This window comes from Fistularia commersonii, chromosome 9 (genome assembly GCF_037954325.1).
Source record: "Fistularia commersonii isolate RoL2024-O1a breed Wild chromosome 9, RoL_Fcom_v1.0, whole genome shotgun sequence".
Lineage (NCBI taxonomy): Eukaryota > Metazoa > Chordata > Actinopteri > Syngnathiformes > Fistulariidae > Fistularia > Fistularia commersonii.
The window spans coordinates 8,183,380-8,322,918 of NC_141292.1; the positions used below are offsets into that span (position 1 = coordinate 8,183,380).

General features: G+C 38.4%; 4 protein-coding genes and 1 long non-coding RNA gene across 16 annotated transcripts; 1 reads left to right on the forward strand and 4 right to left on the reverse strand.

Moving 5' to 3' along the window:
* Positions 1-5,393: 5,393 nt before the first annotated feature.
* Positions 5,394-65,439, reverse strand: fnbp1b (formin binding protein 1b). 11 transcript variants are annotated; one of them, XM_086152254.1, is made up of 18 exons: positions 53,746-54,044; positions 46,894-47,009; positions 41,874-41,930; positions 41,626-41,773; positions 35,103-35,165; positions 33,507-33,611; positions 28,813-28,941; positions 28,387-28,533; positions 25,699-25,890; positions 22,865-23,053; positions 19,353-19,445; positions 16,667-16,681; positions 13,671-13,780; positions 12,721-12,853; positions 11,992-12,110; positions 11,703-11,857; positions 9,977-10,135; positions 5,394-8,182 (listed from the first exon to the last, which is right to left on the reverse strand). In XM_086152254.1, exons 1-18 carry the CDS (start codon positions 53,890-53,892, stop codon positions 8,175-8,177), a joined length of 2,085 nt encoding a protein of 694 aa, XP_086008380.1. In that variant the 5' UTR covers positions 53,893-54,044; the 3' UTR covers positions 5,394-8,174. The 11 variants fall into 11 exon arrangements, with proteins under 11 accessions (XP_086008380.1, XP_086008382.1, XP_086008379.1 ...); XM_086152256.1 differs by lacking the exon at positions 19,353-19,445 and adding an exon at positions 16,376-16,411 and having other exon boundaries at positions 53,746-54,039; XM_086152253.1 differs by having other exon boundaries at positions 5,394-10,135; positions 53,746-54,047.
* Positions 65,440-70,139: 4,700 nt separating this feature from the next.
* Positions 70,140-73,578, reverse strand: LOC147231112 (uncharacterized). The gene is made up of 4 exons (XR_015106594.1): positions 73,478-73,578; positions 71,906-72,161; positions 71,725-71,761; positions 70,140-70,395 (listed from the first exon to the last, which is right to left on the reverse strand). It is a non-coding gene; the product is annotated as an uncharacterized LOC147231112 (long non-coding RNA).
* On the forward strand, positions 71,770-84,775 carry agpat2 (1-acylglycerol-3-phosphate O-acyltransferase 2 (lysophosphatidic acid acyltransferase, beta)). Its single transcript, XM_086152250.1, has 6 exons — positions 71,770-72,196; positions 78,906-79,039; positions 81,967-82,142; positions 82,254-82,349; positions 84,290-84,362; positions 84,527-84,775. Exons 1-6 carry the CDS (start codon positions 72,021-72,023, stop codon positions 84,682-84,684), a joined length of 813 nt encoding a protein of 270 aa, XP_086008376.1. The 5' UTR covers positions 71,770-72,020; the 3' UTR covers positions 84,685-84,775.
* Positions 84,776-91,236: 6,461 nt separating this feature from the next.
* Positions 91,237-104,102, reverse strand: egfl7 (EGF-like-domain, multiple 7). Of its 2 annotated transcripts, none has more exons than XM_086152251.1 (9): positions 103,869-104,102; positions 98,705-98,944; positions 98,069-98,191; positions 96,583-96,695; positions 95,918-96,013; positions 95,034-95,240; positions 93,270-93,346; positions 92,628-92,790; positions 91,237-91,686 (listed from the first exon to the last, which is right to left on the reverse strand). In XM_086152251.1, the coding sequence occupies exons 2-9, from the start codon at positions 98,779-98,781 to the stop codon at positions 91,667-91,669; spliced, it is 876 nt and encodes a 291-aa protein (XP_086008377.1). In that variant the 5' UTR covers positions 98,782-98,944; positions 103,869-104,102; the 3' UTR covers positions 91,237-91,666. The 2 variants fall into 2 exon arrangements, with proteins under 2 accessions (XP_086008377.1, XP_086008378.1); XM_086152252.1 differs by lacking the exon at positions 103,869-104,102 and adding an exon at positions 101,373-102,811.
* A 1,941-nt stretch (positions 104,103-106,043) lies between these two features.
* Positions 106,044-120,467, reverse strand: LOC147231115 (uncharacterized). Its single transcript, XM_086152997.1, has 4 exons — positions 120,344-120,467; positions 115,167-115,291; positions 113,299-113,424; positions 106,044-106,222 (listed from the first exon to the last, which is right to left on the reverse strand). The coding sequence occupies exons 1-4, from the start codon at positions 120,379-120,381 to the stop codon at positions 106,044-106,046; spliced, it is 468 nt and encodes a 155-aa protein (XP_086009123.1). The 5' UTR covers positions 120,382-120,467.
* Between the last annotated feature and the right edge of the window lie 19,072 nt (positions 120,468-139,539).

Genomic DNA, 139,539 nt, shown 5'->3' on the forward strand with positions numbered 1-139,539 from the left:
GACTCCTTTACTGCTTCAAATTATGAGAAAAATGCTAATTTATGTCTCAAATATACAAGGTGGGATAAAATAGGAACTCTTCTGTTTTCATCTAAATCTTCTCCTGTTCTTTTATCAAGAGAGATGTTTAATCTGAGAAAATGTTGTTTTTCTTTCCTAATGACCTAAAATTAACGATTCCACAATTGAAATACAAGGGCCTGCATTTGAAAAGCTTAGTCTGCAGCCAAGTTATCTTTCTTCCTCTTAAGATTGAAAGATTGTTAACACCTCTTCGATTTGTTTGTATTACTTCTAGACAATCAGCAAACCAATGTGCATTAGGGCTGAATCAATGTTATAAGTCATCTCAGACCAGCACCCAGTGCGTACGTGAAACCCCAATCTTATCATCAAGTTCTATTTACAATCAGTAAAAGGTAAAGTTGTGAGTGTTCTGCCCATGGATTAAAACAAAGATTCCATTCAAACCCTGATAACAAGTCTGATATCTTTTCATACTATCATTGTTGCGATATGTGGTTGGACGGTTTGCCCCATTGTATCCACTGTTCCATATTTGTGAAGGAAGCTAACTGTGTGCTGGCTCTAACTGGGAACCATTCCAAAAATGATTTTATGATACATAGTTACTGTCATTGTACATGAGCAAATAAACTAATCTGATTGCTTGGGGTGCTGAGAGGCTTATTAATCTTCTCGCTGGTGAAAATATTTACAGATTCCAGGTTAGATCTTGCCATCACAAAGACTTTGATGCGGAGCACCTGCATCCTAGCCCAGGGGGCTAGCTGTGAGGAGAGAATGTGACCAAACACACTGATCATCAGCCGTGCCACATTTTCATCCTGCAAGTCCCATTAAGAAAGGTAGTGAGTGCAATGGCTTTAACTATTTCAAAACATATTGGTGCTAAAATTTCGCTCTTGAGGTTCTGTGCGGGGGGAAAATAATCAAGTAATCAAGTAAGGAATTACATTTCTGCTACACCTCTGGGTTGCAGTGCTTGAGGTGACAGACCTAATGCATTTCACAGACGGACGCCGGCCCCCGCTGGCCCTTAATGACGCGGCAGACCGGGCTTATCTCCAGAGGTGTGCTTTCCCCATCAGACCGCCTGCTCTCACAAGGCCAGACAGGAACATAGTGGTAATGGAACAAACCAAATACAGCAGGTAAAACCCACAGTGGTGACCAGCCAGAAAACTATTTCTGCTTGAAAAGCTACTTCTACTTTAGATCCTTTGGTGTTTTCGGGATTTAATGTTTCAATGGATTTCTTACACGCAATCATTAAAGGGAGTTTGTTATTTATTGTAATCATATGACAGGAATATTGTGTTGGCATCACAACTGTATCAATAAAACAAGACATTAGGCTGTGTCTGCCTCACTATTCACTGATTTGCTAAAAAACCTGGAAAATTGAATCCAGATACGATCCAAGCAGATTTGCCATTGGTGGGGTTTTCAGGATGTAATTGTATTTTAGAGAATTACAAAAATGTAGATGATTTGAGGGATTTCCTCAAAATGATGGTTCCACTTTAGACTTGAGTATTAAATCTTATTTTGTGAGTTTTCACTCTATCTTTTATAAATGTAGAAAAGAATAAAGAGACTAATAACAATCAAATACTGACAGAATTACTCTGTGATGACATTACTGTGAAGACATTATAACCGTCGTTGAGTCTTCAATATAAGATGTTTGCAATGGCAAAATGGCAAAATCAAGATCCAAAACAGTCAAATTTACTGGTGAGTCAAAAAGAAGGAAAGCAAAGTGAGACAAAAAATAAATAAATAAAAAAGGTAGGTATCAACTTTATGAAAACCACTTTTACCTTCCAAGGATTGCAGACTGCAGACAGGCGTATTTGCCCTGAGTGATGGCTGTCAATGCAGTCGAAATCTTTGCACTGTCAAGGGAGAGGAAGGTGTCTGGACACAGTGTTTTCAGTCTGCTGCACAGAGTGAACTATCTCAGCAGGAACTGCCATGAGTCAGTGTCTGCAGGAGAAAATCACAGGCTTTGGCATTAATGAAGAGCAGTGGCACCCGAACATCTGCCAATCGTGTGTTTGTCTTGGAAATGTGTCTTTTATTCAAGCACAGGGCATTGGGGTTGATTTTTATTATGTTCATATTTTTAAATTTTTTTTTTATAAAAAGTCTGTCAATACCTTTTCGAAAATATGATAATCAAAATACAGATTATATAATATGTATCCCTAACCTCAGCTCTCCTCCTGCTGATTTTTGGGTAATTTCCTCATTGATTTAATAGTCATTCTTGGCAAATCTTAAATCAGTTTATTTATTGATGTGTTTTATTTTATTTTATTTTATTTTATTTTATTTTGCCAATCTTTGAGTGACCTCTTTCTATTTTAAGTGAATCATCACTGATCGCTACAAATCGTCTTTTAGTGAATAAATAAATAAACGAGATGTGTATGCAGTGAGGAAAAGTTGAGAGCTTATCAAAACCAGAACTTCAAAAAAAAAACAAGTACAAGACAAATGTTTGCTCTGATATTATTCCAGTCATGGATCAAACAATCCAATTCTAACAATAAAAATGAATATGAGAAGTGACAATAATCTTGCATCATGCCCACTTCAGTAACCGTGTCTTTTTATTTGTTCATGTTGTATAAATGTTCCTGTGATGAGTAAGCTGATGTAACCAATATGTATTAATGTTTTACTTGTAACCTCCACTGTGAAGTCAAAACTATTTATTTATCTTAATTAATACAACAGTATTTAATAGGCATGACTTAACAGCAGTAAATCATTTTGTAATACTTATTAAAAGTGGATCGGTGGTTGTTATTCCATCCTCATAGCAGCTTAATCAATTAATGCCTGTCAGAACATAAACAAATTCAAAACTGAGCTTATTTGTGATTTAAGCGAGGCCCATTGATCATTTCTGACTGTAAACCAGCTCACAGAGCAGTCAGAGATACTTCCATAAATTCATGCACTACGCTCTGCAGCTAATGTGTATTCAGAGAAATTGATATCTTAAACATTTCCCCAATTTTACCCCTCACATTATAAAGGATCCAATATTTCTCAATAGGTTTCTGACAAAACTTTTAATATTTCAGGAGCAGCTGAATGATGGCGGAGATACTGAAATCTGACGAATTCAGACCTGCAGACAGAAGATGTGTATTTAAGTACCTGGAAACGGCACTAAGAGCCACCTGCACTGACCTATTTTGTACAGGAGCTCTGTGGTGTGACTGTTTAGTCATCCTGACACGGAGAAGATACGAGGTAGAGCCGAGAAGGCTTCGGCTGGTTTCAAGTATAGATTTGTCATTATTTACCTCTCAGTTAAAGATAATATTGATAAAATAATTTTTTCAGCACATGATATTGATTAAATATTGTCTATTACAGATCAGAGTTGTGTTCTGTATTGTCTTATAGGCTTTTATTTGTCTGCTCTGATCTTTTCTATTTTTTTTTAAGGTGTTTGCTCTCTCAGATGTTCTAGGCATTCGTCCAATTTTGTTATCGAAGACGCTGAAACCAAACAAAGTCAGTTCAGGAGGTTTCTTTTTGACAATAGCAAATGAATGTATATGAGAAAATATTGCAGGTCTGGGTCTGCCCCTTGAAATAATCAAAAACAGGTGACTTGGTTGTCCCTGCCAAATCAATAAAGAAAGGAAGGTGAAAGTGGCTTTGAATCATGTTTCAGAAAGGAAACTCAATTGCCTGGTAGGATTTACTGACGCAACTTGTTTTCTTTAACCACTTCTAGCTGCAGAGCTCGTTGGGTTCCAGGGGAGCAAAAGGCCAATTGGGTATTTTGAAAGTGCTGGAGGAGGCCAGTGTTGCATCTGCTTCACAGCAAGCGCCTGCATATTTCTGCAAGGCAACAGGGAAGGATCACAGCTGTGCCTCAGCAGGCCAGAATCAACTGGCTGTTGTGATCTTTCCACGGGCAAGATCGATACACTCGACTGCCGCGGCGCGCAATGGTCAAATAACCGAGCGGAGCATAGAGAATCGTCATCTGATCAAAGAGGCAGTTGAAAAGCCTAAACTGGGAATTTAAATGACAGAGTGGGTTAAAAGAATCTAAATAGAGGTACGAGCATTTCCCAGGGGCAGCCTGCACTCTCTCCAGAAAATTCCACAAAGAAGGGGATTTTTGCTAAGTTTGATGGAACATGACTTTCCTCTAGTGGCCGACGGGGAGAGTTACCTTGATCTCACTCTACGACAACTCGTAGCAGCCAGCTGGAGGTGGTGTGGTCTACAGTATAAATACATCCCATCCGCACACAATCGAGCAGGTATTAACTTTTAAAAGTGATTCAGGTTTTGGACAGATATTGGATTTTTTTTTCATTAATCAAATATTACTGTCTGTCAAAGGCTTTGAGTTTTGTTTGATTTTGAGTAGTGAGACCAGCTATGTTTTATGGATTAGAGAAAGTGGGATTGAGGAAAAGACAGGGATCAGAGCTGGAGGTCGCAGAGAGGAAGATGTTGAGATTCTCTTTGGGATTGATGAGGATGGATAGGATCAGGGATAAGCCCATCAGAGGGACAGCACATGTTAGATCTTTTGGAGATAAAGTTAAAGAAGCCAGGCTGAGATGGTTCGGTCATGTATGAAGAAGTGATAGTAAATATATTAGTTGACGGATGCTGGGATTGGAACTGCCAGACACGTCTAGAGGAAGATTTTAAAGATTTATGGATGTAGTGAAATAGGACATGAAGTTAGCTGATGTGAAAAAAGAGGATACAAATATTAGGATATTCGCTATGGCAACCCCTGGAGGGAAAAGCCCTAAAGGAAGGGAATTTGGATTCTTAGTCTCACAGTTTATAATATTCTTTGGCTCATTTTAGTTCAAACCTGTTCAATTACTCACATTTGTTTGTTTGTTTTTAAGACATTTCATACTAATAAAAGCGAAACTGGGCCAAGGCTTTGAGTCTCATTCATAGTCCAACTGTATTTGAAACACCATAAATCACCATGTCCATGAGACTCCGACATTGTGACGAGGAAAATCAAGGCTTTAAGAACCTTTTATCTGCATTCAGTGCAACAGCTGAGTATGTGTGGAAATAAGACACGCTATGCCATAAATTACAGCTGCAAATTTATCTACATATTAATTCATAATTTATGTACGTTACTGGCTATGACTAAAACAATCACTTGCAGATTCAATCTGAGGTACATTTCAGCCCTCCACCCCACCCTGCCACACCCGGGTTGTGTTTCGGTGACATGAGTTGTATATGGTTATTACGTGTGTCATTGTACACTCCTCACTAAAAATCCAGAATTGACACAGTCGATCAGTAGTTCATTGAAAGGGAAGAAAAGACACAATGTAGAATACTTAACTTTCCAAGCATATTTAATTGGCACAGTAAACACATACAAAGTATTCAGTGCTCCAAAACACAAGCGTGGGCTACCAAATGGAACACAAACTAAAAAGTGCAAAACACATCATTTGGTAGTCCTTACAAAGGAAAAGAAGTCTTACTTTGCAAAGCAGATAAAGTAATGGTAAGACTCTTTGTAGTTAAAATAGAAGTTTTTCCTTTTTAAACTTTATTCATATAGTCATATATATTCTCTCTAATTCCAACGCCGTTTCCACTGTACAGGGAGGTTGTTTTGGGGTTTGTGCCTCACTGGATTTATCATGCCGTCTATCAGTTGGCGCGCTGACACTGGAGGCCGGTTAGAGCTTGACAGATGAAGTGAAGTGGCAAACAGTACGTTTGGGCACGGCTCCATGAGGGTCACATCATCGTGAGAGGGGAATTAGATATTATTCTGCATCAGATGAATAGTCAACAATGGCTTCATCCAAAAAGAACCCAAACAAACAAACAAAAAAAGCCAATGACACTTAATTCTATTTGCAATTACCTGTCAAAAAAAATTGAACACCATTCAGGCAGACTACAGTATGGAGTTTCTTTGTATCTTCATTGTGCAATTAGACAGTTTGCAAACATAACTTGACAAAAGAGTAAACATTACAATCATTATTATGTTCAATTGGAAATAAAAGAAATTTGTAGCTTTAATTATATTGCTGTGATGAACTGTTTTGTTTTGTATTTTTAAGACTTTTGTGGTCCTTTTTTTGCAGACTTGTCAAATGATCAAAAAAGTAATATTTTCTCTCCCTCTCATAAAATGAAATAAAACCAAAACAAACAACCTATAAACTTGAAAGGGATTTTGGAAGACAGAAGAAAGATCAAATGTAAAACTTTCTCAATTGCATTAATTAAACTTTAAGTATTGTACTTGCAAATGAGGCGTCTCATTCTTGATGCATATCTTATTCGATTAATTGTACAATCAAGATACAGAAATTGCTCCATAAATAGACAACAAAATAGATGTTCAACATTGTATGAAAAAAAGGAAGATGTCAACTGAACATCAACAAAACATTAAAGAAGAAAAAAACATAAAGGTTTAATCACATATGTGCCATTTAGGAGTGAGAGAAACCAGTGGATATTATTCCTCCTGTCTGATGGGTTGATTTATTCTTAGGAAAAAAAAAACAAAAACAGAATAAAAATTCTGACCTTAAAATTGCTTCTAAACCTTTGAGGAAATCACAACCTCTCATCTTCAACTACCATCAGCATCTTTCTCTGTGAACAGAAAACCAATTTCAGGCCCAGCACAGTCAGACACTTGAAAGAAAAAGGTGGATCACAGTATTTATTCATTTACAGTAGCTGGATTCTCCTGAACACTTTGGGTGTAAATCTTCTTTTGTTTTAATTTTTGGGTGACATGTTTCTTGAACCAAGTGTTACCACAAGGTGTTAAAACTGCAAACTAAAACTTCTGTTAGAAACTCTGAACAGAACACACAACACTAACAGTTTTACAGACAGACTGTGTACTAACGGTGCAATGAATGCACAAGACATTTATGACCTATCTATGCATAATCATCCAGAAAAGAACACATTGGGTCCCTATTGTCCTTTGCTGTAAGTTGTGATAGTAAAACGGACATGCTTTTAGAACTGACAAATAAAAAAAAGGATAAAAAGTAAAAAGAACCACAGGCACTGAACCCAAACAGTGGCATTCAGGTTAATTCAGTTTGATCAGGCAATGAGGGTTAACTGAACATAAAGGCTGGAGGTAGAGGGTGTTAGCTGATCCAACCACCCCCCACCACCTCCTGGCTGCCAGCAGAGGGGCGAGGAGGAAGACAGGGCAAGCATGCAGCACGCCACAACGCTGAGAGCTCACCAACCCGAGCCGGTGCAACAGAGGGCAGTCAAGGGGGAAGCTTGTGCTGCCTGGGGAGGGGGAAGAATGTGCAGGTAAGGGGGGGGTGGTCAGAGAGAGGAGCAGAGACAAGACAGGACAGTGTGGATGGGGATTCCCTCAAGTTGGTCCTGGATATGGAGGTGAGGAAAAAACAGGGCAAAGCACTCAGATCAAGCACACGTCAACCAGAGCTCATTTACAGATATGAGTTTCCAGCTGCAAACATGGAGCTGATTTGAGTTAGGAGGTGAGGTTGACTTTGAGGTGATTCCATCACGAGTTAATGAGTGAGGAGTGACTCGACAACACACACACGCACGCACGCACACACAGACAGACAGACACACAGACAGACAGACACATGTTGTCAGTTAAGAGGGAAAAACGGCTCCAATGGCTGGCTGTACGTCCTTGGGGTGTGGAGTCCTGCTCGTCTCCGTCCTGTCTCTGACCACACCCTCTGCCGTGTGTTTTTGAGTGGGTAAGTGCCAGGGGGAGAGGGGTTCAAAGAGGACCCCATGGCCGTGCGTGGTGCAAGCGCTGTTAGTCACATTAATAAGCAAAGCTCTGCTGGAAGCATATCGTTTACTGATGTTAAAAATGGAAAGCTCATGGGCGCTAAAATTTAGATGGATTTCTCTTCCCACTGCTTAAATCCCTAAAGTTTGCAAAGGAAGTGTTACACTGCAGAGAGGTTGGTGTTTTGTTTTGTTTTGTTTTGTTTCGTTTTTTTCTATGGAAATCGAGATAATAGGCCGTCATCTTTCACTTCCTCTCTGACTGTACAAGCGTTTGAGGAACACGATGATTTCTCCGAGGCTGCTTGCCCTGCCACTCCTCAGCCAGCCTCGTGCTTTTAGGAATCTGCAATTCAAAAGGAAAATACAAACAAAAAAACAAATGACAAAAAGAAAGTTAGATTACTATGACAAAATAAAAACCCAAATAGTCAGGTATGGAGAGAAGAAAGTCATTGCATAGATCTACTTGAAGCGGCAGCATGAGCCTCTGATGACCCAAAGATGTCAGAGTTAAGTTGAGCTGAGCCTTCTTCAGTTTCTGTCTCGCAAAAATGCATGTTAGACAGCAGCCACTTCCCCTTGTCCCAACATGCTGAAATTCAGTTACGACATGAACAAGCATCCCACAAATGTTGCAGCATGCACCACGTCCACTGTAACTGCACCAGACCAAATACGTATCTACAGATCCTGCACAGCAAGAACCGAGACTATTGATTATTCAGGCCGATCAGGTACACAAACAATAAAATCTCTCATTGTGAGTGAAATGACGGTGCATCTGCTCAAATATGTGCAGAATTTTTTTTTCAAATGTCATGAGCAAGTGTTTCTGACCGCCCAGTCGCGCCAGTGCTTCATTCCCATAGAACTTATCTGGAAGAGGGACCAGAATAGAATGTGTGTGTGTGTGTGTGAGGGGTTGGGGTGGGGGTTGAGGCAGGGAATTTGCTCAGTAGATTGATTAAAACACAATTGGCTGATAATATCTCCGCCAACTCATAGTGAAACAGCACGATGATCAAACACCAAGAAACAGCACTTGAGCATGGGGAATTATACATTTTTTTAGATTCTTATTGAAGCCTACAAAAATATCTTTTGACATATTACTTAAATTTTACAGTAATTGTTTGCATGGCTGCACATTAAGCATGCTTTCATATTGGGTACAACAACTGACTGAGGCCCACTAACTGACGTTTAAGGTCACCTTGTGTGGTGTGTACATTCACTGGCCTGTGATTTATGCGGAATAGATTTGCAATTAAAAAGATTGTCCAGAAAATGTGTAAATGAAAGCAAAAAGATTGTTTCAAAACCCAAGTGATGCCACCTCCAGCTGTCAGCCTGATCGCCTTTCAAAAACAGGCAAAAAGTAACAGGATTTGGAAATAAGGGTTAAGGATGTATGATTGAAGTTTGGGTGATTTGCATGTGAAAGGATATAATTTACATTTGTATAAATTCAAACATTAACTTATCTTACTTGCAATTAAATGTTCCTTTTTTTATTTTTAATAAAAATCAATGTTTCCATTGAAAACATATAAAGTTTGATTGCACCATGATGAAAGAGATGATGTTTGAAAATTAAAGCAAGTCCAGTTACAACGTTGCAATACCAGTTAAAGCCTCGACCCAGACAATTTAGGAGTCTTTGCAGACATGAGAAGATGTTCTCTGCGTTCAGAGGCTGAAATGATGGTAAACCATCTTAAAAAATCACGCAATTTATTACAACTCTAATCTTTAACGTGGTCAAATAACTGACTCAATCATGTCCAGAAGGTCTGGTCTTAGTTTGTTACTTTGTTTGACCACCAGACGTCTGAATGGCAACTGAGTTTTCTATGAAAATGACGGAGCGTGTGTTGTGACTCTGCTTCAAAGCAGTGAAACAGCACCACCACATCTTTATGCTCCAGGTTATTTTGTCACACTTTTCCACTGACTCTTACGATGCTCGATGGACAAATACTTTATGTCCCCCCTTCCCTTTTGGGGGAGTGTATGTGTATGTCAGTGTGGGGAGAGTGTATTCTTCGATCTGAGCTACAAGTGACAAGAGCCTCCCCCTCACAGAAAGCAGGTGAATACAAAACACACTTGCTGAGTTAAATGTAAGTCATAGCACCTTTGGCATTTGTTTCCAAAAACACCTCGATGTAGGACGTGGGGACATATCCCTCTTCGTCCTCATTCCTGCGCACACGTGTCCAGCCGTCTCCTTTGTCTTCCTCTATGACGTACAGCAGCTCCCCCTCCGCCACTGAGATGGTTCCCTCGTTGTGACCTGTAATGACAAATAAACACAGGAATGATGTGACAGTAGCTTAATTTTTGTCAAAAATAAATACTGGCAACGATCAATAATGATCACACATCTTGAACTTTGTATCCCAAAGAGAAAACTTTAAAAAGATTGAGGACATTTTTAGCAACAGTTTGGCTTTTATGATAAACATAGGCCAAATCTGAAAAACACATTGTATGCTTTCTGTAAAAGCGCTGAGAGGTTGTCCGGGCTACAGAGGTCCATTATTAGCGTAATCCAGTAATCTACAGATTAGTCCAGTGGTTAATCTGATGATCCCATTTATCTAATTTCTTTCTACCATACATCCATCATCCACTGCTTTTTCTGCACATAGGGTTGCTGGGATGCTGGTGGCTATCCCAGCTGTCGCTGGACAAGGGGCAGGAGAGGAATGCTGTGAATTTAACACACCATTATTTATATCACATTATAAGAAAGTAGGAGACATTTCTCACAGACGTTTATTCTTCCTGTTTCAAATCACAACAAAATATTTACCCTCTGAACTGTAAAGTCAACAGCGGCTTAGAGAGGAGTATTCTGATTTCAAGGAAAGACCAAATATATTAGAGCCAGAATTAGAAAAAACAGAATAGTATCACAGGAAATTCAGTTGTGAGAATGCCCTCCTGTTGCTAGGTATCGCAAATTGAGACCTCAGCGAATTCTTATCATGACTCTTCCAGAGCCGTGTATAGATACAAATTGTTTACGTCATCTAATATTTTTTAAAATTTATGAGAATAAATGATTTTGTGTTATATTTAAAAAATACATTTCAAAATACAAACTGACACTCATTGCCGCGTCAAAATAAAACCTAGTGAGGAAGTGAGCCTTTCTCATTCTCAGCAATCACTTCATAATTCCTTGCTATGCAATAGATGAAACCTTCTCGTAAAATACCTTTGTTTGACTGAAAACCTGATGTGCTTCCACCTTCAGACTGTACAGTCATCCATGTACTGCAATACATTCTGGGGGAGCAGAACCTCATCATGGATGTGTAAAGTTTCTCACAAAGGTATATTTTTACAACCCGCCAGTTAACAAAATTATTTGATGGAGATCTGTTTAGTTCTCAGAAGACTTCAGCTGCCAGAGTATGATCTTGGAGTGGAGGATGGTGGGCGGGACATGTTTTGGAATGGAATGGAATGGAATAAAACTCTATGATAAGACTCTTTCATAAGAAAAATAAATAAAAATCCAAGCTAAATTCCCTCTGAGCTGCACACTGAGTTAACATGCTGTAGAGATAGGGTGGATCATTCTGAATGTGCCAATATCTGTTATGCAATCACTACTGCTTTTTACAATTTGTTGATATTTGACTTTTTGAGTTGTGGAAGAAAAATCACTATGCATTTATTAATTCACCCTTCATGTCAATACATGTTAATCAGAAAGTTTACACTACCTCTTATTTCAAGGAATCTAATTCCTCTACGCTGAACACATAGGTCACATCTGTTCTGCAGCAATGACTGCATACCCCCTACTTTTTACACGTTTAAATTTCATATTTCGTGTCTCAAATTACCATCAAAAGGGTACAAGGCTTTGCAGGTGCCGATGGCGGGCAAGGTCTCCTCATCGTCAAACTCATCATCAAACTCCGGGGTCGTGGAGGTAGGGTTGGGGTCTGCTTTGACATGAGTCTCTGAATTCTGCTCTTCTGTGTAGCTGCCATCCGGGCTGCTCAAGGGCCAACACACACACAGTAAATAGACTGTGAAAACATACATAGTTTCTTTGGAAATAAAATGTGCCAAAAACATGGAGAGATTGTTCTATGGTGGACTTTGCTTGGCTGTCAGAGTATAGCATACCTCTCTCTGTCCTGTGCACAGCTGTTGCTCACTGTCGTGTTCTGGGTCTCATAGAGTCCACTTCTCCGCTGTGTATCACTCTTGCTTGGCATTCTCTCCTCCACTTCTGCTAGCCAACCCTGAAACACCCACATTCATTATATAAGTATGCACTGCAGCTTCGTTTTTATTCCGTGAATCAATGATGACAATGCTTAATGAAGCACAGTATGAGATCATTGAGTCCAGTTTCTTTTATCTTAATAGAAATATGCAAAAACTAGTCCTTATGTTCTCATGTTTTTCTTAATCTCTTATAATCATTTTCCATGGTGTGTTTTGAATGTTGATTATTTGTTTTTTATGTCCACACTGGATGTGAGCATAAAAACTTGGGTGGGTAGCACATCCAATTGCGACTGAAGACAGACATTTAAAGGGATCCTTCAGAGAAGAAACATCTCTTCTTTGATCTCTTTGTTTGTTAATTATTAGCAGACATAATCCAGGAAAAGGTTCTCTGCTGCCTCGCTCCCTGCACAGAGCTAGAGGACGAAGCCAAGCACCTCCAGCTGCATCATATCTTTTCCTAATATGGGTGAACCTAAGTCCTCTTTGGACATGCCCCAACTTCCAGAGAGATGTGTTTCAACGTCCTATTATTTTCCTGCCTTAGATAAGGCAAACAGGAAAGGCTCCCCAGCACGAAAGCTCACACAGATGGGATATGTGACTGTTGTGTACACTTGCCTCAAATTTCTGCACTTCAAATTGCAGCTTCTCGATGTTCTGTCCTATTTCTGTTAGCCGCGGGTCGACGCTGGCGGGGTCTCCCATCTGGGGGTTCTTCACATACACATCTTTCATCTTTGTGAGTGCATCTCTGGAAGAAGAACATTGGCATGTCAGTCTGCTGCATGTTAAAAAACATCCTTCCATCATATACTGAGTGAAAATATAGATACTTGTAAAATTGGCCTGATCATAACAGTGTGATATTCACGTCATAGGATTTATACAACCTTAAAATGTTTTATCAATACATTTGACAGGCTTGTCCATGCATATGAGTCAAGTAATTACAGTGAAATTATCCAAGACATGTCTGCACATGTGTAGGACTTTGAAAATGCTGATCAACTTTTGACATCAACGTACTGTCTCTTGAATGTTTTGCAAAAGTGATGCTATGTTTTAATTGTCTTATACTCAAAAATTTCCCCAATAACAGGATATTATCGTAGAACTAACTACTTCCCTACCATACCAGGATGTGATTTAATTTGAAGCGTATTGAATGACTTTATAATGATTTTCAAAATCAGCTAAATCTACTGCTTATTTGCCTAAATTCCTTGACGCATGAAACCTTAAAAAACTGTTTCTTAATTTTTCAGTGTGTAACTGAAATTATGGTTGCACAGTGTTGTGATATGAAAAAATACGCATGATATATAACATTCTGTACAATAAAATGATATAGATTTCCAGGATATTTGGAAAAAAAAAATCACCCTTTATGGCCCACAAATCATTTTCTAATCCAGTGAAATTTAACAGGCACTGTGAAAATACCTTACATCACAATGACTATGACCTGATAGGGAGTTATTAGTGGATGTTTTAAAGACTAGTATTAACAAGCTTAGCATTTTTATAACAACATATTTTGGACCATATCTTTTAGCATGGTGTTGTACCTCTGGTCCATTTCTTTTTGAATGTCTTTATTCAGTTCATCTATCTTGCCCTGCAACTTCTTCCTCCTCTGCTCTGGTGGCAGGTGGCTGAAATCCTCTGGTCCAGAACCCTGAGACAAAACAAAGAGCCAAACAAACAAGCAAAATGGGAGAAAACATATAGAGAGGGACTATTATAGAAGGAAAGTAACCAGGAAACAAGCAGGGAGTTAGATATTATTCTTAATTACTTATTTCAATGTCTTTTTCACTTCATTTTGTTTTTTGGTCAGGCAGGGATCATTTCTAGTTGAGTGCAGTATCTCCATTTGCTGTTAATCCTCTGAACACCCGCATTCAGGTTGATCTGTGATTGGACTAGATAATTCACCTGGAGAAGATACTGCACCCGTGCTAAGACACACATTCTGGGAGTCGGGAGGTCTGATTGTGATTAGATTGGAGGCCTTTTACCTAATCAGTCACAATACCCAACATAATGTTCTCTTTGTGCCCTGAATACATGTAATTGAATAGTATCTACAGCGCTATGTGATTCATATAGTGTTTCATTGTGAGCTGGCTAATGTTTCCCTACGCTGACAGAAAGGGCAGAGTTCTTTCCTGATGAGAGGGTTTCCAGTCTGTAACAATGTGTCATGTTGCTAGGAAGTCTCTAATGGTATACTGGGGTTGCTGCTTCTGAGGTTTGTAGTATAATAGTCCCATGGTTTGAAGGGAATACAAAGGGAGTTTAAGGTTATGAAATGGAAAATCTCATTTAATCAATTATTGTGCACACTTTTTAAAGCATTCTTTGCATTTAAGTTTTATTAAAATTTTCACCTGAAAATTATAATTTGTCCTTTATTAATCCCCCATGGGAAAGTTTTTGTTCTATGCAATTAACCCATCATGGATGAACCCAAAGCAGTAGGCTACCAACCACCAGCTGGACCAGGCATGGCCAACCTGTGGTTCCCAAGCCCCATGCGGCTGTTACATTCATGTCGATTTTTGTGTTTTTGTGTTTTGTTTTTTTTTGCTGTGCGCAGAGAATGCTGGATCCTGTACCGCTCCAGCGTTCTCTGCGCACAGCAAAAAAAAACAAAAAAAAAAAAAAACAAACACAAAAATCGACATGAACAGAATGTGGCTTGGGAGCCACCGGTTGGCCAGGCCTGAGCTGGAAGATTGCTCTACTTCTTGCGCCACGCCGCCCTTCAAATTTCTAACTACATAAAAGAATATTTAACAATGTCACCTTCATTACTGATTTAATAATTGCTTTCATTGATAACTATATTAGAAAAAGTACAGTTGAATAAATAAAGCTAATTCAGTTTTTGAATTTAAATGTAATTAATATTGACTTGACTGAAAAGGTCAAGGCCTGCTTCTGATCTCATTGAAATTTGTCTCAGTTGCACCAAAGGATGTGACAGCTGGAGCTACAGACTTGAGGTCAGGATTCACTGCACATGAGTAGCTGGGTCACCATGGCAACCTTACCGTTTGTCCTTGTCGTGGCATGCAATTCTTACCAGGCATGCAACATAATAAAAGTCTGTCAGTCATCATGCAGAGCCATGCTCCTCTACACCAACATAGGCAAGGATTAGTGTTTAGTTTGTCTAAGTGACAGAGCCACTATCATCTAAATAAATTTAAGTGCAATTCTACATTATGAAAATTTAATCAAAAACTAACACAATTACAGCCACAGAGTGTTCCAGTACTGTTTGGTAAGGTCAGCCTAGTATGGATAACAGTTTACAAGTTGATTGGTCTGCTCACATCTGCTGAATATAATTTAAGATATGACACAAATAGATAGACACAAAATATAAAGCCAGGATGAGAAATGGCTCATCATTTTGGATGTGTGGTAGCTGGATAAAATAGTTCTGGTCAAAAATTGGAACCACTAAGAGAGTAGTTATGGTTCATGTCACCTGTCAAGAGCTTTCAAAAGATGCTTTTTTAACATTTTTCTTTCTTTGAGCATCACCTCTGACAATGATGTGAAAATGCAGTGGACAAAATGTCAACTGTGTATTTGAAAGGTACTACGAAACACTTGTGACTCAACAGAAAGTCCTTACACTTAGGGGTACACATGTCAAGAAATTGCTGAGTTGTTGAGGGATGTGTACTGATTGACAAGCATAGTAAGCTTAGTATAGCTCATCCAAAAACCCATCCACACACAAAATTGTCTTTCAAACTGCCATGCTAATTTTAACAATTGTGATATTAAACTGACTTAAAATAAAGTAAAGTGTGCTTAATTAGCCAACGACCTCCAATCCATTTTGATCATGGATTGCAGTTTAAAGGATGTAAAGGAAGAATGTATTTCACCGTGGTTCCAATTGATATACCATTTTAGGCTGAGAATTTAGCTTCTTATTGCTCATCTTCACTGTTATCAGCCCTCTCATAAGTCTTGATATTTGAATAAGCATATTTCCAAAACTGTTTTTGTTAAAATGCAAAGCACTACTATCCGTACTTTTCATTCACCTTCAATTTAAAATAAATATAGGGATGTTATTTTAATTTCAGCAATATACGAAACATCATTGGCATGCAATGTCAGGATGTGAGTGACCAACTAATTCACAGAATCAGATTAGTACTTGTTACAAGATGATGCATTTGTAGAGACAAGGACGACTACCAGACAGGGGCAGACAGATAAAACACTGAGTAAATGTGATCACCTCAATGAGATTCCAGACGTGGGAATTGAGTGTGATCTGCACCACAGAGATCACAGACAAAGACGGGAACATAACCACAACATGAAAACAAACAAAATAACATACAACAGGACGTCAGGAGTTTGAGGCCCTTCATTACATAACAGCAAACAAATCAAATCATTAACTTAGATTAAAAAAAAAAACAGCAAAAACAAAACAGAACGTTGTTAACAATGTGTTACTGGGAGGACATGACATGCGTGCTATGGTCATGCTGCTACGGTCGTGTGGTTACACGGTCATGCTTACCAGCTTGAGAGAAAGCTTCATGGGGGAGAAGAGGGGAGAAAAATGGCGAGGAACGGGAGAGAGAAAGAGACAACACTGTCAACATCGGGAGAATATGAAGGGGTTGTTTTTAAATTTTTTCAGCAAAATGACTTGCATATGTTCACCGGTTTAAGAAAAGAGGGCCCCAAAGCTGATGCACTTAGATTGATTGTTGTGTCATCATAAGATGTCTAAATAATAGCTTCAGCTTTAGGGCCCTGTCTTTTCTGAGATAGATTTCTAATATTTCTTATAAAATGGATTAATGAAACATGAAAACAAGAGGTCAAAAGGCCAACCAGGAAAAAGGATAAAAATCAAGGGAAGTGGAGGATAAATGTAGAGGAAGAAGTAAAGGGATAGTGGCAACAACAATAACAGATGCACCCTTTACTTCCTGATCCCTCTGCTGCCGTGACAATGACACGCATGTGACAGCAGAGGGCGCCACACACATATATCAAATTAGCAGATATAAACAGACAAAGGCAGATTCCATAAGGTCGAGATGGAGACACTTCTCTGGGATTGGTTTAAACACACCGCAACAATATTCACCAAGAAAATATTCAACATAGTCAATGAATCTATAATAGACTTCAGAAAATGAGATTTGGTAGAAGACTGAAAAAACAAAAACAAATAAACAACAAAAAAACAAGAGTAATTGTGAATTAAAAACCAAGTGCAGAAGGGGAAGTCTAAGACAGGCATGACATCTTATCACTGGTGATTTATTGATCTGTTGTCTGTCCCAAGATTATTTTTAGTTCGTAAGCAAAACAAATTTCCTTGAGCTCCAGCAAATATCTTATAATCTTGTTTGAGGCTCACAGGCAGGTGCACGAAGAAGCAACTCACGTTGAGTCTGCTAATCAAGTCATCCACCTGAAAAAACCTGCTATGATGTTCAGCATGATGTCCTGCCTCTCAAATCACATCTGAACAAAGACATTCTTCAAGATGGTGCTGCTGCAAAAATCAGGTTTTAATTATCACACTCTCGAGTTATATGTATCTATCGGAAGTATTTGAGTTATTGTTACAGAGTGAATACAAACTGAAGTTTCTGCCTTGTTATATGGGTCCAATACGTAAAATGTAATGTATTGTATGTAATGTAGTGTATATAGTGTATCTCATCATAATTTGATAAGAAGTAAGGCACTGAAGCGATGAAAAGTATTTTTGCAGAATATTATGATTAAGTTAAGAGTTTACCAGTAAGAGCAGTAAGTGACCTCACTCACTCAGTCCATATCAGTACCAGAATCAACCCTTAAAACCTTAATAAACAACAATTATTTAATCACCTGAGGACGCACTCCTATGAAAGTTAGTCATGATTCTATATCAAGTAAAGAATTATGGTGAAAAGCCACTGTTTGAGGTAACAGGACCAATGGGACTTTTAACCATCTTTATCCCACACATGGGAGTGGGCCTGATATTACCTCCAATGTTACTCCATACTTAAAGAGAATGCAAGCGGTGTGATGTGATACTGACATCAATGCTTAAAAGAAATGTGATCTATTAGGTCTGCCCAAATCAAAAAAAAAAAAAAACTTATATTGAAATTCATTTCAAATAACTCTTTGCTAAGATGGGAGATCACGTCTGCCAGCACTTGAAAAAAGGATGGCGAACTGAAAACATCTGTCCCATGGCACAAAAATATTAATAATTCAATTTGCAAATCTGCCAACATTTTTGCAAGCACTGAGACAGACATAGATATACAGATATACTACAGCCCATACCCACAGAAGACACTGCTATAGTAGCACACCAGCACGATCAAAGCTCTGGAGGGGTAAATTCTGGCCACTGTGACATTCAAAGTGTAACCAACACCTTGCCAAATCAAGGTTCCTGTGTTTTTTTCAGAACTTTTTTTTCTTATTTTCACTTTTTTTTCCCCAGGGAATTTACAAGTCACCTTTTTAACACAGAAACCAGGATCTCTGTTTGCATCTAAATGAATTTGGAGGATTTTTTTTTCTCAACACTGTTTTACATTCTCTGTTTCCAAAAAAATGGGGATTTAGTTGTTTATGTTGTTATATTTGTTTATTTTCTGTCTTATTGAATTCTCTACTATCTCATTAGAAGATAATTTATTCAGTTTTCTAGTATTTTATTGGCACTTTAAAATGAAGGCTGTAGAAATTACTCAAGATTCTCCAGCTTCCTTTTTGTCTAAATTTGTCCTAGCTAATGCTGGATCCATCTGGGAGTGAGAATTTAAATGGTGAAGATGGTTGATGAAAGGTACCCCCTTGCCCCCAATCCATCACATTCCAAGGTGCTTGTGACACTTTGTGAATTGACCCCTGACAGGAGATGTTCAGCGATGGGGAAGCCCTGAAAGAGCTGCAGGACATAAGAAACCTCAAGCTGATTCATGTGATGTGGGATGAAGTCATCATCTTCCTTGATAATTCGTCTCATTTCAGCATGTGATCATCACTGAGCCAAACGACACAGACACTAGCCTCCTTCATTAGGCATTTTGGAGATGAGATCATGATAAATAGTATCTAAGAGGCTACTGTTTGTGTTGCCCACGGTTTTTACAAATTCACACATTCACACATTCAATTGTCATTCAGATATATTTTTCGTACACCTGCACAGGTTCACTTTCCTCTCACACACTTACAACATATTGCCTGGCTTCAAAAGCATATGTGGGTCGGCCAAGAGTCCTCTTCATAAGTTCTTTGTGATAAATGAGCGAATGCGGGGATTGCTGCTGTGGTGGTTGTCAGAGAGAACACAGCTTTGTCAACTGGAGCTCACAAAACAGCATGAAATATCAAGCTCTTATAGTATAAACCTACACGATGACCTTCAAGACACATTTGCTTTATCGTTCCATATTACACATACATACACGCAGACTGTGGATGGATAAGACAGCTGATAGTCATTACACAAACTGTGTAACTGTATATCCCTATCCAGAGCAAAGACGTATCAACAGTGGCATGACTGATGCTATGTATTCCTTGCATGAGAGGGATCACAGAGAAAGGTCTTTTATTTACCTGTAGCTACAAAATAACCTTTTAGAAGCAAACTGCTTTTATTTGTATTTCATCCCGGGTTTTCTTTTTCAAGATAAATGCACATAACCTCTTAGCAAATGTAACCAATGCAATGGTTTATAAGATTTAGCTGGCAAAGGAAAGTGGCAAGTATATCCTAAAACCTTTCAACATGATTCTAACAATTTATATTAATTCCATATAGTTTCAAGATGAAACCCTTTAATGGTCAATGCGAGGAAACAATTTATTTATGAGTGCATTCAATGAACTGTCGTGTGGCAAAAGATGTGACTCCCACCATAAGCAGTTTACTTGTTCAAACACCTGTTTGCCTTGCACAGTCTTGCAGTAAGAAATTTGTGTCAGTGCAAATAACGGACTGAAAAAACAAGAAAAGGTGATGAGCATGCCGTAGTACTGATTTTTTTTAAGAAAAACAAAGCAGTAGCAATGTATTTTAAGAATATATGAAGAACAACGATATACATGAAACAAATAAAGAGGTTGGCGTCTAATGTGAAGAGAGAAACTAATTTCTGAAATGAGTTCTCCTGAAGTGTCCTGTTCTGATTTAGACTTTTATGCAAGCTGATCTCATGTCCTTGAAAACTCCCCTCAAGCTGGAGAAAAAACTGTGCCAATCTGAATATGTGGGGTGTCAAACACAATGTGCCTGATATACCACCATTTTTTATTGAGTATTTTTATGTCTCTGCTCATAGTCTTCCACTTTCAGAAACATCTACTTCCTGTACGATTTGCCACGCCCTAGAAAAAATACACACTTCCTTCTTTCTGTTGACCTTCAATCACTTCCTCTATGAAATCTAATGTGCTGCATTGTTGCACCTTTATTATTACTATGACATTTCACATGTCACTTTAGCAAATATTAGTATGTTTATCTTTGTTTCAAATAACTGCTGCCCTCTAAAAATGTAAGCTTAAAAAAACCTTACAAGGGCCGGAAGGTGCACGTGAGGTGCCACCCATTCCTGAGGTCAGGGGGAATGGGAGGGTGAAATGTGTTGTGAGAAGGCTGCTTCAACCTACACTGGCCGAGCAAATCCATTTCAACACACATTCAACTTTAGCATCAGAATTGGTGATGACACCCAGCACAACTGAGGGGGAAAGGGTGCTGATAAAGCTGACCTCCGGGAAGCCATCTAAAATTACTCTCCTGACTCAGTTAGCCTGCTACAATGTACAAATCCATCAATTTGTAATGGGAGCTTAACAAAACTCTTTGTTCCTATAACATGTAGAAATGGGCCTGGGCAAAAGACATATTAACAAGTCTCATTTATTGCTCAGTTTCATCTGAATGTTTATTAATAAAGACATTATTTGATAAAAAATGCTTTGATTTTGGGGTTGAAACTACAGTTTACTTTTTATTACATGACTTGAGACTGTACTGCTTACACATATAAGACCTTCAACCTTAGGCATTAAGTCTGCTTTAATGCATGTAACGTTTTGGTAATCCATTCTTTTTCCTCCAATTAACTTTGAATTATTTTGCTAACAAAAAATCTACTGAAAAAATAAAAATTAACAAGGACCAGTAAAGACTCAAGGTCATCAACATGTCAGTCAAGAATGACTGAGGATCCCTCTTGTACTCTGATGTACGTGAGAGGAGGCTGCACTTGGTAGAAGTGTTGAGGAAAATTCTATCTAATGAGGTTTTTGTTTTGCTTAAACAGACATCCCCTGCTACTTGATTAGTTGTTTATGGGGCACTCATTGTATGATCACAGGATGTGCCAGTCTGTAAGAAACTGCAGGTTTTTCTGCTTGCTGTTTTTACTTTCACAGGAGTTTGAAGTTCATGTAAATTAGTAGTGTTATGTTGATGATGGTCATGACAATGGCATGACAAACAGAAATGATGATCAAGAAAACATGTATCGCATTAATATGTGGACATTAATACTAAATAATCTGGTGCCTCCTTAAACAATTTCCAGCTCTCCCCCTGACCAGAGGGGGTGATGGCAATTAAATTCTGGCTGCTGCAACCCAGGATTAAAAGGAAACAGAGCTAGTTCAACAGAGGCTACTCACCCTCATTCTACTGACACAAAGTGTGCCTGTTGCTGCCAAGTCAGTAGACAGACATGTTGCTACTCACTTCTAGGTCTAGTCATCAATACAGAGCTTGAGATGCGGGCTGTAAGTCCCATTCAGCTGCTGGATACGTCCCACTCAGACCATGGAGATAGTCAATTCAGCTGCAGTAAAAATCACTGGTTCCAAAACGAGTTCAAATGATGTTTGAAATTGTCACAAAGGAAAAAGTGTGCTGGTTGAGTGAATTTTCGAAAGTTCTTTACAGTAACAGAATGGGAATAATAATTTACTAAAAAAAACAACATTTATATATGATAATTATGATTTGACAAACTTATGTAAAGATCCCAATCACAAGGTTATCGTTGACCGAGATAACCATGATGTAGAGTCAAGTGTAATAGCATCGATGTAAATAAAACTAGTGATACCCTTTTAACTGCTATGGATGAATTATTATAATACGCAATGCTTCCACCCTGAAGCCTAGAAGAACAGAAAAAAAAAAAAAAACAGTTTCGATGCTCCCGCTTAAACAACTCAGGCATGTTGCTAATTTTAGTCCAAGGCTGAAGGTGGGATAGAGGGACTGCCATTGTGAGCAGAGTTAATATCAGGAATGACAGATCAAGATGGAGAGACAGATGGTGAGTCAGACAGGTACAATGGATTCATTGTAATGTGCTCAAGAAGCGTGGTTAGATAAGCAAAAGGCCTTAACACTGTATGAGTAAAGGTAGTTGCACTGCTGGTATTTAGGAATTGATGTCCTTTAAAAAAAATGTAATGCTAAAAGATCTACATGAAAATTTCTTCAAAATGAGACCGCATTACCTTAAGAAAATCACTTGTTAGTTAAACTAGTTGGTTAACTGCTATTGGGCTGCATTAAGAGAATATGATGGAAATCACAAATAGCATTGTAAACTGTTAACCATGGCAATACCTTAAGCATACAGTGGTGCAGGTACGGATTTCAGGTGCAGGTACAGAAACACACACATGGACACATGCACAAAGCTTGTTGGACACACACACTTACCCCTCGCCTCAGGCTCCGGAGGCAGTGCATTTTGGGTTTGGAGGTCATGAAGTCGTTGAGGCGATGGGAGAGAGGTTCCTTGTGCTGCTTGGGAGACTGGGGGTCGTTGGGAACAGCAGAGGGTGAGGGCGGGGATGAGGCTGGGGGAGCAGGTGGGGGCTGGCGGGGGGATGTTAACAAGGACATAAGCTACCAGTAAGAGAGGGAGCCGTGACGGAAAGGAGGAAAAACATGGAAGAAGGGGGTGAGAATCCAACGGAAAAAAAGAGGAAGAGGAGGGAACACAAAACGAAATAAATAAGCCTCCTCGACAAATGTTAAAAAAATAAACAGACAACAGAAGAACCCAAACAGAATATACAAGACATCCAAAGGAACATCAAAATCAGTCTATCAGTTATTATATTGTGGGTACACATAAAACATTTAAAAAGTTAAAAAGTTAAAAAAAAAGAATAATAAAAACCAGAAGTGAATATGAAGTGTATAATGTGTTAAAGCAATCAGCTGCTGTAACAAAGCAAAGAGCAAAGAGTTTCAGTCAAAGCGCATGCAGAATTCCACCTCAGGTTACCTCTCCTTTCTCTGATCCTCTTGAAATACCAGCAAGAACAAGAAATACACTATGTCCCAAAGGATGCGAGCAACTATTTTAAAGTCATCATCAGACAAATCTAGGAGCTTATTACGTCCTACAACAACTGATTGCATAATTCATCCACCAACAGATTAGCAGTTAGACAGTGAAGCAACGATGAGCTGTAAGTGTCATGCACAGACACGTCAAACAGAAACGCATCTTTCAAAGCCAGAGAATTTCTTAGAGTTTCTTAGAAGAGTAAGATTCAGAAATGATTGTGAGCTGGTTCTTTCAAATCCAAAACAGGTCCTTTTACAACAATCTATGAGTTTATTGTTCTGTTGGTGTGTTTTAGTCATTAGTGCCACTGTATGGTTGTCTGCATTTTGAAGTACATCAGAGAGAAAGTGTAATCATACACAGATTCTAAACATTTACTGCAGAAACTGGAAACTGACAGCCTAAAATACTAGTTTATAGTGTTGTTTATATAGGCTTGTTTTAGCTTAGCCATATAGAGTTCAACTGTACCTGATGAGGTAAATATTCTATAACATATATTGTAATACAATAGAATATCAAATATTTCTTCATTCAACGACATTCTTAACAGATCATATGCAATTTTTTTTGGAAGGGTCCTGGAGCTCAATTTCTTCACCTAAGGTGACTTGGGCCATATCCTGCAGCCTACAGATAGAATGTACATTGCCAACATATGTTCAAAAAGGAGTGTGCAGAGCTTTTTTTCAGTATTTTGGTCCAAACAAACCTCTAGAGTTAATGACTAAAGAAAAACGAGGGACGCCATGTCAGAATGTCATATGAGTGCTCAACCTGATGGTTTTTTTTGTTCTCAGTGATGTTAAAGATTGGATTTATTGATGGCAAAGAAATCAGTTTTGACCATACATTCTTCAATACATCAATATACTAATTAGTTTGAGTCTCCATTAAAAATATATGGGAACAGGCTAAAAAGCTAAATACCAGTTTAATATCAGAGTATGAATATAGTATGTGAAAGGAAATGAGGAAGATAAAGCCTCAAACCAGTTCAGGAAGTCCACTGGAGTGACATACTGTAGCTGCATCTTAAGCATCTACTGAAATGCATTTTTTCAACCTGCACCAGGAATTTGGGAAGGGCTGTGGATTGTGAGGGCAGGTAATGCTAATTACAAATTAGCATTCAAAGCAAATGAACTCCATGCAGTGTATGTGTTTGGACTGTGCACATGACATGCCGCAGCAAATGAACCCATTTTTCCCAAAAGTACCAGAGCAAAAACTTTGTATATGAATTGCAAATAATTAGAGGAAAACAAACTATTTCCACATTGTAGAGACAGATTTTTTTTTAATCTGGCTATTCTTCATCTGCCATATATCTTTAGTTGACAGATAAATTGGGCATCTAAGCTAATTGTTAGGTTTACTTAGTTTGTATTGAGTAGAAAAGATATTCAATTATTTATATTTAAATTAGGCTGCTTTTTCCAATGTTTGTTTTTCAATTTTCTAGGATTGCTAGTTCGCCCACTCTTGCTTAGGTGTACACAGATTTCGCACCTTTAAAAAAAATCATTATTAGTGAAACTTTATACACTCTTCAAGTCTCTTGCAGCCCCAGTTGCACAATCACTCTCCTATCCACGCACACACTTGCTCACTCATGCTCCACTTTCATTCATACCAATTTGTACCACCAGCCAAAAAGACCCCATGACAGTCAAAGATGTGTTTTTCCAAGCAGTAGAAGTGAAGACGGCTACTTAAGGTTGATCGCTGGTAAATGTAATAACAGTGGCTGTTATTTCAGATCCGACAGCGAGTTAATATCGGCCAGTTGAGTCCGTCGAGAGAGAAGGTAGAAATGCATTAGTGTATGTTACAGGTGGGGTGCTCCATTTCGGTCAGTGATTGCCAGGGAGAAGGAAACAGGTGGCAAATAATAACAACAAAAATTGCAAATACTAACAGTGAACTAGCAACACATTTTTCAGCTTAAAACAAAAGGCATGAACCAAAGCATGAAACTAATTGGGAATCAATAGCCTACTAATATCCTAAAATAAATATTAACATTACCAAGTTATACAGTTCTGTGACCAATCTACTCTCAGTAAAAACAGTAAATAAAGCTTCTAGAGTTGTATTGTAGAAATAAATTCACCAAACCAAGGACAACCAAGGCTGTCCTGTATATTCAAGTGAAAAGCTACGCTGAATTATGTGCTCATTCTTGTGTTACCTTGTTTTTGTTCTTAATGAAAGGCCACAGTTTGCTCTTGCTTTTGCCACTGGGCTTCTCCTTTCCTTCTTTGATGTTGGATAGGCTTGTGTCAGACACCGTCCTCTTCATGGCCAGGCTGTAGTCCTCAAACTCCACATCTCCTGGAGGCTCAAACCCGGACTTGTATGACTCAACAACCTGTTTTGAGTCCTAGTGGAGAAGAGTGATCACAGCAGTTAGTAAGGGCATTATTCTTGAAGGATTTTTGTCAGGTAGTAAGTGTTCAATTCATCAGCTGATATATTTATATCTATTTTTTATGGTCAATTGTTTTCGCCCACATAATGCTGGAAAAAAACATCAGATGTTGATAGCTATTGAAAAAATCCAGCGTCATCTTCCACCAAAAGATATTCATATAAATTAACTTAGTACAGTAGTTGCTGCAAAACTGAACTATGGTGAATTATGGTTGACGCTTTCACACCTTTGGGTTTCATATTGCATTATACTGGATTGCGTTCAGCCATTCACACACACTCACACCAATGGCACCAGAGCTGCCATGCACCAGGCTGTTGAGAACAACTAGTGATTTAGGGTCTTGCCCAAGGAGGGACACATTGTCATGCAGACCAGATGGGCCAGGGGTCAAACCACAGTATATTTAAGTGAAACTGAATTTTATTTGTTTGTTGTCCCATATAGTGTAGAACAGTTAATCAAGATAATCACAGACTGTCTTGTGGGCATTTACATTAAGCTGGCTGTTGGTGGAGTTCAGCAAAAAGAAAAATCTGACAACCAACGGCAAACAGGTTTGAATATCATTTGCAGTAAATTGGCAGAGAGTTGTGGAAAGAGACATTGGTTTTGTGATGCACTATAACAAAAAAGCATCTCTTGAGCGAAAATGACAGATTCACACCTCCACTACCAGTGTGGTTTAGCTGTCATAGTAGAGGGCAGTTTACTGCATGTTTCTTATCAGTATCAGGATGATCAGCAAGTAAAATAATAAGATGTAACATGGCAGTGCGCTGAAAGTTGTCTTTCTTTTGGAGTGGTGTGTCCACTATGAGAGCAGAGGTATTCTCTGAGTCCTTATTCTGTTTGTGAGCCACTGAGTAGAAAGGAAGAAAGTCCTAATTCTGTCAGACAGGAGTTATGACCGAAACAGTGAGGTCAAGACATAACCAGGCTTCTCAGACACAGGAAGAGACAAATTAATCTTGCGTGGTGTGCACTGCCCTGCTTGAGTTGATAAGGGAAGGGGGTCTGGTTCCATTATGGATAGAGGGTCAAAGGATCTACTGCTGTTGACTATGTCATGAGGAAGGACTAATGCAAGGCAGAGAGGGGAAGAGAGACAGAGAAAGGGAAAGAACATGTGACATGATATTGCCTGCTGTTGTTTACTGCTGTAGCCAGGCTGGAGACATCTCCCTGGAACAAGGCCATGCACACACCCACACAAACACACTCACATACATACACACAATGAAATCCCTTGGGGTATTCATGTTTTTTTTATTGTCACACAGCAGAGAGCCAACATGTGACACAGCCATAAATCAAACAGTTAATTTTCTCTTAATCATATCCAAATAAGAAATAGTAACAAGGGAAAACTTATTCAAAATATACCACCACAAACTGTGGGAAACACCTTTCATCTATTTTCAGACCTATTATTGAATTCAACAGATTGCAGCAATACTGCCTCTCCAGCTACACCTCACAGAAAACACTCAAGAGTTCTGCTTTAGAGTGGAAAATGTGAAGTGTAAAAACAGGAAAGGATCACATCCTGATTCACACGTGTCTGTGTATTTGTCATTTTTAAATATGTTTTAGTTATGTTGGGGTGGGACATACAATGTATGCTTGCTGCTCAACCAAAGCACTTGTGCTTTTCTGATAGCTGCTGGATTTCAGATGCAGTCATTCTAAATGGTGTGATGCATTTGTCATGATGCAGTTTTTTTGCAGGGGCAGTATGGCGCTAGAGACGCCCCTCCTGCTAGTTACCTTACCATGCTGAATACTGGTCTAGTTACTGGTTACTGGTTACAAGCATAACTCCATCAAATGTCGCCAAATACTGTATACATAATAATACGACAATGTACGTGTTGAGGCTCAATAACTGAGTTCTGATTTTCTCACCACCCTAACAAGATTAGGGCAAAAAACTCAGAAAGTCCCTGTTGTCTTAATTAAAGTTTGGATTTTCATGCTGTATGTTTGTTTGCTGAACTTTAGACCAGGATTTTCTTACCTGCGGTGATGTCAAAAATGTTAAGGTCTTGCTCTTACAATGACAATGTATTTAAGGTCAGAGAAATTTCATACTTTGTTCAAAAGATTTGATCTTGTGGAGTCAGCTGCAAATATATCACGCTTTATAATGAAGCTTACATGGTACTTTAAAGGATTAAGAGGATGTAGTTTATGGTTATATCTCACTGTTTGCAATAAAAACAGGGAAGTCAACCCATTAACTGAAACAATTTATTCAGCTGTTTCCTCAGTAACAGTAGTATCCTCCCACACAACTGTGGAGCACACAACTCATTGATTTTTATATTTTATCTTTTAGAGTCCCACCAACAATATTAGCCCAGGACAAATTTGCGGCTTGAGTGTCACTGATGAAACTGGCTGACACAGTAATACTTCCAAACTCAAACAATGCATACTCACAGTCTTTGGGTCGATGGATTCGGCTGCTTTTGTCATGCCGTCTAAACACTTCCCTATGATGGGCAGCACTTGGCGATCTGTGTCCGCAAAAGTCTTCATGCATACCCCTAGCCTCTCGATCCTTTTCTCCTCCATGTCTTGTAGTTGCTATGTAAGACGCAGATGCATTCTTAGTGTATTATGTTTGGAACTGAATGGTACCACAACTATTTACTGTACTTTTGGTGACTTAAGATACATTTCAATTTATTTTAGAACAAAACTGAGTCTATTTCTGATATCCTCCCTCCTTTTTTAACCATCTCGCAAAAGTTTTGTTAAGCAATTTCAATGACAATTTCCAAGTCTTTGTTAAAACATCAAGGACTGCATATAACTATTGACCATCACATCAACGTGTCACTGTGTGGTGCTGTTGAATTTTACCTGGAATATATTAGGGATAACTGTGTAGTAATGTTCATTCTGCTCCTGATTGAACTTTTGCAGGTAGGAGGAGTAATCGTTCTTACTGTCGGCTGCCATCTGGTGCCTCATTTGTGCCTGCTGTCGAGCCTGAAGACAGAGAAACACAATCATGCACAACACAAACACGCTGCTCGCTAAAATCTTACGTCCTCTGATTAATATGGACATAGGTGTTTACCAAATACACTATCGGATTACAGAGAATCTAGTGATAAATATTTAGACATAAACACACCCATGCATAAATATGTGAATGTATAAACATGGAAGTTGTGTATGTTCAGTATGTTGGTATTTACAACTACGTTCCCTGTTTATCAATAAATTGCCTTTTTAGTCAAAGAAATTAAGAGAGTAAATTACAATGTGTGGTACGATTTCATAGTTAAGCATATCCGATACAGTATATAGTGATATATTGCCAAGTCTTAATCAAGGGATTTAAATTGCAAAAAGTGTAAAATTGAGGGATTCGACACCCCTCACCCCTCACGCAACAAATAAATAAAAACTGGCAAATCTATAGTGTTGCTAATGCTGATAGTGTCTGTAGGAAGAGGGCACAGAAAAACACAGCAGGAACAGCCTATTAGAGATCCACGTTAAGCAGATGGAGATGAGATTATCTCAACTAGACAGCATGTGGCGTGTGTGTGTGTATGTGTCTGCGTGTGTGTGTGTGTATGTGTGTGTGTGTGTGTGTGTGTGTGTGTGTGTGTGTGTGTGTGTGTGTGTGTGTGTGGGTGCGTGCAGGCAGGCGTGTGTCTTCGTGCGTTCATCCGGCTAAGTACTCGTATCTGTTTCCTCTTTCTATCAGATCTGAGAGGAGAAACCTTCTGATTCTGTGAATGCAGTTAGCATTCAAGTGAATTCAACCTGCACACTTAAAACGCCTCTAATTTTCCATAAAGTCCGCTTTTAACCAACACAAACAAATCTAAAAGCCTGAGTGTTTTTAAATCTCAGTCAGTTTCTCACACTCAGGCACATATGGGTAAGTAATAGATGATGTAACAGAAGAAAAGGAAGACAACAGGGCAGACAAAGCTGCATTATTTCCAGATGACAGGGATGACAGTTAATACCTTGGTGGAAAATGATAGAAAAGAGGAATGTGAAAATCATGAGAAAAGCTTTAAAGTTGCATGTAAGAATCCAGCAGTTTCAGTCCATGTGAGGCTTGTGAGCATGCATCCGCAGCGCTAGTGTAGGTGCATGCGAAAGGAAGTGCACAAGATCACCATGGTAACCTGGTGGAAGCTTTTGTGTTTGTATCCACATTGCATCTTGTTGCCATTTTCTGCACCCCCCCTTAGTCATACACTTTGTGTATCAACAACTCTGTTTCTATGCCTTGAGGCTGGGCAAAATAAAGTTTGACTTTATTTGATATGAAGGGGCTTTTCATCAGTAAAACTGGATCTTAAAAGTAAACTGAAAAGAATTTAAAGTATTTGACCTAATATGAAAAAGGAATGAAAAACGCCTGACATTATACAAGTGTGAGCAAGTACTAGGAAGCAGATACAAGACAATGACAAAAATATTTTTGGAATAATGGGTTCCCATTTGAAAAATATCCTTTTTTATACTTGTATCTTTATAAATATAAATCTTAAAATCTATATAAAATTTATTTTGATTAACAAACGACAGGAATGAAATGAAATTATCTTATGGACAACTCACTGACTGGTGATTTGTATTTGACTCTCCGCAACAAAAAAGGAATTAAGATATATAAGGATATTAAAATTGTTACTTCTGAATACAGCAGTGTTACTTTTTTCACATATTGCCAGCCATAATTCATATTTCTAGGATTGGAGTCAAAGAAAAAAATATATAATTTGTCTCACTCAGTTTTCCTGAACAGTAAAAATTCAAGTAAAAGAACTCTGCAGGGAGGATTTATACCAGTCGACAGGGCAAGACGTGTTCACAGTGGCATTGTAAAATGTGTATGACTCTTCATGTATGTATGTCTGACTCCACAGGTGACACGTGTGTGCGTGTGTGTGTCTGTGTCTGTCTGTGTGTCAAGACACATAATCATACAGTTTTTGTTCCCACAGATACTGTACATAAGGCTCAGAGTCCAGTGGACCTACCTTGTGGGAACTTCGCTTCAAGGCATAGCATTAAGTAAATATATAAACACACATACACGTACACATACACAAAAAGGATTGTTAGCTGTGTTCAGCTAAACAAGACGTTGCCACAGAAACACTTCCTGGATCTCTTGGCTAATCAAAATCCAAAAGAGGAAACTGGTATCTCAGTAAACAACAAACATTGTCATCTACTGTATTTGAAGAGGAAGAAAATAAGTGGATATTTGGGCAATATGTGTACTATTTGTTTCTTTTTTTAAGCTGGATGTTTGAGGATCACCACTTCTGGGAAAGACCAGGGAATCCTTCAGGAATTTTGGCTTTGTGGATATCTAGGCTGTCCGTACAAATTCCCGCTGAGGGCGACCAGTCCAGGGTATACCCCGCCTCTTGCCTGGTGACAGCTGGGATAGGCTCCAGCATTTTCCGTGATCCTGAGTGCAGGATAAGCGGCAGAAGATGGCTGGATGGATGGGTGCGTATGCATCAGTGTTAAACAAAATCATAGAGACCTAAAACTCAGCCATAAGCAGCTCTAGAGACCGTGTTGTAAGCAACCACAAATCAACTGTGAAAATAAATCTATGTTAGATATTGGCATGTGTTTTTATTGTAATTTAAAAGAAAAGAGATAGCCTTTTCAAGAAGCAGCACTGAGCTATCATTTTAAGAGAGCGAACATTGGAAAAAAATATTGATGTCTTACGTTATTATCTCGAAATATCAAGTTGTATAGACATTATACATTTAGACATTCTATAGATGTTGAATTTTGTGTGGTTAAAACATAACTTTAACAACATAATATCAATCTCAGCATTCATGTGCATTCTTTAGTATTTTGATGTATTTATATATTGTTATCTTGACATCATAATTTACCCAATATTGACATCGAAATAACAAGCTAGCTTGGAAACTATTCTTGGAAACTTTCTGACCGGGAACTGAATATACTGATACTATATCACTCAAATGAATGACAAACATCTCCTAACTTAGAACCTGAACTTAATCAACCCAAAATCATTGTTTTGGGTTGATTAAAACTTGGAGACTCCAAACAGATACTCGGTTAAGACACTCACATAGTTGCATAAATTTTTGATAATACTTTACAGGAATCATTGTAACACTAACTGTCTAGAGAGAAAAAATTCTCTTGTCACTGACTTGGGCGATTCAGGCTTTTCTACTATTATTTTTTCCAAATATTGGAAACATGAGAAGTTGAAACAAAGTACTGGGGCCTGTCACAACACTCACACAGAAAATAATAACAATTGAAATATTGAACGTCTTTGCAAGGATTAATGCCTGATCAAAAAACTAAAATGCAAATATTCTACGCTTTTCATGGATTTAAACTCATGGATATAAATTGTGTCTTTATGTTTGTATGCAATTATATCAGGTTTCATGCATGAATACTTACAGCCTCCAGTTTTATACATTGCTGCCTACTCCATCCTGATGAGAAGATGAAGCCTTAACATGTATTTTATATTTGAATTACGATAATAAACTTCAGAGTAAGAAGTCTTTCTTCATACGATGTCTTAGTTTCTAGAAAAGCCGTATATTCCTGGTAAATTGGAAAGTCAGCATTTTTTCAGAATTTCACTTATCAAACCATTTCAAAGAATAGCAGTAAGGACCCAGCCAAATAAAATAAAGGGTTCGGCTCAATTCCTGCATAAATAATTGTGTCCTTATTCTGCAATAAATGAATTATCTGTAATCAGAGACAGCACAGCTAGCTTCTTGAGCTGCTGTCCCTGGCCTTTCCAGCTGAGTTCAGTATTAGCCTAAGCCCATTGTGGCTACTTGGCAGTATGCTGGGCGTGCAGAAAGGCTCTTTTATTTCAGTCTATATTTACATAATACTTGGGTCTGAACTGTGTCAACTCTGACTTGGAGCTCTGCTGCAACAGCTGATGAGGCAGCCAGAGCACGCGCTGCTGACCCATGATGCCTTGCGGCCGTGGGAGCTGTGTGGGTTACATCTGAGAATTCTTGTGCTTTATTGTGACAACAGGATATTACATCACTAACAAGCTGATAATGACAATCTGATCATCACCACATGCTGACTGGTGTTAAAACTACATATTTCCTGCTATTATTTACAAAGAAAGAATATAAATGAAAGCAAAGCCAGCAGATGTATTCATTACAAGCACTGACACACACAAGCCTTGCCATGGACACACAATCCTCTGCAGCCCATTTTGCAAAACAGCAGCGGGTTTGGCTGCTGCACTCCAATAACAAGGCGTCTGTGTTGCCAGATTTATTTACTAGCTGCTGTTGAGAAGACTTTCAAACACTTTCCAAAAAGTCCAACATTCAGCCATTCAGTCAATCTTTGCTGACAAGTTTAGGCTGGGGGCATGGATGGAGGGTGAGAAACAATGACGGATGCCTGATATCAGGTGAGAAATGCCAGGTGAGCAGCAGGGAGCCATGTGTTAAGCGCACAAGACAAGCTTTAGTGATTTGTGGTAGCAGAGAAGGAGGTAAGACATCACATACCTTCTCCACATCAGCCTTAGTCACATTTATGTCCGCATCCATTTTATCAAAGTACTGCTGTGCTCTGTCTGCCTCTTTACATTCCCTCTCAAACTTTCTTTTACACTGAAAAGCAAAGAGAAACACAGTTCAGGGACAAAGGAGTCTGTAATTTCCTGAAACACAATACAAAATATACTGTAGATGCCGTGACCTTTCATTGGCCTGGTAACGGACGTCATCACATGTATGAATCACATTTACATTTCAGGCTAGGTACAGTAAGCGACAGAGGTCACTTCATGTCACTAGAGGTCTTTCAAAGCCTGCAGCCTACAGATTAAACAAATGGTCATAGTGGTCATTTGTACACAGAAAAACAACCATTCACTCAACCCTTTTTCAACCCCTCAAACCGAACAAACCGTGTTTGTTGGCCCAGCAAGCACTCTGAACTATCTGCCTTGCTCACAAAGACATCATTGAACACACACAAGTTGGGGAGGACAAGGCAGTTATGTATTTCTGTCACAGTCTTTCTCTCCCCCCCTCCATCAAATGGGCCAGGCAAAGATAAGAAAGGCATTCTGTGAAATGGATTTTTGCTGCCTCACTAAAAAAAAAAACTCTTGAATGTGCGCTACTTTTGTCCACACTATATTCTATATCTATAGCAAAATACACAGTAAATGAAGATTAAATGTAGTGCATTACAAATGATAGTACAATTGTATTTTTCTACATCATAATTATTCTTATATCATTGCATTCTTTATATCTTTGCATCAAAAAAATAACTACAAGTTAGAAAAAGAAAATACTGCATCTTCTTAGTACTCAACCTTATGCAAGAGCCAGATTGATGCTGTCACATTTTAAAATTTCCTAAGCATTCAGGCAAAAGCCAAAGTAACCTAAATTTGACCCAAAATATGATTGAGACAACTATCTTCATTATGGATGAAAATACACTATTTCTTTGTTGAAGTGTTTGGTGTTTATTAACTCCTCCTTTTCTTCAGAAATTGCAGTCATTATGTCCTTGCCATACAGAGTACAAATGGCAAACCCAATTTAAAAAAAAATCAATCCAACATATCCCCTGTAAAATGTTGTCCTGTACTGTATCTTCATCTTACACATGTTACGATGGATACAATGACATGGATGTCTAGGGTTGCCAGTGAAGACAGAGGGGGAGGTCTCTAATTGTTCCGTACATGGCTTCTGTTTCTTTTATTAACCTCCTGCATGTGATTATTGAGCTTAATTATACATTGAGTCTTCCTTAAGGGTGTGTTCCACAGTGGTTTTATATATCATGTGGTGGTTGTCATACTGATGATTTGATAGAGTATGTCTCTTAATAAATGAGTTCAATATTAGTCTCAACAATCCAGGTAAAAAGCAGATTTTACTCTGTTGCTCTGCAATGGCTGAACACAATTATGGTATTTGTGACAAGCATTACCATGACCCTGCTTAAAACCCCGTCCCCCCAAATTTGAAAATTTGGGGTGTGGACACCATTTTCAAATATCGCGACATACTAAGGCCTTTTTCACAGTATATCCTGTCATGGTTGTACCACTGTGCACCATTAATAGGGTCACTCACTGATTCCAGCTGCTTCCATGAACTCTCGATGTGCTGCTGTGCCTTACGCCCATCATGGAAATGCTGTTGGAAAAGATGGATACATATAAATGTAATTAAAAAGCAACTTGATCACAAGCAAAAATAGTTGAACACAGTTTGTGTAATAATGAGCTTTTGTTTCAGTATACTAAATGAAACTTGGCTTTTGAATAACCTGATGGGGTTGGTTAAAAGATTTTTCCAGGGATTTTGGCATAGTCAACCATGGCATATTGTACAAACTAGGTGGCAGCTGCCAGTCTGAGCGCACCAGCACTTAGGCTGTGTATTTTTGTAAAAGCCTTCACTTGGCCTTTGTCACTCCAGGGGACCAAATCACTTGGCCCAAAGACAAATACCTCTTTCTGAAGCCTGCTGTGTTTCCAACCTAGATCCAAAACTGATTCAAAACAGTTTTTTTTTCCAATAATGTTGCTTGTAAAGACTGCAAATACATCTGCTAAAATCTATGTTTAAATTAGTCTACTTAATGTGAATTAAATATGAAATGAATAGAGCCTTGAATACCAATGATTCATCGTTTGGTGACACAGCCCTTGGCGACACAGGCCTTGGTAACACAGCGGAGACTCAGATCAGTAGCTGAGCAGAATATTGATGCTGACATCCATTGACAGTCCAAGGCTATTATAAAGAACAGAAAGCAGTTGCTTGTACTTCCCTGGAATATCAGTATGTTGGACAGCACAAGTAAGTCCTCAGTATGCTATTCAATTGCGCAAACCCAATATCAAGTAAGAGATGTGAAACTAGGACTGGTGCTGTACGCTTGGAGTTTAAGAAAATTGCTCACATGGAAACAGTGGTAAAATTTGGAAATCAAAGCATGTGAACCTGGCTGAAAATTATGCCACTTAATATACATCTTGGCAAATATGTCCACTGTTGCAGCTTTGATGCTTAGCTCCATGTGCTCTCAAACGATTTAAGTTTGTATAAACATATACATTGCTCGAAACAGGATTCAGCAGGGGAATTTTTTAGGGTTGCGACAATTGATTATTTCCATTATGGATTGATCCGTTAAGTAGTTTCTTTAACGTGTGATTAGTTGATTTGTCCATGAAATATTAGAATGGGATAAGACGAATATTTTCTTTTTTCTTAGAATGTGACTAAAAACAGTTATAAAGTAGTCTCAAATAGTTGGTGGTTTTTTGTAAATTGGAATCTACCACATGATAAAATCAGTCACATTTGAGAATGTCCAGTCTATTTCTGTTTTCTTAACACTGTGGTGAAGGTCTAATGACATATTCACATTAATTATTCCTTTAAACTATATTAATAGCACTGGATCTGAAAGTACCAAGTAAAAATGCATCTTGATTTTCAACAGGTAGTGACACTTTTCATTTCTGGGAAGGTGAGAGAAATAAGGAAGCACTCTACTGTTTCAGGGGAAGTATTTGACTTTTACATTAAATGGGACATTATAGAAGTTCTGATCACACCAGTGAAAAATTACGGCCTTTGTTGTTTTTGTTGTAACAGATTTACATCTTTGGTGGCAAAAGTCAATTATGAACTTTGTAAGTTCATAATTGAGAAAAGCAAACTACTGACTACCTTGTGTTTGCTTTGGCCAAACCTAACATACATGAGCTAATTTACTACAAGAAACACAGTGCGTCATTATAAGTGACTAACAACCATCTCGGAAGCAAATGCTACAGCTATGTTATTCTCATAAGTTTAATTTCAAAGACTACAGCAGGCCTGGCCAACTTGCGGCTCCCAAACTGCATGTGGCTCTTACGTTCATGTCGAATTTTGTGTTTGTTTGTTTTTTTACAGTACGTGCACAGAATTCACTCTAAGCTGCACACTTGTGCAACTGTGCACTACTCCAGCGTTCTCCGTGCACAGCAAAAAGACACACAAACACAAAATTCGACATGAAACCGCAGGTTGGCCAGGTACGGACTACAGACTGTGGCGTTAACTGTGGCCTTTTGGCTTATCCAGGAAGATGACCCTCTCAAAAAGAGCCTTAATTCCAAGAAAAGCTGTTTCAAAATCACAATAAAGCTGTCATAGTGCCTGATTGTCCAGGTTGCAGCGGTGGAAAAAGAAGTTGACCTCGAATCTTAACACATCATGAATAAGTAAATAAATAAATAATCCTAACTGATTGTCACCTTAATGTGTTAACAGTTGAACTGGAAAAACTATATTACTGGAATTCTGTTACCTGAAAAAAGTGATATGATATTCACCCACTTTTGCCAGGCTGCTTTGTTCTCTTTTTATTTTTTTTCATAGACACAGGAATGCTACATTCCTTGTGCTGTTATGCAATCCCTGGTGTGGATTGACAGCCGACTCCCCCAGGTATCAAAACTCTTGAGACAGAACAAGGCATGCAGGAATGAACAGCATACATAATCGAGGATAAACAATTTGTTGGAACATTTTTTTTTCGAAATTACCACAATTCAAAAAGACCACGTGCTCGTCTGCAAACGTTTAACATTAATGTTTGCATGGCAACAATTTCAAAGTAAATGTTTTTTGATGTTTTTCACATAGGTTGCCAGAGGCTAGAATACATCCAATGCTTCTGTTGATCTGTGCTTCCAAGTCCTTGTGCCTGATACAGTTGAGGTAAAACACACCTTAGATGTGGTAAAGTAAGACATATGAAGCTCAGCACCTCTAAATTAATCTGGCATGCAAACATAAAAGAGGAGAGAACAATGCAAAGATATGAGGTGACCCAAAAGGAACGCTGTTCTCAAGATCAGGATCTGCATTTGAGGAGTCTATACAATTGCTTTTAAAGTATAAAATGTGCAACTGTTCACACACTCAGACTCTGGATATCTGTTGTAGGACACATATGATCATCAGGCACTAAAATGGCACACAATATACAGAAACTAGAAGAACTATACAGACAAAGATTTTGCTTGACATTGTCTCCTCATGTTAAGAGCATCAGACGAGTATTAGTACAGATGTTGTTTAATAAGTCATTTTGGATTCAGATGCGCAAGCAACGATTCTCTTCTCAAGCTTTCTCTTTGTCTTTCCACTCAACCACAAGCCATGTGAGGGCGCTCCAATAGATACGTTGTTCTTGGTCTGTGGCTGGTCTCGGTTACTTAGCTCCAAGAGATAAATGAGGCAAGTATCTTCTGCCAAACCCAATTTAAGATACTTTATAGGGTATTAGTGTTTCAAGCGGACTTTTAGGGTTTACTTGCTGACAATGTTAGCTGAGAAAATGTAGGATGTATCCTTTTTTCTTTCTTTCTAGTTGGCTGAGTGCCTATTATAAAATGAATTGTGGAGGGCCAATGTACGTCACAGTGGTGCTCTACCATTTTCCATGCTACCTTCTTATCTTTTATACTGTGTGTAAATATATATACACACACACACACACACACACACACACATATATATATATATATATATATATATATGTACATCCAGAAATGTATATTACTATATGCGTATATGTATGTTATACATGTATGTTTGTGTGCATGCATATAACACATGAAAATATACATGCACTTAGCCATTATTATTGAACACTTCCATCTCACAAAACGAGTTAAGAAAGTTTCCTGAAAAAAAACGGAACTGAAGCTTAGTTTTTGAATGGTTGATTAGCATAATGATTCATTGTCATTGTTTATGGGACTTCCTTTCATGGCATTCACAGCTTTGACGGTTAACACATACTGACTTGGCAAAAAAGTAGGTACTTACTTTTGAACTTTGCTCAATTCAAGACTGTTGAAATCTAGTTTTAACACAATTATTACAACATAGAGCAGCAGCATTTATATAGCATTGATACTTATGGAGTCAGTTCTCTGAACCTAAGTCAGGTTACTAAAGAGACGTACAACCTTTCCTGGTTTTATTGAAAGTGTACATTTGACAATCTGACCCCTGTTCGCTTTTATATTATTGGGTCAATACATCATTGTAAAGAGCTGGCCTCGCTGGGATCAAGTTACAAAAGAGAGGGTTACAAAACAAAGCTGCACAAGAAACTAGTGAAGTATTATTTATTTATTCCATCTAGATCTGTAGTATGGATTTTAGCTTTTTGGTAAAATCCCAATATGGCCCCGCAAGGGCGGGATTTGAATCAATTTTAATTCCAACATTCTCTGAACAGCTCTGTCTGATACAAAGGCTAAAAGCAAAATGCTAAACTCTAACACTGAATTGGCCCTGAATATTCATGAGAAAGTAACAGGAGTCAACAATGATTGGGGCCTGACTGCTTTACAAGGATGCAGAATATTCCTAACACTCTCTCCAAACTAGTAATGCACAGTCCTATCCCTTTCAAAATGATGTAATTAAAAAAAAATGACAAACAAATGACTGCAACAATTCTGAACTGATTAGAATGGAGGAAAGTCACAAAACTGTATAAAATAATAGTTTAATTGAACCTTCTACTGAAGATCACCAAGAAACTATTTACTCTGTGCCTGTGAATGAAACAGCCTTGTTCAGAAAAAATAATGTACTGGTAAATGATGGAGTTATGGTATGACAGGAAAAAAAACGCTACTGAGAACATGAATAGACCCTGTTGTGGGCTTCTAAAGTCTAGACAGACAAATGCATGACGAGCTACTAAAAACTTCAGCCATTAAAATAAAAATACAACTTTAGAGAAAAGTGCTAGGGGGCAATTGGGAGATATTAAGGGACACAAATGGGGCAGTGAACAGTGACATTTCTGCTTCAAAAAAATATGAATATGAAAGAATATGTACAAGGAAGAGGATAAAATATGTAGAAATGAAAATGAAGAGGGTGATGAAGTGACATCCTGCACTCCAAAGCAAAACCAAAGCCAAAAGATCCTAACAGGCCATGATAGGCTAGATTATTTATTCTCCTTGGACAATGCTGGTAATCTTCTCACTCTCTGTCTCCATAGTACGTTAAACAAACTGTAAAATTTATACTGATCACTAAATGTGACCCAGGTCCATCTGTCCTGAAAGAAATCACAATAACACAACAATGTAACCAGCTGTGTTGCTGAACATACTCTGAGAGGTCACTCTGCCTTTGCGGCCCTATGGTTTTAGGTTTTCCACTCCAATTCCCATGGATGCGCTTTAATGACACATTCAGAAAGGACGTTTTCCAGCTGGGTAACCTCTCTGCTCTTTCACAACTATAGCAGAGGTGAAAAAATTGTATTTATTGATGCAAAAGATAAATTAGGGAAAGTTAAAAAGCCAAATATTTGATATTACAAGAAACCAGAAAAAGGAAATGTTGTTTCAGAGCTCAGCAGCAGAAGCAGAGCAGTGTGTACTAGTGTGTGATAATTCAGCACTCTGCGTTCAAGCTCTTCTGCTTTAGATTTCATCTTTCGTAGGTTATAAAATTACACACAGTTGAAGAGGGTTCATCGCTTCATTATGAAGCAGAACACAGTTTTTTTTAATTTTGCTTTGAGTCAGAACAGAATGACATATTCAACTAGAGCTTGTTTGGACATGTAAGAGATTTTTTTTAAACTGGCAACTAGAATTTGATTGTGGATGGGCTACAACACATCACTGTAAATTTTGAATAATGTACCTTCATCCTGTTTAAGCAGTTGCTAATAAAACATATCCTGTTCAACTTGACATGCTTTAGATTTAAAGCTGGTTAATTTGCCCATGTTAAGGTTTGATAATCAGATATTTACATGTCAACTGACTCTCTGGTTATCTACTAATGTATACTTTACCACAGTTTGAAGTCTGGCTTCATCTCCTCACCTTACACTCAAAAATGTTTTAACATGATCACTGACATGTTTCATTGCACATTTTTATTAATGTACGCAGTGGTGGGTCAAGTCATGTGCCAACAGGCAGGGTATAATTGTGGAATAATCTGATTGCATGTGTTTAGCAAAAATAAAGATATTTTACAATATCATCCTTTAAATGGGAAAGAAAGAAAATCCCACCACAAAACATGTTGCATATCCGAATTACAAAACATTTATACCAATGTTGGTGAAAATCTAAATATGCCTGAAGTCATGAATAATGACAGTGACATTTCTTTCAGTCTTGCAAATGCCTCCATAAGGGCATCAATGGAAGTTACAGCAACAGTGTGGCATATTCTGTGATCCACCAATCTCCTGTAATTTGGTTTCAAAAGGAGAAATAGCTTTCTGATAATAAAAAAAGACATTGTTCCATGAAAAAAGATCAAGCCAGTCACGTTCTACCCTTCCAGGCATCCGTTTGGCGCATCTATATTTGCTCTGTGATGACCTCAGATCATGTATGGCACATGATCAGGGAATTAGCTTTTCCGTTATGGCGGTGGTTTCTTTAACAAAATCATAGACTTTCTAAGACAACTGAGCATATAACTTAAAGCAGTGGCACAGGGAAAATAATAAAATTCAGAAGAAAAGTGAAAATAAAAACAAATATGTTGCCTGGGTAAATATCAATGTGTATGGAACGAGATTTCTCACCGATTTTCTCTCAGCCTTGAGTTCCTGCAGGTAGCGTGAAAGCTCAGCGATGATTTGAGAAGTTAAGTTCTCTGAAATGACCTCATGTTGACCAGCATAATCATTTAACTCATTCAGTGTCAACTGGAAGGCTCGGCAGAATGTGTACCTGTTGAGACATTGGAGATCATTAGCGGAAAGATAGTTTGGTAAAACTGCAAGAAAAGAAGAATGCTACCAAAACAGAATATGAGGGTGATTTAACTGACTTGCTCTCTTCCTCTTCTCGTGAGTTCTTCTTCGGCTGATACTTCTTTGATAAGTTCCTGTAAGGGACAGAATTTTGGCATTGTCGGACAGTATTTGCCATGTCTTTAAAAACAGCAAACTCTGCATACAGGATGTGTTCCACATCCATTATATTTCACAATCATGGCCCTTATGGTTCAATCAAAGGACCATCAAGCAAACTATTGACTTCGGCAGAGTGCTTTCTGCTCCTGCAGCCCCATTGCTCTCTTAAGGTCCTAAATCACTGCCTCAGCAGCTGAAATGAGGCACCAGACGGCAAAAGAAAAATGTTTTCCTTTGTGTTCTTATTCTGAATTCATAAACTGAAAATAAAAACATGGAAAAAATGAATGTCCTTTTATGTCCTTGTTTTTATATCTTATATCTAATTTAAAAAACATGGTGGAAAGCTAATCAGTACTGCCAAATGGTGTCAAGCAATATAAAGGACACAAACATGATCAACTGATCAGCCATTTTGAACTTATTGCCAAAAATTCTTCTCTAAATACTTAGTTCTATTTTCCAGTCATATGTAGGAAAAGAGCCAAACATCAATTATATAGAAATACATTTATTAAATACCAGGTGACACCTGGTGTTGAGTTTGATTTTAGTATTCATTTATTTTTGAATCAGCCTTTTAAGATACAGCTAAAAATTAAAAAGACAGAAATGATAAATGTATATTATAGTGAAAAATATTATTTGGATTTTGTTTTTATAATGTGAAAAATTACAAAAACAAAATATTTTTGTTTATGAAATAAATAGAGGATTTGTTAGACATCAGTATCTGCATCAATAAAAAACAGCATCACTCTGGCACTAATAATCCCCCAAATAAATGTTTTTTGTTGGACTATATGTAAAATCACAGTAACAGTAGAGGAGCAATACATTTTGTCATAGAAATGAAGGAATTACTTCCGTAAACATGGATTTTACATGTAAAAATTAAATCCTTTCTGCAGATATAAATAATGCATGAGCTACAAAAAAAGGAATATTTGTAGTCTTTGTAGCCGTTAATCCAGCCTGCCCTGGCGACATCCCCAAGGCTGCCTGTCTTGGTGTCTGCACTGTTGCTAGGCAGATCAGGTCTCTCCCTGTCCATCTCTAATTATAGTTCCTACTCATCCATTCACTCACTCACAGCCAGATGTCAGTTGTCAGGTCGTACTACTCCACTAACCTCAATAGCAAGTTTGACATACATGTCACAAATTTGGATTACTATGTAGTAATTGACTAAGAGAGATCAATTGGCACTCTTGGCTGTCAATGTCATGCATGTGTCTGTTGAAAAAGTATACATCTGTTGATGCGAGCCAAGCGAAGATTTTTTTACATATAATGGATACCAAATCTACATCAGTATCAAACATTAATTCACCATCATTCAGTCTTTTGTCAATGGGATTTTATTCCCACTGTGTTATGGATTATGCCAGACTGGAATCTGGGGGAGGAGGCATTAATTCATTGCCCTGCAGTGACTAGACTGGAGCATTGTGCATGTAAACACCAATGCAATAGAAAGAGGATTATTTGTGGCTTAGCACAGTGTGGCTAGAATCGTTTTAGAAATGTTATAAAGTGTTTAATATTGTTTAGAATAAGTATTTGTATTATGTAACATTTAGTTTTGAGTTTCTTTATTTTTATCTATTTTGGAAACAAAAGAACAGTAAAAACTGAATCTGGGACAGCTGTAGTTAAACACCTCCTCTTTTGACTTAAGCTTGGAATGTCTCAGTCTCAGATGTATATTTACTAAAACTGTAAATAAAAATTTCATTAGATATGTTGACATGAATATGGTTAAAACACTCAAGCATGATCATCAACCTCTGACAATGTTATTTTACATTCTAAAATGTTATCTGTGTTAATATACTGCTCAAAAAAATAAAGGGAACACTTGAACAACACAATGTAACTCCGAGGCAATCACACTTCTGTGAAATCATAGTGTCCACTCAGGAAGCAACACAGATTCATTTTGACTTGTTTTAAGGACATTACATCAAAGTTGGATCAGCCTGGAGTTTGTTTTTACACTTTAATTTTTGAGTGTGATTCTTATCCAGACCTCCATGGGTTGATACAATTGATTTCCATTGATCATTTTTGTGTGATTTTGTTGTCAGCACATTCAACTGTGGAAAGAGCAAAGTATTTCAAAGGAATATTTCATTCATTTAGATCTAGGATGTGTTTTTTAAGTGTTCCCTTTATTTTTTTGAGCAGTGTATAGTCAATCAATTAAAAGGGCCAGCGGAAATTCCTTTTTCACAGGGCTAACGTTGCACATTCTACTTTGCGGAATTACCTGATCAAGTGGGACAATAAAAGGTAGATTAAGAAGACTGAATAGAGTGTCACTAAATTTCTCACAATTTTAACCTAATGTCAAACACAGATCGATCCATTCCCTTTAAAAAAATAAGGCACAAATATTACCAGAGCAGATACAAAATGAGACAAAAGGTCTATTATTTTACCAGAACTGATGAGCAGGCATTTCTTTTAGTCAGAGGGTCTCAGTTAGATTAAACGTGATTCAACAAGCTAAGTTGATTACACAGGATAATTAGTGAGGTAGGGCTGACCACCACTATAACAAAGAAGCACAGTGTCTCAAAAACACAGGAAATCTCTAAGCCTAGCCCATCTGTACATCCAATTTTCCTAATTTTAGCCTCTTCTGTTTTATGTACACATAGGTTTGCCTAATTGTTTATCTGACTGGCTGACAGCTGTATAAGCACAGTAATTGAAATAATCCATGACAGCTATCAAGCCTAAAAGTTTAGTAAAGGCCTCATGGTTTGGCGTACATACTGGAGGCAGCTGTTGACAAATGATTGTTAGATTTTATTCAAAAGCAGCTGTGAATTGCTGTGCGCCCCTAGTTTTGGGTCAACAAACAGGAAGCAAACAGTTTGGATTAATATAAGCTGTCTAGTCAAATAAATGTAAGAATAACCAAAATGTGAACCAATGTAAGCTTAAGCACTATACCACAAAATTAGCAATGTACTTGATCTATAATTGACAAACAAACCATTGATGGAATACATTGTAAAAAAATAATGAACAAAAATAGTTCTAAGAAAATATTAGATAAATATATTACAGAAAAATGTCAACAATATAAGGGTGTGTCTGCAAACACTGAAATGAGGAAATACAACTACTGTAAACTGTAGGATGAGTTCCAGTTTATTTTTAACAACACCCATTTTCTATTCAACTTCTTGTTCATATCTCTTAAAACTAATTGAGGTTGATTTAATGCTTTTTTAAGATCTTGTAGTGTGGTTGCAAGAAGCGTAGAGCTACCTGATGCTGTTAAGAGCAACATAATTCTGTTGACCATCAGCACTATCTATACTGCATTATTTTCTAAACATTAGAAATAAAGCATGTATATTGAAATGAAATTGTATATCAAAAATATATTTCCCAAATACCTTTGATGCACAATCTGGCCTGATATGAAGAATCAAATTACATGAAATGAATATTTAGGCCAAAATAGACATAAAGTTCTATACCCAAATAAAATGATCCGTCCCAGGTATTTCAATTTACTTCACTTTGCATGAGAAACTTTGGATTGGTGTAATCAGCAACTACCTCAAGTTATTGAATCATTTAATCCAGGTTGGAAGGCATCAATTAAATTACAATATTATCAACAATAAATCCTGGATAATTTGATGTCTTGAGCAGTGTCACATAAACGATTGTCTTCAATCTTTTTTTTCTCTTTATGAGACTTTAAACTTTTCATTTAACGTGTAATAACAAGATGCCATATTTTTTATATCAGTGTACAAGTGTGTAAAGGTAATGCATGCATGTAAACACAGACTACTAGTCCTATAATCTCAAGCTGTTCGGATTTGTCAGAGGGGGTTGCCATGTGGATAGACAATTGGGAAATGTTGAGCCATAATGAAAGAGGAGAGATGGAGTGAATACTTAGAGCATTAGCCATATTACCAGGCCTCTTTCAAAACGACTCAGTGTGGATTTGGGGGCTATCTCCTACTGTGTAAGGTTGCCTCACAGCTTCAAAGATGGATCTCCCCATCTCACACCACTCCCTTTGAAAATCAGTGACTGCGTCGAAACAGAGCGCGCGGGAGAAGTGGAGGGGGCAGGGTAAACACTTGTTGTTGGAATAAAAGAAATCTGGGTCAGACCTGGGGTTCATAATGCTGATACCTACTAGTCTCTATGGAAACAAGCTCCACCCCCACCACTCCTGCACACACACATATACGCTCACACACAAACCCACAACCTGACTTCCTGTTGCCTTATGCAGCAGCATGAAACAGTTGAACGCAAAATAGTGAGACAAAAAGCAATTTTGTCCATTAACAGAAAAAATATGGTAAATGAATTATTGAAGAATGCATTTATTGAATAGTTGAATAATGCAGTCGTTACAAAGAGGACAACTGTATCGCATGTGTATTTTATATGCATTGTGAGTCATATGTTCTTTTATATTCAGACATAGATAACTGTCTGATTTATGTAGTACTTAAAATAGATATGGGTGAAATGTCAGATGACACTGTCTGATGACATTGATTGATTGATTGATTGATTGATTGATTGATTGATTGATTGATTGATTGATTGATTGATTGATTGATTAACCATGCTTGGAGGCTCAATTAATTTCTGTGGAGAATCTTTCCTAGACCAGCAAATATCAAGATGTCGTGAATTTTATAGATTTGATATATACATTTGTATTAACATACAATTGGTAATGTTTGACAACCCTAATGACAATATGGATTTGTACTTGTGCTCCCCTGAAAAAGGAGACAAGGGATCAGGGTCAGCTACTAACCATATGCCCGTTTCAAGGACAGTTCTTAAGGACTAACCTTCCTGTGGGGAAGGTTGGGGGTGTCATGTATGCAAGAAATACACTAAGACTTGAAAGTGATTCATCTTGGTACTTACCTAATTTGTTTTGCATAGTTGGTTTCAATCTCTGATCTTTCCTTGACAAATTTGGTGTACTTCTCAACAAATTCAATCCCCCACTGTGTATGCTTCTCCAAGTTTTCAAACTGATCCTGCAAGAAGAAGAAGGCTCCTGATTAGTCCTTGAAATGCAAGGGAAAAAGGAGGAAAAAAAGACTAGTGAAAGACTATCAAGTCACATATTGCTGGAAAATAGATTGATTCTTGCATTGGTCAAATATTCTTAGCTTAAGAAATGGTTTAGCCGAGTGCTCAATATTCTGCTAATACATTTTCCATTCCACTCCCTGTGGCCAAAGTTCTTCAGGCAAATTTATGTCTGTAGATGTGTTTGCACTCAATCATCGATCAGACAGGTAACCTAGTCTCCTTACGCTAGTTCAGACTTCAGAGGCAGGGCATCCAATGGGGATCGTTAGCAGCAGAGAAAAATACTTATCATATTATCAAACTGTCGTATTGAAGTGATGTCTTTTGATTTATGTGCAAAAATAACAAAAACTAAGCATGTATATTTGGATAAGCAGGACTCATTTCTCAGAAAGTGTCAATGTCTGGTAAACTATTTGTTCAAACTGCAACTGGTCAAAAGTATTTTTAAAGTTCACAGGAAAACTACCTTGTTGTAGCTCAAGCAGACCCCCATCCCGTTCTCTATCATGTTCAGAAATGTTTTTAAATCCAATCAGACTTTGCCCTCGTTCTTCGGGCAATACATGCAATGCGTTCTGTACCTCCTTTATTCACCCCTCTACTAAAAAAGCATTTTTAGAGCGCACAGACAAAGGAAGTGGTTGCAGTGATGACGGTTGAAGCATCATCTTTACCAGCATCGTGGCTAGTGACAGTCAGTAACCCACTCGCCGAAACAAATTAAACAACTCCTGTATTTAACAATCGGGTAAAACAATGGATTGCCTTGAGCAGAGGGGACTTTCCAGCCGCCATTGTTTGTTGATTTCAATGACCAATCAGTCATCAGTGAGTCACTCAAGAGAAGAAAGAAAAGATAAAACTAAACCTTTAGACATATAGTGAAAAAACATGGCATGTCATGAGCATCATTACAGGTCTTTCTTTTGCTCTGAGGTTCACTGTTATTTTCTACTTTTTTTACAATACACATATTATTCCCAAGCACTTGTTTACTGATATGTCCATTTGAATGTCTATTAAAGTATTCAAACAGTATTTAAAACATTCTAAGTAAGCAATAACACCAACACAGGCAACACACTGCATACCTCACTCCACCCACACCATGCACATTCAACCCTCCTCTCAAACTAATCTACCCTGCACATAATACTGATTACCCTTTTTTGCAGGGGTAACATCTTATCCAGTTTGTCTTGGTTTGAACTGTGTACCCTTCCAGAATGTCCAGATCCAGACAAGAAGCTATGTTGTTAACATTTCCCAGGTTTCCAGTCACCGAGCTGATGACAATTGTATTCCTAGCATGGGCTCTGCATCCACTGATCAAGCAATAAAAAGAAACTACACTCTTGTAATATGTATATTCCCAGTGGTTTAAATCAAAAAATCCAAGCAGGCAGGGTAAAAAGTCGTGCACTCGACCAACTCGCCCATACTGAATGTGGAGCCACGGCTGCCTACAGCGTTAATGCTCCATCAGGCGTAAGGTGGACTGAGTGGGATGGGAGAGGAGCAGAGTGAGTGAGCAAAAGAAAATAGGGAAGGGGCTGAAAGGAGCAGCAAAAGAGGCGGGATTACATGGGAAGCGATTATATTTTTAGGAGCGGGGGGGGGGGGCACTCTTGTACCCTGCTGGTAAGTCCCACAGCACTTTGTGATAATTTGAAATATGAATATATACATACATTTTAACATAAAGATAAGGCAAATGATGAGTCATTCTGAGAAGAATATTTGCTAAAGGGAGATGTAGAATATAGCTAATCCCCCCCATCTTGAGGGGAAAAAGCAAATTAATAAATTAAGAATGGTGGAAAATATTATAAAAAACAGCATATTATTGAAAAGAGCATCAGGCAGAAGCACGCACTTATATATGCATGACTTCACCCTCCTGTTATACATATTTGTATCATATCTACATTAATGTCTAAGCGGCACTCACACCATTACTAACAGATATGATACAATGAATACAGCCAGAATGAAAACACTTCATTCATTGAGGCCTGATAAAGAAATAATTTCTAATTATAGCAACTCTTTATTTTTTACAGATCTAAAATTCCAGTGCTAAATATATCTCAGTAGAGCTCGCTGGCTATAGACCAATTGGATCCCACAGATTATCTTGTCTTCAGTGATTCTTGAATTACATGTAAATCTAGAAACTAGATTACAAGAAATGATAAGATGCTAAAATGTGCAACAAACTTTCAATTGACTGTCTGTTCCTTGTTGTGGGACTTCTTGTCCTTAATGGATCTCAGAGGCTGTTTGTAAGTAAACGCAGGTGGCACCATAGTCTCATAATGTCTGACAGGAAGCATGGAGTCAAATTAAATAATGAAAATGAATTGATTAAATTAAATCATAATAAACTGCTGTCCTTTATACAAGCATTGGTTTCTTGGTTTCTGGAAAAAAAACTTGGGGAATAAAAATTAACAACTTTTTGTCAGTGAGAGCATGTTTGTGATGAAAATGTAAAGAAAATGTAAGAAACAGATAAGTTGTTTCCAAACTAAGAACAATACTGAGAACAATATTACCATTCTAACAGCTAAGCTTATCCATAACCTTGAGTTGTATCGGATTAACTATACTTCCTTTAATAGCTGGGAAAATGAAAAAACATAATAATAATAATAATAATAATAATAATAATAATAATAATAATAATAATAATAATATTCTTATAACCTTACTTTGTTTTACTGCGGTGGATAAATGTGTAGGAGGTGGAAGGACCATTTGAGACATAAACCGGGGCCATTGTGATTGTTTTTTCAGGACACAGACCGGCTCACTTTGATGTATTATCCATTGTCGCAGTACATAAAGAAAAATAAATAATATTGCCTAGCTAAATAGTGTTGGTTATCAAAGATGTAGGAAATGGGTTCAAACAGAAACAAAATAGTTACTATATATAAACATATGGTGCCCATGTGACACAAAAGAAACAAATACAGGGTTGTTTAAGGATCAGCCTCATGACCTTCAACCTTTGCAACTGGTGACATGGATTACAGGTCGTTTTAATGCACCGCACTGCCAGTTAATCTGAAGTAATGCATATTATTTATGTACCATTCTAGATGAGATCAGTTGATCTCAGCCACCCTAGGGCCCACTGACCTGCTTTTTGACAGTATTGGGGTGTCTTCATTTACTCTATACAGAAAAGCACTGAACACAAATGAAAGCAGGTATGATCCATTGATGGATGATGGTGAGTATAACATTCTCTCTATGACTAGCAGAGCATCTAGAATGTTGATGTCCATTAGACAATTACAAAAGAGTTCAACTAACACTGAGCTCTAATTTATGCACAAAGCAAACTCTTCCAAACTTTTCCAAACAGGAGCCGATATTGGGTATTAGATTGAGATAAAGGTTGAGTAATGGATTTATGAATATTTTAATATTGAGTCATTCCCACTTCGCTCTTCCAAAATCCAAGATAATGTTGAGATTTTATCCAAGATGCACGAGTATCTTTCAGGCTCTAAAATCTCACCCAAGAACACAATAACAAGAATTCAAACAAAACTTTTGAATGAAAATGCTCAAGCAAGCTATAATTATGGATAACATCTGATGTTTAAGTCCCACAAAAATTTGAATACTCTTGTCTCCATCCCCTTTTTGGTCTAACAACACCTCTGTTCTTTTTGAACCACAAATAGACACATTGACAGTATATCAGCACTGGCCATTTTGTGTTACTGATCTGTTATTTCATTTGAGCAAATAACTTAATCAAATTTGATGCAATCAATGCAGTAGCTATTATTGAATTACTAGTGATGCAGTTAGAAGTTGAACTGGAACATGTCTTATGGAAAGAAAATGTTGTATAGTACAATATGTGTCAGAAATGTGTCAGTTCACATTTGAACTGACAGTTCAAGGCACATTTCTGGATTCTGCATGACAAACCATTTGACAGCTAACTGTCTTTCTTAAGACAAAAGCAAGATAGTGCTGGAAAGCAAAACGTAGATGCACCTTAGGTCTGGCTAATGAATTGATAGATGTTAACTTCCATCTAAATATTTTAAACACACACCCATACACTGTTTTTTGTCAAAGGCTATCATTTTTGTACCGATTTGTTCGACAGTAGAAAACATTCAATAGTAATGGTCAAGTAGGGCTAGGTAATTTATCAATACTGACTGTTAGCAAACACTGATATTGGCTGGGGAAAAGCATTTTATAAATTTAAGAATATATAGCAACATGAGGAAACCCCTCATATTGCTATATAAAACAACGTGAGTCATGAAATCACATTTATTCAGCCTCTTCAAGCATGAATATCAAGTTGCAAATTTCAGGTGTTTTTACACCCTTTAAATCATGACATCCATAAAAAAGTACATTAGTTTGAAGACAGAAAATGCAAAATTATCAGGAGGTATTGTGTTATTCTTATATTTTTTTCCGTTCTTTATCACCTCGACTGACACCAGTTTAAGAATAAGAATAAGAATAAGAACAACTTTATTAATCCCGAAGGAAATTGCTGCTCTGGAGGCATAAAAACTGACTAAGCTCCTTAATAGAACAAAAAGAAGGAGGTAAGTTCTGCTTATCTGCTGGAGCAGGACAAAAGGAAACAATCCCAGAAACACTTTAAAAGATTTGAATGCAGATTTTGATCAGTCATCAGCCTGATTTTACTTTCAATTTCATTCATACTTCTCATTTCATTTACATTAATTATGATTGTAACATCCTCTGTTACAACTTTGACAGTAACCATCCATAATAGCTTGGTATCCTACAAGCCAATAGTCTATTACTGAGACAAAATGTCTAGATAAAAATTAGTCCTATTTTGAGGGGGGGGCAAAAACTTCAACTGCATCAAATCACGGAGCTGTATTCCTCTTTGATTTCAGCATTCCCTTAAAATGAAATTAAAGTGCTGATTTAGCTTTTCCTCGTTTGATTTTTTTTTATTTCTACATATTACTGGGTGAAATTTAGAGGATTAAAGCTCCATGTTGATATAGTGACCCATGGATAACAGATTTTCATAAATTGGTTCTTGAAAACATACAGCTACTCTTGAAAAACTACTGCTCGGATTTACATGGGCTTGACTTGAGGGTACAAGAGGTGAAACTGTTGTATTAGGAACATGAAGGACCTCCCAGGACAGGCTGACCTATATTTTGTAAAGTACTAAAGTGAGAGGTGCCTTTGGGTTGCAGAAGTATGCTGTGGATATGTGGGGGATGCCCAGGTGTGAAGGCCGTGCTTGTCTGATGGAGTGTCAGTACTATGGTTGTTGTGGTCTCTACATGACTGGAGACTCTGGGTGCCTCCCTCTACCAAATACTATGTCTTGCCATCAATCACTTCTAACTCTTGACTCAAGCAAAACTTGAAAATATGAAGATGGAAATACAAGGTAGACCAGAAAATAACTTCTATCCATTCAAAGCATGTTGATTAAGATTTTTGCAAAAGGGGCTAGTAAAAAAAGAACCCCCCAACAAGAGCTGGCCTTGCCTCATCAAAAAAGCAAGGTGGTGATAAATGGGTAATGCTGTTCTGGGTATTATACAAAACATTACATCCTACTTCAGGATGATCATTGCATATAAAATGTACAGTGATGTATGCAAAAAGTTAGTGACGTCCATGAGTTTGTCAGTGCAGTGTGATGGACAACAGTGGGCGTCCTGCAGCATGAACAAATATTTGGGGGAGATGCCAAATCCTCTCCGGAACACACATCAGTCTTTGTCTATGAAACTGGGGTGGAACAATGTCTCCATAGCCCCAAGTAACCTCCATGTCAGAAGGTAGACACATGGAGAGGGACATTATAGACAAGAAAACAAACACATACATGTACACTGATAAACAGGTTTGCTTGTTGACTAGTTGTGCATAGACTCATTGTTCATGATTAATCCACCCTACAATAAAATTACCATCTAACTCTGATGTGCCCATGGGTCAATTGTGAAAGTGATATAAGCAGAAAGATAAATTTCATCTCTGTGTTACCAAACGCAATCCTGCAAATATAAATGTGATGTGAGCCTCAACCACCAACTACACTGAACTGAAGAATATTCACTCACATGACAATCATGAATCACATGATACTATGCTCTCACACTGCAGGAACTCCTACAAATACAAACTCACCAATCACTCATCAACAGGAAATATTTTTTTGTTTGAGAAAATTACTCAACCAGTCAATGAGTGAATACACACTAAAACAAGTTTTTCCAAAATATGAACAGCTGTTTGGGCCAGTGAGTGACCTTATGTGCAGGAGTTCTTGTTTGCATACCATGCAGATAATTTTAGAAACAACACCTCAGCCTGTCTGAAATATAAGAGTGTGTGTTGGTATATGGACACACATATTACACGTGTGCGCTCCTCCCATTTCTTTTTTTTTACACAATCCAATTTGCTGTACTATCTGAAGTATCATGTATAATTTGGAAGAGTTGTTAAGCAAGAGGAAATTGCTGCCTTTTTCTTGTGAGTTATATGAACTGAAAAGGTGATATGTTCATTTATTCAATGACTGCGCCCTTTTCTATCTGACAAATATAATCATATAAAATGTTTAAATAGAGTGTTACTTTAGCGATATCTGCATTTCTACCTCCTCTCACTTACAGCACTGGTCATCTTCATCTGCAATAGTACCTGCAGATACTCCTCACAAGGGGTCAGTTGATGTTCTTCCTTTTGCTCTTCCTTTTCAGATTTCACAGAGCAAACACTGTCCAGGAAAACAAAAAACTCACTTCTTCTGCGCAGCATGACAACAGTATTCACAAAACAGCGTTGTAGGACAAAATAGCCACAAAGTTAATCCATGTGAGAAGTTAAGATAAAATAAGACTTCCTCTCGTAGCATAGATTTGATTATTGCTAAATGCCACTATGTATAATTAGACAATTGGATAAAAGAATAAATTCACAAAAAGAGAGTCAATCAAAGCATACAGAATTCCGGCAGGCAGGACAAAAAGTAAAGTGAGAAAGAACAGATTAAATGTTGGCATTAATCTGATTACCACAGTTATTAGCTTCCCCGCCCAATCAGAGGCCAGTCTATGGATAATTCCTACCAAGCCGTCAAATACACATTAGCCATTGTTCTTGGTGAGCTGTTTTTGTTCTTTTGGTGGACAAAGCTCTTTAACTCTTATATAACACATTCTCTGGAAATAAGCAGACTTTAGAACTTTAGTGCAACCCTAATATGAGAGAACAGTAATGACAGTTTAATGTATTACTGATATGCAAGAATGTAAGGCAGGGAAAGGCTATTCAATATTTGTGTGTTAAACTGCATTATTTTCTAAATAGGTGCAAGTGTGTTGCAGCATTTTCTATCCCACAGTCAAGGTTCCACTGGGACTGCAGCTGATGGGGAGGATGTATGGAGGAATAGTGTGTGGTTTGAGTTTGAACTACTCCATGCTTACAGCAGCTGTACTATGGAGTAGGGTGGATGATGCTTTTAGAGAAGAGCGGATGTTTTCCCTGCTATTGGCTGTCAAGAGCCCCATTGACACAGCACACACAAAGAAGTATATTAAAGGTTTCTCATCCCCTATTTAAAACTTAATGAAAATGTAATGAGCATCAGATGAAGATCTTCATGTTACACAAACCATTTTTGTCTGTAAAAGTGACGTCTCAAAAAGGTGAATAGTCAAGATACTTTTGTTTCCGTTTTTTTGTTTCCTGGCAGTGTCAAGAGAATATAGGCCTCTCAGATTTGTGGTTCTGAGTTCTACTCCTTAAAGGTTTTATGATTGGAATTATGTTACTAAGCCTAAAGGAAGACAAATGTTAATTGCCCAGTTCCTTTTCAATTCTGTCTGTAGTAAAGACAAAATAAATGAAGAGGGGGATGCATTTACTGTATCAGTATTCAGCTGGACAAGAAAATGATACATGCTATACATGGCTCTTGGCCAGACACTGAAGCAATGTGCTGTTTTGGCATGTTCCATGTGATGCATTTCAGCTGAGGAATAGCTATGATTTGAACACAAGAAGTCATTACTGTCTTTCATCAAGTACCAACAGCACCTTTATGATTACTAGACTGCCTTGAAAATAATGGCATTGGAATGTGGGAATAGCATACAAACAAAACAGTACTGCTTCTAAGTCAGCTGACAAACATCAGGGTAGTAAACAAGAGACTGGATTAAAGATGTTTTGTGTTAGAGGGCTCTAAAACTTTAGTTTACAGTGCAAGTTAATAAATCGACGTGTCTCGTATGACCATTTCTGTCACTGAGTTGCATGGTTCCTCTTCTTACACTGACTCTTGTCTGACTAGAAACCAAATCAGTATTTTCGAGTCAAATCATCAAACGACTACCCATCAATATGCCCAACAATCAATTCAATCATTAATTAATTTCTCTCTCAATTACAGACTACATGGTTTAGTGGCCTTCACCCTAAACAAGAACATAAGTACAGATGTTTATCTTTGGGAAAACATGAGAAAGGTAATGCAATTTTAGTTGAAATAGTAAATGAGCAATCTCCAGAAAGAATTTCTGATTACTATAAAAAAAACACTTGAGTGCTTGACAGTTTGGTCCTAGAGTTCTTTTATTCAAAACTAAATTAATATTTTCCATTTTTTCCAGTTTCCAATATACTGGAGAAAAAGTCAATACTTTTACATACTAACAAGGATAGTTGCCTGATAGTCGCTTGGGGTCACAGTCATACTTGATTATTTAAAATTTCAGACCAAAGACCCCAGAAACATGGAAGATGTAAGACCAGCAGTTACATCAGCAAGTTCTTCAGAGCTGTCAACATGACCACTTTTTACTTTCTGAATAGCATGACAGTACTTTGACGGAGCTCTGACATTTCTCATTTTAAGAAAAGTAGAGATTGCTCTTCTAAGGAGGCTACCTACTATAGTAAACAAATTGGTTAAAATATCACAGATATTATGAGGATCCCAGTAAGGACTATGCAGTTCACTGACATTTTGCACAACCGATAATATCATGCTAAAGGGAAATTTTGTCAATTTGGACTCAGCTTTTCCTCATTTATATCTGTATCCACCCTAAAAGCCAATGTACTTTTGGGTCTAATTACAAGGTCATGATTACAAAAGAATCCATTTGGAAAATATCTCTCCATCTATCAAAGAACTATTTGGAGTTGTGGAAAAGAATTCAGGCTTGTGAAGGGCAGCGAGTCGAAATCATTTACAGCTCCAATCAATTGACTCCACCTTTGCGAACAGGCATCATTAAGATGGAAAAAAACTCTACAAGTCCTGCACTGCCTTTGAAAAGGCAGCATGGAGTAATTCCATCAATATAGAAAAAAGGGTTTAAGACAGGTCATAAGCAGTAACAAGCCACGACATAGGAGGCAACCTCATGCCTCTCAATAACCATAAAATGTACAGCTGTGTCCAAAGAAGAAAAATCCAAACCATTGCACACCCACTGAAAAAATGCTTGACTTACAAGTAATACATGACTGCAACCATTAGACACCAAACTTGAAATTAAATGAAACTGAGCAAATTGGAGAATTTAAAGAGAAGCAAGGGAGGGCTCCTCTTAAGCCTTTAGGATACTTCTAACAGTACTAGTGATCACCAGCCAAATATTTCATATAATAGATACAGTAAGTACCTGTAAATGTTAAAAAAGGAATTAACACATTTAAACAGGGGGCATGAAAGACCAATACTGAAACACACACACACACACACACACACACACACACACACACACACACACACACACACGCGCACACACACACACACACACACACACTGTGATCGCAGGCTAGCTCCCGCAAACGTCTGTGCTGTCACGTGCACTTCCTCTTAAAGGACAATCAACAGTGCCTGCAAAAACACTATAGTCTGCAGAAAGAAAGAAAAAAATTCAGTCAGTCTGATTGCGTCCTAATCCATGAAGTACATGATTTTTTGTATTCCAAAGTTTTTGAACTTCAGAGATAAGCTCATTCTAAACGTACAACAGTTTAGACAGGTTAAATTGCAGAAAAAAAATTCTAATATAAACCTGGAAACCAATATGGTATTGAATACTTTTCAAGTAGCTGGAAATTTTTACTTCACAGTTAACACCTAATTGATAGGTCAATGGACCACTGCACACAAAAAATATATATTCATACATCTGCAGTTGTGTGACCTGTTCAGTCCACGCACACAGGTCTACTTGCTCATCAGCTACACTGTTTTCTCAACAATGAAAGTCACTTAAGCATAAAATCATGGATGGATTAATTGTCGAAATTGCTGGGAAAGAGGAACGGCAACCCTCTGTTTAACCTCTTCCTCTGTAAATAACAGCAAAAACACTTTACGGTCCGGTAACAATATAACTAATGTCCTGCCGTTTTTCTGTTTTGAAAAATCAATAGTGTCACAAGCTGGAGAGTAGAAGGCTTGTTATGTAGAACAACATAACACTAAGGAAAAAAGCAGGCTCAGATGACTGCCGGTCATAGCTCACATGACTGGGCTCCACTAGTAGTAGTTTCCACTATCCCAGCTGTGATTAGAGGCCCACTTTACAAATAACAGTAGAGACAATGGCAAAAGATTACATGCTCCAAGAAGCTTTTGGGGGTAAGGCTTGAGTCACCTCCTCACAGGGAACATTTTAAAACAGGCAAGACCACTCCTCTGGACCCAAGATGGAATAGTTCAAGTCCCCTCTAAAGAAAACAAAGATATACCCTAAATCACCAATTGAGAGCTTTGGGTGCTATTGTCACTAATTATATTGTCGTTCAGTTCTGGTTGGCTATTTTTCACCCTTACTGTTCCATTATGTTGTCCATTATTATCCCTGATGTTGCTGTTGTTGTTCACACTGCTGTCTTTTTATTCGTGGATGTCTTGCTATCTTCTGTCTTCTAACGGTCTCTCTATTTATATTTACCGGTATATTCATTTTTATTTTTGACATTATAACTGCTTCACTGCTGTGACAAAGGAATTTCCCCTATGACGAACAATAAAGTTTAACTTGTATATTAACTCCAGGTAGTATTGCAGACTTTGGCAGAACAACTACTTAGAGTTTCGAAAAAAATAAGGATTTTTGATAGTAAAATAGAAAGAATAGGTACTGACTTAAAAAGGCAATATAATTTGCCATAAAGCATTACTGCTTCATACAGCAACAACATTTAAAAAAATAATTTTCATGGCATTTCTATCAATCTCCGAAAAACAGTCTATTTACAAACAGTGGGTACATTTTAGTTGTTTTTGTCCTCATCTGTGAATTTGAATATTCCCCATTTTTACACATTAGTGAAATGTCTGCTTTTGACTGGCAAAGTCAAAAAATCCAATCAAAGTTCATCTGACGTGATCTGCTCATTAAAAGAGGTGTGCAACAAAGATTTTAGAAATCATCTTGTGAGATATCAATCCCTTACCTTTTGTGTGTCTTACTGATTGCAAATTTACCGCAGAACATTTCTCAGTGGATTAAATTCCACTTAGTTTACATGTTTAACAAGTACATGTACTTATTTATTTGTTCACATTTTGCTCTTGTTTTTCTTTTTTTTTCCCCTTCTATTTATTTTTATTTTTATGGCTTGAACTAGACCTAAGAACAAATTTCGTACCACATACTGTATGGTGTGCTGGTATGACAATAAAAAAGTTCCTTGAATCATTGAATAATCTTGTATTGAAAGACCGCTATTCCATCCTCTGCTTCGTACCCACAGGTGGGAGGTTTGGTCAAAGGTTTTTAAATCTGTTGTGGATGCGTTCATCTCCATTTTATAGTCACAGGGGGTTAAAAGAGAGAGGTTAAGAGAAAATGGGCTCTGGGTGGTATCACTGAGTCAGCAGGTGGTTGGATATGAGTACAGCTAATGGGGGAGGGGGGCTGTAGGGGGACTGTAGTCTGCCAGAGGTTTCAGTCTCTGACCCTATGACTGTAACCCACAGACAGAGGGAAACAAAGTAGCTCCGGTTTCAAGCCTGGAAATGGCCTGAATGTCAGATGAACAGCAGGGGACATGCTTGGACCGAGAGGGGAATCTGACCAAAGCTGAGATTAAAGCACTGAGGATATGAGTCCAATACCAAGCTCGATCAAGCACAGTGGAATGGTCCAGGGAGAAAAGCCCAGCTATATATCTGAAATGAATACATGAGTCAAATGCCCTTAAAAACGACCATGAGGTTTTGATTGGACTTCCTTCTGTGGCCCCCTCTGGCAACGAGTGAGGCACCTCTTTACACATGAAAGAAGACAAATGAATTGAAGGGCCTCTCCAGACAATAGCAACTTTCCCTTTTCGGTTACATAAGGGTGAAAACAAGCATGTGCTTGCAGTTAACAAGTCCAGGTAACCAGACATTTGTCTGGAACTGTCCTAAATGGCTAGACAACAACACCTCAATTGACATGGAATAATTAAAGCACTAAACCAGAAGGGGAATGTCAGATAATTAATAAAACATGTCCAGCCTAGGGGATACACAGGCAAATTTACTCTCTCTTACCTTGAGCAGCTGCTCCTTGAGTAAAGTTTCAGCTTTGTCCATGTTACCCCAAAAAGATATCGTCAAAAAATAAAAACTACTCAGGACTATCACCGGTAAATTGCGTCTGACTCTTTTGTCTAACTGTGAGAAACGTATCTTATATCCAGTGAAAAAAGTGACCGCTCAGATGAAGTGAAACATCGAAGAGGATCATCATGGAAGGCTTACTGTCACTCTGTAAAGCCAAAGAATGATACCGCAAGTGAAACCACACTCAAAGGTGAAATGTGAACTCCATCCACAGTTTGATTTTGACTGAGCTCACAGCAAAGAATATACAAGGTGCTGAGAAGATGAATGGTCACAATAGTTGACCTAGAGCAGGGGTTGGCAACCCTTGACACCCAAAGAGCCATTTGGACCCGGTTTCCTCGGAAAAGAACACACTGGGAGCCGCAATTACTTTCTGACGTCTAAAATAAAGGTACCACTGTATAAATTGCTTTTAATTACCTTTACACTTTGAATAAACAAGTGTATAGTGTGTTGCTTCTGATATTCACAAAATATTACGGAGAAAATTAAATTTTATTTATGTAATGAACTCATTTTGAGCTTTGGGCTTTCAGAGCGTGTAGCAGAGCCTTGACCTGAATTTTTAAAATAAATCATGAAAAAATCACTGTGTCAGTAAACAATAAAAAATAAATATTTGCAAAATATCTTCATAAATAGTTATTTTACCTGGTTTATGTGACTTCTGCTCGTGAACTTCTGCGCACAGCATCTGCGAATTGGGACTTTACCGGCTGGCGGGTATACCGACTTCCGCGAGTGTGACGTTATTTTGCGCAGCGAAAAATAATAAATATAATTCTATTTAATATTTCAAGATCACAATAATCTTCCAACTTAGAACTAAAAAGTTTAAAAAAGGAATTAACACAAATGAAATACACTTCAATTAAATAGTTATAATTTATTTCCCCAAGCCACTCGGAGCCGCAGGTTGCCAACCCCTGACCTAGAGGTAATTTTCTGAAAGTTGGACTTTTCCCATCCACAATAAAGTGATGTAAAGATTAATCTAATAATTAATAAATGTCGATCCTTTCTCTCAACTACAATAAGATACCAAGAGAAAGGAGATTTTAAAATGAATGTTTCCAGTGACTTTTGTCAGGTCATGTGTGTTCTGGTTAAGGCTTAATTATTGGACAGAGTAAATATTATTAGTAACTACAACTGGCATCTTTCCTTATGTCTTCTTGTTTAAGCTCTATTTTGTTTTTGTAGTTCTGATTATGTTAAATCACCTGTCTCCACCATCCTCCAGCTAACATAACTTTGTCCTGGTTCGCTGTCTAGTTTAGCACTGAAGTACCATACTGACACTTCTGCTGCAAGATGGTAACGTATGAGATGCAGGGACGCCATTCTTTCAGACTTTCCAAATCACTTATAGCCCCCTTGAAAAATTAGATGGGTTATTCAGTGTTTTACATTTTTTGCAGGCAGTAAGTAATAAAAAAAAAAAAAAAAAACATTTTTTTCCACCCCAGTCACATGTTTCCCAGCATTAGACTTCTCTTTTCCCTTTGTATCTGAAATGTATTTTGGCAGGTTTCAGCATCCCTTCTATGCATGCATCTAATGCTGATCTATCTAGTTAATTATACAATTTCACTTACAGAAAGTGTTGGCAAAAGCAAAGAATGCTGGCCACAACTGATATGCTATAACACAGAACATTTCAATACTCAACAGATACAATGACATGAAATGAATCATTGACCCAGCCAAAAAAAAAAAAAAAAATCAGTATCGATAATTAATTAACTGTTACGTTATCAAAGTAATGTTTAATATATGAGGACTTATCATTTTTTTCATGAGAAATGGTTTTGGTTGTTGAATACGGGCAAACAGCAACTTTGTTATCCTGTTGTAGATAAATGTATTCAATATATAAGAGGTTTCCCAGCAGAAGTGGTATGGGCATGTCAAGGACAAGCATGCAGCTGAATGCCACTGCTAATATTACAAGGACAGTGATTATGATAATTTGATGGTAGCAAACATTCCTGGAGGCTATGGTGGTGAATACTATCATCAGTGCCATGATGTTGGACCAACGGCACTCAACATTTTGGGGTCTATCATCTAATTGTAGGGATTTACTGATGGTGATTCGCTGATGGTCAATAGAGCGTTAACACTATCTTTTCTATTAAATGATTTATGTTCTAAATTGAGGATGAGAATTGCTGTTCAGCAAAAAACCTACTTCAGGTGCAAATTAAGAACTTGATCAACCTGATCGAGATCAGCACAGCAGGTCAGGCTCCATTTTTTGGTTAGTAATGTCTCTATTCTGAGAAATAAAAAGTAATAGGTGGCAATATCACAAAATATAATGTCTGCACTGCCTCACCAGTGTGGTCGCACAGCTGAGAGGTTGTAAAATACTGCCAACTGTGACTTAACTTCCTCAAATATCACTTTGTTTCCTGTTCAAAGCACAGAACAGGATGAGCATTTTAAACTCAACTTGGTGCCTCGTTCCTCATCCATGAAGTTTTATTATTTCAGTTTTGGTTACTAACATCTTAGATGACGAACAAGGAAAATAAATTCCTGTGAAATTATGATGGTCACTTAAATTAAAACCCAAAAAGTATTGAGTAGTTTATTCTAGACTTTTTTTGTTTTTTTAGTTTTTCAGAAATGCACCTTTTGTTTTCCTTTTTAACATAGAATACTGTTCTTGCAGTCTCTTCTGCGTTCCCCTGCTGTGCATGAAACTGTGAATACCACCATAGTATTGATGATTGCAGGGGTTTAAAACAGCAAAATAGACTCCGCATCTAATGACAACATTCATCAGACTCCTGTAGATTACTGCGGTGACCTCTTCACTGCTCTATTGCAAGGACTGAAATTACAGAAACCGTAAAGTGTCTGGATTCCATTCAGCCCATTTAAAGAGAAGAAACTGACCATCTGGTCATAATACATTATGCTCTGCAAAAGCTTAAGTCTGTTTAAAAAACTTGCTAATCTTTTCCAGACTTAAGGTACACATGAAAGCCGGTTAAATAACCTACAAGCAATGAGTGCTTTGCATGTCTATCATGGCAAGAGTGTCTCTCAGTCAAACATTGCAGTAGTAAAGGAAAAAAGACTGACATCACTGGGAAAACAAAAAATGCAGGAGGCTGGTGGATGTCTCAGTGAACTTTGGACAAGGTAAACTAGTGGAGAATTCAAGAGTGCTTCCCCCATCCCTTTTTTCTAGAGAGAAAAAAAAGTTGACTCTGGTTTAACTATGTGCAGACCGCTTGGCTACTTGTTTGAAGAGAAAGACTCAAATCGATGGCTTGAGATACTGAATTATCTGCGAAAAGCAGTTGGAGGTCCATAAATAAATTTAAGATAAGTTGACGACCCACTAAATAATATGTTGCTGTATTGGTGCATTTGGTAAAAGAGTCAAGGGAAAACAAATGTGACCCCGTGTACAGGTTCAAAAATCTCTTCCGTGTCTTAACTTGCAAGCATACAGTCATGAATGTTTGCAATGACACACACAGACAAACTCAAACTATACCACCATTCATACATGATACAAAGTGAATCCTGTCACAACAAGCCAGACCCTCTGCCAGCTTGTTTGTCAGCACATAGACAGCCAAATAACTGCTTTACCAAAGAATCATTTCCACCATAAAATAACAAAACGAGCCACTGACAGAAAAGCCTGACAACAGGAATTCCGCTTCCCAACTGCTTATTAGCATGTTGTAAATATAATTTGACACAATATTATGAGGATAAGTATGTAAATGACCTCAGAATGTCTGAAAAAGGTGTCTGAATATGCTAAAATATAACTGGTACAATGGCCGGTTTGATATGGGCTTCTAGCGTGTTATAACAGAAAAAACAAAAGGATATTTCAGTGGGTCTGAAGGCGACATCACACCACTGGAATTTAGAGTGGTAAAAAGTTAGATCAGAGACTCGTTTTCAGATCTCTACATACTGTTATTCAAATAAACAAGAAAACACACTTGTCCTTTTTATCCTGAGAAGACACCCAGTTCCTTTATTTGTGTTTTGTACCTGACCTGAATAATATCCTTGTCTAAGATGCTGTGTGGTGTACTGATATCCAAAAACAGCATCTTCAAATTGTGATACCAATTTTTCCCCATATTCCCTAGCCCTCGATTTAGTTCTCTATCAGATAATCTTTAATGTAAAGGAAAAGATAAAAAATAAATTGACTCTCCAGTATGACATTGTTTAACACAAACAGATAAGCATACGTTATTGCAGCGAGTAAATGGAGTCCTATTAGCCAAATACAGTCTACAAGACCGCGGTAGATGTGTTAAAAGCATCCCTAAAACATGGTGTGCATGTCCAAAGACGTCATACTCTTTTTCTAAATTATATCCTTGTTTCATAGTGACGGTAATTTCATCACGATACAACTTTGAAAGGATGTATTCCTGCAGTGAAGTCACCTCATGTTGCAGCAGTATGACAGTTCCATGTGAAGTACCAAAAACATTTGAGGTCAACCAATCACTGATGAGGAATTATGCTAATAAACATACATACAATATAGTTTGGCTATGACCCACTTATAACAATTCACACAACGGTAGTAAATTAAACGACCGTGGTTATTTCATATGTGGGAAAAAGAAGGACCACGGATCTGAGTTGGTGGGAGGGGGACGCATGCATGTGCTCCAGTGCTCTTTTGTGTTGGGAAAGGTGGCCTTGGGAGAACTTCATTCCATCCTGTGACTGCAGCGAGCAGCCTAGCATACACAAACACAGCAGCGCAAACAAGTGTCCATCAAAAGAGACGTGCTATATTTTGAAGGGGGCGGGGGGGGTACAAAAACACGGCTGCAATTGTGTGTAAAGTAAAATGGATGTTGAGACACTGCGGTATTTCAAGCTCTGTCATTCTTGCTAACGCCGTCCGGTGCCTTTCTGCGGGGAATCGGAAGCACCATCCAACTGCATTACAGCCCAAATCAACGTCAGCTACCAATTAGCCCCCCGACGGCTAACGCTCCGGAGGCTGAGGGGCGGTTTACGAAGCGGCGGAGGCGCACATTTAACGGCTTTTTAGCTGGAGCCGTTGCGTCGGTTCTTTCTCCCTCTCTCTCTCTCTCTCTCTCTCTTGCCCTCTCTTTCTCTCTCTCCCTCTCGCTCGCTCACTCTCTCTCTCTTTCTCTCTGGACCCGTTAGATTCACACAAGCTCAATACGGGCGAGATCAAACCCCGCAAGTGCACCGACTCACCCATAGCTCGGAACCCCAGCTCATGGTTTCAGTCCGGTGTCCTCGGTATAATCCACAACTCGTACGAGGTGCTGTCGACACACAGCCGCAGACCTGGTCCTCTCTCTCTCTTTCTCTATCTCTCTTCTTTCACCCCCCCCACCCCCCCGAGGTTCTCGCTTGTCAACGGCCGTAATCTGGTGAAAACGAAAAGGCCCGCGCTTATTTTTTTTCCTTTTTTCCCCTTTTTCTTTCAGTTTCTCATCCTGTCTTGACCGCAAGATGACCAAGAGCTGTAGCTTAATCTTCACACGGGGAGAGTGTCCGTGAACGCAACGCGCGTGCACCCGCTCCGACCCGGTGACAGCTGCTTCTGCGTGCGCACGCGAAAGGAGGAATGGAAAAAAAAAAAGGAAATAGAATCGGCAAGCGGTGATGGCGTCGGTCGAGAGAGAGTGGAGGCGAGGGGAGGGAGAATGGATTCACTGCAGGGGTTTCGAATAAAGTCTTCACCAGATTCTCTGCTCACGATTTCCCTAGAGTCGGAGCTGATGAGGAGGTTTATTTTGAAATGAGGTTTTACTGCTGGAGGAGCACTGGAGGGGGTTGGTGATGGGAGGTTCACAAAGTCTCACACCCACGGCAGATGTTCCATTGAAAGCTCCCCAGTGGGCTCAGCACCAACTTCTGGGGCAACTCTCTCTTTCCCCCTTTGTCTCCCCTTTTTTCCCTTGTGAACTCAAGAAAAGGATAGAGAGATGCTGCAGCAGTCGACATTTTGAAATGCATCCTTCATTATCATCCCCACTGCTGCACGATTGCTGACACATAGGTGGTTTTACAGATTTGGAGGCCCAACGTAAAGAGCCTTCATTCATACTATGTCTATGTTTTGAGTTTTTTTTCCACTATATTGTAAAAAATGCAGCTCCAATTTGTTTTAGAACCATATATGTGAAAAAATATAAAACGTTTAATTTCACAAGAGCTACTGCAGTCCTCACAATACCTCCTGCTTCAGTCTGTTCTGTGATTGTGCAACAATGACTTCATAGAAGCAAGTCAGTAAACACTTTCTAACTCCTCATAAACATCTTTTTACACAAAAGTTCAAACACTGATCTGCATCAACAGTGGATGGCCTTTTAAACAGACAAAAGTCTTAACATAGTCTGGTGAAATAAATTAGGCGTTAACAGCACATTAAGGCAGGTGTTCTTCCCTAATATGAACACATGAATAGAGAAGAGCACATTTTTCTACAGTTGCTTTCTTGTGGTCTTTTATATGAGTTGCTGCCCTTTAGCAATATTTTTAAACTCATCCAAATGCCAGAAGTGTGATGACACATTGGGAATTTATTTTAGTCACAAATCATGAGTGTTGTTTTCTCTCTTTTTTTTTTTTTTTTTTTTTTTGTTCAAATTCCTGGTTATATACAGTTTACAATTTTGATTACACTTACTTGAATGTCAAAGCTTTGTGGTCATTGCTTCTACTTTCTGAACCCCAGCCTCTGGGATCTTTTTGGTATCATAATTTCCATTGAATTGTTTCTACTTTCTGAACCCCAGCCTCTGGGGTCTTTTTGGTATCATAATTTCCATTGACGTCTGCTGGCTCGGTTTCTTCAACTAACGTCACCTTGTCAGGTATCCCCCACTCCTCCATGATGTCAGAGGCTTCAAAGCATTTTGCCTGTTTAAGTGGACTTTTTAAGAATGTTAAGAAAGTTACAGTTTTCTACTCAAATTGTGTTTTCAATTTTCAGAGCCCCTCCTGAAACCCTCCTGATAATGTATATCTTTTTTTTTTTTGAAGTTTTTTTTGCATGCAAATGCACCTGTAAGTTAAGTGGAGTAGTTCCTTAAATGGTGAATATAGATATCATCAAATAAAGATATTAAACTATCATACATTTAGGGTTATATGCTGAACATGTATTTTCTTTTTCATTTGAATGTAAGCATATTAGTAACAAAATCATAGTGGCAATTTATAATTGTAAAAAATCTGTTCTGAATGTAAGTTAGGAGTGTTGTTTATCATTGTCTGATGTTTCTTAAAAACGCAAGGTAACAACATGTAAACACCAAAAATAGTTATTCAGCTACTTTTTTTTAACCTTTGTCAGGGAAAGCCGAAATTATAGGGAAACTTAAGGTAATAGCACTTAGAGTGCATACAAGACAAACATTATGTTTATCATCATCACGATCAGGGTAGCACGGTGGTAAGCACATCGGCCTCACGGCATGACAGACCCTGGTTCAATACCGACAAGGGGACCTTTCTGTGTATGCTCTCCCCCATGTCTGCGTGGGTTTCCTCCAAGTTCGACAGTTTCCTCCCACAGTCCAAAAAATGGACTCATTCGGAAAATTGATCCGAATAAGTGAGTGAATGATTGTTTGTCAGTATATGCGGCCCTTTGATTGACCCCTGACCAGTCGAGGGGGCAACCCCACCTGACAGTGGGGCATAAGCTGCAGAAGATGAATCATCATGATCATTGAGTAAGTACTGTCAAGAGGTTGTTTTGACCTAAATTCTGAAGTCCCTTCACCTGGCAGCTGTCCGTGGTCATAATAAGAAACACAACACTGCCATCTAGTGTTTAAAAATATACAACTTTGAGAGACTAGGCCAGGATCGCCAACCGTCCACGAATCAATTAATTGCATTGGTAGCTGAAGTAAAACGAAATATTCTGATCGATAGTTCATTGCAGTTTTAAGTGTTACCATATTTGATTTATAAATGTTTATAAAGAGAGACCGGTGTCAAGCTTTCAATAGGGATGTTGAAATATTTAGGTCAATCAAGAAACAGTAGGATGCACATTCAGCAAAATACATGACAATGGTTTATTTCTCAAAGTCACCCTCGTTTGGATTTTTCAAGGTGAGGCACTGCAGCCCCGTGAGAAAGATCTGCTCACCTACAGCCTCGATCAGCTATTTGCATTTGAGCTTATCCGATGAGATCATGAGTCACCTCGTGCTCTGATCCAACGCTTCATCGCACAGTTATTAGAAAGGAGTTCAGCCAAATATAACATCATCATTTTTGACACCAGGCCCACTGGGGCAGTCGTGAATGCTTGTGTTTGAAAAGTGATGTCAGCATCAACTTTTTTCTTCACACAAATGTCCAATCACAGCAAACCGTACTCAAAATGCAGTATTGGTCCAAATTGATCTTAAGCAGAATATGGTATTGGTCTGAATTGATCCTCAGTTTCCAGCATGACCACGAAAAAGGCTGTCAAGCAAACTAAACTTAAGCCAGGTGTTTACGCTTTCCAGATAGAGTGGACTATTATAGAGCTAACAGAGAGAACAAATTTATCCTCACTCACATTGTATCTGTCTCTTTTCACTTGTGCAGATTCCAGCAGGACTTGAAAATACAACTGATTTCCCAAGCAGCCCCTGCGGTGGCACACACCCTGACTTCCAGAGGTTCAAGGTGAATCAGTGTAAGGTTGCAGAGCCATCCTCTGTTTATTTCAACTGACCATACTGAGGTTTGTTTATTGGTTTGTTTCCTCTCCCTTTTTAGCCAACTGATGTAGAGATAATGAAGTAAGTATATTTTGCAACGGGTCATGTCAGGAGTAAGGCTGGAGTAATTGAGAAGCTTAGGCTGTCATTTATTTGTGTGTGTGTTTGTGTGTGCATGTGTGTGTCTGTGTGTGCAAGCATTTCTTTTTCACAATGCAACTTTTAAAAATTGTTTTTTTTTTTTAATGTTTTAATTGTTTGTATGCTAGCGCTTGGGGGAGTTTTTTATATATATATCTATATGTATATATAGATATGTATATAATACCTCTTCCTTTTCCTTAATCAAATCCTGCAGAACTCAAGAAGGACCAAATATTTTTCATGTGAATGCGAATATGTGAATGTAGTTTTTCAAGAAAAGGTATGACACCATTCAGTGTTTTTGACTGTGCCAGGAACTAAGGTTTTAAACTATTCTTGTGAATGATTATATGTCAGGAAGATGTTAATTTAACCAGAACAGACTTTTGAGGTGTGTTGAAATACAATTTGTGGAATTTCTCGTTGAAAAAACACCACAGAGCCCAATTCACAGGGTAAATTGCACCCAATACCGTTTCTTCAAAGAAACCGCACAATCTTTCTCAACATGGGGCAGCAAATCGAACAAATGGGTTCAGGCTTCTTGATAAATCTTATTTGTTATAAAGATGCCCCTAGGAAAAGAGGTCAAATGTCAGTCCAGTTGGCATGTTGAGATTTATTAACCAATACCATGACCCAGGTGATGAAGTATCTTCACAGACAAATGGCCTCATGACACCCTAGACTATAATTCAATGTTAAATTTAGAACATCAAGATTAAATACACTCTTCCTTGCTGCTAGACGTCCACCAATATGTCCACCAAGATTTAATCAAGAACAGCTGTTATTTTTTTGCAAATCCTTAAAGCTGTTCACTATCCTTCACTTCTAACGTTATTGGACTATATTTCTAAACACTGTATGTCATCCATACCAATTTATTGTAATTGATAGGACCTTGGCATTTACAAACCACACCACAAGTGGTGTGGTTTGTGAATTGTCCTTACATGTCCATTTACTCTTAGACATCATTCTGGATGTACAACAACCTGAATAATTTCAGACGTTCAAAGGAGGGTGTAATACTGCAGAGTGACACATTGGTGTAATCCTATGTTGCTGTCGATGTAATAAATTACTGGTCAAGAGTAGTGATCATATAGCAATTAGCAATATGTTATGCCGGTCAGTACTGGAAAGACAGAAAAATATAATAAAATGTGGTTTCTCATGCAAGCTTATACTTTTAACTTTTATACATTTATAATTTTTTTCAATAATTCATGTTCTTTTTTTAGTTTGAATTTGGTTATCTTCAAATATCAAATGTGACATCCCTCACAGTAATAAAAATAAAGAAAATCTCTGGTTCAGCTACCACCTGACTATTCATAATTCCATCTAAAAGTCATAAATAAACCAAAATCAAATCATTATATGTATAACTGAATAGTGCAAGGCAGGATAATAATTAGGAGTTTGGGTTTTCAGACAATGACATAACATAAAATTGATTCCTTAAATATAATTTTTATTGTATTGCTATTAACCAGAATGAAAGGAAATGTGTACAAGACAATAGTGAGACCAGTGATGCTGTATGGTCTAGAAACAATGACTATGACGAAAAGACAGGAAGCAGAGCTGGAGGTTGCAGAGATTAAGATGTTGAGGTTCCCTTTGGGAGTGACCAGAATGGATAGGATCAGGTTTGAGTCCATCAAAGGGACAGCCCATGTTAGATGTTTGGAGAGAAGGTCAGAGAAGCCAAACTGAGATGGTTCGGTCATATACGGAGGGGGGATAGTGAATATCTTGGTAGACGGATGCTGGAAGTGGAGCTGCCAGACAGGAGGTCTAGAGGAAGATCAAAGAGAAGATTTATAGACGTAGTGAGAAAGGATATGAAGGTAGTTGGTGTGAGAGAGGGAGATACAGAGAATCGGGTTAGATGGAGAAGGTTGATTCGCTGTGGCGACCCCTGAAGGGAAACGGCGAAAGGAAAAGAACAAGACGAAGATTGATATAGTTTTGTTACGCAGGTTACAGTATATACTTCAAATGCATTCATTTCTCTAATTACTCATGAATGTGTTATTGATTGCATTACTTTAAACTTAAAAATTAGGACACATTTCCTTTTGTAAAGACAACCAACACTGAAAGGCTATTAAATCAACACTGAAAGACTATTAAATCAATCGTAAAATGGGAAAAGTATTTCACATCTCAACTTTTAGCTCTAGAGTATTAGCAAGCTTACACATACAGAATTTCTGGGGTCTTTGTAAAGATGGATTTAGCTTTTCGGTTGCAGAGCCATTCAAGTCAACCGAACCTCGGTTACATAGAAAGAAAAGAGATCAGTTTGAAAAGAGGTATAGCCTGCCAACCAACATTAAATATAACTTCCCTATCTAGGCAAGGGAACTATCTGGTTGTTGGTGTTGAAAGAATAAATTGCATGTTCCAACGATGTAAACTGACAGTTTTCAGCCTGTTGCAGACCAACATGGTGATACACATCACTTCTGAATGGCTCATGCCAAGTTTCACTGATTAGGATCACTATCATCAAATCAGGATTAATGACCAATTTGTCCTAAGCTTCTAAATCAGATTGTATGGTGCTCTTCTGCCAGGTCAAAACTTTACGATCAAGGCTACCAGTCAGTGTCAGATTATGGCCTAGGATTGGATTATCACTGCTAATCCAATTATTCACATGGTTCTGTTGACTCAAACCGGTGTCACTCTAGGGATAGACAGAATGAGTCCACCTAGGCCTATTATATCAAACTCAAATCTGGATTTCATATTCATTTATTTTTAAATGTTTTGTACAGATGATCTGTTTAAGACAGATGTCTTGTCATAAATAGGCTTGCTGTAGACATACACGTTTTTGGTTTCCAATGACTACTTCTCCTGTACCCGTATGTGAAGTTTAAAATCAAACAGAGGAAGACAACTTGGCACCTACAGATCTTGCTTTAGGGTAAGGAGACTATATTTTGTTTTGCTTTTTTATTTTTTAAATTATTTTAACATTGAAAGGGCTTCCAGTCAAGCATGATACTAAAGTCCTGCAATGCTGAGGCTGCAGGTGTTAAAATCCATTGAAATCTGGATAATTTACGAGATTAAATATACACATGAAGTGATCTCAGTGAAACACATTCTTACTTGGCGTTTGCTTGCAGTCACAGAGGCAGAGGACCTCCTGCACCCGGAAACAGAGAAAAAGCGATGACGACATGACTCCACCTCATGATGCCATTTAGCAACAGATGAGCAACGGTACGTGGTGGGGCAGCCACAAACGAGCTTTCCCCTCGCGGCGGTGCCCTGATAGGATATCCCTGACCGTGTGATGTTCTTCTCGGTCCTGGTTCCCCGTTTTCCTCTCGCACTGTAACCGATCTGGGCGTTTGTGGCGGCGTTTTCATCCAACCGCGTGTGTTGTCGCTGTGAGCTTCGCTATGGATGTTCTCTGGATGATCCCGCTGCTGATGATCCCTTTCCTGATGTGGACCAGCAGCACTTTCGTTTTTTATTTCAAAAAGTGTTTTTACGTGGCGTGGATGATGCTCCTGGCCCTTCTCGCTATTCCTCTGTGCATACTGAAAAGCGGAGGCAGAGACATTGAGAATATGAGGTGGGTTTGTTTGCATAATAAATGTCGCTTGCAGTACATTCTGACAGCTAGCTGACGTTAGCATGCTAGCCGACGGCTAGTTGCAGTCGTTTTTGATTAACACATTCAGACGAGGGTTGTAAAGCTAACATTACTGATATAATGACAGCGTACAGTCGCATTATTGTCACAGCACTGCAAAGTAAAAAGTCTCCAACACACCATTTTACCTATCAAGAAAACCACTCTCTTAAAAAAATATTGGATTTATGGGCACACTGCTAACAGCCCCCCTCAAGTCATTGGAAATGAGTACATGATAATATTAGCAACAGTGACAGCATTAACATATAACGTAACGGCGCTTATTGTTTGGTTAACGAACTGAGATATTACTACAAAATCGGTACCGTCAGATAACGGTAAGTAACATTGATAGAATTTATGAATAGAAATGTTGGCTGTCTTCCCACCAGTCAAACGTCCGATTGTGGCTAGCATGATATAAGACGTTAAGTTGAACACAAAACAAGCATTTGTTGACTTATGCATGTATAAGGGTAGTTTAAAAAATGACATCAGTGAACCTACAATCTAATCGTTATGCGATGAAAAATTATATAAGGCCAAAGCAATATAGGTCCAACACGATAACCCTTTTTGTGATTATTGTAATGGTAGGTTGTGTGTTTAAAAGTGTTTAAATAGGAGCTTGATTCAAGTCTTGTAGTCAGTTTCTGGACATGTAGTGTTGAATATCATCTGAAAGGTATAATTCACATGTTCTGTTCACTCGTTTGACATTAATGTATGACAGCATATGTGTTGATAAATAGTGGTATTGCATTGTGAATCTTCTTATTTTAGGTTTGCTGTCTAAATCAGTGCTGTAAAGGGAATAGAAAGTCATGGGTCCTTCACTTTTAAGTGTAGCTGGAAACATCAGGTGGAACCACAATTGATTCATCACAGTTCCAATCACAACAATGAACCAATTTGATGAACAAAGATTTGTTTTATCCATCATGTTTGAAACCCATACTCAAGCAGCTGCTGCGGTTTATAAAGGCAGGAGGAAATGACCTCAGATTTTTATTCTCTTTTCCCGACATCGCCAAACCCTACATGCATGACTGAGGCATACACACATAAAATAGATACCAATAGTTAACAGGTCAACTGAGAGCTTACTTGTGACATTGTAAACATTGCTTACAATCGCAGCGGCTTTACACACAGTAGGTTAACGTTTGACAGTGAGAATACGTGGATCAACACAAACAACGGCATTCCAGTGATTACCTTCAAGGCATATATGCCAGATGGAGTAGTCCCCTCAATTAGAGTTAGGTTGCTGAATAGTTATGAGGCCCTTGGTAGTTTGAACCACCCATGATCTGCTGACGTCAGCCCTGTCACTGACAACAGAAGACCATGCTGTCCCAGGAATAACTGTCACAGTCAAGTTAGCTCTAGCTGTGTTGTTGGTGTCAAGTTGCAGCTGTGCACTCTTCTGTCAAATCAAAGGTTATCTGGACCTGTTGAATGTAACAAAGTGACTCAATTGGGGTCAGACCTCATGTAGGAAGAGAGAAGATTTGGATGAATGCCTTATGAGCTGTCCTTTCAGCGTTTCCACAAAATACGTCTGTGATTTATTGTGGCGAGAACTGTCTGTTACAGTTGTTTTTCTGTCAAATGGGGACGAAAGGCCCGAATTCCTGGACTGTTCGCTTCATAGCTGACTACACAGCCATGATCCTCGTTCAAATCTTGTGCTATGGGACTTTTAAAACAACCTAAAATTAGATTTAAAATGGCCCTGCCTAAAGCTCTGTTTCATTAGAGCCTCGTTTGGCCCTGTTCTGTATTTAAATGCATGGAGTCTTATGTACTACTGTTATATAAATTAATATATATTAAATAAATTAGTTTAATGAGTAACTGTGACTGGGCTTTTCTCACCTCTAACCTGAAGAAACCACATCTGTTATGCTCACCATTCAATTAGAAATGTGAACTACATTAGTCTTCCAGCTGCACGAGGCACAGCTGTGGTTAAATGGAATCATTGTAGCTTATCTGCTAGTTGAACCCACCATTCCGACCAGCCATTTGCCAGTGGCCAGGAAGTGAAGATTACGAAATGTGAACCCCTCTACACAACCATCCATGTCCTGTAAAGTGATATTCTTGAGGCCTGCATTTTCAGGTCATGTCGCTAAATAAGCGTGCACTTTATGTGAAATAGAAGGGAAGCTTTGAAGACGGTAAAAACACAACTCCTCTTCACTTATTTCAACCAGCTAAATGGTTTTTATACCTGAAACATGAGGCCATATTGAGACTTCTCTTAAAATGGTAGGTTCTCAGAGAATATTTGTAATTAATTTGTAAGTGGGCAATTTTCTTTTATTAATAATTGTCAACTTGAAAAACTTAGTAGATATCAACCACAGTCGCACCTTGAACTCTTTTTAGATAATATAGTTTTGAGCTGCTCCTGGACCTTATTTATAGGAAATATAATGTCAATACAAAAGTCATATTCTGAACAAAATCAAAGACAACAATGCTTATGATGACTTCAGTGGCATGAGCAACTGTCAGCACTCTGACACACTCCACAGTTTTTTCCTTGCTGAGACGTCCCTTATTTGCTCAAGAGGGCTGACTGTCATTGTACAGTTTTCACTTGCGAGGAATGTTGCCTGTGCAGGATGATGATTGGGCACTTTTGCTTGGACAGTGAAGATATCAAACACTGTAAATGTTCAACTGCTGCTACGATAAATGTTCGATCCAGATGTGTGAAATGAGAGCTCCTAATCTAAATTTTCCCACATCCGTTCTACTTCTTGGCTAAAGTCACGATGCCACTTCTGAACATTTTCAGCCTACCAGTGAGCAACTGTCAGCCCACCTCTACATTCTTCATTACTGCAAGCCATTTTATCATAATTTATGTACTAATACACTTTTACGCCAGAAAATGTAATCCTTCGTGTCATTGTGCATAAGAGAATCTATGATCCTGTTCCCTCACTATTGATTAGCTCAGTAGAGTGCTGCCCAGAGTAAATGAACAGACCCTACAGATGAGATTGTGGTATCCCTAAATGAAACACAACCATCGAGCAATGTGCCTTTTTTGTCAAAGATGTTAAGGAATGAAAGATGTCCTCTTCTATTTTCTATTGATAGTTTGCTAAAATCATACGTGTGTGTGTGTGTGTGTGTGTGTGTGTGTGTGTGTGTGTGTGTGTGTGTGTGTGTGTGTGTGTGTGTGTGTGTGTGTGTGTGTGTCCGTGTGTGTGTCCGTGTGTGTGTGCGTGTCCGTGTCCGTGTCCGTGTCCGTCCAATGACCACACTGAAAGCCTGGTCACTTGGAATGTCTAGTGTAATATATGCAGCCAGCAGGTTATATTCATCAATTTTGAGCAAGCACTTTGTATTTCTTTGAGATTTCATTAGATTGAATGGGGAGTAAAAGCTCAGTGGACTGGCTTTATAGTCAAAGAAATCTAGGAGTGCCTATTCCACTTATCTTACAATTGCTTCATACTGGCTCGTCATTACATAATCACTGTTTTCTGAACTATGTTGAACCTCTTGTCTTTCAGCCCAGCAGTAATATGATAACAGATATATGTAACTTAAAGGAATTCCTGTTGAAAGTCATGCTGTATGCACAAATATGCTTGATGGAAGCCTTTATGGGGTAGTTGTTGAGTTAGATTAGCGTTAGTGAAAAGGGAAAGAAACGCAAGCTTTTGTATTTGCATCAGAATTAAATTATTTAATAACTATTAAACTAGATTTGTTTATCATTATCATTATTAAGATATTTTCTATGGAAAGAGAAGTAAAGTTTAGAACTGAGGTGAGTTAATTAGTTTATGTTCAACTTCTATTTAATCCAACCTTTTGGTTGGTTGGAAAAATTCCATAATCCCTTTTCAAAGAATTGAGGAGTTTCAGTTTTTGACATCGAGTTTTCTTGTCAAAATCTTCTTGTCTTGGCAACTGTTGCTCTTTTGTTCCAATGAACGACACCCCATTATCACAAGAGCCCCCTTTACACCTAGCTTCTGCAGATCAACTCCATTTACACAACAAGCCACCATTACCTAGACATGCCCAAAAACCTGCATTTGGAAACTGCTCATAGGTCATTGGAACTGAAGAAGCCTCTCAAATGTCTTTATTTGAAGATGTTTCACCTCTCATCCAAGTCCAGTTGTTAAGACTAAAAAATTTGGAAAGGAATTCACCTTCATTTTGGCAACTCAAAAATTTGTCCCTGCCTTTGCTGTTAAAATTAATGCATTATGCCTGGAAATAAAAAGATATGGAATTCCTTGATGAGGAAAAGTTCATGAGGCAGTTACATGAGAATTTCTCTGACCTGAATTGAAGTTGGGCAATGACTCTGCTGTTCCCTCCTGAGAGAGAAGGTCATTCAAGAAGCTGATGGGGAGGAAAAAGGAGAAAAATAAAGAGGAACAACAGTTAATCATGGAACACTTTATAATTCATATGGTATTCTGGAGCTTACTAAAACTGAAGATGTCAACAGTTTCCCGATGATGCAGTTAAGCACTGTCATCCTTAACTTCTTCAAGCTGTCAGCTCTTGTTACAAACTTGTGGCAAGAGGTCAGAGTGTTAAGAGTCTATTTTCTCCCTTTTTCGATGTTGTGTTTTAGGTTCTCTAAGAGTCTGAGCCAGTCAGACCCCTATAGTCACAAAAGCACAAATATGGCTGTAGGCAAGCTATCATCTATTACTATTTATTTTACTCAAATTTTGGATACCCTACAAAATTCGGTCCTTCTTTATCTAAAAAATTCCATGACTTCAGAAGAAACAATATTGACCTGACATTTTGTCTATAACAAAGCTATTCATATTTTACAAATTTTATCCTTCCCTATTAGCAATCTGTCTCTTCCTTAGGTGTATCCTTGGTGAAAGAGGAAAAATGGTTGAACCAATTTTTTTTTTTTTTTCCCAGAAATCTCATCTTTGACTTCCTATTATTACATGAACAGTTTGCGGCAAAATGTCAGTCTCATACATGGAATTTGTAATAAGCCACTGCCCAATAAAACCCAATGTTCGAATAGATTTTGTTTACATGCAACATAAATTCAGTTCAACAATGCAGCTTTAGAAGTTGCTGAGGCAAAATGCTAAACCCCCTCAGCTGTTGAGCCCTGCTGACCATCTGCGTGGTGTCGAGGGACCACGTGAGGTCCTCGCTTATGTGGACACCCAGGTATTTGAAGTTGCTCACCCTCTCAACCTCAAGACCTTGGAGGAACAGTGGCTGATGAGGTCTCCTCCGCTTCCTCATGTCCACAATCATCTCCTTGGTCTTGTCCGTGTTGAGTGTGAGGTTGTTGTCCTCACACCACTTCACCAGACTGGCGACCTCCATCTTGTAGGCCATTTCATTTCCACCGGTGATGCGTCCTATCACTGTGCTGTCGTCTGCGAGCTTCAGGATGACGTTGTCCTCATGGAAGGCGATACAGTCGTGGGCGAACAGGGTGTAGAGAATGGGGCTGAGGGCACTTTCCTGAGGAGTGCCCTTGTTCATGATGATGCTGGCTGAGGTCCTGTTGCCTATCCTGACAAACTGGGGTCTGCCAGTCAGAGAGTCCAGGAGCAAGTCACAGAAGGTGGGGTGCAGGCCAAGGGTGGACATTTGTGGACATGTGTGTATGAGTTTGTGGGGTATGACCATGTTATTTGTGGAGCTGTAGTCAACAAAGAGCATCCTGATGTAGGAATCTTTGTTTTGTAGGTGGGAGAGGAAGTAGTAGATGGTGGCAGCTATGGCGTCTGAGGGGGACCTCAGTTTGTTTGGCCGGTATGCGAATTGCAGGGGAGCTAGGGTTTCCGGGGTGTCATTCTGAATGTGGGCCAGCACCACTCTCTCAAAGCACTTCATGATGATCGGATGTTGTCATTCAGGCAGGTAGGTGGGCTCCTCTTGGGGACGGGGACAATGGTTGTATTCTTGAAGCAGGTGGGGATAGTGCTCTGGCTGAGGGAGAGGTTGAAGATGGTGGTGAGAACATTGGCATAAGCTCTGAGGACCGGACAACATCCAGTCCTCAGAGTCCTCAGAGTTGTGATTTGTGTGTTGCAGCTTTTAACCTGGTCAGTGATTTGTGCAATTCCCAAGACGTTCTCTCTTACTTCTCCCTACAGAAGCATTGATGCTATATCCCAGCATTTACCTTTAACACATGGGTCCTACATTTTTTTGTCTTATATGAATATTATGTGTCATTAGTTTTGTTTACTTAATCTCAGTCAGCTTCAAAGGTGAAATGGGCAGATGGTAGGGCATTCTAACTTGGAGCTTACTGGAGCGTTGTTTTTGCCCAAGGCAGTGATTTAATTAACCAAGGAACAAAGACAGGTTTTGGTGATATTTCTCTCAGATAGTTTTGCCAAAGTCTTTTATTCTTTGATGGTCTAAACCATATTTTTTTACGTCATCGTTGGAAAAACATTAGTAACACTTTTGAAAAATACCAGGCTAACATAAACCAAATGAGTGCTTAAATTTCTACCCAACTAAATATGTAGAAATCTTCTTTGTCATCCAATACTGCCCTGGCTACATTCAAAATTTTAATCTAGCCGCATTCATCTACCAGTAAAGAGTGAAATGCACTTGTAGAAAAAGTTAATTCAATGTTTTCCTCCCTCAGGATTATTCGGTCCCTGGTTCGACATGTGAAGTATTTTCTAGGACTTCGATTTGAAGTCAGTGGTTGGGAGCATCTGCAGACAGAGGGACCCTATGTCATCATCTCCAACCACCAGAGCTCCCTCGATGTTTTGGGTGAGTTGTGTGCAGCATGCAGAGTAACATCTTCTATACTAGATACACACCTAAACCTCACACATAGGTTTTAGTTGCCCTTTGTTGTTGTTGGATCTGGACTACAGTGTATCTGAAAGGAAACCAGAATAAGTATTGTGTATTTATTTTATGCAGTACTTGTCCTCCTCATTCCCCTGCACTGCTCCTACTCTGTTAGGACTGTGTAGAGGAGCAACAGTTTGTGTTTGTGCAACCCTGGAAAGGCAAAACTTTCATATTTATACTTAATATAATTGCCAACCTTGAAACGTCTGTTCACTTTATCCCCTGATGATAAACCCGAGCCCAACGTAGAATGGCTGATACAGGGAGCCTTTCTCATTGCACCATTGTGTTGATTCATTTACGTAATAAATGATAAAAAAAAAAGATTTTACTTTGTCTCAGTGCTCTCCGGACTTTCATCTAGACATTGTTTCAGGGATCCTAGGATATTTCTGGGTCACATCCATTATAATTTCAGAGAACTTAGAGACAGAAGCACCAGCAGTGAGTAAAATGTAACCACATCTCTAATGTAATTTCAAGCATGAATGTAGTTTTTAATTAGCTAAATTTGCTATTGATTAATTTTGTTTTGGTCCGTTAACATGATTTGTGGGTACAGTCGGTTAGATTACTTTGAGTGCTGGTCTGGACCACGTGTAGGTATGTGATTTATAACATTCTGAGCCGTGTATCCTGGGCTACACTTAATGATTACCAAATGCATTGATTATATCTGTAAAAATATGTTCTTAGTCATTGAGCAATAATGATGAAATCTGTGGCAATCCCATGGAGAGATATTAAAAGCACCAAAGACTCGACCTAGTCTGTATAATTAATTAGTTGTTCTTTATAAATTTTTGTCAGAAGAAAAGACACGCTGAGCTCATCTGTCAGCTGAGATGCAAAGAATATAAAAGTTTCTGAAATATGCTCTGCATCTCAACTGTACTATTGTACTATTCACAGCATAATTTATTTTCACTCCTTTTGACCCAGATACATGGTGGATGTCATCTCCAGGAAGATCATTACTTTGTAGACAATTTATTTTGTATGTTTTGGCTTTGGTAGTACCGTAAAGTATGGATCAGATTACTTTATTCTGACTGAATGAAATATATGATGCTCATGCTACAGGCCAGCTGAACGTGCAAAACAGAGAGAGGACAATTGAGAACATTAACTCTCCGGTGCTTACCTCCATCTCTGACTCTGGTTGTTCTCCCACAACCTCGTCATTCGATTTTTACTCCTATCTGACTAGAATCTGGACATGGGTTTGGTGCTAGGTGTTTCCATATTCTGATAAATATTGTTATTAAGAATACAATTCAAAATTCACAATTCTGAGCTGGGAATGAGTTGGTGAGTGAAAGCAATGTTCATGCTCTCTTACCTCCTCTCCCAAAGAGATTTAGCACAATGGAAGTTTTCCATGTTTATATCTGGAATAATCAAAAATAATGGGTTGGAGAGAGATGGAGAATAAATGCTTCAGAGAACGTGAGGTTGGTCTTGTCAGTTTAGGCTTCTCAGGTGTAACTTTATAAACTTTACCATCCCCACAACCACAAAACCACAAGGAGAGGCTCATGTTTCAAAACCACCTATGTCCAACGTGTCACTCAACGGCTGTATAAGCATATGAAAAATTACACGCCACTTTATTTCCATGACAATACAAACACAATGTTGCACGAAAACAAACTATCGGTGTGGTTCTGGGATATGTCATCTCACATAATATGGATAGATATAACTTAGTATCCCCTGTTGTTGATTTGTCCATGACATGCTAGTCAGCATTTTCAGCCATATTCATTCTTGCATTTCAAGCCTCTTTTGTGTCATATGACACCTGAAATGTAATTCTAGCATTGTGGTTGCTTTAATCGCTCATGTAATGTCAGTGCAGGATAGCCGCATGATTTTTATTTGGAATAAAATGCATCTTGCACAAATACATTAGCATGAATGCAATGCAACAGCCAATGTATGGCAAATATTAACCATGTAGTAAAAGCTACCATTTGGGAAAAAAAAGCAATCAGTGGAATAAGTAGCCCCAATTAATGAAATAAGTCGCTATCTACATTGGATACAGAGTTCCCCAAATCACTAAGCAGCTGTGTTCCGCTGCCCTGAAAGCAGTGGCGATAAACGATAAATGTACAGGTAGCAAACATACTGTATATGTTGCCAAGGAGGTAGGTGATTGTCCAGGTGTTTCTCAGTCTACCTGATAACCTGATAGGTTTTTCATAGTGATTCAGAGTCAATCCTGAGAATTACTATTTATCAGAGGTGTTATCTCCCCAAGAGTATCTCAAAGAAATTCCTTCTAGCGCTGATTATCAGGCTGATTATAAGGGTAGGGTTGCAACATCTAATTGGTACTGCTGAAACCCAGTGTGACACCGAGGTACCAATCATGTTGCCATGCCAACACGTACACCAAGTAGTTAACAGCTGCACATCCTTGTGTGATGAGACAGTTGAGAGTTTAAGCTCTTTCACTTCAAGATGAAATGTCCCTGTAATACCATTTCTGTTGTCTTGACAGAACCTTCACTGAAATGCTACATCTATCTTTTACAATTGTACAGCATTGATCCAGCTTAGATAATTTTAGATTTATTTAGCCCCCTCATTAACAAAATCGTACATAGAAAAATAAACAAATTACTAAATTGCATTTCTTTGTAAGTTAAAAGCTGTATTGTATTCTCCATATCTTCTTTTTTATTTTGGTATTTAAAACATTTTCTTAGTGAAACTGAATGAATAAAGCCTCTGAAAACAGTATAAGATGAATTTAACTTGGTTGGAATTTAAAATATGTCGTATGTATTGCAAAAAATATTGCTGAGTGAGCTCCCCATCCTCTCTGACAGGACTGATGGAGATTTTACCAGACCGCTGCACCATGATTGCCAAGAAGGAGTTGATCTACGCAGGCACAGTCGGTCTCGTATGCTGGCTTGGAGGCATTGTCTTCATCAACCGCAAGAAGACCAGTGATGCCAAGAGCGTCATGGCAGACGCTGCTACAACCATGTTGGAAGACCAGGTAGGGAGCAGAGGGAGTTGATTTTTGTCAAATGCAAATAGTAATAGTACTATATAAATAATTTACATGTTATTATTAGCTACTGAAACAGTTCTTCCTCGACTTCTCTAGATTCGCCTGTGGGTGTTCCCAGAGGGAACACGAAATCAGAAGGGTGACCTGCTACCATTCAAGAAAGGTGCCTTCCACCTTGCAGTGCAGGCACAAGTGAGTATTTTTTCTCAGATTCTGGCAAAAGATAACCTCATGTTTATTCAAACTTTTTATCCTGTATTTTTTTCGTAAAAGATAAAACAAAAAAAAATGTCTTTTTCAAAGAAGTTAGTCACTGTGTCAAGTAGTTGTTAACATTGTGCTGACTCCAAACACATGGGGGAGCCAGCAACCATACATGGTATAAACCACAACTTCATGGTTTGACACCATCCCTTGCTTCCCTCTTTTTTCTCACCTTCCTCTTACTAAATCATTAGAGGCAGGATACAGTTTGACACTGATAGACCTTGAAGTAACTGACAGCTGTGTGCGTTAATGGGTTTTCTCCCTATGTGCTTGGGTGGGAGGTCTCAGGCTGCTTTTTCTTTGCTTTCTCTTGTGGCAAATCAGGCATACTTCATTTCAAGCCCCTTTGTCAAATGCTTTTCAAAACCACAGCTTGGATCACCCCTGTCGAAAAAGATGGGCATTGTTTGTACTTGTGAGACTTTCATTTTCATGTGCTTTTGAGTAATACACCTTTGCGGGTTACAGCGGCAAGATAACCGCTTACTTCTTAGCTGTCATATAGAAGTATTTCCATTAGTTGTGTGCATGTTTGCGTCAAGCAGTAGAGTAATATTTCTTTGAGGTAAGGAGACCCTGATCTGCAATTTGGTGTTCCCTCTTGGCTTCACTTTACTCGGGAGACCATCTCTGTGAGGATGGGTTATTTCTGTCCCTGGTGTTGTGCTGAGTTGTATTGCAGCCAGCCAGATTGAGAGGAAACAGGACAGCCCCCAGGGGGAGCCATGATTGGCTCAGCCAACCCTTGGTGAAGGGCCACTCAGGGTCTCAAGGGGGCAACTCGGCTTCTATTAGAGGCGACTGAAGAGATGGAGATTGTGTGTGTGTGTGTGTGTGTGTGTGTGTGTGTGTGTGTGTGTGTGTGTGTGTGTGTGTGTGTGTGTGTGTGTGTGTGTGTGTGTGTGTGTGTGTGTGTGAATGGGATGTTGGTTCACTTGTGCAACATCATTAAACATGCTGAAGTAAAGGAATGCGGCAAACTCTTCCCGATTTCTCAAGCTTTGCAAGACTGTAGAAGCTTTTTTTGTGAAATCTGACTGATCTTTTGGCAACCATTGAATCTTCAGCTCTGTGATTATGTGGACATGGAAGGCTTGTAGCCTTAGATGTAAAAATGTCTGTTTTGGCTCTGTCTTGTTTTGAAAAGCAAATAAACACATGTCGCTTTTATTGGTAGTACAAAATCCAATCAAAAGCCAAAAAGAAATGCATTTTTTGTCTTAAAAATAATCTGTAGCATTTACAAGTAAAGAATTAAGTAGACATTTTTATTTGGTTTTCTTTGGTATTTGAAGTGACACCTGGCTGACTTCTAGAAACAACTACAATCATCAGTGCTGTTAGTCACAGCACGCATTGTCTGAATGTTGTCCCGCCAGGTGCCTGCAGGAATTGAATGTACAAGAAACTGAATGTCAGCCCTTATTATATAGGATATACTGATCAAAAGATATTTTAATACATAGACGCTGATACAATACATTAGTTAAGGGAAGATTTAACTGTGTTGTCATCTGACCATAAACAGGAATTATTTCCCAGGTTAATGAAAACCACAAATATAACTAACTTTTTCTTCTATTCACGGTCGTCATTTTTCTCTGATTAAAAATAAGTCAAAAAGGAACATGCTTACATGAGGGAAAAAAAGTTAATTCTATAAAAAGTTTTTTATTGAAAGAATCAGATTTTTGAAAAGAAAACACAGCAGAATTATCTGAAAATAATCCTTCTTTGATAGATATTCCATTAACAGAAATATATGATGCAACATATCTTACACATGGATGTCCTGCCCATGCCTTCTTTAAATGGCCTAAAACTGTGTTTTCCCAGCTTTATTTGCATCCAATCTTGTTTTCCAGGCACCCATCATACCAGTCGTCTTCTCCTCCTACAGCAACTTTTATCTACGGAAAGAAAAGGAGTTCAAATCAGGTAACTCAGGCTTTGCCTTTGCTCCTTTTCCTGCTCGGCCACTAATAATCTTTCCATTGAGTTGCTAATCCTAATCTGTATTTTGAAAACTCTTTGATGTTGCATTAGACTTTGAAAAATATTTGTTTTTAATTATTTTTATGTGTATGTGCATGATTCTGCAGGGACCATCAGATTGAAGATCCTTCCAAAGATTGAAACAAAGGGGATGACTTCAAAAGACGTGTCATTGCTCTCTGAAAAATCCTTCAACCTGATGCGCTCAGCCTTTCTGGACATCTCTAACTCCATAACCCATAGCAACGGGCCCTTGAGGCACTGAACATTTTCCGTAATCCCCCTTATTCTCCTGAGTCCCAGTGTGAGATCCATTCTTTCCTCAGACCACCTCGCTCCCCAAGGTTGACCCATTACCTGGCCAGGAAACAATACGACACAGGTCCTCCATGTGAATTATCTTCTTGTCTGTTTGACACCTGATCCAGTCCACCGCCGACCTGAACATCCAGCCCAGTCCTGACCCTCACTCCGTCTGCAGCAGCCCAAGCAGGGCAGCTCCGCACGCCGTGAGCGGAGTGACGGACAACAAGCCCAATTGTATGGGTGTTTTTTTTTTCGTTTGTTTTTCTTTCATACAAGGCTTTCACATGGCTCTGTCCAATTTTATCTTTACCTTCCTCCCTGGCCTCAGAGGCTTGCCATTGTTGGTGTCATGCTGTATCACCACATTTCTTACCTGTTTTTGATTTCTTTTAGGGATGCACTGATCTGCTTTCTGTCTGATTCTGACACTTAATAGCTTGGTGGGCCATTAGTGACCATAAGGCTGATAAACTGAGCTTTATGCTATTGAATGTTGAGCTGCTATACACCAAAATATTAATCTCTGCCCTGTGGTGCATGCACAGTTGAAAAACTGAATGAACTACTCAAAGCTGTTTATTTTTAAATAGACACGTGTGCGTAGAGGTCTCTGATAAATCTTGACACAATAACATGTAAAGTTGTGAAAACAAATTGCAGGTTGTTGTTTCCTTAACTTAAGACATACCAAATTGTGACCTTGAAACAAAAGTATGAATCGAACCAAATGTATAAATGCATCTTAACATTTATATAAAATATAGATGTTAATCAAAATATAGAAAATGTTGATGTATAATGTTTTCAACCGACCACTACAGTTAGAAATATACCAATATATATACCATTCTACAAGCCAAACAACAGTTTTGACTGTAAACTGAAAAGTCAAACTTTCTTTATCTTATATTTTTATTTCTATAAATGCACCAGACATTTGTTGCAGCTGCTTGTAAAGGGAGCCATTTTATTATCACAATAAGAGTAATTTGATCTATTCTGTTGATTTACACAGACTTTGTGCCTGATAATTTTGGAGAGGGAGATGTTGGATAAGTGAAATATAGTTCAGTATGATTTCAGACTTTGTTTGTAATCTGTTCAAATGTTCAGTAAATAGGAGTTAAGAGAACATTTTCAGTCAAATAAAGACTGGAAAAAAATTTTGAGGTTACACAAAAAAAATGTCAAAAGTTACACAGAAAATTATCTTTTTCAACAGCTTTTTAATATATTTCTGAGAAAAATATTAAAGGTTGTTTTCTCTTGGCATGTGGCACCAGAGTATCTTCTATTAATGATCTGGGCTGTGGATCAATCTAAGTAGTGTTTTTTTATTATATTTTTGATCTTATTTTATTAAAGAATACGGTTAGATGGAGGAGTTTGATTTGCTGTGGCAATCCCAGAAGGGTCAAGCCAAAAGTAATAGAAGAAAAGACTTTTATCAATGTGTAATATCAAACATGGCTATGATCAATTTTTTTTTTTTTTTTTTTGACTAATTGATACAGTAAATCCAGCCTCATAATACAACTAGCTAAAACTTTATATCTTTCAGCTCCAGCATGTGTGTCAGCTGACACATAAACCAAAGGGTAAAATGAGGCCAGTGATCAGTTGAATGCCTGGATTGTCCACCATTCCAATCTCCGAGATCAGATATGACCTCCCTAATTCAAAACCCAGTAATCTACTGTTTGTCAGGAATTGACTTTTGATCAGTGTATCCCTGCCTTTTTTCCTTTCTGCCTTTTTTCTATTGCATGCTTTATATCTAAATTTTTTTGGCTTTTTATTTTCATTAATGTTTTTTATTTTAATATTTCTCTCATGTTGCCTTTCTTTGAGTGTTTGCTTTCAGTACTCATATAGACATGCGCACACACATTTGTGGTACCTCCCTCCCTCCCTCCTTCCTTTCTTTTCTTTAAGCGTGTAATCCCCTTTCTGCATTCCAGTATCTTGCCCCTACAGACAAAAAGGAGAGTGGGGATCTCCACCATGGGTTGGACGTGGATGTTGTTTGTCCAGTTGACTTGTTCAATTCTATTGCTATGAATTCAACTCCATATTGGTTCTTTGACTCTATCACTGATAGCTCCATGAAATCCATCATGATGTCAGAAAGCAAGGACTTCCAAGATAACAAGTTCCAATATATACCAATAACTCGCATATGTACGCAATCATGGACTTAAATGGACTGATGAGTTTTTCAATGTTGTACATTGTTGGTGTATCATCATGCATTCTCTTGACTTGTCTTTCCAAAAGGTTAGAAATGACATGCGTCCAACATTAAGCAAGTGTTTTTTCAGGTTATACTACTTGCTCTATTTATTTCTTCAGCTGTCAGTCCTTTTTTTATTAAAGACTTTTAAAAACAATGACATTATTTTGCTCAACTGTAGAATCTCAAAAGTGAACTATTTAAGGAGTGTCAAAGAAGGTGACACCATAAAGTGCAATGTCCACCTGTCAAAGCATAACTTTTCCAAAGTGCAAGCTACCGGCTGTGCCATGATGACAGAGTTTCTGGTTAAAAATGAACAAATAAAAACAACAACAAAAAACAAACAAAAAAAAAACTATATTGTGTCACTATGACTCATTATCTGCTGCATTGACCAATGATGTGTGGTAGCTCTTACTTTAGAGGTAAAACTTGTGTAGAATTTATCCTCAACACTGTTTATTCTGCTTAACAAGAAGAGAATGGGCTGGGCAACATGGGGTGAAATAAAACCTCTACCCAGGTGGCCTTTTTCGGTTTTGATCTACTTAGGGATGGATAACCATGTTAAAAATACATGCTAATCATGTAAAGGGGTGTGTTTCCATTATATTTTGTTGTTTACTTAGGAGGTGAAAATGTTCCTCAAAGTAAACCTCTGACATGACGTCTAATTTGACCTTTTGAATCGAATTACAGTGAACTAATGTTATGCTCCTAATTTTCTTGTATTTTCACTTGAAATTTATTTCTTAATCAAAGTCAAATGAAATCACCAGTGTTTTAGTTGTGATATTCAGATTCATTTGATGTCTTCCGAGAGTTTGGCCTTATGTGTAATTGGTTGTAGTTAAACTTTGAATTGCTCAGCTGGTATTTTTTGTTAGAGATCTATTCAATATCTTACTGGCGGTGACTTCTAACTATATTCCAACCAAGCAGTTCCTAGTTGAAATCCTGGTCAAGATTTATTTTGCTCACTTGCCTTTTTCACTCTTTGCCGAGTCGCTCACGGCGCCGCTTCAGACACAATCTGAGAATGTATTTCAGCATTCAGGATATTTCTGTCTTTCTAATTGCATCTTGTTCTTTCATTTTCTTTGACGTTACTGTATTAAAGTGGGATGTTGTCTTGCATACAGCTGGTATCAATCTTAAGTTGATAATTAAATGTTAAAATATATAACTAGAATGACTTGTTGTGAGCACAGATATTCTGAGACTTATTTTATGAATGAATTTATTGATACTGGGTGCAGTCTGCTGGGCTCTCGACACGTAAGTGAATAAGAAGGTCAGGGCTTCATTTATATTCCAAGTCAGTATGACATACTTGCATATTACAGCAAAGGATTGGGGTCACATGTGAATGATAATGTATATGAGGAAAAAAAGGAAATCTCCAAATTGAATGTCAGAATTCTTAATTTCAAGTCTGTAGTCCGGGATTATGTCTGATATTAAATCCAAAACATAAGCTAAAGGGAAAAAAAGTGGAAATATTGAGGACTTTCCCAGGTGGCCCTTATCTCATACCCTTACTAATGGTGATTTAATTCAATTGTGTTTTATTTTCAGAGATTAAATATATTTATTGACTGGTCACTCACCTATAAGAACAGGTTGTACCTTTTTGCAGCAAGTGGTTTGAATGTTACCTACCAAATTTGGTTTCTTCCAAAATGTGATCAAAACCATATTAATGTTGTTGAAAGAGTATTTCTTGGTTCTTTTGTACTACTAATATGTGATTTGTAAGCTTTGTGTCGTGAGCTAGACCCCATGGATAACAGGCTCTGCTATGAACCCGAATGAATTTTAAAAACAGTTGTGTAGAAATTTTGGACAACATTTAAAAGTACTCTGAACCATAATAAAGCACTTTTCATCTCTACGTTGGTTGGAGGGACAAAAGGACTTAAATTTTCCTCATTTTTCACCGAAGCTATTAAAGTGTAACTGGTGGTTGCATTAGATGCATCAGAAACCAAGCTGAAATCTTGCAGAGCCGTGTGCGTGCGTGCGTGCGTGTGTGTGTGTGTGTGTGTGTGTGTGTGTGTGTGTGTGTGTGTGTGTGTGTGTGTGTGTGTGTGTGTGTGTGTGTGTGTGTGTGTGTGTGTGTGTGTGTGTGTGTGTGTGTGTGTGTGTGTGTGCGTGCGTGCGTGTGCGTGTGTGGGTGCGGGGTGTGTGTGCACGCACGGTCCCTAATTTGTGTATGTAAATATACACGTAAAAGACGCCCATTGTAGTATCTGCCAAATAAAGATGTAGTGTAGTGTTCTTTATTTAATCTATTCTGTGTAAAGGTCAATGCCTTGCAAAAGAACACAATAAAATAATTTCTTTTCTTTTCTTAAGTCTTTCTGCATGTCTGCCTTCAGCTGTGATTCATGATTTAACATGGTGAAGACACATTTTATGCAGTGGCATAAGCAAAAGAATACTGAACTTTTCCTGTGTCATCTTTCTGTTATGAGAAAATTAACACTCTTTTCAGGTCTTTGGAGTTGGGGAGTCTGGAAGTTTGATTTTTTTTTGTAAGAAGAGCAATTTTATCCATAGATCTGTCTCTCAGAAAACTGAAAGATGAAAGGGGAAAAAAAAAAAAACTTGCTGGAAAGTTATAATAATCTCAACTTGAGAACCTTTGCATAGAAATAAGTGATTTTTCTGAATTATAGTTTTATACATACATATATATATATATATATATATATATATATATATATATATATATATATATATATATATATACACATACATGTGTATACATATATACTGCATATATACTGCTCAAACAAATAAAGGGAACACTTGAACAACACAATGTAACTCCAAGTCAATCACACTTCTGTGAAATCATAGTGTCCACTCAGGAAGCAACACAGATTCATTTTGACTTGTTTTAAAGACATTACATCAAAGTTGGATCAGCCTGGAGTTTGTTTTTACACTTTAATTTTGAGTGTGATTCTTATCCAGACCTCCATGGGTTGATATAATTGATTTCCATTGATCATTTTTGTGTGATTTTGTTGTCAGCACATTTAACTGTGTAAAGAGCAAAGTATTTCAAAGGAATATTTCATTCATTTAGATCTAGAATGTGTTTTTTAAGTGTTCCCTTTATTTTTTTGAGCAGTGTATATATATATACATATATATGTGTATATATATATATATGAGTGTGTGTATATATATATATATTTATATATATAATATATATATATGTGTGTGTGTATAGATAAATGTGTGTATATATGTATATATAATTATATATGTGTGTGTGTATGTAAATTTATGTGTGTATATGTATATGTATATATGTATATGTCTCATATTTAAGACCCATTTTCTGAAAGTTTGATGAATTAATAGGATAACTTGTGTGATTTTCTGAATTCTCGTTTTTGTGGTTTGACAAAAACACACAGCAATGTGTATCAGATATAGAATTGCATGGGAAGAATGAAGGTCTTCAGGGTTTTTCCTCAGAAGTGAGGTTGTTCTACTTTAATGATCATAGGGTTTTTTTTAAATCAAAATTTCCAAAGGATACTCCCCTTTCACACTTGAGAAGTCCAAATATTCTGTGTCTTAATTATCTCAAAATAATTTAGTCATTACTAACCGTATAAAAGTATTGAGACCCTTTTATTCAAAATGAAATATCCGTGCCCTATGTGTGAGAAGTTGAGAATCCCATTTTGCAGAGGTAACACTCCTTTAATTTTCATGAACTGACAAAATTATCTCAGTTGTTAAATCTGACTGTACAGAATCCTGATTTAGGATTTATCTTGATTTCATGTCTGAGTTTATTAATTCCCTTTGTCAGGGTCTGAGATACTGGGAGATCCTGTCTTATAGAACTGTCATAAAGCTTCAACTTTACTGCATCAAAAAAAATGGAAATAAATAAATATATAATAAATAAAAATATAAGATAATTTAAAATACCATATCAATGTTTATGAATCCAATTTAGAAAATGGAAGATTTAATCATTTAATCGATTTTTTAATTCTAAATGTTTTTTTTTCCACTTAACATCTTAATAAATATGAACGTTTTATTGTAGAACAGTCTAGATTTTTTTTTTTCATTTTTCTTTCTTCATAAACCATCAGCTTCTTTAAAAAAAAAAGCTAAATTTTTCTATTTAGTTTTTCTTTTAAATGGATGCACTGCCCTTCCTTTGAGGAGAATCGGGAAAAAAAAAACTACAAAAAGAACATTCAGTAATGCTGCGCTATCAATGATAACATCCCACACTTTTGATTCAAACCTTTTATTACAAAACATTACAAAACTAAGAAAAATGTCTACCGGAACACTGAGAAATAACTAGATGTAATCATAATTTAAAACTGATAAATACAGATGTTCGTGTCTGCCTCAGGACAGTTTAGGAGTCAGAGGACACAGCTGCACTGATGCAAAACTAAAACAGAAACAATGTGATCAGTTTGACCTCTGACCCCCAGGAGGTTCTCATTCAAATGTTACAGATATGACGAAATAGTACAACTGATGGTGCTAAAGGTATTAAAATGGGGGCGGCAGGGGGAATCAAGGATTTAACAGTGATTGAACAGGGAAATCTAAGTTCACTCTTTGGCAATGATTTGCTTGATAGCTGCATCACAGCTTTCAAAACAACTGAGGTTCCTGGTTTCTTCTGCCATCACTCCGTGATACATAGTTAATTATCTTGGCAAGAACCTTCAGAGGGAAGGGAAGAGAAAAGGGTTACCACAAAATAGTAAAGTTCGTTTTCAGAATTGATATGCAGTGTGTAGTACAATGTATCTTAAACACAGTCTTGGTCATATGACATTTGATTGCATGCAATATTCAATTGCATACTAATTCCGTGCCATTCTTTTAGTCAATTCTTAAAAAGAAACAGATGCACATGTTTGGGAATTTATTTTATCATCTTGCCTGAGGACTATTTTAGTTGATCTATTGGTAGTTGGTGCAAAATGGACAAACTGACCCTTCTCACTTGTACAGCACTTTGAAGGAATGTGCTCTATAAACATACTTATTATTATTATCATTATTATTACTTTATTAATGTTCATGTGTCTACTTTTCAAAAGGATCAATGATCCTTGGAGAACCCACATGACTGGCTGGACTTGTACCAGAGAGCTGCTCAGGGCTCATCTTTCTGCCAAAGGCCATATAAAATATGAGCAGGGAGAAAGAAATATCTAACACTAAGAAACAGAGACCAGATTCTGGGCTTTTAGCTCATAAAAACGACTCTGACATATGTTTGCCGTATTTAGCATTTCATTTTAATTGAAACTTGGCGCATCTACCACTGTAATCTGACAACATGTGATAGAATATAGGAAAAAGCCCCTATGATATTCAAAGTTGAGTCCAAATATTAAATTTGATTTTCAGTATGACAGTACAATTTATATCATTATACTCAAATAACAATGATAGACAATGCAGGAAAAATATTGTAGTATGTTAATCTTTTTCCAATAAAACTGGCTTTAATTTATTTATTCACAATTAAATTATGGATTATTCTTTTGTTTATATTTTATTCCAGCCGAATAACCCAGTGTGCCTCAAATATTGGAGACCCCCTCAGCAGTTTTTAACAATGACCATGGAATATTCATGCCGCGGTCACTCACATGTGCCGAGGCGCTCCTCAAGAAAACCAATCTGCTCACTCAGTGAGTCGATGCGGTCAAGTTGCTGGAAAGAGTGAGAGAGTAAGGTGGTTTTCTCAGACCAGCCCTCCTCCAGGGAAAGTGGGAAGAAGTTGCTGAAGGGTGCCAACACCAACTGCAGTTTCTAGATGGAGGAGAAGAAGATGAGATGAGGAAAGAGCTAAAACTCATTAGACAGGAGCCTAATTAACACTTGTTAAATCTGACATTATAAGTAATCTCTGGTCTCAAGATAAAAGTTGTTGAACCGAGATGAAACAACTTAGATGTTGTAACTCACGCTGCTGTCCTCGGTGCCTGGCAATGATCAGATTTGTTTGATAAGATTTGGCATTTTGTACAAGATGCACAACAGAAATGTAACTACATGCTTTACTGATTAATCTATCCTCATTAATAAATGATGTGTTTTGTCCAAAATATAGTGACATATGGGATGAAGGAGTCTAGCTATTAACATTTAAGAAACCGGAGGGCTCTCTGGAGAGAGATCAGGAGTGAATTTCAAAATTTCACATCTGGAATTCCTGTTGATTAAATCTGGGGATGGAAAAGATGGAAAAGGTTGTTTCTGTGTTTCAAAGATGCATAGAGCCCAGTCACCTTCTCCAGCAGCTCAACTCTGTTCCTCAGGTCCTGCACCTCCTCCGTCACGTTCTCCACCAGGCTCAACCTTCCACCTGTGGCAGAGAGAACATGCAGCAGACATGACTGATCTGTGTGCAGTTGGATTTGTGGGAATGGTCAAATGGAGGTTGCGTCTCCGCAGATTTTTCCGAGCATCCCCCCTCATCAATCCTTCCTCTGGAGTGATTCACAGCTACTGCAGAGTCTACAAGCGACAAACCTGGAGGGACTGCAGGGAATTCGGGGCACAGGGGGGCGATTTTTTAGATATGGGAACTGCCGATGAACTGATACACAAACTGCAAGAGGGGCCACCAGAAATAGATTGGCACCAGTTCATCCATCCTGTCAACATGCCTGAATTTTCAGGGAACAGGGGAAGTGTTCTCCTCCGCCCGAGGGGCACGTCCCGGGAGTGGATGCGACCCAGATTGTGATACAAAATTAGGAACACCCCCCTCTCCTTCCCTCCCCTGCTTTCTAGCTGCGCTCTGCCAGACAGACAGAGCCGCTCGATTTCTCCCAGATGTGATCCATTACTGAGACAAGAATGAGCTAAGAGACAGGGTGAGGAAAGGGGGTGGTGGGTGGCTGGTGATGATGACCCCCAGAAGAAAGGGGTGATGGAGTTGGAATGAGAACACAAACCCCAGCCAAGAGTGGAGCGAAAAAAAGGGAGACGGAGAAATTAAAATGGAGAGACCAACATCTTGTCCAACACTCCTCCACGGCAGCTTGGCAGGCTCGGAGCTATAGTCAACTTGTGGGTCCGATCAAAGATATTACGCCCATGTTTACATTTGTAATCTCCATCTCCGATCCTCTGATGACAGTGTAAAAATAGATTATTGAAGCAAAATATCTTTGCTGACCTCGCATTTTTTTGACAATGAACACAAAAAAAAAAGGCCTGTTTGCTTTCAGCCAGCCGGGTAGATGTTTAATATTTTGACTCTTCCTCATTCTGTTTCATCCTGTCTAATGTTGAGTCAGCAATCCTTTCAAGGCCCTCAACAATTCCGTATCATGTAAAGTCATTTCAGCCGGGGGATTCAACTTTGCTGTCTTTAAAACGCGAATAAATACTTCGCACTTTTGAAGGAGAGCGCGAGAGAGTTTTACTTCGACAATCTTCCTGAACATGGGACGGGGTCTCCGTCATTAAAATACAGCTGAAATCTGCAACACTTCAGGAAAGGTGAGGGTTTTTTTTTTTCACAGAGTTTCACATTGTATGACTCTCTCCCGAGAGCAATAAATTATGTTTCCACAGAAAAAGAAAGATAAATATCATCAGGTCAAATTCCATTTGAAGAAATGCAGAGGGGTTATGTTATTTTGTTGCTAAGATACAGCAAGGAAACACGAATGAAGATCAAGTTTTTCTTGCGACGAGATAACATTTGCAACATTTTCCAGAGAGCAAATATGTATGTCTATATAGAAATATGACTATATTAGCACTAGAGCTCTGTCAGAGACAGATTTCTGCTTTATTTATAGGACTCATTGGAGGGGAAACTCAGTTATAATTAGTCTGAATGATCCCAGACTCACCGTGCACGACCTTTGTCTGGTGTCGGCACCAGTCGCAGTGCATTATTACTCACGGTACGAGTTGAGAGTGGCATAGCGCGTACCAAAAGTAATAATGGACCGCGAAGCTGGCTAAGTTCTTCTGGTCTGTCCTCAAGAGTCACTGCTGATGCATAATGGCACGGCGCCGCACTGCTCACTTACCCACATCGCTGTGAACACCCACTGTTGCATGGCTGGTGGGAGATGGAAGAGGACGGTGAGGACGGTGAGGAGGGGGTTGAAGAAAGCTTTGACAGGATCGACCATCTCCAGCGAGTTGAAAGCCGTCTCTGCAAGAGCAGCGATAGCTGCCAGCTGTATTCACACAATCCTGGGCGCACGGCTGCTGCTCTCTACACTCATCCACATCTGACACGAGGAGGGACATGGAAATTCCATTTAGACTGCGGGACTTTCATGCACTCTTACACACACTTTTCCTTGTAATTTCACTCATAGACAAATGAACTTTGTGCATCAGTTTAAAGTAACAGCTAATGAGAACCGTAATAATAACAATAATAACCGGCTGTACGATGACCTCGAAGTACTTGGATGGTGAGGTGCCATTTCCAGTGATAGAATTCAACAATGCATAAAGATAATATTAACAATCCAAGTGAAGATGGTCTCTCAGATGATGTTAAAACTTTATCAAATGTTTTTTTGATTTTTCAAACAATCGAGCCAAATCACCAAACCAATGTGAGCTAGCCAGTGTTTGCTTCCATTGCAGTTTGCCTTCCATAGTACCTGTGCAAGTGTGGAAAACAATCCAAAAGAGGATATAAAGCTGTAACGGAGGTTAAAGAAAAGACACTTGGCATAATCTGAGAGTGAATAATGGACCTGATTTGTCAATATCTAAAATAGAATGTACAAATTGATTTGAGTTTTTCTTTTTTTGCAATTAATCACCCAAAACATAACTGCATATATATGCAGACACCCGCGCAAAATAGTCAAGGCTTATTGTTCACTCATAAAACACATGGACAAACTATAAAGTGGGACCACTTAAACAATGATAGGACGTATGTGCTTACCTGCTTGACACCGATGGCCCGTCCAGCCAGGCAGACAAGCACACTGGTTGGGTCTGGAGCAGGTTCCTCCGTTTGCACAGGCGAGATCACATACAGCTGTAACCATGAAAAACAAATCGGATGACGATTTTTGGGTTTCCTTCCTGCATATACAAAATCACATATGACCATCAAATCTGTATGTTTTACTTTGTTTAAATCAAGTCAAAGGTTTAAAGGTTAGAATTGTCAAGTTTTAGGTTTATTGGGAAAGTGTGTACAGGCAGAAAACAAGCAAAGATACTACTAGTGTAAGGCATTTGTAATAATCAGTATCATGACGTCATCGCTTCGGGATCATTTTGTTTGGTTTATTCTAATGAAATTATTTTCAAGAGCCTAAACTCTCTGCTAACAGAGGGATGCTATGACAGGTAAACTTTCTCTTATTTTGCATCATCGTTTCATAATGTTGTAAATGCATGGTAGGTTTCTAATCTACCGAGGCTCGGCCACCTAGGCAATATCAGTGCTGCTGGCTTTAAGAATCCTAGGTTTCTTTCTGTCTACAAGGATTCAGGAAAAGTTTTACATGTGGTGGAGGGTGAATGTTTGAAAAACTCAGTGATCTGTTTCATCTATCTTTTAAAAGACGCAAGTAAATATTCAATATCACTTCTGGTCACCTTGGTTGCAGTGCGGGGAGTGAAACCTCCGCCAGCCAGGGCAGCAGTCAGGGTAATATTGTGATAAGGGCACCGCTCTGCTCACCTGCCTGTAGGCCAGTGAGTACACTGTTCTGCGGAGACAACAACACCACAGTTAGGGAAACTCTGTTGAGCGACTGAACCGAGCTCGGGCTCTTCCATGTATCAGACTGTAAACACATTTGTGGAAGAGAGACGGACTAATCGAACCACAAACTGGCCTCTGACAGCGTTTCATATCAATCAGGTCTGAGATACCTGGATCCAGAGTGACAACAGGAGTTTGCAGAAGCCTGCTGGGTGCTTACGTTTGGTTTGCATAAATGTAATTGAGTATAAATCTGAGGCAGCAGATGAAACTAAAGTGACAAGAGTTCTGTTTTTAAAAACAATAGGATTGATTTTTATTTATTCGTTTATTTATTTATTTTTATCAGAGCAAGGAATAAGAAACAGAAGATACCCAAGTCCTACTGTTTTGCGTGTTTCTGGCCACATTGTTATTTCTTGGCTGAAAAGAAATCCAAAGTTGAACCTTGATTTTTAATGGTGAAGCAAGAGTTAAGAGAAAAAAAAAGGGAGAAACAGAGGGAATTTAAGGGGGGGCGGGGGGGCTAGAAAGCATCAGAGCTGAAGAGAGATTGAAAGTGCATAAGTATGGAGGGAGAGTCCAAAATAAACACGTCTGTGTGGGCAGGCACTTGATTTCCCGTAGTTACACAATGTACTCGATATTTAGAATTCCAGCTAAACGTGTGCCACTATGACCCAGCTGCGTGCAAAACACAGTCTTGTGTGTCTAGAGTCTCAATCTTTCTATGATGACAGACTTGACCCGTCCTAAACATGTCAAGCGTTGTTTACCCACGACCCGCGTAAACATTTTGTAATGACCGAACTAGAACACTGTTATGATCCTGCCATAACCTGAGTTGTTTTGCAGTGTACGGCTTCTTGCTCTGCTGGTAGACCAAGATTGTAAAGGTCTGCCTGATCAGGCAATGATGATTTCCAGCCAGTAGAAATCATATAATCTGCCAAATGACGTTCTCTTAAGGCCTACATCTTAAGCTAAACATAAAAAACAAAAATAACATATATTATTTGCATCGATGACCAAAGATAAATCATCCAAATCATCTGAACTATGATTGAGGGCCAAGCAGCCAAGAATACCCGCTACACTATGGTATATGACATATTAAAAGCAAATCTTAAGATAATCATAAAAATAAGAACAATATAAAAGAATATCTAAATGTTGAGAAATGCACCACTGGGGTGCTAATGCTAATGATAGCATTGAAATATTAATCCTGGAAGTCTAGAAGTGGTATTAATGCATAAATTCGTGGAAAAAAAAAATGTAATGGCCAAATGTACGTTTTTGTCCTCACAAAGTCCCCAGCAGGCTTCCGTACAGCAAAATCAGTGATGCCCCTTTCGCCACACAGATATGTCTTACTTGTATGTGCTGCAGAGGCGATGCCCCTGACACGTGGTGATGTAGGGTTTGTGCAACGGCTGGATGTACGACTCTGTTGCTATGACAACATTGTTACGGAGATCTCTGCCACACACCCTCCTCCTGGTGGAAAAGGGAGACACAAGATCAAACGTTTGAGCCCGGCTTGAAATATGGTCCCTCGGCTACATCTGCCCCGGAAACTGTGAGTGAGGCTTTTAAAAGATGAAAGCTTGAAAATGTCCAGCCTGATGGTTACTCCTTATTGTGTCAGAATGAAGAAATGATCTCTGACCTCGATGGCTCCACTTGACCTTTCGTTTGACTCTCAGTTTATTTCCGCCCGTGTGCAAATCACGTGAAAATGAAAGCATGAGTCAACAGACTCCCCCATGCTGCACTTCGCCTAATCATGTAGGACAGAAGCTTTGGCCCTGAGAGAGTGCAACCTAATATCTTAAAATGTCAATCCACCCATTTATATAGATTTGTTAAGGGTGAGAATGTCAAGCCAAGCAAAGAGGTCGCTGAAACCATTGAATGGAGCGTAGATCGAGTCACTGCATAGCCACTAAAGACCTTGCAGACCGCAACAGGCCACTATACACACAGGAAAAGTATTAAGTGAGCGGTTACCCATGGTGAGCGAAGTAGGGAGTGCCCATCACATGAAGGATGAAGAGGGAGGAAGAGAGAAGAAGCGTTTGGTACATTTTCTTCCTCTTTCCCACGTTCCCTCACTCGATCTCTCGCACTCTTCTGGTCCCCGTGCCAGTCAGAGGGAAGAGGAGAGCAGGATGAAGGAGAGGTGGCGGATCGTAGCCAAGGTCTCCTATCACCACCAAGGATTTCCTCGGGGAGGATGGCTCCGGCTACCTACACAGACACAAACAGATATACAAGTTTAGTTTGTTGTGTAATCTAAGTGAAGGACATGAACTCCAAATGTTTTTGCAATAACTTGAATGTCATGGAGTTGAGTCCTTTAGTCATTTCCTATGAAGAGGCATTCCTGTCAGCTAAAAGCGTTAGTGCAGAGTAACTGAAAGGTGTAACAACAACTGTCTATGGAAGCTTGCAGATGTAGAATTTGCGTTTGATGAGGGTGTGTGATGTGCGAAGAGGGTGGGAAACTGCATATTTAGTACTCTCACATATCCGAGCAGTGCTCAACTGCTCTAAGTTTTTGCAATATATTTACGATGATGTCAACTCGACAACTAAAAACAAGACCGACAAAACACAGGATAGTCATTTGAAACAAATGAAAGATTTGTAAGCCAATGTTATTTTTACTTTGTCAAACAGCTAAGTCATTTCAACGCACAAATGTGAGCCAAAGCAGAGTTTGTTTACTGTGCAGAGTTTGTTTACGTAGTCTAGTTGACACAAACCAGGCATCTAAAGGGATATGATCCAGAGAAAATGAATTAAAAAAATGATCAAAAAAGATGAATGTATTGTTAGAGAGAAAGTGTTTTGCTATAACCCACTCTGAAATGAAGACTATAACAGACATATTATCATTCTGCAGTATGAAGTCGAGTTCATAAACAAGTACATTTGGTGTGTTGCTTGAAAATGTAATTGGTTTTGGATAGCTTTGTGTCACCGCTGCACGGCATGGAAATGTCACTTCATACAACTTGCCAACAGCTAATGCACATTTATCAGCAAAAAGGCGCATTAAAAATGAAAGGAAAATTGATCCAGAGTGTGCTCCCTTATCGGTGTTATCGGATGTATTCGTTGGACACACACCCCGCTCCAGTGTTGTATCCACGTGACAGATTATTTCGCTACATCTTGAGAAAGAATGTGAAAATCTAAAAATGTGTAACATTTTTCTTATCCTGAGATACCCTTGTAACCTGTGTCTTTCCAATGTTAGTTGCGAGATACATTACAAGTGCCAATGTGCAATTACAGCTTCAGCCTTAAGGGGGTTGATTGGGCCCCTTGAACCAGTACAAAATACACCTGTAAGTGATTTGTACAGTGCTAGGCTCTTCTGGTTAAAGAAAGCTGAACTCTCACTGACCTGCATGAGACTGGAACTCTCTCTCACACATACACACACACACACATGCACACACACATGCACATACACAGACTCGCTTAAAAAGTCAAAATTCTCCCTTCACGGCTTATTAGATTATTACACACTGTGGAGGATTTAGAGAGCCACCCTTTGGTGCAGGACAAATGCAAGGCCAAAGTTGAAGACAGTCCATTTGGACTCTGTCCTGGCTCGGGACCAGGACCCTGAGACCCAGCCAACCGATAAACCCCTGAGAAATGTGTTGATGATCCCAGGTTGGGCACCACAGGCTGCAGGGGGAATCCTCAGGTGATACTAAGGCTGGGTTAACAGCTTGCATGTCTCTCTGATCCCCTGCTGGCTGCACGCCCGGAGGCGAGACATGCACATTAAAAACCTGTGTTCATTCACAAATCACAGCAGCCATTGTGACTTACAGCGCTTTGAAGGCAATGTGTCCATGACATGCCATAATTTCAATATGTAGAACTGCAGAATAGTGTTCTGAATTTCAAGTTGTTTCACCATGATTTAACCCAACCGTTTAACTTTTTTTCTTTTGCCGATATTCTAGTATTTCCTTAAAGATTCAAGGGCAAAAGTTCAGCCTATTTTTGTGTATGAAAGAAAAATTTGGGCCTTTTTTTTGCTGACTTTTCAGATAAAACAAAGCGAGAGCGTGATTTAAGTTATAGTTTTTTAAAGAAATGGAGGACCGGGGAGGGCAAATCACATGAATTTAAAGGAAGAAATTTGGGGGTAAATCTCAAATATTTATCCGAAGTATTTTTAATCAGTTTGTACTCCTGCATTGCTGCCGCACAGGAAATATGATGCAACAGTCCCCCCGCACACACTTAATTCACTTGCGAATTTATTTTTCTCTTTATTCCATTTTCTTTTCCTTTTTTTTTTTTGCAAATTAATTTTGCTGACTAAAAATTAAATAATGAAAAAAAATGAATACACCAAATTAAAAATAACATTTTAGGTGTCATTTTGAGTCGTGCCCGGAAGTAACTTGTCACCGCTACTTTTTCCTTGCACATAAGTAAGCCATTCTTCCATGGCCCGTTAGAAGGCGCTGTTTTCCAGCTGTGGAAACGTGTGCGTCCTGAGAGTCATCCTTCACACCGGGTACCTTCCGAGACCCCCCACGCACACGCGGACCCACGGGAGACTGCAGCGAGCCTCCGCAGAAGGCAGCGGAGACGCGGAATCGAACTGGACAACATTGTAGGGACACGAAAAATCACCACAAACCGTGCAACGTGTAACACTCGTGTCCCGTAAAAAAGAGATGATGTTCCACGGCAAAGATAAAACACGCTCCGTCTTGGACTCCGTTATATTCCGATGGCGAGAAAAGAAAAAAAAATAAAGAAAAGGGACTGGGTAAAAAAAAAGTCCGATGATTTAGACAAAAAAAAAACCAAAACTCCTCGTCAGGTTCCGTCCGGAGCGCAGACTGTCAGCGCGCATGGGGGGTGAGGGGAGGACCTCCTCCCCCCTCCTCCAGCTGGGTGTCCCGCTGCTCCCCCCAGCCCGGGCTGAGGGGACCCGGCCGTGACGTTATCGCCCCTTCTCTCAGGCAACTCTCAAACTACGAGAAATACCACGGACTGACGGACAATCCATTCAATCAATCGACTGTAATTCAAATATACAGTATGGGAATAATTTGCAGCATGTAATTAATTCTACTGAGGCATAAAGCATTTACTGAGCTGATTTTGATTTGTCCCTTTTTGTCACTTTTTTTAAATTAATTTATTTATTTATTTATTTATTCATCTATTTATTCATTCATTTATCTGTTTGTTTGTTTTTTGTTTGTATATATGTATGTTTATCGTTTCGTCTTTTACATGTGTATTCTTTTTATATGTATAGATCTGTACGGTTCCCTTGAGTGTCCACGAAGGTGCCTCAGATCATCTTCTTCTTATTTATTTATTTATTTATTTATTTATTTATTTATTTATTTATTTATTTATTCAATTATCTGTTTGTTTGCTTGTTTTTTGTTTGTATGTATGCATGTTTATCGTTTTGTCTTTTAGATGTGTATTCTTTTTATATGTATAGATCTGTGCGGTTCCCTTGGGTGTCCACAAAGGTGCCTTGGATAATCTTCTTCTTATTCTTATTATTATTATCATTATTATTATAACTGAATATAATTTCACTTTTGTGATTCTGCTTTGGTCAATACAAATTCATCTAGAGCACGACTAAAGTAATCCCTATATGAGTGGTAATACCAGATATTAATATTTGAAATAGAGCATATTTATTATTGTTATTTTACTTATTTTCCCAATTTTCCTATTTCTTTTTTTTTCCTCTCTTATTTTCTTTCCTGGAGCGAAGTTCTTGAGCTTGATATTAACAGGCGTAGGCAATATAATGGCAATGAAACCAACGAAGAATTAGTATTAGAAGTACAAGTAAAAGGATCAAACATTAACAGAAAGGAGGTGAGGAAGAGGGGGGACTGTATTCCACCCCGAGATGAGGAATCAGATGTGACATTTGACATGTCTGTTTCAAGGTACTGGAGTAGAGAAAAAATGAAAAATAATAGTAAATGAATAAACAAATTAATAAGTAAATTGTGATTGAGTCATGTCAACAATGTGTAATTGCTTTCTGTAAATATTGGAGGATAAATGCAACCATCAAGGCGTTTTTCTGAGTCACTCGCCCAGGCGTGTTTCTCACACACATGACTTCAATCTGTGCTGTTCGTCCTGAAACGACCACAGTATTTGTTTTTCTCAAAGATGGTTATCTTTTGGGCCCCAGAGTTGGCTTGTTTGGAAAAAGCTGCATTTCCTCGAGTTAAATGATGGTGCTTGTAGGCACTCTCTGAATAAATTGGTATTTTTAAAGTCTCTTATTATAACTGTTAAATATAAGCAGGCAGCCACCTCTGCATCAACCAGAGACTGGGTCTCTTAATCTAGACAGCAGCCGTATTTGGACCTAATCTGGGACAGCGGCAGACAGACCATTCCCAAATGTAACTGGACCAGACGTGGGCCTTTTAAGGTGGAGCGGCGGCTCAGTTCGAGCAGGAACATTCACTCCGAGTTCAAGTCCAAGCGCCAGCCGATCTGAAAACAGATTCTAGCCCATTCTGACCCGACCAGCATCAGAACATTACTACCAAATCAGTATATTAATGGCTTCTGTGTGTTCACACTTTCTCCCACTGTTTTCGATGATCAGGTCTATAACGCCGACAATTGGCTCACCTGGGTGCAGATTATCAACAGCAATGGAGTAAATGTATCAGGAGCCATCCACATAAACCAATGTCATTTTTTTCCTACAGTGTCATTGTTTCTCTCATTAGCTAATTTCCCCTTTTTAGGGGGAACTTCTTGTTTATTTCAGCTGACATGGCAGCCATGTGATGCATTACTTCTTTGTTAATCCTTTGCAGATTTTTTAAACTCTTGCAGATTATGATTTTTTTTTGAGGTTGTGTAATTTTGAGATAACCTTTTTTCTTGCGATTTTTAACTCATTTAACGTAATTAGTTTCTGAAATTTGTAAGACACGATTCCCTCTTGATCCCTCCTGATCCCTCCTGATCAGATTCAATTTATAATTTGGTTTTTCATGCAAAAATCGGAATCACTGAAACTTCATATTTTCAAATAGGACTTTTAAGGTAACATTAAAAAAAGAATAACACAAACCCTGATGCGGTTGATGAGTGAATGCGTGTGCATGTGTCAGGATCTTACCCTCGCACCATGGGGTCATCAGGTGCACAAGCTTGTGCATGCTGAGCGGCGGCAGATCGCACGAGCCGCCGGCACAGCAGAGCAGAGGCCTCTTCCATGCTGCCTTTCTGTTTAAGTCATAATAATAATGATAGTACCGATAATACTAAAAAAGGTACAGGGTTAAAATCTGAAAAAGCCAGCATTTCATCTCTTGGTGCTCCCGGTGAGTCGACGGGCCACAAATGAAATGTCTTTGGGCGTTTTTCACTTGCTTTTTATGCAGGGCTTCCTGTGGAACGCAGGAATTGGACGGACAATCCCAAACCGGACTTCCTGTGAGTGTTCGGCGCTGATAAAACCCCTCTCCTGCACAAACACTCCTTATCCTGCCCAAAACGCTTGGCGAATGTGATTTCTGAAGCATTCTTCTGTCCCCATTGTGGGCCACTCATCTTGAAGGGACAGGGTGGGGACTGACAAGGCAAGTGGCTTCTGCCTTCTCACCTTGTAGCCCTGTGTTGCCATTGCAGACCAGAGGAACATTCAGCATCTGCAGCTTTATTTACTGAAACAACTGTCCCGGCGCTGTAGTGCAGGGAACCACAATGGGGCCCTTCGCTTGTGTCCGATCAGCTGGTACATTTAAACGCAGGCAATTGAATACAAAGCTATTCTGGAGTTATCTTAAAGTATTGCACCATCATTTTCATTTATTTATTTCATCTTTTACTCATGTGACCTTAGAAAAAGTTAAACCTGAAATGAGCTGTGTTCAGATGTTTTTTTTCGAGCAATGAACTGAAGGAAATGTATCCGTATTACTGCCACCTTTTTCACCTACAGTAACTCCGCCATTTTCTCATAAATGCTCACTAATTTCCTGCTCTGTCTTTCCTATTAAGTCACTGCTTATTTTCCTGTTTGGGGTTTTATTGGGCTTTTTTTTTGTCTGTTTTTTTAGATTCATCTCAATTACTTTTAGGTAAAATGTACAGGTAACACAGAATAATTTCCTGATTTGTGATGCTGCACAACAACAATGTATATAATTGATTGTTCCAGTCCAGATATTGTGTTGCTTTCAGACACTACACATATATTAAATTCTGCTTTATCTGGGTGAGACAGATACAGTCCCACAAAAGGCATCTGGTAAAATTCATTTGAAATCAGATGCTGTTTTTTTTTCTAAATGTTGGTTGTCTCCTGGTATCAGCTAGATTTGTGCCACTGTAATTCTTCTGCTGAATTAGGAGGTGGGGGGGGTGCCCTCTTTTGACATTGCTATTGCTGGTCAGCTGAAATGTCAGGGTGCCAGTGAAATAAGTGATGATTAGAACACTTGTAGCTTTTTTTCTCAAACCACATTGCTGAGGATCTTTATAAAGGCAGACAAAATTGAGATTTATAACATGTTGTGTTCCCATGCTGCTTTCTCTGAATTGTCTACCAAGGGGAAAACTGAATATAAACATCGATGAATATTTCCTGCACTAATTTTCACATTTGCCAGATTTCGTCAGCCTCACATTATTTATCTCCAAATCCTATCTAATCTCCCAACCAGGTTCCATTGCCTATTTTTCATCTGTGAATAGCATCTAGGTTCATTTTTTTTCTACTTTTTAAAGAGCCACTTTTCACAAACTGTTACTTTTGCTGAACCCATTCATATAGATAAAGTTTGACTAAAATGTTAGGAACACTTCAGTATAACCCAGTGCAGTTCAACAAGCAACAAGTATGTGAATGAACAACAGTGATAACTAAACAATGTTATACTGAATTTGTTCTATCTGGGTGTTCTTAATAAACTTGCTGGTGAGGATCTACTTATGTTTACTGGAGTTAAAGCCACTGGGAGATCAAATCTGTGAAATTGTAGGATGTTAAAGGCGAACTTCCACACGATAAGGAGCAAGTTTCTGTCCCCTCCTCTGCTCGATGTTTTCTGACTAAGCTTGAAAGAGATAAAAAAAAAATACAGCATAGAAATCCATCAAACAATGATGCTTCCACCAAAGCCACCTTTCTTCAACAATAAGAAAAGGTTTTATGGATTTCTATTGTCTAAAATTATGAATGCAATGACAATCATACCATTTGTTTAGCTTACTGAAGTGTGTTTTACTTGTGCTGGCTGCTGATAATCTTAAACAACACTCTCCCAGGTACATACTTGGATTCTTATTTTTAACCGTAATCACTGTCTGTTTCCGTCTGTTTCTTTGGAACGAGATGCAGCCTCTTGAGTCCTGGGTCTTTGCCACGTTCAGGTGGAGCAAAAGGCACCAGCAGACCTCTGTTTGTTGAGGTGGGCTGTCGTTTCAGGGCAAAAATTCTCTTTTCACAGACAGTGGCGCCTCGCTGAGCTGAGATCATATTACACATACACATAACACAACAAAGAGGATTTCTTGCAGGATGCACTGGCAAAATAATGGATTCCAGCTACTTCATTGTTGACTTGAGGCCAAATTTATGATGATTCAATTATTATTTCAATAAAAAGCATGGAATAGTAAAGAATAACAATTGTTTATTATTATTGTTCTGGAAAGTGTTTTTATGGAAAATATTTTTTAAGTGGCTGATTATGTGGCTGAAATTGTTTTCAGAAAATCAATCATAATGATTTGATATCAACATGAACATGAAGTGACGCTGAAACATTTTTTCAGTTTAACAGCAGGATGCGTATGTGGTAAGGATATCAAAAAATCCGCTGCACATCAGTGTCAGATAATATTTGCCTTGCCAAGATTTGACCGCCTTTTTAACATGAACTGAAAAATCACTGATGGCACTGGTTGATGTTCATCTGTAGGTGTTAAAGATTATATTAGTTGCTTTGATAAATCAAAATTTCTCAATCTGTGATTAGGGATAGTGTCACAGTCAGGTAAGGAAGATTTGCTTTAATCGGCTTTCACTACATAAGGATAACAACCCAAATTAAGTGAAGCAAACCAAACATCAGCTGACTTTGACTTTGACTTTGACAGACAGGAGAGAAAAGTTAAAAACGAAAAATGCAAAGAACAAAATCCATATAAGACCTCTCATTTGTATTAGTCACAGATGGTGCACGCAGACTGGGAGGTTATGAGCATACTATGCTGTATTTTCTTTTAGCGGTGCATATATTTAAATCTGAGCCTGCTCTTTATACTAGCGTGTGTTTTTTCGTTTGCTATATGCAAACAAAAAACATCCTTTTATTGTTGCATTTTAATACCCTAAACTTAGATGTATCCATTAGTGCAACAGAAGCTTTACTGGACCAACATTTATAATGCTATTGTAAAGTACTTATTATCTTGCATACACAATACTACATTGTCACAAAACCCCTGTAAAATCAATTCCAGAAGAAATACAATGGAAGGAAGTTAAAATAGTTTGGATACGGTTGCATTTTTTGGAGTCAGATAAAAGTCGAGCTGCACTCGGTCAGAGTATGCAGTGTTTGGGGAAAATATATATAGTATACCATTTAAATGTTTGGAACATTTAAGATGTTATTAGGATTTTTCAACTGTTATTTGATCTGCCCTTCCATTATGTCACTATATTGTAAGGGGTTTGAAGTCTGCTCAGACGGGGGTATCTGATACAGGCCCGAAAAGCATTTCGCCGGTGGCAGCTGACACCTTGTATTTTTAAGAACAACAGACTGCTGCTCCTTCGCTGAGCTTGACTGGTATTAATCCATCAACCAGTGGCTCATTTGTCTTTCTAAGTATGCTCAACCGATGACCACATACAAAGTCAAATGCTTATGCAAGCTTGCACACACATACGCTTTTTATTTGTTTGTGTGTGTGTTTATGGTTGGATGGCCGGGCCTCCAGGGGGGTGACAGTTAAACTCTACTTAAAGTGAACACGACCGACTATTGTTTCTCTTACATTTAAGATGTATGTTATCATATCCCACACCTGTGTTTGTTTCTCTTGGTTATGTCATGATCATTTTTTTGCTGTTAATTTAAATCTGTGAAACAACCCAGCCTGCAAACAAGGACCAACTTTTTTTTAAGCTGCAACAAAGACTCTACACACTGAGGCACCATGGGAAAGCTTTGGGGGTCACAGATGACCACATACCTTCAAGGCTTGTCTCTCAGAGGGGGTGCATACAAATATAAGATGCAAAATACCTGCATGCTTATTTGATAAATGTGCTTGGTGTGTGTTTGTGTGAGCTTATGTAAAGAGACCAGTGAGGGGAGGGTTCTCCTGTTTTTTCTCAAGGAACTATTTTCATTCTTTGAAATCAAGAATTGGTCGACACAAGCAAAGTTTTGCATTTGGTGTTCCAGATTTGTCCCAAAGAAGATGCGGGAGGTGGAGAGGAAAGTCTGAAGCGGAGCAGCACTTCCTTCTCAGGAGGAAACAGGAAAAGGCTGGGGGAGCCAGATTCTGGAGCCTGCACCCTTGGAACAATAAAAATCTCACTTTGACAGGAAACGGATCTACGTCAAAGAGAGCCTGACAGATTTTGGTAAAGGGCAGCAGCAGTGACCCTGGATGGGGCATGCACAGAGGGCAGCTGTGGCTAACAATCTGTTCAAAAAACGCATAGATCTCGGTGTGTACGCAGTGTATTTAACACATAAATAACCATGCATGTCGCAAAGCAAAATATAGGAAGAATTTCCAGCACATCGCACTTAATCCTCTTTGTGATAAGAGCAATAATAGCCATTCAGATAGTGGACATTCTTCCTGAGACATTACAGATTTCATTGTTCCATGCAAAAGCAATTCTCTGGATGCATGTGTGCATTTTGTTGTTTGTTTAGTGTTTTCGGAATGTGCCATTTCTTCTCATCATCTTTGACTGCTCAGAAACAAACATTCATCCATAGTCTACATGAAAATATAATGTCACAGTACATCTCAAATCACACAAATCTGTCCATCATTCGTACAGGTTGGCACAGATGGTTGACACGATGACACTGTTTGAGAAGATTTTTGCCAATAATTTTACGCTTTCAGTTGATTGATTTTTGACAAGGAACCAAAGCATACAAATATTTGGTTTAAATTTCACTGAATCCATGAATCACACTGTTTATTAACTTGAATTTCTCATTCATTGCAGTACAATTCAACCAAAGTCTGCAATTGCCAGGCTGTTAAGATCCCCTTATCATAAAGAAAGTGACTCATTTGGTTTGTGGGCATCGGAAAGTACTTGACCCAAAGCCATTTTCACTTTCAGGCATCCATCAGACATTCACTCTTCTTCCTCAGCTGTTCTGTTCAGGGGTTGTCACAGTAAAACATCCACCTCTATCTAGCATCCAGAATTTTACCAAAATTAATATATAACCTGATCCCATTATCAGGATTCTGACTCATGCCAGTTTCCTCAAAAAAGTTACTTTTGGATTGTTCATAAATTATCCACATTGGTAGTAGCATAAAAGAGTTCCCTGACATATGCCAAAGCTCCAAGAATCTCAAAAGGAGATGGTTCCTCAGCCCCGACAAAGGCAGTTTGTAAAAAACATTTTTGCCCAGTGATTTTCTTACTCCGGCTATATCTTTGTTTAGAATATTATTTTTTCACAATATGTTGAATATATGTTTCTGACCACAACTAGTAGTGGGCAGAAATCTAGATTTTACTGTAAATGTAGAAATGAGAAAGGGCATCTACGTATTTGGGGTATGTTCCCCCAAAGGCCCAAAAGTTCATTTACTGTATTAATTTAGATGTAATTAAGATAAAAGATGTGCAGCCCCATCGATTCACATCTTTTATGTTGTTTTTTAAATCATATTAAGATGAAAGGTCCAGATTTGCCTCAATCAATGTAGATCGGTTGTATAACTCAGGACTGATTCTGGAGATGTTGCATGATTCTGCCCTGCTCTGTGGGAATTCCATTCTGGTGAGCCAAACAGGACATCCTGTTGTCCAAGGCCTGCCACCGCTACCATCACTCCCCCGTCACCCTTGGAGTCAGACAAAGCCGAGGCGTGCATTGCCCTCATCAGAACTCCTGGAAATGAAAAGCTGGTGGTCCCAGCGTTTCCTTTGCCCCACTCCCTAGCAGTGGTACTTTCAATATATATAATTCAGAACTGATGTTATAAAATTCTTTTAAAAAAAATAACAGCCAAGCAAAAGAACCTTCACTAATTTTGTGCTTATTTAGTGTTGCAAGTACAAGCTGTAAAGTCCCTTTTATTGCCTCTCACACAGTGTTTCCGTCCTCCCGCTGCCAGCACTCCTTGTCAGTCTTTCATCAGTAATGTGGTGACATTAGGCCATTTACACACATTCCTAAGAAATCTGCACCTCAGAAACACATGTGACTCTGACTGGTTTAATTACCATAGTAATCAAATTCTCCAGTCAGAGATTAATGTTTGGAACATTGAGCATGTATACTGTAGCCCAGTGTGGCCAGAGATTTGTTCTCCAAGGCTGCACAAGTGTTACATTTGGTCAGTGCTGCTGCACTAATGCAGAGCTATTTTCTCAAGCCTGCCCCAATGATTTAACATTCAGTTTCAGCAGAAAACTTGTGTTGTCTAGACCCCACGTTGCCGTGGCCCCCGCTGGATAAAGGGAAATTCAATATTTCTTGGCTATGACATTTGCCATGGCGTTGCCGCATTTTTTTATGGTAATCTGTCAGCAATGTTCTGCTCCTTTTTAACGTGTCATTTCCACGCGGGATATCCGTGGATTCCTCGGTGGATTGTTATCCGGCTTTTGCAGAAATAGACTAAACAAGCGGCGCGTGAGAACAGCTTGCATTTCAAGAGTGGTTAAAAGGACAAGAAACGAATGTACGTTTGGAAAAATTCCATCGAAATTCGTTCAAAGTGTAGGAATTAACTCGGTGGTGGCAGATGATATTTCAGTCATCGACTGATCACAATGTAGAGATCGGAGACTACATTGCCTTACAGAGCAGGAATTTACTATCTTGCTGTTAACATTGCAAGGCTGCACTGAATCACAGCCGTGCTTTGCTGCGCAGGTGTTCGATCATAAAACAAAATTTATGACTAATTTCAAGCATTTATCCTGGGGGCTGCGTTATTGTCCTGTTTGACCCGATTTCAGATCCTATTCATCCCCACTGACAATCACAGGGAGGTTCCCAATTCAAGGCCGCTCTGAATATCTACCCAAATGATTCTGCACTTAGAGGCATGAACAAATATTATTTTAATGTGACCTGCAAAAAAAGAACTGCTCTGGTTTCAAATTTGAGCTACCAAACATGCTGGATAATCTTGAGGAAGTGCTTCAATGGGGCAAGGAGAAACTCGCAGTGACGGGGAGCGGACAAGGAAGCCTCGCCAATCAATCAGATATCATTTCCAGACGATCTCCACTTCACACTGCAAGCCTCTTCTCAGCCATGCTTTCATCCCGTTTTCTTTTTTTTTTTTTAGACAGAAAATGATGCACCAAAGTGTAATAGCTCTATTGTCCTTCATGCTTGTTTTTTCATCTAATGTCATGTTTGATCATATGGGTTTCTGTGATATCCGAGCGTCTGGAATTGCCAATTTGAAGCTACCTATAAGAAATGACAAGTGTGTGGTCCTGCCTCTCATCCAGCGTCTTGTATTCTGAATAATGTTAGTTATCAAATCAGTAGTCTCTTAGGTTTTTAAAATCAGTCATGATATCCTCCGGTGAAAATGTACTGGAATGTACAAAACGGTCCAGTTTGTTTTTAAGATTTATCTATTCAGTGCAAACTGAATTTCACACCCACTCAGAATTAGCAGGTCCTTGAATGTAGATACAAATATCAAATAAAAGGGATAAAACTAATTTTAGAAAAGCAAAAAAAAAAAGCTAGGACCTCTTCTCATTTCACAAGTATATTAACATTTAATGTATACAAACGTCTTTTGGATAAATGCAGTTGTCAGTAACATTCGTCGGTAACCATCATTGTTTTTGATGCCTGATTTGTAAAATTATGGAAAGGTTTTCATCCAATCGCAAGAAGAAAAACAGCAATTTGCCGACTTCGAATTTCGGCAGGGGATCAGTTAAAGAGAAGAAAAAAAGTAGTGAATTTTGTTGCATTATTGAGCAAACACCGCAAAGCTGCCAACATTTTAATGAGGTCTTTTACCTCATCAAAGTACTTTAATCAAATACATGTAAAATATCAGATTGACATTTTAATCGTACAACAGCAGTGGGAAACTGATCTTTACAGAGTTTTTCGTTAACGTTCTCCTTCTTTCCTTTGCATAAATATGAAGCATGTCCAAGCTGTTGTGTGTACTGATGCCAGGTACACGCCAAGTTTAGTGATGCGTGCTGATGCCAGTATACACCTGGCCTCAGTGTGCACCGAGGCAAAGTCAAGACAATAACTAGTTAATAACATGACCGCTACTCATGCGATGTCTGCAGTAGGTCTTTAAGCGCATTATACAGTCATTCTCATTCATGGAAAAATGCTTTTGATGTGGGATTTCTTCTCTTGTTTCTTCAGGAGTGATCACCCTAGTCAACGTGCTCACATCTAACAGCTCTGTGTAGGCAGGAGTCTTTTTGAGTGTGTGTGTGTGTGTGTGTGTGTGTGTGTGTGTGTGTGTGTGTGTGTGTGTGTGTGTGTGTGTGTGTGTGTGTGTGTGTGTGTGTGTGTGTGTCATCCTCAACTGGTTGCAAATTGAGTGTGTTCCTGTCCCAAAATTTGAATTCGAAATTAGAATTTCAACTGTGATTTTTTTGGGTGTTTGTGTGTTTGAAGTTCTTCAATCTCTTAGAAAGAACTGGCTAGACTTTATCTATTCTGCTTCTTGCTATCGCTCATTCATTTATATTTTTTCATCAGGCTCCGGTTCAAAAAATGAAATTCGAGACCCAGACTCCTGTCTCTGTTGTGATTCTTTGAACAATGTTATCAGATCATCTGACGGTAGCAACTGCAGGCACTGTTTTACTTTGACACAGGAAAATGTCACATTGGCAGATACAGTACACTTAAGTTTTTTGGTTACATGTTGCTCTTTTAATTATTTTGGATTGATTCTAAAAATCGTTCCAATACATAATTTTGACACAAAAGAGAGGCCCTCATGAGGAACCTATACAAGCGGAAGAGCCTTAAATATGTATAAAAATCATCCAAAATTAAAGCGTCCTCAAAAGTATTACAGCTTGTAGCAAAAATAAAATTGAGTGACTCCCCATAAGCTCTTCATATAATGACACTGTTATTAGCCACTTGACCCTTTTAACTACTGACGTGTACCTTCTTGACCAACATCACCCGTACCTTCATTGTAAACAGCGTGCGCTACTTTGTCAATATGTCTTTCCTGCACTGAAAATTTGCAACCACCTCAGAGCAAGTCATTTTCTCAATCCATCAACCCAAGACCACCCAGCCAATCAATTTTATAGATGGCTGATGAATTCCAGTCCGGACCCCGATGACAACCACAAGAGTGGCGTCCTTGGCTCTGAGGTGGCTGACACCGTATTAAAAGGGTCTGAGTCACATCAGAGAGGACCTGATTGCAGGAAGGTTGTCGTTCAGGCAGGCAGCCATCTGTTCCAGAGCTTTCTGAGGAAAGGGGGAAAGAGCGTACTGGTCCATTAAGACTGAGACCACCCAACAGATCAACAACTTCTTCTTTAGAAGTTATACTCAACCTCTGATCCACCAATAATAAATCTGTCAGACCCATGCAAGTTATGCTCTGTTTTACAATCACTAAGAATATACAATTAATCAAGCAATTATTAGTGATTGATCACTATTCTAAATATCACCAATGTGATATTGTACAGACAAGACAGTAGATGTTTATGACACTTTATGACTTTTCAGGTGTACAATGTGAAAGCTTCTCACATTGGGATAGACCGCTTACGGATCCATGCACAACATATTTCAGTGCATATAAAAAACACATAAAAGTCAGTGTGTGATGTGGTTTCTCCAGCAGACCTTTCATCTAACTGGTTAAAAATGAAACTCTCTCCGCAATTTAAGAAAGAAAAAAAACTAGCATAAATCAAAGAGTAAATATTTTTACAAGACACAAGTGTTTGACAGAAAAGTCCTCTGTCAGTGTGTAAAATGCAGTTATTGGAGCAAAACTGTTGACGATGTAATCAGCAAGAGCTTTTATTGCAAACCAATTAAATTGTACCTATAAATGCAAATCAGAAAGTTTTGTTCTTGAATCCAAAACAAAAGTTCTCTTTCCTTTGAAATGGACTAAACAGAACTGATCTTTTGCCAAAAGATTTTGTGAGTTGGTCTTTATTGTCCTCCATCCTGGCTGCAACCTACTCTTCACTTGAGTTCAATCCAAAGTAAGGACATGTGGATTTTTGGGACTCACCATTGAAAATGAAGAGATTTACATTGATATGTTTTAGCAAATGTAGTGCTTTACCAGCTAGTGATGAAAACTGTGTCATCCATTAAAAATAAGTCACCAAAACAGGAAAGGAACTGCAAATATGAAACAGATGGTTTGTGGAAAAACTGATATCCTCCGGAGGTCGGAGAGATGTAATGGCTGCATCTTCATCCCACAATCTTTTTTGGTCCACAAGGCAGAAACTCCCCACACTTGCGTGTACTAGACAACATATTAACCAAAATTGCTATAATGTTGTCTTTGAAAAACTGTTTAAATGTCCATATTGACAAAAAAAAACAAAAAAAACTGGTAAGGTAAATTTAGCCAGACAAATTATTCTTATACAGATTGAAAGAGTATCTGTAGAATTTTAAAGATTATATTAATCATATTTTGTCAAAAACTCTGAGGAAGGGTGGAGTGGCCTGGAAAATAAAATCTGTTTGTTTATTATTTGATTAATAAGTTTTCTTCAAATCATCCTTTCAGTTGAGAAGTAATGTGATTGAAAACAGAAAAGGTCTCTGTTTAATAATCTCTCAGGAAATAACACCGGCTAATGAATTATTGAACATCAGGATTGCTTCATTCACCAAATAATTTTGCAGCTACAAGGAATTTGCTTTGGTTGAGGGTGCTAAAGAGAAAACATGTAACAAGCATTAAATAAGTGAAAAATAAAAGTCAGATCAGGGCAATCGTGGTTGGTTGTGCAAAATGGCAAGTTGTGCAAAGCAGTGCAAGGTAGTGTGTTTAGGAATTGGTGCAGTGTCAGTGGGGGCCCAGGGCATTATTTATGAGGCAGGCTGCCTATGGGAAAACAATATTTGTAGCAGGTAGCGTTGGTCCTGATGGACTGCAACTTCCTCCCAGAGGGGAGTGGTTGGAAAAGTCTATGTCCTGGGTGGAAGGGGGTCACCCAGGATCTTACCCGCATGCTTCTGGGTCCTGGAGGTGTGCAGGTCTTGTAGAGAAGATAAAGTACAGCCAATTACTGTCTCTGCAGAGTGGATGATATGCTGCAGTCTCCTGGCAGGCAGGGAGTCTGTGATCCACCTGCAGGTGGAGTCTGGCACATTCAGCAAGGAGAGCTTGTCCTGTAATAGAGCTGTGATAACTGTGTTAAAGGCAGAGCTGAAATCTACAAACAGGATCCTAGCATAGGCTCCTGCTGTGTCCAGGTGCTGCAGGATGTATTGGAGAGCCAGGTTTACTGCATCATCTACAAACCTGTTGACTCTGTAGGCAAATTGCAGGGGGTCCAAAAGGGGTTCTATGATGGATTTGTGGTGGGACAACACAAAGCGCTCACATGACTTCAACACCACAAGAAAGAAAAATGATCATATTTTTGATGGAATTTAAAATTAAGTAGAGTTTAAAACCCAACATTTGATGCCGGTTTATGTTAATATGGACATTTGGGTTTTTGGAAGACGTTTGACTCTGGTCAGTCATGAAATTTAAACGAAGAGCATAATTAGATTGGGTGTTGGTATTGACGTCGAATAGTTTGCTAGTATAATAGTAGAATAGTTTTGCCTTTTTTGACGAATTATCATCTAGCTCTTTTAAATATTATATATTGACCAATAAAGTCCTCATATTGGTTAACATGGATTTGGATGCAATAAAATCTGTGAATGGCTCATATCAGCTGAGAGAAATGGCCGACCTAAACTCCATCGAGCTCTCGCCCTTTACAATGTTGTATTTTTTCTGCCTTCTTTTGATTTATTGCAGTCCTTTCTTGCATTTCTTCTTTTGTGACATTCACAACTAACGTGTTAAAGTGTGAACTTTTGAAATGCCAATAACTCAGTTTGGTCAAGCCTTTCATCAAAGGGTTCCTTCCTTTTCTCGCCCTGTGACGCTCTCATCAAGGAGTTTAGAGAATATCCAGGTGAGAGTTATGAATGAACTGCTATCAGATGAGCTATGTGACTCTGCACATTAATGAGGATTTATAAGACTCTTAAGTTGTGTATGTGTGTGTGTGTGTGTGTGATGACCTGCCTCACTTGATCATTTCTGATGAAGAAGGTTTTTGTGTCTTTTTCACATATACTTGGAACTGCACAGCTTGCAGCTAAAGAATCAGACAAAGTGTCGCTCACAATGTTATATTTTGAGGCCCCTGGCAGAGCAGGGAAAGGGAATACCTGCTCAATGCTGATACATTCTCTCAAAGTCTTAATAATGGGTTCATTAAAAAGATATCTTGCTCAGTAACACAACACAGATGGCCAAGAAGCAGTTATGGTACATCACACAGAAACTCTGGTAAAAATTTACAACAAACCACAACTGAACCCTGGAACTCAGAGAGCAACGGTCTCAACGTTTCAGCCATTTGATCTTGTGTGCGTCTCTGTTTTTACGTCCACATATGTAAAAGACATCCAAAGCTCAACTGCCCTTGACATCCATTCTATAAAAATGCGATTATTCACTGCAGCAAAAAAAGAGCATATCATGTCAAATCAAAACTGACAGTTCGTTCAAGATTTTATTTAAACTCTGCCTCTTAAAATGAGGTGTAACACACAAGGGGCTTCGGATTCGGTATCTTTTACAGTTTGGAATTACTCGAAAAAATTCACCCGTAGATTTTTCTTCTCCCTAAACAGTGTCAATCATTGTAATGAGAACAGAAAAAAAAAAACAAAACACATATCCTGACCTCCTGACCTGCTGTGAGCCCGGTATGTGCAGCAGTCACCTGACAAACAAGCTTCTCCTCAATAAGGGTTAAAAAAGAGCTACTCCTTTATTAGACAAAGTGATCTCATACTCCTGTCAAGAACATAAGCAGCAGGGCTCGACAACGTCTGTGGCCACAAAGTGTGTGTAGTTGTCTTATCAGCAAGTTGTGTCTAGTCTTTAAGGGCTTGTGGCACAGAGGGGACATGGATGGACAAATACCAACTACGGGTTTTTGAGAAATGAACGGCAGTAAGCAGAAGGTGATAAAACAGAAGATGGGGTCAAGTTTGCATGATAAGCAAGATATCTACAAAACCCCTGCTATGTTAATTGCATGTTTTTCTAAGTGGGTTCCTTTGTTAAAAGAGGATTCAGCTGTTACCACAATCAAGGTAGACTGCTGCCATCAAGGAGATCTTGGACAAGATGTCGGGCTGAGATAAATATTCGTTCATTTACAAATGGAAAATCTTACTACATCAAATTAGTTGCATTGAATCAGCTGGGAGGTTTTGAACGACAGTTAAAAATGGTCATAGTGGTTCTAAATAATTTGGTTTGAGACAATCAGAGAGAAAAAAAATATCAGGGCTGGGTATTTAACATGTCAGTTTAGGTTATCCATCCATCCATCCATCTATCCATTATCTGCTGCTTATCCTGCACTCAGGGTCGCGGGGGATGCACAGTGTGATTGGCGTGATGGGTGAGGCAAATGAGTCGAAGGGATATTTAAATGTACAAAAATTTTGAATGAAACAATAAACAAAAAACACTGTTCTTTGAACCTCATGCAGAAAAAGATGCACAGGAGCATCTCCATCCCCTGTTACCACCTTAAAACTAAACATGTTGGAGCTAGCACGCAGGTAGGTAAAATTAACTTGGTACGAGCACACAGGTTGGTAATGTTAACTTTGCTGTGGAAGATTACAGCCAGTGACGTGCAGTCAGTAGAGGCAGGTGAGGCTGGGCCTCACCTGGCATCATGGAAAGAAAAAAATGTAAAATGAAAAAATAAATTGAATGGTTCTATTTATTCAGTGATTTGTACTATAAAGTTATTTCCACCTAACTTCACAATTTTTAGCTGTTTTTTTCAAAATTGCTGAAAAAAATTAATTAAATTTAGCGTTTAAATATGAAGAAGAGCCGTGCGGTGATGCGGCAGCCAGTGCTGTCCTATGGATTGCGCAATAACTGCGCTGCCATGCTATGCGGCGGAGACCGTATTACTGTCTCTGTGGATGTCACTATTAAAATTTTCACACACTTGAAGCACTAATATATGAACTAAATTTCAATACTTGAGCTGATGTGTATAATTTTTTCGTTAACAACTGTAACGTGTTTCTTGTGCCGAGCGATCGTAAAGCGGCAGCTAAGACACACGAAGTGAGGCACGCAGTGACGGGGCCTCACGGTAGGAGGCACTGGTGATCCCAGGGAGCCTTTTTACTACTCGGCTAAAGAATAATAGAATTGCAATAGCAAGCTACTGTAAACAGCTAGTCAAGTGCAGCCATACAGTCATTTTTTCTCATGCTTGGCTTCATTTGCAAAATGGAGGATTACATAACTAAACTGAACGAATTTTCTAAACTCGGCTTTCAGTGGAAGCAGTAGATAATAAGTAAGGGAAGACCAACGCCGTCGCTAACGGATTTGCTTCGGACTAGAAGACGGAAGACTCGGTCTTTTCAGTGGTACACTCGAAAAGGCTGGCTGTGTGGATGTCCAGTAAGAGACCGCCTTTTCTGCTTTTCCTGCATTCTTTTCTCAACTTCTGACAATGTCTGGAGTCAAATGGGATATTCAGACCTGCAGAATCTGCAAAGAAGCCTAATCGAACTTGAGCGGTCGGCCACTCACATTCAAAGTCAAATCGCGTTAAAACATTCGGGATGTCCTTGATAGATTTGTCTTTGAATGAACAGCAAAGACTCAACATTAGCATCCACAATGCTAAGTTGAAGGAAAACCGCTCAGCGGCGCATGGACTTCATTTATAAGTAAAGGTAAGATACAAAAACTTTTTTAATGTGCTTTTTCTATGCCACAGTTTGTATATGTAAAGAATGCTGATATGATATTTTAAACAAAACACGTTAACTGCTGCCAGTAAAATGGGGAATAAGCTACTCCGTGGGGTTCATACGTTTGTAAATCTGACTGATGACGTCAGTGCCTCAACAGCCATGAACCTCACCGCACGTCACTGATTACAGCAGACAAATTGACAAACTCTCTGTAGACTTCTCTCTTGGTAGTAGATCGACCCAAATGATTAGAATAAAACATTGTCAGCGTTTGACTCATTCCAGTTCACGTTACATTATAAAATATAGCCTCAGTTGTCAAAGGTCATTAAAAAATATCACTCTTTTACATTTAAGACCCACCACCACCCAGTGCTTCTGCAGTGTAATTGTGTCTCAACACACTGCGGAGGTATAAAGTATTATCATTCAACCTAAGTGCTGAGCTGAGAGATAAGCTAACTCAGCCCTTTGCCTTTAAAAAAAAAAAACCAAACATGTATAAATATTCATCCTGCACCCCCCCCCCCCACTGATACTCCCCACATTTCAACTATTCCTTTTCTGATTCATTCACACAAATTTGTACCAGTAAAGAGGGATTGGGATTGTGAGCACGTGTCAGTTTTCATTAATAGGGTAACAAACCCACAAGATTTGGTACCCATGTGTATTTCCAACAGGCTGTCAACTTGGATTAAATGATCTTTTTTGTTGTAGTCAACTTAAAATCCCTGTGTAGTTGACTGTGTCCTCGAGAGTTGTTGTGTGACTGAGGTCTCTTCTGGAGAAAAGTGGTGGATTTCCGGATGTCTGGGCAGCGAACTGGGCACCACTGACATGTCCCCAGAGAGATATACCCACTTACTAATAAAAGCTTCCCGACATGCTTTAGAGCACATTATGCATGACATCCTGTCTCTTCACCAACACAAGACAATGGATGTGCCAGGTGTTTGGAAAATTAGAGGAATATCTGCTCATGAAAATGACTTCAGTTTAGTACAAAGAAAGTATGTGATTTTAAGATGTTTGAAAAAATTGGCTCTGTTTGCCCGACAAAGACCCACGCATTTTGAAAACGGGACACACACAGACAGATACACACATACTTCCTGTGAAAAGGTCAGTGTTTATGTCAGCCTGCTGGAACTGCGGGACAGTGGTATGTCTGCAGACCCTGGCCTGAAACACACACGGAAAGGCCTGCCACAGGATGTGAGGAGGGTGTGGTGCTCTCATTCTCCCACAGACCCGGAGACACATACAGGATGGACAACATACACACAAACACGTCGAATCATGAGACCGAACTATGGAACTGAGGCGAGAACATTCAAATTGATGCCGTTCATTCACTTACATGTAGCAAGGCGGCGTCCTTTCCCACCTCATCATCATTCCTCTACCCTGAGGTTAATGAACTTGTTTTGAATTCCTTCACCCCTTGACAGGAACTACATTCCAGGCCTTGAAAATAGCGGCTGAAACAAAGAGAGGAAGTGATGTGAGAGCACTTCCCATCAACTCCCTTCAGAATTTATCTCAATCCTGCAGACCGACTTGTTGCACCTCCCGCTCGGCTCCACCCTGACAAATGCTGAAAGGATTTCTTTTTAATAGGTCAGGGCAGACTTGTCAGTCCAACCCTTTCTTTATGCACATCATTTCTGTTAACCCAAGCAAGCAATATCTCCCGGTCCCTCTTTGATCCACATTGTCCGCGTCTTCGCTCAGACTTCCAGCCAAAACCCATCTGGTTGTGATCATCAAGCCTGTTTGCCCCCAAAACTCAAATTTCCCCTCAATACCTCAAACAAAATGTAGATGTATTGGTGGTGGGAAGCAAAGGATACATCTGTAACATGTGTCAGGGTGTATTTTGTGCTTGATTCAATACATACCTGCTGTGACCTATGACTTTGGCATCCTTCAGTGTGTTGGGTGATGACGGTGAGCATCGACGTGATTTATCATCTAATAGCGGAACTTTCTCTTGTGACAGGGTTCAATTTTGAGTCAAAAAGCATTTATATCTCACCCATAACAATGCAAGAAGGATTAGACAATGATATATGTTAGAGGTGACAACTACATTCCTCTTTTATAAATAATGTCATACACATCTTTTGGTCTTTCGATCTCTGGCCATGTTTATGTAATATATTCTCATCTTTCTAGGAATTTCTTGGATACTTAGGTAAATTCTTTACATTCCAAGTAATTTTTTACAATGTGTGTGGTATTTTTTGGTATTTAAATGCTTTTTGTCATTTAACTCAACAAACAAAATGTGCATTTAACATAACACCAATTACAAGTTACATAGGAAGACTGGATGGGATGTGAATCATATCTTAATAATAATGATAAAAGTCTTTAAATCAATGGGATGGTAAATATTCCAGCCTCAATAATTGTTATTCAAGTCATCCATTCAGCATGTATTCATTCATCTATCAGTTCATTCATTATAACTATATAGCAGTGCTATCACAAACATCACAATACTGCCAGATGAGTATTTACTGATTTTTAATCGAAACGAAATTAAACTAATTCCTGGAATTAAAGCTAATTCCTGTAAGGTTGAATTCTAATTGCAAACAAATCACATCAGAAGTAGGAAGCAATTACCAAAAACATATTTACATTTTCTTGAGGTGAAAGCATAACTAGCATTCCAAGTAACATTTAAAGAATGAGTGAAATCAGAGCAGAATCTATGGAAGTTATGAATCCGGATGGAATGCAAAATAAAATCACTGCAATTTATCCAGCTGAGGTTTGGTTGGCTCAATTTAACAATACAGTATAATAGCATTTATCTCAATGCTTTACAAGGAGGTAAATGAAATGTTTTTATTGTGAGCTCAAACCTTTTGGCTCAATTTACTCCTTCAACAGAACAATCATATTACCATTTGCGATCTTCTCTGTCAATTTTGACTTCTATGCACTTTTTTCCAATTACTGATTTGATTTCAACAATTAGAAAATCTACAATTAGTTATTTGCAATCGGACCTTTACCATCGACTTGTATTTTCAGCTCATGAATATGTGGCTTTTGAAATCCTGGTCAGTATATTAATTCTTTATCACTTTTGCCTAATTTTGGTAAATGCAGCTCATTCTATAATACAATCATATGTCCACTGTTTGTTTTTTTAATTTTACAGACCCTGGTGTGAAAGTCTGTACTAATCTCTGCACTGTTTATTTTGTCACAATTCAAGTCAAGGTGACTAATGACCTATCGCTTCTTTCTTTAAGATATACAAACCTTAGAAGTCCACTATTTCCTCCTTCATGTACGATTGTACAGGTAAAACAAGATGCAACACAATGACTGATTATACGTGCCGGTTGTCATTTTTCAAAAACTATAGCATAAGTCGCTTCAATGTTGACTTAATGCTTCTGTAGGCAGCATTAAAAGGGGGATTGGGGGCTGGGAGACAGGAAGCATCATCTAGTTACTGGCTCAATCTCCAGATGCAGATCTTCCGGTCAACGGGTGCTTCCCTGTGTTAACACTACAATAATACATGACTCACATTGCGGGGCTGATACGTGAGGGATGAACGTGGGGGTATAGCAGATTTAGATGGGATAAAGGCTCTATAAAACCATGCTGTGCAGCAGCGATAGAATTAGAAATGTACGATGTAGAAAAGCAGATAGTCAAAGGGGGTGGTCTGTTTGGTGGTAAGATTCCCTGAAATGTTGCAGTTCTACTAACACTGAAAATGTTTATAATAGATATCTTGTGTTGTGATTTCTGCAGGGGGGGAACTTGCACATTTGTGTGTTTAAAGTCTACTGTAGTGCAAAGGCTTTGTAGAGCTGGGGTCACAAACTTCTCAGGTCCAAATCCCCAAAATAAAGGTGTAAGGAATGCATGACCCCAAGCATCTTCTGCTTATCTTATTTAATTTAGTGCTCAATTTTCAAGTGATTCCTTACCAATTTTGGGTGATTTGAGGCTTATCTTAAGATCATTTGACCCCCAATATTTCTGTCTTGTTATCCCCTGGGGTCCTGACCCTGACTTTGTTGAAAAGGAAATAAGAAAAAGACGATACTTTTCTCTCTCTGCTTTTCTCTGCAGGAGGTGAAAGAGTGCCTTGTCAGAAGTTTATTTTTGATGATCACTCAAGAACATTGCATTTGGGTATTCAGTGATCATATTGGCTCTTCACGAAACATCATTTAAAGTCACAAAGCAAGCCTGTCATTGACACCATCAGCACTATTTTTCTGTGTGCAATGTATACAAGAACAGAGCAGGCAGCATAAGTTGATTTGATAATTAAGATACAAGCATCTTAATTGTAAGTACAAACATCTCATGAAGTAAGACCTTTATGGCTTGGTTAAAAAAGTGACTCCATGCATCTAGCTCTGGTAGTAAAATTTAAAGCTTTCTAATGAGAGCAACAAAGGCAACTCCCCCTCCTGCAGCAGGCCAAAGGAAGGCAGCAAGGTGTCCCCTTTTTTAAAATGTCTCTGCAGGCCCATTTGTCTTCGTAGAGTGCCTGTCGGCTGGAGCTTGGGGAATTATCAGGTATAAAAGTAAAGCAGACTTCGCATGAAAATGGCACCATCAAAAGTGACTGCCAAAATGTGACCCAACATGATTTTTAGGCAAACCATCAGACCAACGCTCCTCCCAAAACCAAATAAAGTTCTTTGCAAGTGTACCTGCTTAAGTTTTCCTCTTTTGATTTTTTTAAAAAAGATAGTGTTAAAATGATTTTTAAGAGAGTGCATGTGTTTTGTTGTCCCTCTGTCTTATGTCTGTGTGTGTCCCTGAGAGACAATGATTCATGGCGGTGAGGGGAGTAGTGAGTTTAAATAGGGGGATAAAAGTCCAGACACACACTCGTACAGATGGTGTTGATCAACTTGATCATCAATGATCATCAGTTGCACCAGTGGATCTTATCAGTATGAGTTCCATCAGCTGTTAGAGGTGAGACACATCCAGCGTGAACTGTTTGTGACTCTCTCTTTCTATGTAAAACGTGAACAACTGATTGTTGTGCGTGTGTGTGTGTGTGTGTGTGTGTGTGTGTGTGTGTATTGATGTAGTTGTGTGTGTGGGGGGGTGGGGGGTGGAAGATGGGGTCAAAGAGCAATTGAGGGAGAGTAAATGAAAAGAATTCCCAGAGTTGAAAAGTATAAAGGTTGCAGATGCCCCTCCCCATCTTCATCGTCAAAGTTAAAGCAGTTAACTCTTATCTTTATTTCTGTTTATTGACTGTCCTCACAGCTTTCAGTAAGTTAATGATGTATTGCACCATTATCATGGATACATCTGAGAAGGTTCTCAGTCATCCAGGTGCTTGTCAATCCTTAACTTGGTAACAAGACTAACTTTCTCTCCTTGAAGGCATTTCATCTCTCTCCATAGAGGCTTCATCAGTCTTGGTTTGGATAGTTCTTTGCATATAGAAACTGTGGCCCGAAGCACAGATTTACACATACCATTTAGTTAAAAAAAGGATACCTGGCTCATGGCATTGTTGAATTAATGGTAATAAAAGCTTTATATTCAGGGATCAAGTAATAATTAAAATCCAGCCCATAAGCACTGGAACAACATGAAGGTTTATAATAGTACTTGCACTTTAATTGATGACTACATTCCTCACTCCACTTTCCAGGGGTGCTATTTAAAGAAAACACTGCGGAAAATACCATTTTGAGACAGTTGGCCTCTGTTGTAAAAGCCAACAACAATGGCACTCTGTAATGTTGTAGAAGAAACAATTGTAAAAAATGTGAACAGTGGATTACTCAGATACAGCATCAGGAAAGGAAATTTTACAGGATAAAAGTGTGACACATTTTTATACATCATCAGAGATAATACGGACAATCTAATTCCCATAGTAAAATGAAAAGATATAAAAAGATCTTCCTTTCTCAAGACAAGCATGTAAGAGCATATGTAATCGTGATATTTGTAGAAAAGTTTACCTTGGTTCTTTAAAGTTAAATTCATTTTCAAGCTTCATGTTAGCAATAGGCCTCCAGCAATAAACTAATTATGACACAGGCTTAGATAAAACCTGCAAAAAATGCAAAAGACAATGTAACCATGCTCTATAATTCAATCATACATCAATTCCACTTGTCAAAAAGTCACCAGACACCCGTGAAAGTCGAACTTTGCCCGAGATGGAACTGTACACAAGTGTCATTGACATCAGTCATCACTGGTCACACTTTCAATCAGAATCAGTCTCAGAATCCACTTCAATGGCCAATTATGTTCACAGATACATGGAATTTAAACCTCGTTCTGATGTGGAGGTAAACAAAGGTTGGACAACAAACTACAAAGTGCAGAGGGAGAGTAGTTGAGTAATTAAGTAATAATCCACATGGGTAAAATGTTCAGTGAGGTAGCACAAAGAGATCAAAGAAATGTGGATAAATATATTTCTATAAATACACCATGTATGCTATTTACGATTGGGATGTGACTCACAGTCTGCATTTAGTGGCAGATAGTGACAGTGTGTGGTCACGTGAGAAGGTAAAAAGTTTTCACTGTGATCAACATATAATCCGTACTGAAGGAGTGATAATCAGGTACAGATGTTTCTGTTTGTGTATAAAATGGTACGTATGGTGTTGTGGAGATTTATGTGTTTAGTAGAATGACTGGCTGTGGAAAAAGCTGTTACTCTGTGTGGTAGTGCTGACATACAGTGATCTGTACCTAGAAAGAAGGGAGAATAGGTTGTTTACTGTCTGGTTCCTGACTCTGGTAATCTGTGTCAAACAGAATGAATAGATTGAGTTTAAAGGTATTTCAAAGAATTGTAATCATGCTCATATGTTCATAATTATTTTACCCTCACTGGCCTCCATGATGGTATCTGCTGTTTACTCATGTTTTCTTGTGCCCCTGTTTTGGATGCATTTAGGAAAAACTCATTCACTGAAACTTCATTGAACAGTTTGAAAAAGGCAAAATTTGCACTGTTCATATTTTTGTTGGAATAACCATTGCTGGCCACCATAAGTATTCGGGGATTCTCATTCATTTGTTCATATGTAGACCCTGTCAGATGATCTGGCACATTCTCTCTCAACAAAATCAAGTAAATTAACGGAGTTAATGAAACAATGAGCATAGAACTAATAAAGCAATCAAAAGATTTATTCTTTCGAACAGAACCCAGTGATAATTCTTTCTTATGTTCATGTAATTTTCAGCTATTTTTTGTATCATTATTTCAGCTACTTTTTGTTTTCATAGTTTCTTTGTTTCAGAATCTTTACAAATTACAAAATGAAATTATCTGTGAAGGATCACATTAAATTTAGGATTTCAGTGAATTTAGCAAAAAGTTCAAAGTATTATTAATATAAAACACATTGTTCTGAGCATTTTCAAGTTCAAAGGCCAGATGGTTGTGTTTCCAAACAAGGAGGAAGCCTCATCCTCAAATAAGCTCCTGACTGGAGAAATGTTCCTACCTGATCTGTCAGAAGCAGCAGGACATCCAGCCAAGCAGTTGGGTGTAAAACTATCTCAGAGCTTGTTTGTCCTTTTCACCAAACCTGCTGCTCCTTCATCCTTTTATTTATTTTAGTTTTCCTTATTTCATCCTTCACTCCTCCGCCTGTCTCTCAGCAGGTTTCCCAAGATTGTTGGATAGATAACTGGCTCCTGCGTCTATTGTTCAGTTCAGAATCATTGCGTTCCCAATCAATGTGGCCACTCAAAAAAACAATGCAATCAGCCATTCCTATTGTTAAGTTTAATTAACCTGCAACTTGTCATAAAGTTTCTTTTGTGCTCCTTCGCAAGAAAGTAGAATTTCAACTCATTTGCTTGAAGGCACCTGTGCTCCCGATTGACCGTGTGTTTATTTAACTCTCAGAGCAAAAGGCCGGTCACGTACCCAAGCAAACACACTGAAAGGGTCCATTACCTTGAAGGCCACAGGTGTGTTTGTCTGTTTGTGTCCTTTCACACCATCTTACCAGAAAAATAAACCTATAATCTTAACTTTCAATTGGAAACAACTTACTATATTTAGATAAAATTGCCTCATGACTTTGGATTTAAAACATCCAACATATAAGAAATTATATTTATTTTCCAGCCAGCGGTAAAACTTAATCTGTAAAAATTATCAAGGTTTATATGCTTGTAATGCCTCTCTGCATTTTTCTTTTTTTTATTTTCATTTCATTTCTTTTGTCAAAGGGTGATCATTTTGGAGAAAGTTGTCATGCGGTCAGAATAAAAAATAAATAAAAGATAAGGTGCTGTTTAGCTTCATCGCTTTTGTGCTGGTATGATTAACTTACACCGAGTAGGCGCCTCGACGGGAGATTGGAAGAGTGATTTGTGTTCCTGTTTAAACACAATATTATGGTCCCAAAAGTGCTCTGAATGTAAAGGTGGGTGTTTTAAAAATAAAGTTACAACAAAAATGTTTTATAAAGTTCTTCTAATTTGATGGAAAGATTTCTTTAGCTTCATACCTCTACCCCTCATTTATTTTCTGGTATATACTCGATAGCTTATTTCTTGGTCTATTCATGCCCATACAAAAATATAAATACAAATGAAAGAAATTACATTTCTCAAAAGCGTCTTTATCTTTTAGAGTGAAATATTTGCAAAGCCTGATTTACCTTTATAATTTACATACATATATACATTATGTGGAAATAATGTATATTGATTCATTAATGCATTCTAGATAGGATGTACCTGTTCCCTGAAAGCAAGACAGTGTGAAAATGGCGAGCAAGCTATGCTTCACCTTTGTGCTTGTTCTGAGGAATTCTGATATCATTTTTGGACTGATACAAAACTGTAGGAACCAGAACCAGTGTTCTTTTGAGTAGATGGTTTCCTGATAAAATACCCCAGCAATGATAGAAGTTTATCAAATGTCTATTTCATTTTCACTTTGGGCATCTGCCGGCCCAACACCCCACCTCTTCTTCTTCTTCTTCTTTTCCTCTCAGTTGTCACAATGAATCAACCTTTTCCATCTAACCCTATTCTCTGTATCCTCCTTTCTCACATCAACTAACCTCATATCCGCTCCCTCTACATCCATTAATTTTCTCTTTGGTCTTCCTCTGGACTTCCTGCTTGGCAGCTCCAAGTCCAGCATACCAATATATTCCCTATCCCTCCTCTGTACATGTCCAAACCATCTCAGTTTGGCTTCTCTAACCTTCTCTCCAAAACATCAAACATGTGCTGTTCCTCTGAAAGACTCATTCCTGATACTATCCATCCTCGTCGCTCCCAAAGAGAACCTTAGCATCTTCATCTCTGCGATCTCCAGCTCTGCCTCTAGTCTTTTTGTCATTGTTACTGTTTCTAGGCCATACAGCATCGCTGGTTCAAGACACTGTCTTGTACACTCATCCTTTCATTCTAGCTGATAGTCTTCTATCGCATAGTACCCCTGACACTTTTGTCCACCCATTCCGAACCTGCTTGAGCCCAATTCTTTACCTCTTTTCTACACTCTCCATTACTTGAAATCCTCCAACTTCTTCATCACCACTCCCTGTAGCCTCGCTGTTCCACCTGGGTTCCTCTCATTCATGCACACATATTCTGTCTTGCTGTGACTAACCTTCATTCCCCTTCTTTCCAGAGCATACCTCCACCTCTCTAGATTTTCCTCAACCTGTTCCCTGCACTCATTACAGATCACAATGTCATCTGCAAACATCATGGTCCTTGAGGATGTCTTACCTCATCTGTCAACCTGTCCATCACCACTGCAAACAAGAAGGGGCTCAGAGCACCTTGAACTTCTTTGTTACGCCTACAACACACCTCGCAACTGTCTCACAGCTACCTTACATGTCTTGCACAAATCTAACATATTTCTCTGCCACACTGGACTTCCTCGTAAAATACAATAGCTCCTCTCTCGGTACCCAGTCATATGCTTTTTCTAGGTCTACAAAAGTGCATTGCAGCTCCCTCTAAACTCCGTTCCTCTATACTTCTTTATTTGCATTCTCACAGCAAATACCACATCTGTAGTACTACTTCTAGGCACGAAGCCATACTGCTGCTCACAAATGCTGACTTCTGTTCTCAGTCTATTTTCCACTACTCTTTCCTATAATATCATTGCATGGTTCATCAATTTCATCCCGATATAGTTACTGCATTCTGCACATCCCCCTTATTCTTAAAAACGGGCACCATCACACTTCTTCTTCATTCCTCTGGCAAGATCCTGTTGGATAATCTAGCCAGAAACACTTCCATACCTCCACAGGTATATCATCCGGACCAACTGCATTTCCACTCTTCATCCTCTTCAATGCCTTCCTCACTTCACTTTTACTAATCTCGTTTTCAAGATTCATCAGCTCTTTAAAGTGCACTTTTCATCTCCCCATCTCTCTTTTAGCATCTGTCAATACAGTTCCCTCTATCCTTAATCACCCAGACCTGCTGTACATCTTTTCCATCTCTAGCTACCATCTCTATTTGCCAACCTGTACAAATGATTCCCTCCCTCCGTACTGTCTAACTGAGCACACAAGTCATCGTACGCCCTTTGTTTTGCCTTTGTTGCCTCTATCTTTCCCTTATGCTGTATTAATTCTAAATTTCCTGCGTATTTAAATGAATAGTGGTCCAATGACAAGCTATTACCTCAGCAGTTCAGAATGCAGCATCAGAGTGCTTTTTCATTATGTCACTGAAACATTGCTGTACAACGAAATTGTTAATGCAACTTCTGCGGTACAGCCCATGAATACGTAAGAGTATAATGACAAAAAAAGGATAAATGAAGGATATAAAAAATAAATATACAAAATATGTAACAGTTATGTAAAAAGGAATTCTAATAAATAGTGTACAATATGAGGACTAGCAAAAGTTACAGGATCATTTTCAGTCATTAAAAAGAGAAGGAACTCATCAAAACTCTGGTCCTTTAACTGTGTTTGTTGAATTGTTGTGTCAAGGTCTGCAGCAACTCCATATGAGATTTGGTTGACAAACTTTTAAAATAATGTCCTCACCTTTAGCAAGTATAAAAGTGATGTGAAAAAAAAAAAAAAAACAGAAATAGAATGTTGTAAATTTGACAAGTGAGTGACTCCAACAATTAATGAAAAATTCATTTGACTGTTGTTTCACCATTCAAGAACATGGCCAAGTCATAGCCGCAGATTGTGCTTTTATTCCTCAATCTTTTCCTCGGTCTGGAACATAGGCTGCCGGGAAGGTTGACCACCTGAGAGAGGAAGACTGGGGCGGATGTTGGATATGAAATCACTTCCTGTTAAGGCTCTGAATATAGTCATGATGGGGTGCAAAAGGGATGTTTACATGGCGGGCTACAGGGGTTACTGACACAATGGGGACAGCTACCGGCATGTTTGTTGGATGACGACAAGCATTGTACTGTAGAAATATAGTCTTTCTCTCCAAGCAGAGCTCCTAAAAGCCCTTTGTTGCTTTGTATTATCCAGTTGCATGATGGGATATGTGCTCCTATTCACTTGGGAACATTCAACTCACTTTGGAAGCCAATCGACAGTGTAGCACCACCTTTTTCACGTATCTGTGACTAAGAAGAAGTTAATTACAGAGGACCAGTTTGCATCGGTTCCATGGGTTCACTACTTTTGTAAAAACGAAACAATTAACTTATGTGACAAACAGATCTGTGAACAACAACATAGAAATGATAACTAACAGTTAGTGGGATTATTGAAATACTAGATTGGGAATGTTTCAAAATTAGCTGATAACAATAGTGATTTTATAAAAGAAACAAGTAGCCTGATTTGACGATAAAACATGAAATTGCTTACCCACATTTCCATTTAAATGTAACAATAAAAGGCAATAAAGTAAATAAACTCTCTTCTTTTCATTCCAATTAACATGTAAATAGAAAAGTATTGTGTATTTTAATGAAGGTTAAAATAAACAACTTGAAGTGAAAAGTCAAAATAATAGCCCTCTGCAGCTTGGCATTTATCTAAAAAAAAGGGGACGTAGACAATGACATGTACTCCTTTCTTTATAATTTCCCAGTGATGGGATCAATAAAGTACATCTATCTATCTATCCATCTGTCTGTCTGCCTGTCAGTCTGTCTGTCCGTCTGTCTGTCTGTCTATCTGTCTGTCTATAATAAATGTCTCCCTCGTCTGGTATAGATCGGCAGAGGCGTTCCAGGTAATCTGTGTCAAGTTTCATTCTCTCCTCGCTGATTCTGCCACCTCGGTAAAATATTTTATTCTCCTTGGCGAGTTTGCTTAGTTTTTCTCTGTTATCCACTGTGTTTGAGTGCAATATAAGAAAAGGTGAGACACACATGTTTGGACTCTTGGGATGAAGAAGGATCTTCTGCTCTGTTTTAGGTGATTTTCGTCATATTTGAGATGTATTAACAGGTCTAGTATGTAATTCAGTTGTGCTGGTAAGTAAAACAAGACCCCTGTTTGACCAGTATCCATCTTGCAGGACAGAAGAAGTTTATGAAAACAATATTTTGACAAAACATAATATAACTTAACCCTCATTAGTATGTTCAGCCACCTCACAAAAACAAAACACTCACATAACATTTGGACCACTCATAGGTGGTACACCAGCCTATACCTACATGATTATTCATGTTTATGAAACTGGAAATCTTTTACCTCCATCTATTTGATGTTTGAGTCTATCTTGAGTTCCACTATGTGCGAGTTTGAGTTCCACTGTGCTCTCTTGCAACTTCAAACGGAAATACCCTCAGTGATGAATTGCTGCCAGTCGCTGTGTTATTTAATCAAAGGTTGTCAAAAAAATCTTTTATTACTGACACTTATACCATTAAATATAATGGTAGTTGGTAAAAGTGGATTAAACCTAAAAGTAACAAACAGAAATTTCAATGAAAAAACTTCTTTTTTTTTTTACAAGGAAAACTGTATTTATACTGCAGTGCTTCAAAATCCTAAAATCCAGAAGCCCACATTCATATGGCACTTCATGTTGCAGCCTTATTATTGCGCCTTAATACAAAGATGTAATTGCATTTCAGGAGTTCCTCTAAAGCTACATCCAGCTGGTACTGTTTTGGAGCTCTTCGCTGAGAAATAAAAATCATCTTATGATGTTTCCACATTTTGACTTGAGAGCACATGGACAGTGAAACCTACACTGTCCATGGAAAGACGTGGTTGCGCCAATCGTTTGCTTCTTGCACACTGTTCATTAGTATCTGAGATTTGCTTCTTCCTAATCCCTGTGGCCATGTAATTGCTGGTATTTCACCCTCTATCCCATTTCCTGGTGAGATTGTTCATACATCATTGGGGTTGGGGGCTCTGCACAAAACCCAAATGGGTTTCTGCGGGTGCGTGTATCACTTCCGTTGTCACATCTGGTCATACAAATCAAATATTTCATCGGTTTAGCCTCAAAAATACTTTACCATACAATGTTCAAGTTGTTGCTGAAACTGAACTTTGGGCCATGAAATTCAGTCTGGAACAACACCAAGATTGTAGCCACTCCACAAGGAGCTTTCACGGTTTGGTCTTATTGTTGAGGGGTAACCATATGCTAGAGAAGTGATCAAAGAACACTGATAGGAATATCAGGACAGGGAAGCCCTTGAGCAAAGTGCCAAAACAGGATGTGTTAAATACTAAGCTTACATGTCTCATGAGGGAAAAAAAAACAACTGGTAAATAAAGGGTAGGATGCAGTTAGACTGTGGACAGAGGTTAGATACTGTCGGGCACCGAGTTAGAGCTCCAGCTTTTTTCAAACAGTCTGGGCATCCTGGAAATGATCTGAAATGGCTGCCAATTTATCAAGTAATGCAAGAGTTCAGAGGACCCCTGTTGCCCTGAAGGAAGGCCATCTCTCATTTGAACTAGATAAAAAACAAAAATAATGTTTCTAATCTTGGCTTGCAAAATGAAGGACAAGAAATGTGAGCCTTAACTTTCCCTTTCAGATTGTAATTAATACTACTTGGGGATTTGTAAGTTATGTTTTTTTTTGTTTCTTATATTCTTTCAAGGAAACATTTAGCTCATAGTCAGATAATTCAAGGGCCATTTTCAGATTATTGTGTGTTTATTTTTGTTCTAATTTACATCAGTCATTTTTATATACCCTTGGAGAACCTCTGAATATTAGCAGCTTTACAGTGACAGAATAATAAAAAGTTGTCAAGTTGTTTTTTTCACATCCCCATCTATATAACTTTGTAATTAAAAATGAAACAGCAATTTGAAAAATGGCTTTTCTCCTTTACGTGATGCCTTTTGAACTTTTGCACTATGGAACATCACACATCCCTCTGAAGCTAATGTAATCCGATGCATTTTCGAAGTAAAGCTTGCCAACATACAGGAATGGCGCTGACAGAAAAACAGATTTTTCAACCACAGGATCACTTTATGAGAAAATGAAGCAACCGCATGATCGATGTACATGATTCAGTCAACTTGGGAGGCCAAATATTGTGTCTCTACATTTTCTCCCTTCATTTCCAAGACCACAAAACTGTTTCAGTTACTGTAATTCAGTTGAGTCTGTATACTCTGGGGTTCCCAGCAGACGCCCACAAGGGGTCAACTGGCTGACAGACAAAAGCAGTGAGTACAACCTGCTGGTGAGAGGAGGTAACACAATGCTACTTGGTCTGAGACCAGTCATCCAGCACATCCATGGTCAGTCCTTGTCAAATCTCATTGTTGCAGCTGGACATTGATCGAAGAGTGAACACGACTACTTTATATCTGCGTTATGAACATTGACGAGTGGACCAGGGGTCCTCCTTACTACCAGGGTTCCCAATGTATATGTATATATATATCGTCATATATATATATATATATATACATATATATATATATATGACGATAGCTACTCCAGGACTTTGTCAGGAGGTATTCAGCAATAACCTAGATGATATGACCACCAGGAATATGTCCCATTCAGTGTAAGTGCTGAGAGAGGTTCAGCTATAATTGTATCTGTTTTGTTTTGTTGGTACTGAATTGTTGTTTTTATAATAAAAACTAAAATCAACTTGTATTATGAATATGAAAAATCAATAAATAACAGTAAATATTTGTGTCATAACCTGCAGCTGTGTCAAGTCGGAATAATTATGCCATCTCTATCAAATGCTAATATATAAAAACTAATCAAAAAAACACTAAAAGTACAGCAAGAAACCCCTTTTCCTTCCCACACCCATTTAAAATTGAAGTTTTAAAGACTTTTGAAATGGATCATTGCTTCACAAGTTATCATTCACCATCTCTACAACTGAGCTTCTTTGCAAATATAAAACTTTAGACATTGTTAGATTTTTAGTGATTTTACTCTAACAATGAGGTAGTCTACTCTTGTTTTTGTATTTATGGACATTTAATTTTTTGTTGAGTTATCCAAAAAAGTAAAAAGATTAAAACCTTCTGAGAAGGTCTGGAAATGTATACATGTATATTTATAAATTTGAAATAGCCTGGAAACAGTTCTTTCTAGCGCAGCACAAGAATTTCAAATGGTTGGCTTTTTCTCTCACTTTCAATGTGTTCCAGCTTTTCCAGGATACATGGGAACCCTTGGACCTTCTTTTATCATCTTTTATTTGTCAAGCGCATTTGGGTCAAAAATATACATAAATACATCTCAAGCCAAACTGTCAAAATAAGGCAAGGAAAAAAACAGCACAAGGTACTTCATTTTCATGGTCTATGACAAATTCCATTTTTGTGAAATTCCTCAGAGAGGAAAATATGTTATTATTGCTCAGTGTGAAGGGGCCTGAGAGCATATTCCATTCATAGATTTTTACTCAAGGTTTTATTTTACTTCCACTAGTCAGCCACATTAGTTTTCAAAACACATAAATATTGTGAAGAGAAAATAGTGTGAGCTTTAAGTACCAGACAGAAAAAATAAGTCACATGACTAGAAAATGTGAAAGATTAGGTTTTTATGTATCCAGTTGTAACTGACATCAAATTTGGGTAGCTTGGAAAATGAGAAAAAATTATACTTTCAATTATTTATCTATTGCCACACCGCTTCACAAAAAAAAAACATTTTTTTTAATAATTAAGAAGTAGGCAAGCAGAACAAAGTACAGTAAGTGCAAAATTTGAAGATTAGTATATTTAAATAATATACTGTGCTTTAATTTTTTATGATTTTGCTGTTGTGATTTGTTTATATTTCCATTTAAAAGAACAAGTCCTTGATCCATGGTTGGATTTTTTTTATGATGAAAAGGCCATGAAATATGCCTGAATTTAACAGCTAAAAAAAAATCTCTCTGCAAATTAAGGTCCCTTGAGAAAGTTCCCTCATAACATTCCCTGATCTCAGCACCTCTCACCTCTCATTGTTGATTTCAGCGGAATGCGCTTTGGCTCTGGCCACCCAGCTAAGCTGTCAGGGTGAGGGGTTAAAATGAGGGTTAGATGGGGTGAACAGAGTGAGCTTAGGTCAGTGTTTGTGGTTTTTAGTGAGATTAAAAAGAAATTATAATCCCCTCTGATTCCCTCCTCAAGTGCCCTCTTTAAAGTCTGATCAATCTCAAATTAGTGGGAATAAAAGAGGAGAAAAGGCTCCTATTCACAGCTCAAAGCTGCCAGATTCCAAACTAGAGTTTAAGACATCCAGACAAGCAAAATATTTTGCTTTGTCAGATACATCGAATTATATTTCAGCATCCATGGGGAACAGCCACTCTTGACTCACCAGTTATTCTTTCATTTTTAATGACCACTGAAAAGGTGCCCAGACTGCTCAGGTCCCGGAAAAGCATTTGTGTAATTGTAATCATACTTTGTAGCAACATGTGAAGAAATTAAATCATATCTGCCCTTATGATGTTGCAACATAAAATTGATGCATGTTTCAAATAATGACTGAAATAACTGTCGCTCAGAACGAGCGTGTGAATGGAAATTAGTCAAGAGATGTCACTCGAGGATCTGGGCTGAGAGACTGCAAATATTTGTAGGTCCTCCGGAGGGATATTACTATTACTGTATCTCGTCAGGAGTAAATCATCATCTTATTTAGAGATTTGCAAATATCCCCTCAGGCGTACAGGCCGAGCAGATGTAGAAACCAGATGTAACTGGACAAAAATACTCGATAAAAGTTAGTTATTTGTGGGGATTTGTTTATTTCAGCCATATTTAAATATTCTGTATTCCTCTGAGATTAAAATGTATTTTTTCTATATTCTTATCTATATTTGTGGATTAATGCGTGGGTGTTTTATAGGGTATTTTTATGTGGATCATCACAAAGTCTTTCATTCTCCCAGTTTTGTGTCTATTGTTCTGTAATATGCTTTCTCTCTGTGTCTCTTTTAATTCATGCTGTTTTATTTAATTTTTTTATGATTTTCCTCCTGTCTTTGACTTTGGGTGCATTCTGGAGTAGCAAAACCTTTAGACAGAGGGCATAGTGTTTTGATTTTAATATTGTGTCATACAGCAATTTCAATCACAACAGTCTGGAAGGCCAAAATTGCTGAAGACAGCTTTGTACTTTTGAAAATGTAGGGCTTGTATACACATCAGTGCCTATTGGGTAACTCCTCTGATTCTCCCGCCAATGAGAAAAAAAATGTCCGCTAAGCCCCTCCAACACTTTTCACACAATTTGTGTGTGTGTATATATATATATATGTGTGTGTGTTTGTGTGTGTGTATATATATATATATATATATATATATATATATATATATGTATATTTATATTTATATATATATATGTGTGTGTGTGTGTATGTATATATGTATGTATGTATGTATGTATGTATATATATATATATATATATATATATATATATATATATATATATATATATTTATTTATATATGTATTGTTCAATTAGAATTTCATTCTGAATTTGTTAACAGTGTTTTCAGATTGAATCTATTTCTGTGTCCCCTCGTGTCTCCTTGTTTTCCTGACTTTCTTCCCTGATAACCTGAGTCTGATAAGTTTACTGGTCTTGTCAGCCCTCTCCATCAATCAGCTCCCTGTCTGCTGTCACATGTCTGACCTGCATTATGCTGTCTTTTCCAAAGTTTGTAAATTTGTTTTGTCTGTAGTGTCTCTGTTTTTCTGTTTTCGGTCAGTTTTGCCTCTTTGTTTTTGGTTTTTCGTCACCATTGTAATTATAAATCACCTCATTCTTAATATTCTGCTTTGACCTTCTGAATTGTGTCCTCATCCTGCCATCGAATCTCATTTTTGCTGAAATGTTGAAAATATTTTGAAGGACATTTCGGATGTTTTAACCGTGAGGAACCAAGTCCTCTGGTCCTCCTCTGGAAAAATTGTAGAAAAATGCTCTTTTCCAAAAACACAATCTTCTACTATTAGCTAATGTGTCCTCTGAATCTAGATACATTACTGGACAGCAAACAACAGTTAGTCAAAATGAACGCTTCTAGAATATTGTTCTACATGTTGAATAAATCAATGACTGACAATAAGATCTCTCCTTCACTGGTTATATCATTCATAGGTTAGGTCATAAAGTGTGTGTGGCTGTGCAAACAAGAAATTTGGTTCACTTTGTTTTAGAAAGTGTTAGATGGGAGCTGATAACATAGGAAACTCCTCCAAGGAGCAACAAAAAAATGGGTGTTTGGCTGCTTTCTGACACTTTCGTTTCTCAGCTTTATCAAAGGAAGCTTGAATTCCGCCATTCTGTCTGTGTTATCTTGGCATACAGGGGAGTCTGGCCTTCATCAAGAGTGACTATACCTTTTCCCCTCACAGATGGAGCCCTCCTGGCATCCCTGGTCCTGGAGCAATGGAGACGCCAGGAAGGACATGCTCCCACAATAACAGTGCAGGGGAGGAAGGGGATGTACCAGCAGCAACCAGGGTCTTTTGTTTAAATTCAGCCTCTTCAGACAATCTGTAGTGGTAGATATGTAGCCACCATCCAAACTAAGAGGTAGAACGAGAGGCGCTGAAGTCTGAGAAGGAGAAATATTACATGTAACCTGATTTAAATTCATGACTACCCTTTATGGTCTTCTGTTTAAAAGGCCACCTGCTGATAGGGAATCCCAATAAGAATTGATTGCCTTGGTTTAGAGAATTCGTATGATCTAGGTCATTAAATATAAAACATTCAGATGTTGAGACTTCTTATTTATTCTTTCACTTTTTGTGTTTTAATTACAAAAAGGATGAGATGATAACTAGCAATAATTTTCTGCAGACCCCCTCATTAATTGATAACTTTTGGGTACATTTGAAATATATTTGGCATGTCTTTTACATGTCTTTTTCATGTCTTTCTCTAGATGGTAAAAAACAAAAAAAACACAAGTGTTTTTGTTTTTAGATAAAGACAGGTAGACACAAAATAGATCGCAGGATAATGTAATGATGATTTCAGCTTCCCGCTGTATATTATCTTGTTTTGAAATAACACTTTGGTTACACTGTTTTTCTCTAACAGTCCAAGTAATTACTCATTGATGTACCTTCCATTTGTATTTATATACTTAAAATCCCCATTTTTATAGTATGTTTTTTGTCCCTAGACTCACATTAAACTCAATCTTGGATCATACACTGATAATTTCCACATTTTGTATCAAAGTGTGCAGTTGAGCCAGGCTGTAATGACAGGGACAGCATCATTTGGACTCTAGAAACTCTGTTCCCTCCTAAAAGATGAGAATGTCAACATCCAAAAAGACTGTTGAGTCTGAATTGGTCGAATACAATTTGATTTGTCACGCTATTGTGAAGTGGAATTTATGGCCCATTCTCAAATGCACTGTCTTTAATGTCAAAGCAGTGGCTCCTTATGAGGCTCTCAGAGGATTGCAGAGTACAAAGTAGGTCAAGAGTAATACTTGGCCAGAGCTGGATTGGAAACGACAAAGTGAATAGAAAGATGACTTAGGCCTAGTAGTTATTATAAACTGCTTTGGTCATTGTGCATGCATGAACAGCGATAAGTGCCTCAACGAAGGTGCTTTCGCTTGATCTCTTCTTCATGAAATTTATCTCATTATCTATTGTTTTTGTAAATCCTTAGACTAAATTAAGAGCAGACACAATGTCAACATTATACAAGCCGTAGTCATATTGAAGTGAGCAAAGTAAAACCATAATCCATTCATAGTTAACTTTTTAAATATAACAAAGACAAAAATGTAAATGTTCATAGAGAAGCGAATGGCACATGTTAAAGCAAATAAAGTAAAAAAAAAAGACCATTAATGTCTCACAGCCACTTACTGAAGTTGTTTACAGGGTGTGTGCTTCCACCTGTTGGACGGATGACGTCACTGCACTTCCAGATGCGTGCGTGCACGCGCATATGTTTTTTTTTTTCATTGATAGTTTAGGTTGGTCGTCTGAAAAGACCTTTAAGTCGTTTCTTTCGAAACATCTGTTGTGTAATTTCAAATAAAGTCAAATTCTAAATGTCCAAGACAATGTCAAACACTATTTACTTCATTCAAATCATCATTTCAACAATTTCCTTCGGGATAAGTTGTT

Excerpts from the sequence above, each read along its gene's own strand:
- fnbp1b (XM_086152253.1), bottom strand. The coding sequence starts at position 53,892 with ATGCTGCGCAGAAGAAGTGAGTTTTTTGTTTTCCTGGACAGTGTTTGC. Across the intron at positions 28,942-33,506 it reads CTAAGGCTGATGTGGAGAAG|GCTCGACAGCAGGCACAAAT; the intron begins GTATGTGATGTC and ends CTCTGTCTTCAG. Across the intron at positions 12,854-13,670 it reads CAAAAAGAAATGGACCAGAG|AGATGCACTCACAAAGATGA; the intron begins GTACAACACCAT and ends TTCTTCTTCCAG.
- agpat2 (XM_086152250.1), top strand. The coding sequence starts at position 72,021 with ATGGATGTTCTCTGGATGATCCCGCTGCTGATGATCCCTTTCCTGATG. Across the intron at positions 72,197-78,905 it reads AGAGACATTGAGAATATGAG|GATTATTCGGTCCCTGGTTC; the intron begins GTGGGTTTGTTT and ends TTCCTCCCTCAG. Across the intron at positions 79,040-81,966 it reads GAGCTCCCTCGATGTTTTGG|GACTGATGGAGATTTTACCA; the intron begins GTGAGTTGTGTG and ends CCTCTCTGACAG.
- egfl7 (XM_086152251.1), bottom strand. The coding sequence starts at position 98,781 with ATGTACCAAACGCTTCTTCTCTCTTCCTCCCTCTTCATCCTTCATGTG. Across the intron at positions 96,696-98,068 it reads CGCCTCTGCAGCACATACAA|AACAGTGTACTCACTGGCCT; the intron begins GTAAGACATATC and ends TTGTCTCCGCAG. Across the intron at positions 96,014-96,582 it reads CTCCCCGCACTGCAACCAAG|CTGTATGTGATCTCGCCTGT; the intron begins GTGACCAGAAGT and ends TCATGGTTACAG.
- LOC147231115 (XM_086152997.1), bottom strand. The coding sequence starts at position 120,381 with ATGATGATGAGGTGGGAAAGGACGCCGCCTTGCTACAT. Across the intron at positions 113,425-115,166 it reads CAGGACCCAGAAGCATGCGG|AAAGCTCTGGAACAGATGGC; the intron begins GTAAGATCCTGG and ends CCCTTTCCTCAG. Across the intron at positions 106,223-113,298 it reads CCAAGGACGCCACTCTTGTG|CTCAGCGAGGCGCCACTGTC; the intron begins GTTGTCATCGGG and ends ATATGATCTCAG.